The sequence below is a fragment of the Lycorma delicatula genome, chromosome 4 (genome assembly GCF_047948215.1).
Source record: "Lycorma delicatula isolate Av1 chromosome 4, ASM4794821v1, whole genome shotgun sequence".
Taxonomy (NCBI): Eukaryota; Metazoa; Arthropoda; class Insecta; order Hemiptera; family Fulgoridae; genus Lycorma; species Lycorma delicatula.
The window spans coordinates 26337959-26482137 of NC_134458.1; the positions used below are offsets into that span (position 1 = coordinate 26337959).

At 30.2% G+C, this 144179-nt stretch overlaps 4 protein-coding genes and 1 long non-coding RNA gene across 6 annotated transcripts; 2 read left to right on the forward strand and 3 right to left on the reverse strand.

Annotated features, from left to right (window-relative positions):
* The first annotated feature begins 19979 nt into the window (after positions 1–19979).
* LOC142322586 (uncharacterized) lies at positions 19980–38498 on the forward strand. Its single transcript, XM_075361662.1, has 4 exons — positions 19980–20204; positions 23068–23196; positions 29548–29676; positions 34982–38498. Exons 1-4 carry the CDS (start codon positions 19980–19982, stop codon positions 35588–35590), a joined length of 1092 nt encoding a protein of 363 aa, XP_075217777.1. The 3' UTR covers positions 35591–38498.
* Positions 38499–62021: 23523 nt separating this feature from the next.
* On the reverse strand, positions 62022–83960 carry LOC142323209 (uncharacterized). The gene is made up of 3 exons (XM_075362548.1): positions 83827–83960; positions 81901–82018; positions 62022–66573 (listed from the first exon to the last, which is right to left on the reverse strand). The coding sequence occupies exons 2-3, from the start codon at positions 81959–81961 to the stop codon at positions 65741–65743; spliced, it is 894 nt and encodes a 297-aa protein (XP_075218663.1). The 5' UTR covers positions 81962–82018; positions 83827–83960; the 3' UTR covers positions 62022–65740.
* Positions 68298–77512, reverse strand: LOC142323032 (zinc finger CW-type PWWP domain protein 1-like). The gene is made up of 5 exons (XM_075362125.1): positions 77007–77512; positions 75927–76026; positions 74265–74476; positions 71152–71259; positions 68298–68489 (listed from the first exon to the last, which is right to left on the reverse strand). The coding sequence occupies exons 1-5, from the start codon at positions 77040–77042 to the stop codon at positions 68298–68300; spliced, it is 648 nt and encodes a 215-aa protein (XP_075218240.1). The 5' UTR covers positions 77043–77512.
* Positions 83853–101189, reverse strand: LOC142323215 (uncharacterized). 2 transcript variants are annotated; one of them, XM_075362567.1, is made up of 5 exons: positions 101066–101189; positions 93418–93588; positions 88824–89091; positions 85821–85939; positions 83853–83988 (listed from the first exon to the last, which is right to left on the reverse strand). In XM_075362567.1, the coding sequence occupies exons 2-5, from the start codon at positions 93462–93464 to the stop codon at positions 83967–83969; spliced, it is 456 nt and encodes a 151-aa protein (XP_075218682.1). In that variant the 5' UTR covers positions 93465–93588; positions 101066–101189; the 3' UTR covers positions 83853–83966. The 2 variants fall into 2 exon arrangements, with proteins under 2 accessions (XP_075218682.1, XP_075218681.1); XM_075362566.1 differs by lacking the exon at positions 101066–101189 and adding an exon at positions 96736–96837.
* Positions 101190–134747: 33558 nt separating this feature from the next.
* Positions 134748–141585, forward strand: LOC142323206 (uncharacterized). The gene is made up of 3 exons (XR_012756049.1): positions 134748–134886; positions 138718–138839; positions 141163–141585. It is a non-coding gene; the product is annotated as an uncharacterized LOC142323206 (long non-coding RNA).
* The last annotated feature ends 2594 nt before the right edge of the window (positions 141586–144179 follow it).

Genomic DNA, 144179 nt, shown 5'->3' on the forward strand with positions numbered 1-144179 from the left:
TTTTTGAAACTACATACTGCCAGAAAATGTAAAAAATGCCAAAAAACTTCTAAGGAATTTTTTGTTATATATTTGAAGAGATTTATATTTAAGCTTTTTTTTGACTGATGAATTAATTCTATAAGATTGTTAATATTTAGAGATTTTGGTTTATTTTTAATATCCTTTGGAAAAAGGACAAATATTAAACAGGAAAAAGTTTTGTTTGTCTTTCCATAGGAAATATTTAATTTTTTTTTCTGTAGGAAATAAATAATCCTGTTTTTTGTGCAATTACTTTAACATTTCGATTTGAATTTTTGCTTCTTTAAAATTGTCTGCAATTGTTGCCTGATCTGTTGTAAAAGCAAAATAATTTCTTCCTGGTTTGTCCCATTTGTAAGCTAAACTTTTTTTTCTACCACAACTAGTTTCAATGTTTTCTCCTTTATGCTTCTATGATTATCATCTTTTAATTGTATTCTTTATACAATTAAAAGTGTCAACAGCCTCATTACCTTATGTTTAATTTTAATGGTTCTGAAAATTCAAAATAAATTAAACTTCAGAAAAGGCAATGAAAATTGTTTGTTCAGTTTAAAAGATTATATTTTATGCAGCTTATTAATTTTACACACTTTATTTGTTCCGCACAAGATCTTCCCTTTCTAAACCACCCTGATGTATATTTAAACAATTTGGAAAATACATCATTGATGTGCTTTTCTATTCTATTCTCAACAATTTTATAGTTTACTGAAAGAAGAGAAATTCCTCTGTAATTAGTAACTTCCATTTTATCTCCTTTTTTGTGAAGAGGATGAATTAGGACATTTTTGTGGGATTTTTTCCCTCTTTAAAATGTTTTCAAATAATTTTCCTAATAGATCATACTTTAATTAATATGATAATTTTAAAAATTGCAAAGTTTGGGTCCTCACCCAAATACTTTTATTATTTTTTAGATTATGTATTCTTTATTTGGGAATTTGTTTTTTCTAGTTTAGTTACTGGTTCAATGCAACCTTTCTCTGCGTTTTTTGCAGTTTGAATAGTTTTTTTATATAATAATTTGCTAAAAGTTTACTATAACAACTTTATATGACTTTAAAAATATTTTTTCATCTGTAATTTCTTAGAAAATAATTTTCTTTATGAAATAGACTATTTTATTGTAATAAAAAGCTCAGTTTATATAAATTTCAGTTTTATAAATATGTTTATAATATATAAATTGTGATTTTTATCTGATCACAGAAAACCAGGATGCTTCTTTATTTTAAATGGTACATCATTCGTTTTCATAAAAACAAATCAATTGTATTTTAGTGTGACTGAATGAAAGTTTATTATTTGTCTTGTACTAGTTATGATGATTAAAACTAAATTAAAGCTATCCACTTTGTCCAACCTACATGATGTAAGTGGTACTAATGTGTGCATCTTTGGGGTTTGAAATCTTAGATTGGTTTTGAATTTGTTAACACATTAAATAGATTATTTATTTAAGTGCCTACAAATATTTTCAGCCTGTCTATTTTATAAAAGATAAAATATGATTTATCAGTATCTTTTGTATTTTGAAATGTTTTTTAAAAATGACGTGTAATCTTACCCTTTCCATTCAAACATTTTAGTGTCCCAGCCATGGGGGGGTTTGAGTGTGGTGGCCTCATATCAAAAAATTGATTGTTATGAACTGTAGCATTTGTAAAAATTTCATTATTCCCTGTGTAATGGTCGAATAGTTATTACTGTGTGCATACACTGCCTGTACTCCTTATTCTTATATGTCATTGTTGTGTAATCTTACTTTATTTTCTTGTTTAGGCAGTTACAGACAATTTAAAGATAATTTGTTCCAGCATTTTTTTTTTTATGTCTCGACTCATTTTCTTTCCCATTTCTCCAGTCCATTTCTTTCCACAGCCATCTTCTTTTTCTATTTCTTAAATCATGATTGAAAATTACTTGTCTGAAGAGATCCTGTTTTAAAAATCTTTCTACAATTCCTACTTCTTGGACATCCTTTTTAATTGCTTCAATCTAATTTATTTTGTTTTTCTTTCAGCAGAAATCTATTAATTTTTTCAGTGTTCTATTATATATAACTTGTTAAAAAGATGTGATAAAAGAAACAGTCTTTCTTCTCAATGCTTAGTAAATGTTTTCATATTTAATAGAATAATAATGGAATTGCAATTCCTGGAAAATGATTAATGTTCAGCAATGACACAAATTAATAAAATAGTGAAATATTAGCAGTTTATAATCTGTACAATTGAAGAAATCAAGATTATAAATAAAAAAATTGGATACATTTTTTACAATTTTTTTAAATGAATGATTAATAATTAATATTTTTTTCCAGCAAAAATTGTTTTGTCATAAATCTCTTTTTCTATGTATAAACAACAGGTACACATGAGTGATGTACAAAAATACATTTGTATGCTGTTTACTTTATTTTTCTGTATTACAATAATTAATAAAATATCAGTGTGTTATTATGAGTTGTCAGAAAATTAAAAAATAACATTCTACGAGTCGGAGCGTGGAATGTTAGAAGCTTAAAAAAGGTTGGTAGGCTAGAAAATTTAAAAAGGGAAATGGATAGGGTGAATGTGGATATAGTAGGAATTAGTGAGGTTCGGTGGGAAGAGGAAGGCGACTTTTGGTCAGGTGATTTTAGAGTAATTAACTCAGCGTCAAATAATGGGCAGGCAGGAGTAGGTTTCGTGATGAACAAGAAGATAGGGAGGAGAGTGGAGTTTTTCAAAACGCATAGCGATAGAATCATTGTAATAAGGATAAAATCAAAACCTAAACCGACAACGATTGTTAACGTTTATATGCCTACAAGCGCCCATGATGATGATGAGGTAGAGTGTGTATACGAAGAGATTGATGAAGCAATTAAACACGTAAAAGGAGATGAAAATTGAATAATAGTTGGAGATTGGAATGCAAGCATTGGAAAAGGCAAGGAAGGAAATATAGTGGGTGAATACGGGCTGGGCAAAAGGAATGAAAGAGGGGACCGACTTATAGAGTTTTGCACGAAGTATAATTTAGTAATTGCCAACACCCAATTTAAAAATCATAATAGAAGAATATACACTTGGAAAAAGCCAGGCGATACTGGAAGGTATCAGATAGATTATATCATGGTTAAGCAAAGATTTAGAAATCAACTCGTTGACTGCAAAACTTACCCTGGAGCAGACATTGATAGCGACCATAATTTGGTGATAATGAAATGTAGATTGGGGTTTAAAAACCTGAAGAAAAGTTGTCAGATGAATCGGTGGAATTTAGAGAAGCTTGAGGAAGAGGAGGTAAAGAAGATTTTTGAGGAGGACATCGCAAGAGGTCTGAGTAAAAAAGATATGGTAGAAAATGTAGAAGAAGAATGGGAGAATGTTAAAAAGGAAATTCTTAAATCAGCAGAAGCAAACTTAGGCGGAATAAAGAGAACTGGTAGAAAACCTTGGGTTTCAGACGATATATTGCAGCTGATGGATGAACGTAGAAAATATAAGAATGCTAATGATGAAGAAAGTAAAAAGAACTATCGGCAATTAAGAAATGCTATAAATAGGAAATGCAAACTGGCGAAAGAAGAGTGGATTAAAGAAAAGTGTTCAGAAGTGGAAAGAGAAATGAACATTGGTAAAATTGACGGAGCATACAGGAAAGTTAAGGAAAATTTTGGGGTACATAAATTAAAATCTAATAATGTGTTAAACAAAGATGGTATACCAATATATAATACGAAAGGTAAAGTCGATAGATGGGTGGAATATATTGAAGAGTTATACGGAGGAAATGAATTAGAAAATGGTGTTATAGAGGAAGAAGAAGAAGTTGAGGAGGATGAAATGGGAGAAACAATACTGAGATCTGAATTTAAGAGAGCATTAAAAGATTTAAATGGCAGAAAGGCTCCTGCAATAGACGGAATACCTGTAGAATTACTGCGCAGTGCAGGTGAGGAAGCGATTGATAGATTATACAAACTGGTGTGTAATATTTATGAAAAAGGGGAATTTCCGTCAGACTTCAAAAAAAGTGTTATAGTTATGATACCAAAGAAAGCAGGGGCAGATAAATGTGAAGAATACAGAACAATTAGTTTAACTAGTCATGCATCAAAAATCTTAACTAGAATTTTATACAGAAGAATTGAGAGGAGAGTGGAAGAAGTGTTAGGAGAAGACCAATTTGGTTTCAGGAAAAGTATAGAGACAAGGGAAGCAATTTTAGGCCTCAGATTAATAGTAGAAGGAAGATTAAAGAAAAACAAACCAACATACTTGGCGTTTATAGACCTAGAAAAGGCTTTCGATAACGTAGATTGGAATAAAATGTTCAGCATTTTAAAAAAATTAGGGTTCAAATACAGAGATAGAAGAACAATTGCTAACATGTACAGGAACCAAACAGCAACAATAACAATTGAAGAACATAAGAAAGAAGCCCTAATAAGAAAGGGAGTCCGTCAAGGATGTTCCCTATCTCCGTTACTTTTTAATCTTTACATGGAACTAGCAGTTAATGATGTTAAAGAACAATTTAGATTCGGAGTAACAGTACAAGGTGAAAAGATAAAGATGCTACGATTTGCTGATGATATAGTAATTCTAGCCGAGAGTAAAAAGGATTTAGGAGAAACAATGAACGGCATAGATGAAGTCCTACGCAAGAACTATCGCATGAAAATAAACAAGAACAAAACAAAAGTAATGAAATGTAGTAGAAATAACAAAGATGGACCACTGAATGTGAAAATAGGAGGAGAAAAGATTATGGAGGTAGAAGATTTTTGTTATTTGGGAAGTAAAATTACTAAAGATGGACGAAGCAGGAGCGATATAAAATGCCGAATAGCACAAGCTAAACGAGCCTTCAGTAAGAAATATAATTTGTTTACATCAAAAATTAATTTAAATCTCAGGAAAAGATTTTTGAAAGTGTATGTTTGGAGTGTCGCTTTATATGGAAGTGAAACTTGGACAATCGGAGTATCTGAGAAGAAAAGATTAGAAGCTTTTGAAATGTGGTGCTATAGGAGAATGTTAAAAATCAGATGGGTGGATAAAGTGACAAATGAAGAGGTATTGCGGCAAATAGATGAAGAAAGAAGCATTTGGAAGAATATAGTTAAAAGAAGAGACAGACTTATAGGCCACATACTAAGGCATCCTGGAATAGTCGCTTTAATATTGGAAGGACAGGTAGAAGGGAAAAATTGTGTAGGCAGGCCACGTTTGGAGTATGTAAAACAAATTGTTGGGGATGTAGGATGTAGAGGGTATACTGAAATGAAACGACTAGCACTAGATAGGGAATCTTGGAGAGCTGCATCAAACAAGTCAAATGACTGAAGACAAAAAAAAAAAAAAATTATGAGTTGTACCTAAGATTGTACAAAACTAAACTTCATTTTCATTCATACATATCATTTTCTGAAGTAATAGCTTATGGTGGTTCCAGAGGCTAAACAGAAAAATATAATATATAAATTTATATAAAAAAGGTTATATATATATATGTCTCATTAAATATATAGACAAATAAAGAGGAGTATGATGGATTAATGATGTGCTGGAAAATGATTAACGTAGTATTTTCACCAATTACACTACATGAGCTGAAGGTTTGCCCCCTGTCTTTGTCAACCGAACTGTTGACTGGCTTAGGCTAGATGGGTGAGCAGTGTTTATTGTACTATCTAACCAGATGACATCATCTGATTACTAATAACATAACACGTTTGTATATAAAATGCAAACACAACAGTAGTACAATAGAGTGACTAGTACACTAGACACAGAAGTTTGCAAGGAGAAAACTTTCAGCTCGTGAAATACCAATAAGATATTTGGATTTTATAACGTGTACAATTTAATACATGAAAATAATAAATAAAAAAACAGGGGTTAGATTTCTGATATTTTTTGCAAAATAGTTTTTGTAATTCATAATTTGTTTCAGCAAAAATGGCTGTTGTTAATAGATCTTTACGATTACACATAGTTACCTTAATATGTGGCCTATAAGTCTACCTCTTCTTTTAACTATATTTTTCCAAATGCCTTCTTTCTTCATAAATTTGCCACAACACCTATTCATTTGTCACTTTATCCACCCATCTGATTTTTAACATTCTCTTGTACAACTGTATTTCAAAAGCTTCTAATCTTTTCTTCCTGGGTACTCCAATCGTCCAAGTTTCACTTCCATGTAAAGCTACACTCCAAACATATACTTTCAAAAATGGTTTTCTGACATTTAAATTAATTTTTGATGTAAACAAATTATATTTCTGACTGAAAGCTCATTTTGCTTGTGCTATTTGGCATTTTATATCGCTCCTGCTTCATCCATCTTTAGTAATTGTACTTCCTAAATAACAAAATTCTTCTACCTCCATAATCTTTTCTCTCCTATTTTTACAAACGTAATAAAATATTTTTTAAATCCTAATAAACAATTTAAAGGACATAATGTTAATTATTATACAAAATCAAATTTTTATCCATGTTCATTTTGTAATTCAAATCATTGCTTATATCAATGTAAGGAACGTTTTAATTTTTCCATTGATGATCATAAAACCTTTTTGACAAATAATAGTTTTTTTAATTTATTTAAGGCCATTCTAATAATGAGTGTTATTCAAAGAGTTATTGTAAGATATATGATAAGAAACACAATACACTCATTCATATGATAAAAATTAATCATTTTAAGGTAGATGGCATTAAGCCTGAAAGTATAACGTATTGTTAGTTTAAAAATCGTTCAAATGAAAATATAATTTTGTCAACGGCTGTATGTAATACTTAAAATTAAATACATATTCGTGTAGATTACTGGTAGATTCTGGTTAATAAGAAAATTTTTGTGCATTTAATTTTGCCCGCAAATTAGGTCTTAAACTTAGTAAAAATAATCAGTCCATTTCAGATGTAAATAATTCATTATTCAAATCCAAATACAGTGTTACACTTATGAAAAGTTTTTATAAGTGAAAACTAACAAACTTGAATATAAGTGCTGTTTTTCCTGATATTCCTGAATGCCTTATCAACCACATTTGACATGTAATCTTCCTCGTAATATACTTTTAGCAGATCCCAAATTCAATATAGCAAATAATATTGCTGTACTGATTTGAATTCAATTCGTTTTGAGTCTTATCCTTCCTGGGAAATTTATTTGTAATTTAAGATATCACATTGTACAGGAACTAAATTAGCATATATAGCGGTCGCCGTCCTAATATCATTGAAGGCAACAATAATGTCGCATCCTTTCTTGTACATAATTTATAAACATCTATCAGCTTTACTCAAGAATTTCTGGAAACTTTAAGAAATTAATACCGATGCTTCAGGTAATAAAACCTTGACATGTGAAAAACATTTTCAAACCAGTACTACAAGAAACAATCAGCGTAAATTTGTTGTGTCGCGTTACTGCATACAAATAATAACATTCAATTAGGTGATTCGTTAATACCAAAAAAATATTAATATCATTAGAAAGAAAACTAATTAACAAGGACTTTCATTCAAGAATATTTAGAATTAGGTTACATGTCATTACTTAATTCCAATGATTTGTTAATTAACAAATAGATTGTCTATTATTTATCCCACCATCCAGTATTTAAACCATCAAGTTTAACTACTAAAATTCTAGTTGTCTTTGACGGTTCATCAAAAACCACTAATGGTTTATCCCTCAACGATATTCTATTAATTGGAAATGTAGTTCAACAATATTAATTTCCATTTTGCTTAGATTCATAATCCATCGTCTGACGTAGCTAAAATGTATCAAGTATTAAGTTCTAGTAATTCCAATTTACAACATATACTTTGGAGTGATTCTCCAGATCAGGAGATAAAACTACACATTACATATGGGACCGTTTGTGTACCATATTTGGCCACATTGTATTTAATTCAAATTGAAAATGTATTTCCACTTGCATATAAGTCCATTTGAAATGATTTTTATGTTGATGATCTCATAATGGGTTTAGACAACTTTGCTCATATGAAGGTAGCATATCAACTTACCTGATCCCGATTACCAAGAACTTATAATTAATCAATTAGGCTGCTGGCAATTACTCCAAAAATTTGTTCAATCTATTTGGAGCCAATGATCTAAGGACTACTTGCAGCAACACAATAAATGGCATTTTCCATCATGTAATCTTTGTGTTGGGGTATTAGTTACCAACAAAAATTCTCTACCCGCATATTGAAAACCTGAGAATCTTGTAAGAGTTGCTGATTTGCAAATGGCTAACGATCCATTAAGACCTATTTATAAATTATGCCAGTTACCAATCCCAAATGATTAATTCAAATAATATATTTTCTTTTTTGTAATATTTTCTGTCAATTTAACTATTTTATACACATGTTTTCTTTAATTTCATTTGATTGTATTTTTATAAAATGTCTGTGAACACACTTATAAATATTGTTTTAATATTTGTAACCTGACTAAATATTTGTATTAGTTTAATTATGATTATGTAAAGAGCAAATTACTCAATTGTGACAGTAACAAAATGTTAATTATATTATTATACATTTATACAACTAAACTTGTTATTTTTTCAAATACTCATTATAAATTGTACCTTTTATGTAACTTACTTGTAATTGTAAAAATCATATATTTATAAAAAAAATCTTGATTTATTTTATTGTTTAAAATAATTGAATTCATATATCATACGATTTTTGGGGGGCAGTATGTATAGACTCATTTCATTCATGCCATTTAAAAATCTTTCTGATAGCTCCATTCAGTTGTACTTGGCTACAGTCAGATTAACACAGCTCTAATGAATACATGGCTCTGTTCAGCTGCACTTGGCTCCTGACGATTCAGTGGCTCTGTTTGGCTGCACTCGACTCCATATAGTTCACACAGCTCCTGACAGATTCATGGCTCCGTACTACGTCTCTGTCGTCAGACCAATCTAGATCAGTCTCCAAGGACTAAATTACTAATTACATGATGTTACATATAGGCTTACAAGTTTAATAATGTTACACATATAAATTACAATACAAGGAATTTACATATACATTTACAAGATTAATAATGTTTTACAAATATATATATATATATATATATATATATATATATATATAAATGTATGTATAGCAATTGCAATTTATAATAAAAAATAATTTATAAATGTAATTACATAAAGCCTTTTTTTTTCTTCAGTCATTTGACTGGTTCGATGCAGCTCTCCAAGATTTCCTAACTAGTGCTAGTCGTATCATTTCGGTATGCCTCCTACATCCTACATCCCTAACAATTTGTTTTACACACTCCAAATGTTGCCTGCCAACACAATTTTTCCCTTCTACCTGTCCTTCCAATATAAAAGCGACTATTCCAGGATGCCTAAATATGTGGCCTATAAGTCTGTCTCTTCTTTTAACTATATTTTTCCAAACGCTTCTTTCTTCATCAATTTGCTGCAACACCTCTTCATCTGTTACTTTATCCACCCATCTTATTTTTAACATTCTCCTATAGCACCACATTTCAAAAGCTTCTAATCTTTTCTTCTCAGGTACTCCGATCGTCCAAGTTTCACTTCCATATAAAGCTACGCTCCAAACATATACTTTTCAAGAATGTTTTCCTGGCATTTAAATTAATTTTTGATGTAAACAAATTATATTTCTGACTGAAAGCTCGTTTCGCCTGTGCTATTCGGCATTTAATATCGCTCCTGCTTTGTCCATCTTTAGTAATTCTATTTCCCAAATAACAAAATTCTACCTCCATAATTTTTTCTCTTCCTATTTTCACATTCAATGGTCCACCTTCATTATTTCTACTACATTTCATTACTATCATGTTTTTTGTTTTTTTTTAATGCAGTAGTTCTTGCGTAGGACTTCATCCATGCTGTTCATTGTTACTTCTAAATCTTTTTTACTCTCAGCTAGAATTACTATATCATCAGCAAATCGTAGCATCTGTACTATTACTCCGGATCTAAATTGTTCTTTAACATCATTAACTGCTAGTTCTATATAAAGATTAAAAAGTAATGGTGATGGGGAACATCCTTGTCAGACTCCCTTTCTTATTACGGCTTCTTTCTTATGTACTTCAATTATTACTGTTGCAGTTTGGTTCCTGTAAATGTTAGCAATTTTTCTTCTACCTCTGTATTTGAACCCTATTTTTTTTAAATGCCAAGTATATTGGTTTGTTTTTCTTTAATCTTCCTTCTACTATTAAACTGAGGCCTAAAATTGCTTCCCTTGTCCCTATTCTTTTTCTAAAACCAAATTGGTCTTCTCCTAATACTTCCATTCTCCTCTCACTTCTTCTGTATAGAATTCTAGTTAAGATTTTTGATGCATGACTAGTTATGCGAATACATGTGATACATGTGAATACAGAGCTAATTGTTCTGTATTCACATTTATCTGCCCCTGCTTTCTTTGGTATCATGACTACAACACTTTTTTTGAAGTCTGACACACATTCCCCTTTTTCATAAATATTACACACCAGTTTGTATAATCTATCAGTCACTTCCTCACCTGCACTGTGCAGTAATTCTTCTTAATTGTTCTTCTATCTCTGTATTTGAACCCTAATTTTTTCAAAAAATGCTGAAAATTTTATTCCAGTTTACGTTATTGAATGCCTTTTCTAGGTCTATAAATGCCAAGCATGTTGGTTTGTTTTTCTTTAATCTTCCTTCTACTATTAATCTGAGGGCTAAAATTGCTTCCCTTGCCCCTATACTTTTCCTGAAACCAAATTGGTCTCTTAACACTTCTTCCACTCTCCTCTCAATACTTACGTACAGAATTCTAGTTAAGATTTTTGGCATGGCTAGTTAAGCTAATTGTTCTGTATTCTTCACATTTGTCTGCTCCTGCTTTCTTTGGTATCATGACTTTAACATTCTTTTTGAAGTCCGATGGATCTTCCTGTTTTTCATATATATTACACACCAATTTCTATAATCTAACAATTGCTTCCTCACCTCCACTGCTCAGTAATTCTACCGGTATTCCTTCTATTCCAGGAGCCTTTCTGCCATCATAAAAATCTTTTAATGCTCTCTTAAATTCAGATCTCAGTATTGTTTCTCCCCTTTCATCCTCTTCGATTTCCTCTTCTTCCTCTATAACACCATTTTCTAATTAATTTCTTCCGTATATATCTTTAATTAATTTCTTATATTAATTTCTTCAATATATTCCACCCACCTAGCGACTTTACCTTTCGTATTATAAATCGGTGTACCATCTTTGTTTAACACATTATTAGATTTTAATTTATGTACCCTAAAATTTTCGGTAACTTTCCTGTATGCTCTGTCTATTTTACCAATGTTCATTTCTCTTTCCACTTTCTTTAATCCATTCTTCTTTCGCTAGTTTGCACTTCCTGTTTATAGTATTTCTTAATTGTCTATAGTTCCTTTTACTTTGTTCATCATTAGCATTCTTATATTTTCTATGTCATCCATCAGCTGCAATATATATCCTCTGAAATCCAAGGTTTTCTACCAGTTCTCTTTGTTCCATCTAGGTTGGCTTCTGCTGATTTAAGAATTTCCTTTTTAACATTTTCCCATTCTTGTACATTTTCTTCTTTATCTTTATTACTCAGATCTCTTGCAATGTTCTTTACCTCTTTTTCCTCAAGCTTCTCTAAATTCCACAGATTCATCTGACACCTTTTCTTCAGGTTTTTAAACCCAATCTACATTTCATTATCACCAAATTATGGTCGCTATCAATGTCTGCTCCAGGGTAAGTTTAGCAGTTAACGAGTTGATTTCTAAATTTTTGCATAACCATGATTAATCTATCTGATACCTTGCAGTATCACCTGGCTTTTTCATGTGTATATTCTTCTATTATGATTTTTAAACTGGGTGTTGGCAGTTACGAATGATACGATTCCCCTATATTACTAAGTAAATTAAGTCTGTCATTTTACACATCCACAGCTTATAGGAATACGCGAAGTGTAGTATTACGAAAAAACACTGTGGGACTGAATTTTCACTGCCATAATAATAGTACAGCATAACGCATCTAAAGGTTAAAAAAACTTATCAGCAAAAATAAATATTAAATAAAGTTTTAATGTATAAATTATTTTATTACTTTTTTTAGTTGTTACTAAAACTACAGGATCTTTTTTGGAATTCTCCTCCTCCTATAAAAAAATAATTTTTTAAACAACTGTCCAAAAATAATATATTTTTAATGTCCAATAAGAGTTCAGTAGGAATGTGCGTTTTTCAAAATGGCAGGAAATATTGATATTAACAATAACCAGTTGGAGAAATACCTGATAACACACTAACATGCTCTTTTATACCGGTCATTTCAAACATTACCCATATTGACGTATTTTACAAATTAAAAACTAGCCAAACTTAACCTACCCCCGGTAACCTTGACTAAACAGTAATGTTTTGATTATTTAAATAGTAAATAATTGCAATAATTACCGTATTACTGTTTTATTCAAAACATTACTGAAAAAATTAATTTGCATGGTATCAAGTATATCAGGTAATTAATAAAGTAAGGGAATTTTAAATAATTTTACAAAGAAAAATAAAACTTAGCAAATGTTCTCCTAAATAATCTGTTTGATATGACTCCAAGGAAACATGGGAAGATGCAAATCAAAAATTAAATGGATAGAATGGCAGTTGTAACACATCATTTTAAATGGCATTAAAAACAAAGCTTTTAACATAAAAAAAAACTTAAGGCTGTAAGAACTATAATATTTTTCACAGCTTATTTCAAAAGTGGCCTTCAGTAGTAGTGTAGATAGTATTTTAATAAAAGAAGATAATAAAAGTGCTTTTTATACAAACTGGCAAGTTTCCATTCGGCTTCCTTCTGATTTTTTTGTTTCATAGGTAGTAATTTATTTATTGCGACATGCTGATTATTATGTATAATATTATCTGTAGGTTTACAGGTGTTCGTTTTAAATGTGCCATCACTGGGATATCATGCACTTTTGTGTTGCATTTGAAAATGTTATAGAAGGTGAAGATTTTTATTTAATAATAAAATTAAGTTTGCTAAGATAGTAGTAGATAAACAGCAGAATTTTCAACACATCATTAAGATATTTCATTGTACTCAGAAGTTGAGAATAGCTTCTTAGCGTTTCTATTGTATGAGAAACTAAAGTAGAAATATTTAAAATGGGTGTAAAAATATATATAATGGTGACACAATAAGAACTGATATTTTAATTAAGAAAAACTTACTTTTTCTGTTAACAATATTTAATAATTTTATTGTAATGTATGAGGTTAAATATGGAAGATGTGTTTGCCAAATGCACCATGGTTCTGTAGGCAGTGTCCACTTATTACAAAATTTTCAACTGCATATTCACATGTCTCAATTTTTTCAGTAAGTGGTGCATTTAATTCTTCTACTTCAGGGAGGAGTGTCTGTGGGTTATCGGTATATATGTTACTCTTCAAATAACTCCATAAAAATTAATCACAAGATACTAGATCCGACGGCCTTGCAGGGCAATTCTAATCTTCAAAATAAGAAATGGCAGGTTTCACTGGCCTATTTGGGACCATCCAATTCTGACAAAAAAAAAATTCTGGAGCATTGCATTATAACTAACAGTATTCACCGCAACAGTAATACCAGTATTGTTCTCGAAGGAAAAGACCCAATCACTATCACAACTCAAATTTATAAATAAAAGTTTTTTTGTAAGGTTATTTTTAGTTGATATTGTCATTTTGTGGATACATGCATCCCATTTCAACTACTTTTGTATTTTCACTGTCCCAAAAATTTCAGTTTCTTTATTCATGATATCAGTAAGGTGGAAATAAGCCTTGTCACTAAAGACCTTTCTGTTGAAAAGTTTTCATCCACTTGGATGATGTATACTTAAATGGTTGATGTCATTGATCTATTTAATACGTATACAGATATGCATGAGAATTATACTATAAATAAAAACATGTTTTACGCCAAATTAATGTGCAATTTCAACAATATGGTAGTTTGGAAAGTTTTATATTTGTTCGTATAACAACAATATTTTTTAATTTCTGTATAAATACCCCATGACTCTGTAACTTAGTTGCTAAAAGGGATTAAGCACATATTAGGTCTTCTATAAGAAACGTAAAGTGTCAACAAGTACTGCTTCATCAAGGAGAAGTCTCATTCTAATAATATGTATTAAATAATTTCAAGTCCATCCAAAAAGATTTCTAATTTAAAAGTTTAAAAAAAATTACAGATTGGCATGCAGAATAAAAAAAATGAGTGAAGAATCACATAACGAACAGATTTTTTTAAACAACTTTATGTATTCAAATAAATTTTGCTGCTTTTGTAAAATTAGTGCAAATTTTCTTATTATAAACTATTAAAACACTTCCAAAATTGAATTTTAAAAACAAATACTTTTTTAAAATTCAGTTTGATAGTTTACGAATGATTCCTTATAGTTCACATACCATCTAATTCATTAACTATCTACAATATAAACTACTATACAATCATTATCAGAAATTAATATTTTCTGGGTCTATGGAAAATAGCCAGAACCAATCAAACCAGGCAAATCACCTAATTATACAATATCATATTGACCAATTAGCATGTTACCTGTACTTTCATAAGTTTTCAAGAAATATCTTGCATACAAGTTTAAAACCTTTTTACAACAAAAACTAATATCCGACTACCAGTCTGGCTTTCAATTAGATCATAGTACCATATATTCATAGAGTTTTTGCTAATATTCAGACAGATTTAGACAAAAAAAGTCTGCTCTACCAGTTTTCTTGATATCTGCCAAGCATTTAAGATAGTGTGACGTACTGGCCTTTTTGAAATTAATCAGTATTTAAACATATGTTTTTTTTAAATAATAGATATTTCAAGGTTAAATTCCAGACTGAATTATTTTCAATAACTGCAGGCATTACTCAAGGAAGTATATTATTCTACATACACTTCTGATATGCCTGTTACTTCTAATACTAACAAGCATATTTTATTAGTGTACTTTTCTTTGTTTGTGTAAGTTATTCATGAGTCACCAGATACTACGTCACAGTACCTTGAAGAAAAGTTAAACCACATTGAAGCATGGAAAAAGTTATGGGAAATAAACTAATGAAAATAAAAGAACATGATAGTTTCACTCCAAACAAATATTCACTTGTTATAGTCATTGACATTCAGCTACCATAATTAGATTCTGCAAAATACTTTGGGATTCACCTTTACAAAAGGCTCGCATTTGAAAAAAAAGGGACAACTCGATACAAAGTTTTGTCAATTGAATTTCTAAATTGAAACTCAAAATTGTCTTTGATCAAGTTAATTATTTACAAAGCCATCCCAAATCCAATCTGGAATTATGGCATTCAGTTACTGGTAATATTAACAAAATTCAACATAATTATATTGTTTTCAATCCAGATTTTTACGCAAAATCACAGATCTAGCTTTGTACATAATAATTTACAAGACCCTCAACATACTGCCACAAAAGAAATCTCAATGTATTATTAATCAGTATCTCATCAACGTCTGACAACCTTTCAAACCACATTTGACACTTATGTCCTACTGATTTTTTTAATTTGAAGATTTATAAGAAGTGAACCCTTCTAAGGAAAGCATGACATAATGCAAGTTAACTTTTGCCGTTGAGGTTTTCTCCTTCAAGACATTTGTAAACATTCATTTATGCATCGTCCTAAAAGAACAGACTAAAGATATGTTAAAATTCCACTAAAAAAGGTCTATTATCAGCTGTTATTTATTTCAACTACATTCTAACATATGCTTATACTTTCTTTTTCTGTTTAGCCTCTGGAACCACCATAAGGTATTACTTCAGAGTTTGATATGTATGAATGTAAATGAAGTGTCGTCTTGTACCGTTTAAGGTTGACCATTCTTGAGATGTATAGTTAATTGAAAACCCAACTGCCAACGAACACGTGTATCCATGATATGTATAAAAATAACTGTATTTACTAGGACTTAAACCTTAGAACTCTCGAATTCGAAATCAGCTGATTTAGGATGATGAGTTCACCACAAGTCCAGCCGGTGGGATAACGTATGCTTATACTGATTTAAAAAAACCGCCGCTATTGTCAGATGACGCCAGTGTTAAAATACAACTGCGAGGAAGACTATTTCCTTAATTCGCAAATTAGTGGTTGTTAGACTCAATGCAACACAATAGATATTGTGATCGCTAGAAACAGTGGTCGATGAGAATTCGACATCATTTCTGCGGTCGGACGGTGTTCGCTAAAGATTTCCTCTCCACCGACGTGAAATAAAAGAGACCTAATTATTTATAAGTTAAGTTTATTTAAGTATTTTTATTTTTTAAATAGATATATATAAAATTTGGGTGGGTTGTAGTTACAGAAGTTTATATTTTTAAACTAATATCATCGCCGACCGTCATAGACAAAAATACATAAGTAATTAAAAATTATTACATGTAATTTATTTCCTAGTAAAGGCAATTACTTTTATATGGATTTGAATAATAGTTCGTGGATTCCGGTGTTGTTTGGTGGTTGGGTTTCAATTTACCACACATCTCAGGAATGGTCGAACTGGTACTGTATACAAGATTACATATTTACATATCCTCATAAGTAATACCTGAACGGTAATTCCCGGAGGCTACAGGGAAAGAATGAAAGGTTGTAATTTATTGATGTAAATGTAAATGTAATTTGAATTTTTATGTTTAACTATGTTCTTTTTTGTGTTATATTACTTTTGTGTTCAACAAAAACATTATAATTAAATGACAGTCCATTTTAAAAAATAAATTAATAAATAACAATTGCTTCTAAGAATTTTATGAAAGTTTCTGTAAATTCTTTATTTTTGTATAAAACTACTTTAAATGCTCATTGAATGAAAAATTATTTATTCAGTCTATTCTGCAATTTATATATCTAATGTATATATTTTTTTCCAACAGACATCGTGCATTGACATGTAAGATTGCATGTGTGGCATTATTGATCAACTGTTCTATGCTGTCCGGTTGCTCTAAGGTTAATAGGTCTGTGTTATAATTTCAGTATTATTTGTTCGTTGGGGTTCATATTTGTTTATCTGATAAGTAAGTAATTTTATACTATTCTATTATATTTTAATAGAATGTAAGTTTTGATTTTTTTAATAATATATTATAATTAAGTTTGATTTTTTATTTTAGTAATGATGAATCGGTAGTGTGGGCTTTATTCTGTGATGTAAATTCATTTTAGTTCGTTGTAAAATCTTTTATTGAAGTTATGTCTTATTAAAAAAATCTCTTCGTAATTGTGGACACATTATTAATATTATTAGTTGTAAATAGTAATAATTGTCCCTATTGTATTTCAAATTAAAATTTTTTTCTTATCCGTTTTTTCCGAAATTAATAAAAAAATACAGTTGATAGTTCACAATTTTGTAATAGATTGTTGAAGCTTTCAATTATTTTACAATTAATAGAAAACAGATTTGTTTGGTAACTTCAAGGAAATGTCTGTCATTTTTATTAGTTTTAGGTCATATTCACTAAAATAAACGGATCGGTTACAAAAAACTGTTGTAAAAACTAATTGAATTATTGTAAAAACCGAACAACAAAACTAAAAACATCTTTTCAACTAACTAATATGTATGCCTAATTAATATATTGCAAATTATATTTTCTATTAAAAAGCGTCAGAAATTAAATAGCATCTCACAAAAATAAGAATTATAAATAATATTTGAAACAATATAACATGAAAGTTGTATGTAAATATTAATAATACTTGATGTTCCCTCTTCAAGCTATCAGAAGTCTATAAATCAAGTTGAATTTTCATACTCATGAGAGTCTTCATTCCTTTAAGCAGATGATAGTCCTTTTGTAAACATATCTGCTGCATGTTTTTCAGATGAAATGTAGCTTCCTTCTTTCACCAGCTTCCTCACATAATGGTATCTAGTTTCAATTTGTTTTTATTTATTGTGGAATATAAAGTTACTTGTAAGTTTAATGGCACGAAAGTTAGCTTAGAATTGAGATCAAGTGCATGACTTTCTTTAACTAGAATGGGTTTCAAATCACCCAGCTAAAAATTAAAATGAAACCGTGGTCTCAGAACTTATTTTAAACTAATTTAAAAAATCATTAATATTTTAAATTTGTTAAAAAGTACGTCATTGTTTTTGAGGCTTTTAGTGATTGTTATTTGATTTAATAAAAAACTTATAACTTTGTCAATTTTCATCGTATCACAATGGGTTTTCCACTAAAATTTTCAGAAAAATATACAGAATAAGGTAAAAATGCATTTAGCAACTTATCTTAATTGCTGGAGTAAATATAATTTCAAACCTGGATTTCACAATTTTTTTAAGAAAAAACCAAATTTTAAAATGCGATTTAAGATAAAGGCACTACAGTAACCAGAATATCCTTTTTTTATGTATAATCCTAAAAGTATGAACAAGTAGGTTCTGAAAGAAAATCTGTGGTTTTTTGATGCCAATACATTTAATAAATCATGAAACAACTGACAAATAATTCACATTAATGTGACCCAACTCGAAATAGCATCAAGATCCTGTAAACTAATTTATGTCTCATTTCTAAAATGTATATTACCTTCTATATTTGTTTAATTTAGTACATAAAATCATTCATAAGTTTGTGTACAAAGTACCATTTTTTAAACATTAAGACTTGAAAGTGTATAATTTAATTTTGACAAAACTTTAAAAGTTAACATGCAATGAGTTGAATAAAATCTGTGAATGAAAGAAGAACTTAAGTCTTCTAAAAGTCTTTACAAAGGCTCATTTGCTATCTACATCTGTTATCTCAGTGGAATTACATAAATGTTTCTATGTGTCCCAGGAACTGTCTTGGTTTTGGAGAAATGAGCCTCTAGTTTTTGGCGTGCCTCTATCATTGTTCCTTTTTTAATCATTGTGAATTTTGTTTTCTATTTTTGTTCTAATCACAATTTTTGGGCATTACCAGGACTACATTGGAGACTTGCTTTTGTCACAATGCGATTGACAGTGCCACCAATATCATCAGAAGGTGCTTCCCATGGCTGCTGGCAAAAAAAAGACCATGTAGCTTTTAATCCAAAGTTCTTTTCATGAAGGCATTGATTGACAAAGGTTTTACAGTTCTTGTACTGTGCTGCACATCCATCACTATAATAAATCTTGCTTTTACCTCTGGAAAACGTTTTTTCAAGTATCCAGCAACAACCTTTTTTTATTTTATGAACAAATGGTACATCTTGCTTCCAAGTAATCGGACACTAGCTCAAACTGAAACCATTAGGTCTTCATTGTTGTCATGACATGTGTAGATCACAACCAAATGAAGAGAACAGCTGTTTGCTTGTCCAGTGATAGCCTTGGGCTTCATTTTGAAAAAAAAAGAGTAGTTTTCACTAAAATCAATAAGAACAATGGCTTCATCTACTTTCAGATTGCTTTTGATTTTTTTCAAATATCTGGTCTGAGATTTTGTAATGAAAGATAACGGTATTAGTTTTTCTAGGTATTCAACTAATATTTCCAGATATTCTTCTAATATTGCAGTGAGCTGCACCTGTTGAGGTCTGTCAGTAGATATCCAAGCAGAATATGTCACCTCATCATTAGGATCCCCTCTTTGAATTTCTGCATGACTCGCTGACCCCAGAGGCATGAACTGGTCTCGAACAGTTTGTTGAAGCCAGGAATCTGTACTTAATTAATGATGCAGAACAACCGCCAAATTTCTCTTCCAAACTGGGAGAAAGTTACAGAAACGTCACTTTGGTGACGAGCCACTTGGTGCAAAGTACAAGTAGTTAAACTGTCTGGCCTGAGCCCAGTGTGAGAGATCATAGGCTTATACCTATGAGATCGTTTACGGACCTAAGAGCTCTAGATTTGGGTCACTATAACCTAAGGGGCCTGGATCAACACAAGCTGCGGCGTGAGTACGCAGTTGCCTTGCAGGAGTTGGACTGGCTCATGGAACACAGGGAGGAGGTGGAATTGATGGCTGAGCAATTCGGCTGGGCCATCAAGGCTGGCTGTGATAGGGTTCTACAGTGGCCTCGGCCAATGGACAGCAAACAAGTAAAAAGAAAAAAAAAATAGATTTAAAAAAATAAAAATCATACTTTATTAAGACTCAAAGAATCAGTGAGACAAGGGCTGTGTGACATGGTCTCACAAACAGATTTAATGTGAGCCACATGGCAATCAATGTGTTAATATTATTTGCCAGTTCTCATCTTTTTAATAAAGAAAGCTTGCATTAGTATCAAGTAAAATGGTATTTTTTCCTTTTATATTACACGTGGAGCCCAGGATTTATCTCGGTCTCTCAAGGGACAATCAAATTAATGTTCTAAACAGTTTTCAGCAGATTTGATACTGGTTTTCATTGAATTTTCGTGGTGAATTCTCCGCAAACGTAACAAAAAAATATTTAGAAGTCCAATTTTTATTCATTGTAAAATTCAAAATATTTAATGAATAAATTAAACTGAAATATTACAGAAATACTTAATTATAAAAATAATTTAGTTTTAATCTATAAATACTTAATTACTTAACATACTTTATAAAATTGTTTCATCATGGAGTGCAATAAAACACAGTACAAAATACACATGCTTAATAAATCTTGATGTTCAATAAAGTAATATCAAAAACCACAAACTAAAGTAAACTAAATACCACAACTAAAGTACACAGCAAGTCATAGCAATAGCTGAACTCATACTGAAAAAACATTCTTGACTCACTGACATGTCTATAATGTCTGGCTTGACATGAAATGACGTCATTAGACTGTTATATATCAAAATGTACATCTACAGCATACATCACAATATAAATCAGATGTGAATAAACAAAAATACGTATAATATTATGTATTGTTTGTTCAATGAATGATGGAACAAATAAATTTAAGGGATTGTAACTTAAGAAAGTTACATGATGGGTTGTTTTGAAATACATATTCAGATTCTGCATATAAAATACTGCATAGAAGTACGCTTACTCCCTTTTCAGTTCCAAATTTTATGTTGCCCAGTGTAATTATGATTATTGATATCTAAATGTCACCGTTTTTAAATAATGGGCACATGTAGCAAATTTCCCAAACACTAGGAAAAACACCAGCATTTAAAGAAAGATGAAGAGCTTGGTTAAAAACTGTACAAAAAGTCATTTTTTTGCTAAAAGAGGGTGAATGTTTTCTGGGTTAATCAAAGAATTATTTTTAAATCTACAAATTGCCTCTTCAACATCATTCTCAGTTAAAATAATGTTACTGCAGCGATCATTACAGTTAAAAGTAATTTCAGTCGAGGAAAAATCATTTAGTATGTTAGTATAGGTACCAAAAATTTGTAACCAAAAGTTTTACAATATCAGTCCCTATATCGGCACACTCAATCTCAAAATGCATATGCGATGGATAAGATCTACCATTGTCAATTTTATTAGCAAATTTAAAAAAAATCTTTGGAATTATCAGTTAAGACTACTCAACTTTAGTATAATTTAATAATAAATTTTTACGACCAAGAGTATTACATACACTTTACACTTTATTTTTAAATAATTCTTCATAATAAGTAAATTTATATTGTTTTTGTAGCTTATGGTACTTTTTCTTAATAATTTCACTAGAGAACTGCTTTGAAAATTAAATCTTTTTTTATAAGTATTTTTGATACATGATTATCAACATATTATTTTAGTGATTGCCGTAAAAGATGGTGCTTATGTTTAAACTATTGTATCTCAGTTAAAAAATTGAGCAAAAAATGAAGAAGTTGTCGGAAACTGCAGTTATTTTTGTGCTAACTGGATTCAGACGATTTTAGTTAACCTCATTATTTTTAAAATTAGGGGCGTGAAAAGCGGAAAAATCATGATTTTTTTGCATTGTTTTGAGAAAGTCAATTTTGAATTACTATAAAATCAAAATCGATAGATAAAAATTCTCCACTTTAGGAGCTAAGTGATAGTTTCTCAATAATTATAAATTAAGATTTAGCACAAAATTTTATAAATATTATTTAAGTGTCCAGTGCGGTTTTTACGAGAGAGCTTCATCTTTAGTTTCAATCAATATTTTACAGAAAAAAAACAATTGAGGTGGGAAAAGTATGAAACTATCATTAAAAAAGTACAGTTGCAACTGGTAGATGAGTGTGCATCCTGTTCATTGCTATATATACCAAAGGCATGCGGGCATGGTTTAATATTATCTTTCACATAGTTTTGTCAGATTACTTTATATTTCATTTATATTATAAATTAAATTTTTGGTAAATAATATTACATACATAAATACTATTATTGCTACTGTTACTGTTTCATATATTTTTGTTTTTACAAATATGCATAATATCTCTTATCAAAGAATTACCCGTATAAAAAGAATAACAGATTAAAAAAAGGCATTAAAATCATATCTGTAAACATTATACAATTTATTATAAACACTGAAATCTAAAAAATCTGTAAAAGCGGTTGCAAGTAACTAGTTTTTCTTGGAGCCACTGTTAGATTTCAGGTTTCCTCCAGCTGTTTGTGGTAACTTTATTCACCGCAGTAAGGTATAACTTGCATTAAGCTCCCATCTTGTAAGTAATTTAAAAAGTCATTTGTAAACCAATTTTTAAAACTGTGGCTATTCATTTCTGAATAGTAATCTGAACAGGCTTTTGATTTACTGTAGATAACAGCATTTTAACATTTAAAATTGGATAACATTTAGCAAAAGAAAAATTTTCAAGGTTTTCCCATGCAAAACATGCTAAATTAAAGTCGCTAATAACTTTTCTGTGGCTGCACTATTAATGTGTGTGGTAAGTGAATTATAGATACAATTTATTTTAATTTTATAAATTATGCAAATAATCATAAACATATGTACTTTGTATTGTAGCATTCATTTTTTTGTTTTTTATTACAGCAAGGAGATTTAGTACAAGTGAAAGAGGAACCGCTTGATATTGATAATGGTGATATTGAAGAAAATCCTTTTGCAATAGAAGAGACGAACTTAGTTAAATCTAAGAATCTAGAAGTTGATAATGAAGGGGTAAGGGTGTTAGATTTTGCGTACAGTGCATACTAATTATCCAGATGCACTTTTGCAAGGCCAAGTCAAGATAATTGGAAGGATAATTTAAAAACGTTTTATCATATATACTGTACATAGTATTCTAATGTTTAATATTTACATACAATGTAAGAAGAAAGAGATCTGTAATATAGCACAAAAAATACAATGTATAGAAATTGCATTTACAACTAGTTTAACAAGGGTCATATATATATTATGGGACATTCTTTTACAAACCGTACAGATCTGGTCGAAAATTGACAGACACATTTTTGATTTACCATTGAGCTACAGATTTCATTTTTTTTTTCATTTTAAAGGTAAAAGAACGAGCTTTAATTAAAAAGTACTTGAAAAGAAATTATTTACAAATTGAAATTGTTATAAACAATTAAAATGTTTAAATCGATTTTTAACAATTGCCCCCCCCCCCCACGTATCAAGTTTTTAATATTTATCGTGTTCTCTGTCAAATTTCCTTTCGAAAACACTTTTTTTATCGATGGCGAAAGAATTATAACTATATGAAAAAAATTAATTAATCTAGCGCGTTCTTCGAATCAGCTGCGTATTGGCCGTTTCCGCTCTGTCAGTACTCCTTGTGCGATTCAGTAGCATGCGCTGTGACTCGCGCGCTATTATATATATAATAATGTGTATATATATATATATACACATTATTTTTTGCTAAATTGATTGCAAAACAGTCAGTTAAAAAAGCAGTAAAATTAAAGATCAATAAAAAAATTCTTGTTGTAGCAATAATTTTGGTGTTTAAATTTTTCAAATATGTATTAGTTTTTTTTTTAAATTGCCTAGTCTGGATTTGAACAGTCCAGTTGAACTGGACATCTGGAAAATTGGTGTACCACTGTATTATATTTTCATTATTACTTGATTTGTAAATTTTGGATTACATACAGTTCATAATATATTTATTTATATATTTAGCCCACCAGGCTGGTCTAGTGGTTGTCTACTTGTCGTAAATCAGTTGTTTAACAGCTGATTTCATTCCAAAAGCTGTGAACGAACAAACCATTCATTTCTCGTAGAATATACACTGCATTCATTGTTGAAAGTAATTTTAAATTGATGTCATTCTTAAAATGTCAGGGAGAATTTACGGTAGTTTTTCCTGAACAGGAACCTGATGAAATGATTTGTCCCCTAGTTGCTCGTTTTAGAGTAACTGGTAGTGTGGATGAATATAAATGGTCCAGCTTACCTATAGTTTAAGTGATCTGTCCTTGAAAAATATCTGCGTATCCTTGCTGCGCTCTTCAAGAAAATCGATAAGAAAATTGTGTCAATAAACCAAAATGTCTTAAGGGAGTGTTGGCAGAACCACAAAGAAGGTGAAACTCTGTTCGTATTGCATTAATGTTTTGCATGAGCTTTGAGTACCTCATAGGAAAAAAGACTACATTACTCTTAATGGTTTTTGTTTTATTCGCAGCAGTGTTCAGATGTTGGGTTATGTTTACAATTCTGATGAAGTGCAATTTTATCTTGAAGTTTTTACTTTCTGTTTGATTTATTTTAAATGATTTTAAGCTGAAGATGCATCTGACGCTAACTGGTCCAATGGTTTGATAACCATATTTTAGTGCTTGATTTTGGCATCTACTAAGATGTTCTTTTTGTTGAAAATATCTTTTGTTGGTGGACTTATTTTATTTTTCTCATTCTTGTTTGACTTCTTTATCTAATTTATTATTTCTCCCATATATTTAAATTTTACTTTGATTTTTCCATATTTTATTTTTTGGGTTGTAGGTGGAATCTTTGTTGGTTACAAATTCTGCCTTTTTGAAAGAAATTTTTAGCCTTATTTTCCATGCAATTTATTTTAGTTTGTTTACTTGTTCTGCTGCCTTTTTGAGGTTCTCCAAGAAAATTGTAATATCCATCGGCTAAGGTTAAGCAGTTAATTGCAATTTCTTTCAATTTCCAACCCAATTTTATTTAGGTTGTTTCAACTTTTTTCATATTCTTATCCCATTCTATTATTACTTACTCTTGGATACTGATAAAAAGAGTTGATGTTAAACCAATTTGTTGTCTTCTGTTGTAATTTCTAATTCTTCTATTACTTCTAACATGAATTTTACTTGTGTTTGGAAAGAGTCTTTTTGAAAATGTTAATTGTTTTGGGATCTTCAACAAATTCTTCTAGGATGTTAAATAAGGAAGTTCTATCAGTAGAAAAGTATACTTTTTTTTTTTTTGAAAAATCTGTGAAGAGAATTACTTTTTATATCTTGTCATTTTCCCCCTTATTATTGTTTTAAGGTTTGAAATTTGTTCTATACATGTTTTTCCTTTTATGAATCCTTCTTTGTATTCTCTCAGTTGTCAGAGTACGATTAATTCAGTTCTACTTTGATATGCTTTCGAAAGGATAGGTAAGAGGGAAATCCCTTTGTAGTAGTTTACATCTGTTTCATCTCTTTATTTACGTAGTTGATGTGTTAAAGCATTTTTCAAATCTTGAGAGATTTTTCAATTTTCTATGGAAGTTCTTAAGTTTTTTTTTTGGCTGTTTTCATGATTTTTTCTGTAATTCTGCTGCAATCAAGCCATTACCTGCTACCGTGTTTATTTTCTGGATGATTTTGTCTATTTATATATCATTAGGTGGTTTGGATTTTTTAGTTCATATTGCTGAATTTGGAATTGAAATCTTAGGTTGGGTTCTTGATAGTTTAATAATTTTCAAAGTACTTGCTAGAATTTTGTGATACTTGCTGACAATTTTGTGATTGTCTTTTTATCCTAAAGCAAAGGCTGGTTGTTTGGTATTTGGTAAGTTTATACATTTTGGTAAGTGTTGTAAATTTAAATATTTAATTCAGATAGACAAGCATAAAACTTATCAATACAAGATCATATTAAAAAAAAGAATAAACGTAAGTAAATAACAAAATTATTCGTAAGCTAGAATAGCTCTGTATAAGGTATTAACAGTACTTAATAGGTGATTTCCTGTGAAAATCGATCGAATCATAAAAATATGGAAAATTATGCCTAAACAGTTTGTATACAAAGTCAAAAAGTTGCACTTAGGATAGTCAAAATAACTACCAAAATCTCATTGGCAAATATTAAATCTATCCTCGTCAGAGATGGTTCAAATCTTTTTATTTTTAACAAATTTGAAGTATGAGTAAAGTTATGATTAGTAATGTGCATAGAATCACAGATTATATAGGCAGCATATCTAAGAAAGATTCTATGTGATATTTCTTGTAATTTTCATTGCAAGTCGGTCAAAGGTCGCCAGACAGCAGAGCCATAATTTAGTACTGGATATATAAAAGTGTAACCCACAGTTCTGCAGAGGTAATATTTCTAAAATTTGTAGAGAATCTCTTAATAAAATTTACCATTTTTAGTGACTTAGATACAGTATAAACAATGTATTCACTGAAGGATAACTTACTATCGAAATATACAACTAAGCCATTAATAAAAGATATCTTTTGTGTTGCAGTATTATTCAGTAAACATTTGCAAACCTTCCAAATTGAATTTGAAAACAATTTTTTTTTTTTTCAACTTGAGGAAATACTATTTGACATAATTTTTACACATAGTTCAAGTCGATTTGAAATAACTGAATATCTACTAGATTTGTAATAGGCTTAAACAAAAAAAAATCAGATCTGTTGAAAAAAAAAAAATTAACTAGCGTATAAATTAACTGATGTTATTTATAAATACACTACCAGGATACCTGTTGAACCCAAATGCACACCTTGTCCTACTTCAGATCTAACATAGATAGGCTTAGAGATAAAATTATCAATTTTAATATAGGGAATTCTGTTTGTATGAATGAATAATAATTTATTATTAAATCCTCACACAGCAAGTTTTCTAATAACTAATTTGATATTAACTATATAAAACGACAACAAAAATCAATATAAATTGCATCAAAATAATAACCATCATTTGCACATCAACACTGTCTTCCATATATTCTTACAAATTCGTTTACATAGATTTAACTTACAAAAAACCATTTTGTTCAGGAAATATAAATTTCTTTTTTGTAAGGTGTAATTTTCATACAAAATAACCTAAGAGCTTGGCAAAAACTTTACATTTGCTAATAGGTCGATAACACAGGTCAAAAAGAAAAATTGGGAACCGATGCTAATAGGTCGATAACACAGGTCAAAAAGAAAAATTGGGAACCGAGGTAAAAATAGGTGAATTAGAATGTATTTTTTACGTTAAATCTTAAAAGGAAATCAGTTTTTCAGATTTTTAGTTATGACCCTTTTAATTATTGTCAAACTTCTTAAATAATGGAATACAAAAATAATTGCCATAAAAATTCCTACCTCTATTTTGCAGACATTTATGTTCATCTTAATTTATTTTTTCTGACTTTCCTTTTGTGTTCTGTTAAGCCTTCTCTTTTTATCATCCAGCAGTAGTCACGTATCTTGGTGGAACCTTTATCCTTGTTTATCTCTTATGTTATCTGAGTTTAAAGGGAAAAAGTCCAAATGAGAATGTAAAAAATGAATTTTCAGTGACATTCTGCAGCCTAAATTTTTGTAGCTCACTAAGAATTCATTTATAAGTGGATCATGGTTTTCAGCGTTTTTATTTCCAAGAAAACCTGTGATGACATCTTTGAATAACTTCCATGTTGCCAGTTCTTTAGGATTCAGTTTGCTGTCAAATATACTTTCATGAATTAATTTTCTTATTTCTGGTCTGATGAATATATTCCCTCTTTTAACATGGCTTCACTTAATCGTGAAAAAACTTCAGCTAAATATTTAAAGCCGTCTCCATCTTTATCTAATGCTTTTACAAAATTCTTCAACAGGCCTAGTTTTATGTGCAGAGGTGATAAAATAATACGATCTTCTTCGACAGGGAATATTAATAACATTCCTTTCCCGGGGTAAACCGATTTCTTTTTGGCCACTCTTTAACTACATAGTGTTTATCTGTAGCTTGACTATCCCACAAACACAAGAAACATATGTATTTTATAAAGCCACTTTGGAGATTGTGGAGAAGTGCTATCACATTCAGGTCAACGATGATTTGTCATGAGTGTTCATCATACATAATAGCTTTTAAAATTGTTGACATAATTCATGTTTCTTTCATAAATAGAGTATTGCTACTGGTGTATAGAGGAAAACTTATTCGAGTTATGCAATAAAACTGCCTTTAAGCTTCTTTTTGATGAGTATAAATAAACGGCGATCATGAATAAGATATTCAATTTCCAGTTCAGACATTAGCCCCCAGGGCACACTAGGGTCCCCTAGTGACAGGAAGAAATTAAACCATCTCTTATAAAGTATTTCAGTAAATTTTCGTTTCAATTTCAATATACTGAAATTTTAGTATTCTTGATTAATAAATTCCATTCTTTAAGACGTGAAGCTAGGAGTTCTGCATGTTGTTTTGACAAATGCAAATGAATTACGTTATTCAGTTCTGTTTCTGTGATGAGGTGAGGTTTAGAATTTGATTCTTTTGGAATGTAATTAATATCTATTGAAGTTGAGGATTCATCGGTTGAGCCTTCTGAGGGAATCAGAAATTTCTTTCCTAGAGGTTGAAGTGATTGGAATCGGTAAATCAACACCACGAAGTTCTGGTCTCAGAGTTGAATGAACATTTGGGTATGCGGTACTGCTTTTATTGTTTGAATTGAAACCAGAAACATTTGTTAAGCAAAAATAGCAGTCATCATAATGGTTAGTAGGCTCCCACCAAAACATATGTATGCAAAAAGACAAATGGTCTTTTTTTCCTTTTAACCACTGTGTTGGTTTAATGTAGCACTTGATATATATATTACACGTGGAACCCAGGATTTATCTCGGTCTCTCAAGGGACAATCAAATTAATGTTTCTAAAATGTTTTCAGCAGATTTGATATTGGTTTTCATTGAATTTTCGTGGTGAATTCTCCGCAAACATAACAAAAATTATTTGGAGAATTTTTTTTACAAGTCCAATTTTTATTCATTGTAAAATTCAAAATATTTAATGAATAAATTAAACTGAAATATTACAGAAATACTTATAACAATTTGATTTACTGCAGAAAACAGCATTTTTAACATTTAAATTTGGATAACATTTAGCAAAAGAAATATTTTCTAGGTTTTCCCATGCAAAACTTGCCAAATTAAAGTCGCTAATAACTTTTCTGTGGCTGCACTATTAATTTGTGTGGTAAGTGAATTATAGATACAATTTATTTTAATTTTATAAATTATACAAATAATGATAAACATATTTACTTTGTAGGATTCATTTTTTTGTTTTTCATTACAGCAAGGAGATTTAGTACAAGTGAAAGAGGAACCGCTTGATATTGATAATGGTGGTATTGAAAAACATTCTTTAACAATAGAAGAGACGAACTTAGTTAAATCAAAAAATCTAGAAGTTGAAAATGAAGGGGTAAGGGTGTTAGATTTCACATACAGTGGAGACTAATTATCCAGATGGACTTTGCAAAGCCAAGTCAGGATAATTGGAAAGGGTAATTTAAAAACTTTTTATCAGATATACTGTACATAGTATTCTAATGTTTAAATATTTACATATTTTATGTAAGAAAAAAGATCAGTAATATAGTATAAAAAATACAATGTATAGAAATTTTCATTTATAACTAGTTTAACAATGGCCATATATATATATATATACACATTATTTTTTGCTAAATGAATTGCAAAACCGTCAGTTAAAAAACCCTGGAAAATAAAAGGTAAATAAAAAAATTCCTGTTGAAGCAAAGATTTTGATATTTAAATTTTTCAAATATGTATTAGTTTTTTTTTTAAATTGCCTAGTCTGGATTTCAACAGTCCAGTCGAACTGGACATCTGGAAAATTGGTGTATCACTGTATTATATTTTCATTATTACTTAATTTCTAAATTTTGGATTACATAGATTTCATTGTATATTTAGCTCACCAGGCTGGTCTAGTGGTTGTCTACTTGTTGTAAATCAGTTATTTAACAGCTGATTTTCACAGTCTAAGGTTCTCGGGTTCAAATTCTAGTAAAAGTTAGTTGATTTTATATGGATTTAAAAACTAAACAGTGGATACTGATGTAATTTAGTAGTTGGGGTTCATTTAACCATACTCTCAGGAATGGTCGGCCTGAGTGTACAAGATTGTACATATTTTATGTGTCATACACATCATCCTCATCTCACTGGACTGTGGAGGAGTAGCTTTATTGTTCACTAGTTGAACAAATTGCAACGTACACATTAAGAGAGTAATATATATATATTTTTTTAAAATTACTTCTGCAATATTTCATTGATAGTAAATTTATATTAAAAAAAAAAATTAAAACAATTTTCTATTACTTTGGCACATTTTTGTCTTTATTCTTGAATGTTTCTGTCATTTTTAACAGTTAGACAGATTTTGAATGGTATCTTCTGTAATAATGTTTTTAACCCCTTAACAGTTTTAGCGATTATTATGATTAAAAAAAGGGCATATTTTTTCACATATTCTGATTATGCAATGAAATACGATAAAAAAACAAATTTAAGAACCTATTTAAAGAAAACAGAGTGAGCCAAAAGATATATAACCCTAAATTTTAAAACATACTCCAGAGGGAGATTTAGTTTTTTTGCTGGTGGGAGAATGTGTGTAGGCAACAGGTATGGTAGAAGATTAGTGCACAATAAGTGAGCAATTTGCCACCCTTTTGATGACAGTAGTGAGTAAGCTGTGAACGAACAAACCATGCATTTCTCGTAGACTATACACTGCATTCATTGTTGAAAGTAACTTTAAATTGCTGTCATTCTTAAAATGTCAGGGAGACTTTAGGGTAGCTTTTCCTGAATCGCAGGTCCCTAATAAATCAATGATTTGACACGTAGTTGCTCGCTTTAGAGTAACTGGAAGTGTGGATGAATCCAGCTTACCTAACCCCATCAGGTTGATCTAGTGGTTAACGCGTCTTCCCAAATCAGCTGATTTGGAAAGTCGAGAGTTACAGTGTTCAAGTCCTAGTAAAGCCAGTTATTTTTAACTGGTGGTTAAAAAATTGTTCTATGGTGGTTGGGTTTCAATTAACCACACATCTCAGAAATGGTCGAACTGAGAATGTACAAGACTACACTTCATTTACACTCATACATATCATCCTCATTCATCCTCTAAAGAATTATCGAAACGGTAGTTACCGGAGGCTAAACAGGAAAAAGAGAGATCCAGCTTACTTATAGTTTAAGTGATCTATCCTTGGAAAATATCTGCGTATCCTTGCTGCACTCTTCAAGAAAATCGATAAGAAAATTGTGTCAATAAACCAAAATGTCTTAAGGGAGTATTGGCAGAACCACAAAGAAGCTGAAACTCTGTTCGTATTGCATTAATGTTTTCCATGAGGTTTGAGAACCTCATAGGAGAAAAAGACTACATTACTCTTAATGGTTTTTTTTAATTCGCAGCAGTGTTCAGATATTGTGTTCAGTGGTCAACATCTGAACACTACTCTGATGAAGTGCAATTTCACCTAAGTGGCTAATAAACAGCCAGAGTGACAGATACTGGAGTTCAGAAAACCGTTGCATTTTCCATGAGACCCCTGTTACATTCACAGAAGGTTGGAGTTTGGGGTGCAATTTTACAGAAAAGAATCAATCTTTTAGGACCAATCTTTTTCACGGAATTGATAACAGCTGAAGTTACGAGGATATCATCATACAATTCGTGTTACTATTAAACTGTTGAACGAGGCTGCAGCAAGACAGTGCAACACCATACACAGTGAATAGCACAATGTTGCGCAGATTCTTTAGGGATCACATCATTCTCATGGACTGTGGCTGTTGAGATCGCCAGATTTAACTCTTGCTGACTTTTTTCTTTTGGGACATCTGAAGGTTAATGTCGATAAGAACAACCCTCACACTATCTACCGACTCGAACACAACATCTAAGACAAAATATTCCACAAGTGCAGCAACCCTCTGAAAAATAGCACATAACATGAAGAAATGTGTTGAGGCATGTTTACAGCAGATATAGAATATTTCCAACATCTATTGTGAGAAAAATAAATATAAATATATTTTTGTTCACCTCCAAAATACAGTAGAGTATATTATGTTAATAAAGATTTTTTAAGAATATAAATTATTGGGTTATAGATCTTTTGGCTCAATCTGTGTATAATGAACTAACTTGACATGATGACTGAAGAAAAAATATACATCTTCTCTATGTATATATTTTTCACAATTAAAAAATATATGATATAAATGAACACTAAACCCCCTAAAAACTATTAACAGATTATTTTTTTATGAAAATTGTTCATAAATATTATATAGTAACCTTTGTCTAACAGGTACCTAGTTTTTAAAAGATTCTTGGCTACACCGCTAATAAGTGGTGTAGCTATGATTTGGGTTTTTTACAATTTCTGTGTGAGCACCTACATAATCTATCATGATATAAATATAACCAGTTTCTGACTGAAATAACATATGTCTTAATGCCAAAGTGTGCCGTTTTTATTTTATTAAACTGAATAAAGCTTACCCTACCTTTCCAACTGCAGTAAGCTTTCATCAACTGCTAAATTTTTTTCAGGTGTATATTCTCTGAATCTGTTAACAAGGTAGTGAATAATCTGTTTTACTTTTTTTGGAGGTGGGTTAGTATTATTATCATTAGTAAAATGGAGGAAACGTGACAGAAGTGATTTTTATGGGGTAAAATTTTTCCAAATCCTGGAGGTGTAAAAAGGGAGCTGCTTGTTTGTATAATAGCTTTCAGTTTGTGGCTTCCAAATAATTCTTGTTAGCATATGTACAGATAGAAAGAAAAGCCTCTCATAATTATCAGTTGGTTTCCATAGGTGAAATCTTGAAAACTAGTAGTATTTTATTTTTTTAGAAATTTTTGGCGTAAAGATTAGTCTGCTTCACTACAATATCACCAAATTTATCAGTAAAAACTTAACTTGAATAAAGAATATACATTATTAGGGTCGTCAATTGGGAAGTTTATTCCTGGAGTACCAGTAAATATTTGAGGGTTACAAAGCTTTGTGATAACAGCATAAATAAATAATTGCATTGGAGTTGGCTTGTCCACACATGCGTATTCTGCTGACTCTGAGAGTACACTGAACAAATCTTGGAGATATATCGTGTCATTTGAGCCAACATTTAAGAAATTACAGTGTCTGGTTTCCTAAATATAAGTCATTAGTTTTGGACATGCAGACATCCTGTAAGTAAAATTTTATATTTTAAAATGTGCTGGTGGGTTTATAGATCTGATCAGTTTGGATATAGAAGTAATAAATATGTTTATATGTTATTGTAAATTTGCTCTACGAAGTCTGTAAATAAAGTAATGAAACTAGTTCAGAAAAACTTTTTATTTACAATCCAATTATACGTGGATTCCAAGGATTCCCTTGGGAAACCACGCAATGCTTCAGATGGTTTTCCCACTCTTTATAGCAGTGTTGGAACTCAGAAACTGGATTATCCTTCAGATGGTTGGTTACATTTTTTAATGTTTTCTACTGTTCCAAAATGTTGTCCTTTTACGTGTTTTTTTAAAGTTGGGAACAGGAAAGAGTTGGAAGGACTTAAGTCAGGTAAATAAGGTGATTGATAATGTTTTTCTTTGTCAAAAACTCATTAATTGAGAGTACAGTATGACAATGTGCATTGTCCAGTCTCAGTCAGGCAACTCCTTTTTCCAGTATTTCAAGAATTTTTCGGTAAACATATTGATCTTATAGGCAAAAACTCATTATGGACAATGCCATTACTATTGAATAAACAAATTAGCTTGGTTTTGATTTGTTCATATTTGCTTTTTTGGGACGTGTTGAGTTTGAAGTGTGCCACTCTGCTCTGGCATTTTGTTTCTGGATTGTACTCAAATTTCCAAGATTCATCACCAGTAATAACGTTTTTTTAGAAAGTCAGGATCGATTTCAATTTGCCCTAGAAGATCGCAGCACACTTCCACCCTGTTGTTTTTCTGTTCAACAGTGAGGGTTTTTGGGGCCAATTTTGCACAAACTTTTTTCATGTCCGTTTCATTTGTCAAAATTTGATGGACTGTGGTGCAGTTCAGATTCAATTCTTCTGCAATCATTCTGACAGTTAATCATCGGTCGTACCATATTAAGTCTTTGATTTGCTCAATATTGTCGTCACTTCTTGATATTAACAGTCTTCCAGAGCATGGATCATCCGCAACTGACTCCCGGCGATCTGAAAATGCTTTAAACCACCTAAAAACATGGGCTCATGACAGATAGTTTAACACAAAACTTGATTGCACAACATTGCTCGTAATTAGTATCACTCATTTTTTCAATGCACAACAAAAACATTTCATGAAAAGTTAAAATATAAATCAGCTGTTTCTATAACCATATGTTTACTAGTAACTTTACAGTGTTGCCACTTTGGCTGCCAAAATAAACTAGTCTAATTACTTTATTTACAGACCTCGTATAGTTAATTTGTTCATTTTTCTTAAAACATGTATATGCTAATTAAGTTTCAGCCAAGTGCATACTATAAGATAAGTAAAGTTCCTTATTATAAGGTTATTATGAATATATGTTATATATATTTTTAAACACATTTAGTGCCTTTTTACAAGATATAGCAAGTTATTGTAATTGAAATAATTTTACATTAATTCACAATTACCGTTTAATTATTAGTTATTTTTAATTCTACAGATTACTGAAGATAAAGGAAACATCAAGGGAACTACCAAGAGTTGTATTACTTGTAAGAGATGCATGAATAATTCAGTAAATGATGGAATTATAAACAAAAAATCCAGTGAATGTAAGTGTGTATATGGTGATGTAACTATAGAAAATTTAGTCGAGAATCGGAATTCTTTTGATCAAAGTTCTGCTTCAAAATTACATTTAAATATTCATGCTAAGCAGAAAAATTTTATATGTAACTTTTGTCAAAAGTCATTTAATTTCAAAAGCGATTTAAAAAAACATGTTAATATTCATACTAAAGAGAAAAATTATGTTTGTAACTTCTGCCAAAAGGTTTTTAATCGTCTTTCTAATTTAAAGGTGCATATTAATTTACACACCAAAGAGAAAAATTATATTTGCAACTTTTGTCAGAAGTCTTTTAATCAGAGTTCTGTTTTAAAATTACATTTAAATATTCATACTGAGGAGAACAGTTATATTTGTAACGTTTGTCAAAAGTCGTTTAATCGTAAATACGATTTAGAGAGACATCTTAATATTCATATAAAAGAGAAAACTATATTTGTAACTTTTGTTAAAAGTCATTTAATTGCAAAAGCAACTTAAAGACACATTTTAATATTCATACAAAAGAGAAAAATTATGTTTGTAACTTTTGTCAGAAATCTTTTAATCAAAGTTTTACTTTAAAATCACATTTAAATATTCATACAAAAGATAAAAATTATGTTTGTAAATTCTGTCAAAAGGTTTTTAATTGTCTTTTTAATTTAAGGGCGCATATTAATTTACACACCAACGAGAAAAAATATGTTTGTAAAACTTTTGTCAGAAGTCTTTTAATAAAAGTTCTACTTTAAAATCGCACTTAAATATTCATACTAAGGAGAAAAGTTATATTTGTAACTTCTGTCAAAAGTCATTTAATTTCAGAAGCGATTTAAAAAAACATGTTAATAATATTCATATAAAAGAGAAAAATTAATTTGTAACTTCTACTAAAAGGTTTTAAATTATCTTTCTAATTTAACATGCATATTTATAAAAGTCTTTATAATTGCAGTTGTGATTAAAAAAAAAAACATTTCCATGCTAAAGAAAAGAATTAATGTTTGTAACATTTATCAAAAATCTTTTAATCAGTTGAACCATTGTGACCTTTAAAAATCTTATATTAAGAAAATTGATTAAGGAAAAAAATTGATAGCATTCTTTCAAGTGTGCATATTTAAAAAAAAGTATAACAAAATTTATGTAAGGTTTACAATTTAACATTACATTTTCTCATTTTTGTTTGTTACAACCTCAGGCAGGGAGGTTTCTACCTTGTATGCCTCAAACACAGGTGATATTTAAATAGGTTTTTAAAAACCTAATAAAGATGCAATCTTCTTACTATGTAGTTCATGTATATTTATTGAGGAAAAGAAAAATTACTACATTTTTTGATCAACACAAAGGTAATGAACGGCAATCAGTCAAGGTCTGAACGTGATGGTTGATGGTATAAGGGATAGTTATTGAAGGAATTATGTGAAATTTAAAATTTAGTAGTTTTATAGCAGGTAAACATCAACACAAGTAGACTAGAATTAAATTTAAAAAAACTTTTAGCTACAAAGCAGTACTAGGACTACTGTTAGGTATTGCATCAGAGGATGAGATAAATTAGCAATTTTGTAGCATGTGAAAAATACCACGCCTGACCAGGATTTGAACGCGGACATCCAGATGAAAGGCTGAGATACTATCACTCGCCACAAAAATCAGCCAAGCCTACAAACTACTTTTAGAAAAATTAGATACTATTTCAAAAAGCTTTAGATTTATATATAATTTTAGTTTATAATAAGTGGGTGATATTTATGAACATTTTAAGCCCAGAATAATGCCAATTGAGTGATTTGGTTGGCACTGAGGAATTCCATCAGTTCAGAAAAAGTGGTGTAGAAAAACATGTATAAAGTTCACAACTGAGACTTCTTATAAAAATCACATATTAAATGTGTTTTTCTTGAACATTGCCTTTCTCAAATAACACTGGTCTTGAATGAATCTAAACAAGAAGTGTGTAATCTGGTATTTGTGCCTGTTATCAATATTGACCTCAAAATCTTTATTAGTTCGATTTCTTTAAAAATGTTTTATTTTATTGTTATCCCCTGGTTGTGAATTATTTTCCTTTTTTTGCATTAACAAAATGATTAAAAATGCTCCATAACCTAAAACAAAAACTAACATTTTGAAATGTACGTCTCAGATCATTGTAATAGTCCTATTAAATTGTCAAATATATTCTGTTCACAATACAAAGAGGTTTTGGAAGGATAGAAGCTGCAAACCTAAACAATAGAGGATAAAAACTTTAGATGCCAGTTCTTTCACCGTGCTCTGAAATTCTCTCTGCATCTCTGCTAGTTTAAGTTGTTATAACTTATCAAATATTATGAAGTTTTACAGACATATCTTTGAAAGTATACACTGTTAGAAAATATAAAAAAATGTTTCTTGTTTACTTGACAATGTAAAAAACCCTTCCTAAAAAAATTAAGAATCTTTAAAATAAAATAAATTACTCTTGCCACCAGTTTGTTCAGTTAAAAGGTTTGTCATTTATGTCCATTTCTACCAGCAAAATCATATACCTTTTAAAATTTAATTACATAATTCTTCTATTTCACTATTCTATCTCAGATTATTAATTTTACACAGACTACTTGTTCCACACAAAATCTTCCTGTTTTAACCACCTGATGTATTCTCCAAATAGTTTATTGATGTGTTCTTCTGTTCTCTACAACTTGTGCAAGATTTTATAGGTTACTGAAAGATGAGAAATTCCTCTGAAATTATTAACTTCCATTTTGTCTCCTTTTTTGTGTAGAAGGTGAATTAGGGCAGACTGCTCGTTCTTGTGGGATTTTTTTCTGTCTCTGAAATGTTTTCAAATAATTTCTCTAACAGATCATACATTATCTAATCATCATAATTTTAAAAATTGCATTGTTATTCTCACCAGATGCTTTATTAATTTTTAGAAATATGATTATATATTCTTTATTTTTTGTTTATTTGGGGGATTGAGTTTTTTAGTTAAGTTACTGGTTTTAAACAGTTGAGCTTTTCTTTGGCGTTCTTTGCTATTTCAATAGTTTTTCATAATAATTTGCTAAAGGTTTGCTATAAGAAGTTTATACGACTTATTAAAAATAGTTTTACTTAAATTTTATGTGCAATTAATTTACTTTGTGAATAGACATATTTTATTGTAATAAAAATTTCAGTTTTAGAAATACACATCTATAAAATATAAATTGTAATTCTTATGTGATGTTAGTAACATTTTATTTATAATGTAAAATATTTCAGATTTATTTAGTTAGATTTTTTTATTATATGTGTGAAATTGAAACGATAGTTTATGTATGTTTATTTTAATTTAAAAGTTGTATTATCAATTAATTTTCAAATGTACATTCCAAGTGATTCATTTTTTAATCTAATAAACAAAGTTCCACAGAAAACAGATTGCTTTTTTATTTAAAACATACACCATTCCTTTTTGTAAAAATAAATAGATTCTATTAGTGTGACTGAGTGCAAGTTTATTAAACATATTTTGTATTAGTTATGATGATTAAAACTAAATTAAGTTACCTTTTTTTTTTAAAGTTGCCCAACCTATGTGGTGAAAGTGCTATTAAAGTGTGTGTACATCCAGGTTTGGAATTCTGTAACCTTAACTATTCCATTTTAAATGTTGTGTTCCAACTGTGGAGTTCTGAGTGTGGTGGCCTCTTATAAAAAAATAATTTTTTTGAGATGCAGTTTTATAAAAATTTCATTTTTTTATGTCTAGTGGCCGAACAGCAATTAGGGTCTGTGTTTTATACACTACCTATACTTGTTATTCTTTTTATGTATCATTGTAATGTTGCTTTATTTTCTTGTTTAGGCATTTATGGACAATAATTTAAAGAAAATTTGTTTCAGCATTTTTTTTTTTAATTTTGACTCACTCTTTTTCTTTTTTCAGTTCGTTTCCACAGCCATTTTCTTTTTCTATTTCTCAACTCATGATTGAAAATTAATTTCCTAAAGAGTTCCTGTTTTCAAGAACTTTTGTGCAATTCCTACCTCTCAAGATCCTTTTTTTAATTGCTTCAATGTAATTTATTTTGTTTTTCTTACAGCAAAAATCTATTAATTTTTTTCAGTATTCTATTATTGTTACAAAGATGTGACAAAACAAACAATCTTTCTTCTTCTTGATTACTAGTAAATGTTTTCGTATTTTAATAGAATTTAAATTGCTAGAAAATGATTAATGTTCAGTAATTACACAAATTCATAAAATAATGAAATTTTAGCAGTTTATAATCTGTGCAATTGAAGAAATCAAGATTTTAAATAAAAACTGGGGTACAGTTTTTATTTTTTGAAATGGGTGATGTATAATTTATAATTTTATTAATTTCCTAGATTGACCTTTTTGTAACCTAAACTTTTCCTACCACATTTAGTTTTCCTCCATTCTTTTCACTATCCAGAACAATTAAAAGGGACGAGAATCTCATTACCAAGCATTTTTTCTAATTTAATGGTACCGATAATTCAAAATAAATTTATCTTTAGAATAGGCATGGAAATTGTTCATTTAAAAAGTTTAATGTTTATGTCCATTTCTACCAGCAGAATCACATACCTTTGTAAAATATAATTATATAGTTCTTGTATTTCTGTCTCATATTATTATTCTTGCACAAACTATTTGTTCTGTTCATTAACTTTCTAAACCACTCTGATGTATTCAAGTTGTTTATTGATGTGCCCTTCTATTCTGTTATCTACAATTTTTGATAAGATTGTATAAGTGACTGAAAGAAGAGAAATTTCTCTCCAATTACCCTGATTAACATAATTTTTGTGTTCTAACATGTGATATATGATTTTAATTGTTTTTTGATGCTGAAAACTAATATGAACTCAGAATAAGCAATAATATGAATAATAAGCAATACTAGATAAAGAATTAAATCATATCACAGTCACATTATGTGACTGTGATATGTGTTTTTATGTGTTTGTGATATATTTTTGTTTTGTTTAACAAGTTTGTCTGGAATTTCTAAAAAAAATCTAAACAAACTGTAAAATAACCCTTCATTGCAAGCTGCAATCAGACCTGTACCTACAGTGAAATTATTCCGGTTCCTGAGCCACCTGTGAATGTATGTAATACTGAAGAGTGAGCCTTCATGGACAAGATTAATCATGTCTAAACAGGCCAGAACATGTAGCTGGAAAACAGCTGTGTTGTTTGTATTAAGCACTGGATTTAGGAATGAATTAATTTTTTTCAGTCTTATTGATGTCTTAAGTTTGTTAACAGTGCAGTGTCATAATGCCTCGAAATTGTGTAAATGATGCGATGCCTTTGATATGTATGTGGTGAGTTTACTGTAAAATCATATTGAAAAACATTACACCTTTAATTAAAAATGCATATCATTTGTACTTTCAATGTAAAATTGATCGGGATAAGACGCGGGCTTCTCATATAATACGCACTAATTGTTCTGTATATTTAAGAGGATAGCTGAAAGGTACACAGAAGGCTCTGCCATTTGGTGTACCTGTGGTTTGGTGTGAACCAAAGCATCATGTAACCGATAGTTTTGTTTAACAAGTTTGTCTGGAATTTCTAAAAAAATTTAGACATACTGTAAAATACCCTTCATTGCAATCTGCAATCAGGCCTGTACCTACAGTGAAATTATTCCGGTTCCTGAGCCACCTGTAAATGTATGTTTGGAAAGCAGCAATGAAGAATCGGGCAGTACTGAAGAAGACAACAATGATTTTGATTTTGAATTATCTTCCAATAAGCCACATCTTGTATCACAAGGTAAATTATTAAATGACTATGTTATGGTCAACGTAGGATCAAGACTGCAAGGTCGGATTTTACTTCAAAAAAATACAAAAATATCGGGCTTTTGAAGTACTTCATCAAAAAAATAATTTGATTTATTCCACAAATATTGATGAGTTTATGTTACACTTGGACAAGTTCATAAACCTTAGGACTGCGCCTTTTCATAGATTCGTCCAAGTATAGTTTAAAAGTGGTTCTACTACACAATGGTAGCAAATATCCTTCGATACCAATCGCTTGTGGTATTAATTTGAAAGAGACATCGTATGTGATGAAGGACGTTCTTGAAAAAATAAATTATAAAAAAACGTGGTGATTTGAAAGTTATTTTGCTAGGCTATACTAAGTGCTTGTGGTTTTTTTGTGAACGGGACAGCCGAGCTAGGGATAAACATTACTTTACCAAAGAGTGGAAGAAACAAGACAACTTAACTCCAAATGGGAAAAATATTATTTACGACCCCTTACTTGAACCGAAAAAAATATTTTTACCCCCTCTCCATATCAAGCTAAGACTAATGGAAAATCTTTTAAAAGCAATGAAGAAGGATAGCCCTGGATTTTTGAACATCAGGCATAAATTTCCAAATTTAAGTGAAGGAAAAATTAAAGAAGGATTATTTGTTGGTCCTCAAGTAAGAGAGTTGGTCAAAGATGATGTATTTAATTCGATGTTAAATATTGTAGAAAGTGTAGCTTGGGTTTCATTTAAAGACGTTTGTAAAAGTTTTCTTGACAAACAAAAATGCGACCGTTACCACAATATTGTTAATCATCTTCTTACTTTCGTACAGAGCTATAGTATGTAATATGTTATTGAAAATACATTTCCTCCACTCGCACCTGGATTTTTTCCCGGAGAATCTCTGAGATTTAAGTGACGAACACTGTGAACATTTCCGTGATGGAAAGTCACTATAAAGGGAAATGGAATACTAGCCGAGATTTCCAAATAATTTCTCTTAATAGATCATACATTAATTAGCTAATAATCATAATTTTAAAAGTTCCACAGTTATAGAGTCCCTCCTGGATGCTTCATTATTTTTTTTTTAGAGATTGATTATATATTGTTTATTTGGGAAACTTAAATTTTCTTTAGTTATAAATATTTTATATTATCCAAAAATAATAAAAAATTTCTTATTTGTTTTCATTTTTATTTATATAATTTTTTTCAGAATTAAAGTCTCTAAAAAGTGTAATTTTTTTTGTTTGTTAGTGTTGAATAGTTGAAGTTTGAATAATTAGACGAATCCATATTGAGTTATGTAGTATTTATTCATTTGTAGAATACATTTTTGATTAGATATATTTGGTAGCCTTGTTTGTTGTAATTTGATTTCAGTTTAGTAATAACACATTGAATATTAATGATACATATAATATTTTGAGTATTTGAAGTATATTGAATAGGATTGATGTAAATGATTGATTGAATTGCTTAATTCATTGTATGTTACCGTCCCACTACTTATCATCTTGTGTACTGTGTCTAGAATCGAATCAGCTGAGCTTTAGCGCTGAGAAAAAGAATTACAACAATCAAGGCTGCCATTACAATATTTTAAATAAGAAGAAAACATGATATTAAAACTTAACAATTTGTAAATAACGAAGTTATTTTACTCCAAACTTAAAAAAAGTGTATTTTCCAACAAAACATTTTGTGTTTTACCATGTTTTTCTTAAAACCTAAGTGAGAGAGAGGTCTGGGACCATTTTTATTTTATTTTTGACATCAGAAACTATATTAAGTACCAAATTTTACCAAATTAAGTACCAAACGGGGGTCACTTACTAGAAGCATATTCAATAAAACTAGGTCTATATATAACAAGATTAAACTTGACTTCTATTCCAGTAACTTATAAATTAAATATTTATATACTAACACACTGCATGTTAATAACACACACACAAATGCAGTTAAATGTAAATAGTTTACTCACTACTATACACAAGTATACTTACTTGTGTATAGTCTTACACGCACAGTCTTAATATAATAAAAAAGCTTAATATTATATTTATAGGTCTCTTATCAAGAGATAACGCAAACAAAAGAAATAAATTTAACTCTGTTCAAGCCACAATAGCTTATCACTGTAAGCTATTGTTATTAATAATATAAAGTAATTATAGATAAGATTACTTGTCTATTGTCTTAACTTATTTTCACTAGCCTCAACAGCCAATTTAACATTGGCTCTTATGGAGAAAAACATTACGACAGTGAAAAAAAAAAACGTAATTACAGCACAGTCCGGTCACCAAAATTCACAAAATCTTACACAATTGTCCGTTATCCTTACCTCGAAATGATTCACTACTTGTCCAATAAAAAAGCCGCAAAAAACCAAACCAAAAACGCAGAGCAAGAAATACATGTCCACTCAGACTGAGTATCCATACTCGACTCATATCCAAGAATTTTAGTACTGTTCAATTTCACAGAGGAAGCAGAAAGCTGGGCTATATATTTTGCGAGTCAAAAATTGCTGACAAACCTGTTTTCTGACCTATGTTTATATGAATTTTATATTGGCTATAGGATCATCTCCCGAGAGATGCCGTGAAATCTGTAATAACTATATATATTAAGTAATTAAGTTTTGTAATACACTTTTTCAATGTAGTTTCCTTGTGTTACTACATCTCTCTTGCCAGTTTCTATAAAGTTGGAAACATTACTAGGATACATTTTGATGTGTACCCAGATTCTTCATTGCATCAGTCTTCATGTAATCAGCATATTTGTATTTTTCTCCTTCAGAACATTTTTAAGCAAGGAAACAAATACAAATAAAAAATAAGCTAGTGCTAAATCAGAAAACTATGATGGATGCTCCAGAGTTCGTACATAGTCTCATGCCAGGTATCAGATGAGCACAAATATGTACTGCTGCATTGTAATGCAAAAGAAAACAATTCTTTATTTCCTATTCTTCAAGTTGATTCTTCCCAACTCTTTCCTGTAAACAAAAAAGTATAATGAAGTAGATTTCCTTGTTGGTATTGTTCATTTCAAATTCAGGAATGTATTTGTTTTGAATGATATCCTGCAAATCAAAAAAAACTTTTAAAAATTTACTTCTATCCAAATTATATCTCTGTGATTGTGATTATGTTTGTTATACACTCTTGAAAACAGGTGTTTTGTTTGTCTATGGGTCATACAAAAAACAAAAATTTCTCCTGTTATGATCTTGATAGGTCCATTCTGTGGTGGTGCCCTGCCATTGTCATGTGGGATATTTTCTAATCTGCAGATAACATTTTTGGAAGTTCAGACCATTATGTAGAATACTGTGATAATTTCAGACTAGGATGTTATTTCCTTGACAGTTTCTTTTCTACCATTTCAAACAAAATTTTGACATGCTCAGTATTATCGTGGTAGATTTGAGTATCTGCTACGAATATCATTTAAGCAATAGTACAACCATCTCTTAAATACTTACAGAGATTGTAATCTGCTGATTTGTTCATTACTGCTTCACATATGCTTGTTCAAGCAGTCATAATGTTCCTGATGATTTTTTTTTTGTAAGTAAAATACAGAATTTGATATGTGTGCTGTCACACAGCACCTTATTTAAATTGCTATCAATATGAGGCAATTCTGGGGATTTTTTTTCATTCTACTGTATGTGTAGTTTTGTGAGAACAGAGAAATACTGATATGAACATTCCAAGCATGCTATTAAAGTATATATATATAAAATATTTTATTTTTATCTAATAGAATTTGTACTGATATGAACTCATATCAGGAACATATTTTTATCTTATCTGGAAATAAACAAAAAAAAATCATTTGCATGCTGTAATATATATAAGGAGTGTTAATAAAGTAAAATGAAATTCAGCAAATAACTCTTTCACCTTAAAATAATCTACTATTTAATATTATTACACCTAGCAACCATGGGAGAATGCAAATCAAAAATTAAATGGAAAGAATGGCAGTTGTAACATATCCTTTTAAAGGCATTAAAAACAAAACTTTATCATAAAATAAAAACTTTGGGCTATAACAATGTAGCCAAAATGACAGCAACTTGATTTTTTCACAGCTTGTTTCAAAAGTGACCTTTATAGTGGTACAAATTTTGAATTATATATTATCACCATAAACAACAAAAAATAAAAACCAACGTCAGTGCAAACATGAGTTAATAAAAAAAAGCTTTTTGAATCCATGGATTCATCATCAGTTATTAAAATAATATACTATCTTTGGCAATTATTAATTTCACTGTTTGTTAAAACTGATAGTGATAGGGGTAGATTTATTGCCAGAGATAATATTTGATTGTACTCAAAAGTTGAGGAAAGGTTCTTCTTTCTTCTAACCTAGTCTTGTGTATGAGATCCCAGTGAGGCAGATTTAAAAATGAACATCCTGTTTATATGTCTCAATAATAACTGGTATTTTAATTAAGAAAAACTCAATTTTTGTTGACAATATTTAATATTTTTGTTTTTGTAATGTAAAGTACAATATAGGAGGTTAAATATGGAATTATATGTTATCCAAGTGCTCCATAGGTCTGTTGGTAGTGTCCATTCTTTTTAAAAACGTTTCAACCATATATTCACATATCTGTCACAAGGTGTTAGATCACATGACCTTGCCGGCCAGTTCTAATATTCAAATTAAAAAATTACACGACTTGGAAATTTGGTCTGCTGAAATTGGATGGTTTCATATATTTTGTGCACAGTCTTGTTGGATTCATAACTTCCACAGCCAAACCTGACAAAAAATTAATGAGCATTGTGCAATAACGAACAGCATTACCATAACAGTAACACCAATGTTGTTCACAAAGAAAAGAGCCCAACCAACATTTTGTTTCATTTTGTGGATACATGAACACATTTGAACTGTTTTTGGCTTTTCACTTGCCCAAATTCAACAATTTTGTATATTTGTGATATCAAGGTGGAAATGAGCCTCATCACTAAAAATTTTTCTGTTGAAATTTTTAATTCACTTTGTTGGTGTATAATTCGTTTTTATTTCAGCAAAAGTCTCTCTCTCTCTCTCTCTCATATGATATATATATATATAAAGAAATATACAGGAGTAGTACATACTAATACATTTGGTTGATATTTACTTTATTTTTAATATACTTATAATAATGATGCATTCAAAGTTAGATGAAAATTGGTTTTTCTCCAGCAATTAATAAAATATTAATGATATGTCATTACTCTTATAATCAATAAAACTAATAAATAAAAATGGTGGGGATTATGATTTTTTACTTTCTCACAAAATTGGATGATGTATATTATTATTTTTTTAATGAATATAATCATGTTATGTATACAGATAAATGCAAATGAATAGACAGAAATATATTCGGATGCTATTTACTCATTTTTATTAGAATAATGATGGATAAAAAGTTTGCTGGAAAATTAATTATCTCCAATAATACCACCAGTTTTATTCTATTGATGCTATATCAGTATTTTATAATCTGTATAATCTAATAATAAAAATAAATAAAAGGGGTGGTACAGTTTTTTTTTACTTTTTTGCAAAAGTGGATGATGTACACTGTGTATAATTCATTTCGAAAGATCTGCACATTCAAGTCATTAATTTTTGTATATATTGTTTTCTCCATGTTGATTTTAATTCTACAAAAAATCACTTTATTGTAGTTTTTGACTTTAAAGTTTTAAAATGAAAAATCAAAAAATTACTTATTCCCATAGCAGCTGAGAATAGTGATTTGAATTTGTTTGAATACTTTTGTGTTTACATTTTTTCCTTTTCGTATGATCTTTCCTTTTCGTATGTCTAATGATGATTATTTGCTCTTAAATAAACCAATGAAATTTGTATCACTAAAAGTGTTCAGAAGTGGAAAGAGAAATGAACATTGGTAACATAGACGGAGCACACAGGAAAGTTAAGGAAAATTTTGGGGTACATAAATTAAAATCTAATAATGTGTTAAACAAAGATGGTACACCAATATATAATACGAAAGGTAAAGTCGATAGATGGGTGGAATATATTGAAGAGTTATATGAAGGAAATGAATTAGAAAATAGTGTTATAGAGGAAGAAGAGGAAGTTGAGGAGGATGAAATGGGGGAAACAATACTGAGATCTGAATTTAAGAGAGCATTAAAAGATTTAAATGGCAGAAAGGCTCCTGGAATAGACGGAATACCAGTAGAATTACTGCGCAGTGCAGGTGAGGAAGCGATTGATAGATTATACAAACTGGTGTGTAATATTTATGAAAAAGGGGAATTTCCGTCAGACTTCAAAAAAAGTGTTATAGTAATGATACCAAAGAAAGCAGGGACAGATAAATGTGAAGAATACAGAACAATTAGTTTAACTAGTCATGCATCAAAAATCTTAACGAGAATTCTATACAGAAGAATTGAGAGGAGAATGGAGGAAGTCTTAGGAGAAGACCAATTTGGTTTCAGGAAAAGTATAGGGACAAGGGAAGCAATTTTAGGCCTCAGATTAATAGTAGAAGGAAGATTAAAGAAAAACAAACCAACATACTTGGCGTTTATAGACCTAGAAAAGGCATTCGATAACGTAGACTGGAATAAAATGTTCAGCGTTTTAAAAAAATTAGGGTTCAAATACAGAGATAGAAGAACAATTGCTAACATGTACAGGAACCAAACAGCAACAGTAACAATCGAAGAACATAAGAAAGAACCCATAATAAGAAAGGGAGTCCGACAAGGATGTTCCCTATCTCCGTTACTTTTTAATCTTTACATAGAACTAGCAGTTAATGATGTTAAAGAACAATTTAGATTCGGAGTAACAGTACAAGGTGAAAAGATAAAGATGCTACGATTTGCTGATGATATAGTAATTCTAGCCGAGAGTAAAAAGGATTTAGAAGAAGCAATGAACGGCATAGATGAAGTCCTACGCAAGAACTATTGCATGAAAATAAACAAGAACAAAACAAAAGTAATGAAATGTAGTAGAAATAACAAAGATGGACCACTGAATGTGAAAATAGGAGGAGAAAAGATTATGGAGGTAGAAGAATTTTGTTATTTGGGAAGTAGAATTACTAAAGATGGACGACGCAGGAGCGATATAAAATGCCGAATAGCACAAGCTAAGCGAGCCTTCAATAAGAAATATAATTTGTTTACATCAAAAATTAATTTAAATGTCCGGAAAAGATTTTAGAAAGTATATGTTTGGAGTGTCCCTTTATATGGAAGTGAAACTTGGGCGATCGGAGTATCTGAGAAGAAAAGATTAGAAGCTTTTGAAATGCGGTGCTATAGGAGAATGTTAAAAATCAGATGGGTGGATAAAGTGGCAAATGAAGAGGTATTGCGGCAAATAGATGAAGAAAGAAGCATTTGGAAAAATATAGTTAAAAGAAGAGACAGACATATAGGCCACATACTAAGGCATCCTGGAATAGTCGCTTTAATATTGGAAGGACAGGTAGAAGGAAAAAATTGTGTAGGCAGGCCACGTTTGGAATATGTAAAACAAATTGTTAGGGATGTAGTATGTAGATGGTATACTGAAATGAAACGACTAGCACTAGATAGGGAATCTTGTAGAGCTGCATCAAACCAGTCAAATGACTGAAGACAAAAAAAAAACAAAAAAAAAAAAAAAAAAAAAAAAACAATATTACTAGATAAGGAAAGCAGGTAATATTTAAACCAGTGACACCACACTGTCACAAATACATATCAATATCTCCAAATACATAAAACCATTACTGTCTTAAATATAACTTTAGCAACTAGTTATCAGGAAAGGGAAGCTGATAAGAATTTCAGCAATGACAAAATGCAGTTTACTTTCAATATCTCCCACTACGTATAACCATCACCTCCCTCTACGAACACTTCAGTACCAATGTTTTCAGAATAACATAATCAATAATAGTTTAACCAATGACAACACTCAGTCACCTTTCTATAACTTCGAATATATCAAACAATCACCGCCTTCTAACCATACTTAAGTTCAAATTTATCAGAATAAGAAAACCCATAATGGTTCAACCAATGACAAACAAAGGCTCCTTTAAAAATCCCCCACTACATTGAACTAGCACTGCTGTCTTAATTTACTTCAGTAACAATATAATCAGATCAGGAAAGCTAATAATATTAAAATCAGTGACACCTCACAGTCACCTTTCAATATCTCCCACTACATTACAGCAGCACTGCCATCTAAAATTACTACGGTAACAATGTTATCAGAAAAGGAAAGTAGATATTAATTCAACCAATGACAACACGCATTTCCTTTCAATATCTCCCACTACCTTAAACCATCCCCGCCTTTTAACATTACTTCAGTACCAATGATATCAGTATAGGATAACTGATAATAGTTCAACCAATGACAACACGGAGTCACCTTTCAATATCTCCCACTATATTTAACCAGCACTGCCTTCTAAGATTACTTTAGTTACAAAGTAATCAGTACAGGAAAGCCGATAACAGTCAGACCAGTGACGATACATAGTTAGCTTGCAACATCTCACACTAAATTAAACCATCCCCGCCGTTAAGATTACTTCAGTAACAATGTTATCTGAATAGGAAAGTTGGTATTAGTTCAACCAATGACAACTCGCAGTCACTTTTCTATATCACATACTAAATTAAGCCATCCCCGCCTTTTAAGATTACTTCAGTATTAATGATATCAGAATAGGAAAACCGATAATAATTCAACCAATGACAACATGCAGTCACCTTTCATTATCTCCCACTATATTAAACTATCTGTCTTAAAGATTACTTCAGTAACAAGTTATCAAAGCATGAAAGCCAATAATAGTTCAACTTATGACAACACGCAGTCATTTTTCAATATCTCTCACAACATTAAACCATCAACGCCTTTTAGTATTACTTACGTAACAAAATTATCAGAACAGTAACGCCGATAATAGTTCAACCAATGGCAACACACAGTCTCCTTTCATTATCTTCCACTACATTAAAGCAGCACTGCCTTCTAAAATTACTTCAGTAACAATATTATTAGATCAGGAAACCAGTGACACCACACAGTCACCTTTCAATATCTCCTAATACATTAAACCATTACTGTGTTAAAGATAACATCAGTAACTGGTTATCAGAAAAGGAAAGCCGATAATAGTTAAAAAAAAAAACACGCAGTCACTTTTCAATATTTCCTACGGCATAAAACCATCACTGGTTTTATGTACTAAGATTACATAAGTAACAATATAATCTGAGCAGGAAAGCCGATAATAGTTCAACCAATGAACACGCAATCACTTTTCAATATCTCCCATTGACAACCATAAACTATAATGTAGAAAATATAGAAGGCGAATGAGAGAATGATAAAAAGAAAATTCCTTAATCAGCAGAAACAAACTTAGGCAAAACAAAGAAAACTGATAAAAAACCTTGGATATCGGAGGATATATTGCAGCTGATGTATGAATGAAGAAAGTATAAGAATGCTAGTGATGAAGAAAGTAAAAGGACTTACAACAATTAAGAAATACTATAAACAGGAAGTGCAAATTAGTGAAAGAAGAGTAGATTAAAGAAAAGTGTTCAGAAATGGAAAGAGAAATGATCATTGGCAAAGTAGACAAAGCATACAGGAAAGTTAAAAAGAATTTGTGGTACATGAATTAAAATCTAATAATATGTTAAATAAAAATGGTACACCAATTTATAATATGAAAGAAAAGGTCGATAGGTGGGTTGAATATATTATAAAGTTATATACAGGAAATGAATTAGATACTGGTGTTATAGAGGAAGAAGAGGATGAAAAGGGAGACACAATATTGAGATCTGAATGTAATAGAACATTATCTCCTCCATATTGGAAATTACTATTGTATTAGAATTACTGTGAAGTGCAGATGAGGAAGTGATAGATAGATTATACAAACTGGTGCGTAATATTTAATAAAAAGGGGAAGTTCTGTCAGACTTTAAAATGAGTGTTATTGTCAAGATACCAAAGAACGCAGGAGCAGATAAATGTGAAGAATACAAAACAATTAGCTTAACTAGTCATGCATCAAAAATCTTAACTAGAATTCTATACAGGAGAATTGAGAGGAGAGCGGAAAAAGTGTTAGGAGAAGACCAATTTGGTTTCAGGAAAAGTATAGGGACAAGGGAAGCAATTTTAGGCCTCAGATTAATAGTAGAAGGAAGATTAAAGAAAAACAAACCAACATACTTGGCGTTTATAGACCTAGAAAAGGCATTCGATAACGTAGACTGGAATAAAATGTTCAGCGTTTTAAAAAAATTAGGGTTCAAATACAGAGATAGAACAATTGCTAACATGTACAGGAACCAAACAGCAACAGTAACAATCGAAGAACATAAGAAAGAACCCATAATAAGAAAGGGAGTCCGACAAGGATGTTCCCTATCTCCGTTACTTTTTAATCTTTACATAGAACTAGCAGTTAATGATGTTAAAGAACAATTTAGATTCGGAGTAACAGTACAAGGTGAAAAGATAAAGATGCTACGATTTGCTGATGATATAGTAATTCTAGCCGAGAGTAAAAAGGATTTAGAAGAAGCAATGAACGGCATAGATGAAGTCCTACGCAAGAACTATTGCATGAAAATAAACAAGAACAAAACAAAAGTAATGAAATGTAGTAGAAATAACAAAGATGGACCACTGAATGTGAAAATAGGAGGAGAAAAGATTATGGAGGTAGAAGAATTTTGTTATTTGGGAAGTAGAATTACTAAAGATGGACGACGCAGGAGCGATATAAAATGCCGAATAGCACAAGCTAAGCGAGCCTTCAATAAGAAATATAATTTGTTTACATCAAAAATTAATTTAAATGTCCGGAAAAGATTTTAGAAAGTATATGTTTGGAGTGTCCCTTTATATGGAAGTGAAACTTGGGCGATCGGAGTATCTGAGAAGAAAAGATTAGAAGCTTTTGAAATGCGGTGCTATAGGAGAATGTTAAAAATCAGATGGGTGGATAAAGTGGCAAATGAAGAGGTATTGCGGCAAATAGATGAAGAAAGAAGCATTTGGAAAAATATAGTTAAAAGAAGAGACAGACATATAGGCCACATACTAAGGCATCCTGGAATAGTCGCTTTAATATTGGAAGGACAGGTAGAAGGAAAAAATTGTGTAGGCAGGCCACGTTTGGAATATGTAAAACAAATTGTTAGGGATGTAGTATGTAGATGGTATACTGAAATGAAACGACTAGCACTAGATAGGGAATCTTGTAGAGCTGCATCAAACCAGTCAAATGACTGAAGACAAAAAAAAAAAAAAAAAAAAAAAAAAAAAAAAAAAAAAACAATATTACTAGATAAGGAAAGCAGGTAATATTTAAACCAGTGACACCACACTGTCACAAATACATATCAATATCTCCAAATACATAAAACCATTACTGTCTTAAATATAACTTTAGCAACTAGTTATCAGGAAAGGGAAGCTGATAAGAATTTCAGCAATGACAAAATGCAGTTTACTTTCAATATCTCCCACTACGTATAACCATCACCTCCCTCTACGAACACTTCAGTACCAATGTTTTCAGAATAACATAATCAATAATAGTTTAACCAATGACAACACTCAGTCACCTTTCTATAACTTCGAATATATCAAACAATCACCGCCTTCTAACCATACTTAAGTTCAAATTTATCAGAATAAGAAAACCCATAATGGTTCAACCAATGACAAACAAAGGCTCCTTTAAAAATCCCCCACTACATTGAACTAGCACTGCTGTCTTAATTTACTTCAGTAACAATATAATCAGATCAGGAAAGCTAATAATATTAAAATCAGTGACACCTCACAGTCACCTTTCAATATCTCCCACTACATTACAGCAGCACTGCCATCTAAAATTACTACGGTAACAATGTTATCAGAAAATGAAAGTAGATATTAATTCAACCAATGACAACACGCATTTCCTTTCAATATCTCCCACTACCTTAAACCATCCCCGCCTTTTAACATTACTTCAGTACCAATGATATCAGTATAGGATAACTGATAATAGTTCAACCAATGACAACACGGAGTCACCTTTCAATATCTCCCACTATATTTAACCAGCACTGCCTTCTAAGATTACTTTAGTTACAAAGTAATCAGTACAGGAAAGCCGATAACAGTCAGACCAGTGACGATACATAGTTAGCTTGCAACATCTCACACTAAATTAAACCATCCCCGCCGTTAAGATTACTTCAGTAACAATGTTATCTGAATAGGAAAGTTGGTATTAGTTCAACCAATGACAACTCGCAGTCACTTTTCTATATCACATACTAAATTAAGCCATCCCCGCCTTTTAAGATTACTTCAGTATTAATGATATCAGAATAGGAAAACCGATAATAATTCAACCAATGACAACATGCAGTTACCTTTCATTATCTCCCACTATATTAAACTATCTGTCTTAAAGATTACTTCAGTAACAAGTTATCAAAGCATGAAAGCCAATAATAGTTCAACTTATGACAACACGCAGTCATTTTTCAATATCTCTCACAACATTAAACCATCAACGCCTTTTAGTATTACTTACGTAACAAAATTATCAGAACAGTAACGCCGATAATAGTTCAACCAATGGCAACACACAGTCTCCTTTCATTATCTTCCACTACATTAAAGCAGCACTGCCTTCTAAAATTACTTCAGTAACAATATTATCAGATCAGGAAACCAGTGACACCACACAGTCACCTTTCAATATCTCCTAATACATTAAACCATTACTGTGTTAAAGATAACATCAGTAACTGGTTATCAGAAAAGGAAAGCCGATAATAGTTAAAAAAAAAAACACGCAGTCACTTTTCAATATTTCCTACGGCATAAAACCATCACTGGTTTTATGTACTAAGATTACATAAGTAACAATATAATCTGAGCAGGAAAGCCGATAATAGTTCAACCAATGAACACGCAATCACTTTTCAATATCTCCCATTGACAACCATAAACTATAATGTAGAAAATATAGAAGGCGAATGAGAGAATGATAAAAAGAAAATTCCTTAATCAGCAGAAACAAACTTAGGCAAAACAAAGAAAACTGATAAAAAACCTTGGATATCGGAGGATATATTGCAGCTGATGTATGAATGAAGAAAGTATAAGAATGCTAGTGATGAAGAAAGTAAAAGGACTTACAACAATTAAGAAATACTATAAACAGGAAGTGCAAATTAGTGAAAGAAGAGTAGATTAAAGAAAAGTGTTCAGAAATGGAAAGAGAAATGATCATTGGCAAAGTAGACAAAGCATACAGGAAAGTTAAAAAGAATTTGTGGTACATGAATTAAAATCTAATAATATGTTAAATAAAAATGGTACACCAATTTATAATATGAAAGAAAAGGTCGATAGGTGGGTTGAATATATTATAAAGTTATATACAGGAAATGAATTAGATACTGGTGTTATAGAGGAAGAAGAGGATGAAAAGGGAGACACAATATTGAGATCTGAATGTAATAGAACATTATCTCCTCCATATTAGAAATTACTATTGTATTAGAATTACTGTGAAGTGCAGATGAGGAAGTGATAGATAGATTATACAAACTGGTGCGTAATATTTAATAAAAAGGGGAAGTTCTGTCAGACTTTAAAATGAGTGTTATTGTCAAGATACCAAAGAACGCAGGAGCAGATAAATGTGAAGAATACAAAACAATTAGCTTAACTAGTCATGCATCAAAAATCTTAACTAGAATTCTATACAGGAGAATTGAGAGGAGAGCGGAAAAAGTGTTAGGAGAAGACCAATTTGGTTTCAGGAAAAGTATAGGGACAAGGGAAGCAATTTTAGGCCTCAGATTAATAGTAGAAGGAAGATTAAAGAAAAACAAACCAACATACTTGGCGTTTATAGACCTAGAAAAGGCATTCGATAACGTAGACTGGAATAAAATGTTCAGCGTTTTAAAAAAATTAGGGTTCAAATACAGAGATAGAAGAACAATTGCTAACATGTACAGGAACCAAACAGCAACAGTAACAATCGAAGAACATAAGAAAGAACCCATAATAAGAAAGGGAGTCCGACAAGGATGTTCCCTATCTCCGTTACTTTTTAATCTTTACATAGAACTAGCAGTTAATGATGTTAAAGAACAATTTAGATTCGGAGTAACAGTACAAGGTGAAAAGATAAAGATGCTACGATTTGCTGATGATATAGTAATTCTAGCCGAGAGTAAAAAGGATTTAGAAGAAGCAATGAACGGCATAGATGAAGTCCTACGCAAGAACTATTGCATGAAAATAAACAAGAACAAAACAAAAGTAATGAAATGTAGTAGAAATAACAAAGATGGACCACTGAATGTGAAAATAGGAGGAGAAAAGATTATGGAGGTAGAAGAATTTTGTTATTTGGGAAGTAGAATTACTAAAGATGGACGACGCAGGAGCGATATAAAATGCCGAATAGCACAAGCTAAGCGAGCCTTCAATAAGAAATATAATTTGTTTACATCAAAAATTAATTTAAATGTCCGGAAAAGATTTTAGAAAGTATATGTTTGGAGTGTCCCTTTATATGGAAGTGAAACTTGGGCGATCGGAGTATCTGAGAAGAAAAGATTAGAAGCTTTTGAAATGCGGTGCTATAGGAGAATGTTAAAAATCAGATGGGTGGATAAAGTGGCAAATGAAGAGGTATTGCGGCAAATAGATGAAGAAAGAAGCATTTGGAAAAATATAGTTAAAAGAAGAGACAGACATATAGGCCACATACTAAGGCATCCTGGAATAGTCGCTTTAATATTGGAAGGACAGGTAGAAGGAAAAAATTGTGTAGGCAGGCCACGTTTGGAATATGTAAAACAAATTGTTAGGGATGTAGTATGTAGATGGTATACTGAAATGAAACGACTAGCACTAGATAGGGAATCTTGTAGAGCTGCATCAAACCAGTCAAATGACTGAAGACAAAAAAAAAACAAAAAAAAAAAAAAAAAAAAAAAAACAATATTACTAGATAAGGAAAGCAGGTAATATTTAAACCAGTGACACCACACTGTCACAAATACATATCAATATCTCCAAATACATAAAACCATTACTGTCTTAAATATAACTTTAGCAACTAGTTATCAGGAAAGGGAAGCTGATAAGAATTTCAGCAATGACAAAATGCAGTTTACTTTCAATATCTCCCACTACGTATAACCATCACCTCCCTCTACGAACACTTCAGTACCAATGTTTTCAGAATAACATAATCAATAATAGTTTAACCAATGACAACACTCAGTCACCTTTCTATAACTTCGAATATATCAAACAATCACCGCCTTCTAACCATACTTAAGTTCAAATTTATCAGAATAAGAAAACCCATAATGGTTCAACCAATGACAAACAAAGGCTCCTTTAAAAATCCCCCACTACATTGAACTAGCACTGCTGTCTTAATTTACTTCAGTAACAATATAATCAGATCAGGAAAGCTAATAATATTAAAATCAGTGACACCTCACAGTCACCTTTCAATATCTCCCACTACATTACAGCAGCACTGCCATCTAAAATTACTACGGTAACAATGTTATCAGAAAAGGAAAGTAGATATTAATTCAACCAATGACAACACGCATTTCCTTTCAATATCTCCCACTACCTTAAACCATCCCCGCCTTTTAACATTACTTCAGTACCAATGATATCAGTATAGGATAACTGATAATAGTTCAACCAATGACAACACGGAGTCACCTTTCAATATCTCCCACTATATTTAACCAGCACTGCCTTCTAAGATTACTTTAGTTACAAAGTAATCAGTACAGGAAAGCCGATAACAGTCAGACCAGTGACGATACATAGTTAGCTTGCAACATCTCACACTAAATTAAACCATCCCCGCCGTTAAGATTACTTCAGTAACAATGTTATCTGAATAGGAAAGTTGGTATTAGTTCAACCAATGACAACTCGCAGTCACTTTTCTATATCACATACTAAATTAAGCCATCCCCGCCTTTTAAGATTACTTCAGTATTAATGATATCAGAATAGGAAAACCGATAATAATTCAACCAATGACAACATGCAGTCACCTTTCATTATCTCCCACTATATTAAACTATCTGTCTTAAAGATTACTTCAGTAACAAGTTATCAAAGCATGAAAGCCAATAATAGTTCAACTTATGACAACACGCAGTCATTTTTCAATATCTCTCACAACATTAAACCATCAACGCCTTTTAGTATTACTTACGTAACAAAATTATCAGAACAGTAACGCCGATAATAGTTCAACCAATGGCAACACACAGTCTCCTTTCATTATCTTCCACTACATTAAAGCAGCACTGCCTTCTAAAATTACTTCAGTAACAATATTATCAGATCAGGAAACCAGTGACACCACACAGTCACCTTTCAATATCTCCTAATACATTAAACCATTACTGTGTTAAAGATAACATCAGTAACTGGTTATCAGAAAAGGAAAGCCGATAATAGTTAAAAAAAAAAACACGCAGTCACTTTTCAATATTTCCTACGGCATAAAACCATCACTGGTTTTATGTACTAAGATTACATAAGTAACAATATAATCTGAGCAGGAAAGCCGATAATAGTTCAACCAATGAACACGCAATCACTTTTCAATATCTCCCATTGACAACCATAAACTATAATGTAGAAAATATAGAAGGCGAATGAGAGAATGATAAAAAGAAAATTCCTTAATCAGCAGAAACAAACTTAGGCAAAACAAAGAAAACTGATAAAAAACCTTGGATATCGGAGGATATATTGCAGCTGATGTATGAATGAAGAAAGTATAAGAATGCTAGTGATGAAGAAAGTAAAAGGACTTACAACAATTAAGAAATACTATAAACAGGAAGTGCAAATTAGTGAAAGAAGAGTAGATTAAAGAAAAGTGTTCAGAAATGGAAAGAGAAATGATCATTGGCAAAGTAGACAAAGCATACAGGAAAGTTAAAAAGAATTTGTGGTACATGAATTAAAATCTAATAATATGTTAAATAAAAATGGTACACCAATTTATAATATGAAAGAAAAGGTCGATAGGTGGGTTGAATATATTATAAAGTTATATACAGGAAATGAATTAGATACTGGTGTTATAGAGGAAGAAGAGGATGAAAAGGGAGACACAATATTGAGATCTGAATGTAATAGAACATTATCTCCTCCATATTAGAAATTACTATTGTATTAGAATTACTGTGAAGTGCAGATGAGGAAGTGATAGATAGATTATACAAACTGGTGCGTAATATTTAATAAAAAGGGGAAGTTCTGTCAGACTTTAAAATGAGTGTTATTGTCAAGATACCAAAGAACGCAGGAGCAGATAAATGTGAAGAATACAAAACAATTAGCTTAACTAGTCATGCATCAAAAATCTTAACTAGAATTCTATACAGGAGAATTGAGAGGAGAGCGGAAAAAGTGTTAGGAGAAGACCAATTTGGTTTCAGGAAAAGTATAGGGACAAGGGAAGCAATTTTAGGCCTCAGATTAATAGTAGAAGGAAGATTAAAGAAAAACAAACCAACATAGTTGACATTTACAGACCTAGAAAATACATTCGATAATGTAGACTGGAATAAATTGTTCAGCATTTAAAAAAAAATTAGGGTTCAAATACAGAGATAGAAGAATGATTGCAAACATTTACAGGAACCAAACAGCAACAGTAATAATTGAAGAACATAAGAAAGAAGCCGTAACAAGAAAGGGAGTCCAACAAGGATGTTCCCTATCTCCGTTACTTTTTAATCTTTACATAGAACTATCAGTTAATGATGTTAAAGAACAATTTAGATACGGAGTAACAGTACAAGGTGAAAAAATAAAGATGCTACGATTTTCTGATGATATAATAATTCTAGCCGAGAATAAAAAAGATTTAAAAGAAACAATGAACGGCACGAATGAAGTCCTATGCAAGAAAATAAACAAGAACAAAACGAAAATAATGAAATGTAGTAGAAAATGGATCACTGAATGTAAAAATAGGAAAAGAAAAGATTATTGAGGTAGACAATTTTGTTATTTGGGTAGTAGAATTACTAAAGATGGACGAAGCAGGAGCGATATAAAATGTCGAACAGCAAAGTCGAAACGACCCTTCAGTCAGAAATATAATTTGTTTATATCAAAAATTAATTTAAACATCAGGAAAAGATTTTTGAAAGTACATGTTTGGAGCATAACTTTATATGGAAGTGAAACTTGGACGATCAGAGTACCTGAGAAGAAAAGATTAAGCTTTTGAAATGCGGTGCTATAGGAGATTGTTAAAAATAAGATGGGTGGATAAAGTGACAAATGAAGAGGTGTTGCGGGAAATCGATGAAGAAAGAAGCGTTTGGAAAAATATAGTTAAAAGAAGAGACAAGACTTATAGGCCACATATTAAGGCATCCTGGAATAGTCGCTTTAATATTGGAGGGACAGGTAGAAGGAAAAAATTGTGTAGGCAGGCCACATTTGGAATATGTAAAACAAATTGTTTTACAGGGATGTAGGATGTAGGGGTTATACCGAAATGAAATGGATAGCACTAGATAGGAGATCTTGGAGAGCTGCATCAAACCAGTCAAATGACTGAAGACAAAAAAAAATTGGTTATTTTTTTGTACTGAACTTTTACTTGTAGCTACTCTGTTTTCTGTCAACATTCGGGCTGTGACTCTAGATAAGTAATGATGAGTGTGTTATGATTCACAGGGCAGTAGGCATTGTGGGAAAATTTAGTAGCGTACTTTATGTATAGCATTAAAATGGACATATGTATTATTTTGCGTAAATTACAGTACTCTACATTATTCTCAAAAAACATTTCCATAAACTCGTGTGATTGTTTCCATATCCAGATCAGCCAGGTTTCAATTAGTTTGGGAAAATTAACATCATATCTTTGGTAAAATTCACACGACCTGGGAAATTTTCTGTTGTAGATAGGATTCCATTATTTCAGGTTTTGTTGTATAGTTGTTTGATTTGTTCGGGAGTAAGTTTTTTTGATGTATAAAGAAAAAGTAAAATATTTTAATTCAGAATCATGGATAATTTGAACTTACAAAACAGGACTTACCCCAAAAACTTTTATCTGGTTAGTATATTGTTTAGTTTTAGGATAAACAGTGAGCTGACTAATAACAATAAAATCTTCTATATAAATTAATTTTTTTTGGTTTGTTTTACCTCCGGGTCTGCAGTCAAGCAATTCATTCCGTAGAAGATGAGATGAATGGTTTGTAGTATGTGTGTGTGAAAATGCTATGACTGACCAGGATTTGAACCCAGGACCTCCGGGTAAAAGGCCAAGACGCTACCACTATAAATTAATTAATAGTAAATATAAAAAATTATAGTAAATTTTAATTATTCTCTGATATATATATAATATATACATACTCTTCTTTCTTCAATACATTTTTTCTATACTTCAATCTTAAGAACTCCTTCTGACCCCTTACAGTTTATAATAAAGTCCTGTGAATGACCTGCAGTGGATTCTCTTATTCCTCAAAATTTCCTGTATTCTCTGTTCTTATACACTCCTTATGATCCTGATTACAGTTTAACTAGGCTGGTCTAACCAAGTGGGCTCACGGTAAAAATAGACTTAAAATGTGTTAATATTTTGGTATTTGTGCATTAACCGACGCATATTTTTTTTACATATATAGCTATTTACACATATAGATATATATGTGTAAATAAAAAAGAAGAAATTTCTTCATCTTTTTTGAAGTTTTAAGGGCATTGACTACTATGGTCATTAGCCCCAATTATATATATTATTGTAACACATTATTTTTGTTGTAAGTTATTTTATTTCACGTTATTCTACTTGTCATCGCAATAATTTTGTTCATTTATTTAGTTTATTTGGCTGTGGTGTTTTTGTCATTCAGTTTCCTTCCATTGTAATAAGAAGAAACAGTAATGAATTTGTGGCAGTAATCAAATACTGAAGGGGACAGCAGTACTGAAAGTACAGTTGTTACAGGAATATGTAGTAGTGTTATGTTCCTGAAAATGCATACAGGATCACGACTTGAAATTATATTTCTGTGACTGTGTGAAGTGGAAATGTAACAAAGGAATTTATAATGAAACTAAGCAATTTCATGTTGGAAATTGGCTGGAGGGTATAAGGCTTCTGATAGTTACTGTTACACTATACATTTATTTTTGGTGTGAGGAACCGACTTCAGTGATCAGCAGTTGAACATAAATCAATGCACTGCAGTTGACTGGAATATGTACAAAAGAGAAATGTCTGCTTTTATTGTACATCAGTTTTCGATAACAAAATAAGTGGCAGTCGTGGAGACTATTGAAAGTCTGTTTACATGATGCAAATATAATGCGAGCAGGGTTATTCCACAAGAGTGGATTTTTGGGGGAATTTACAAAGAACTAAGCCAAATGTTCACTGCCAAAGTTCCTGATTGTTCTGCAAAAACACTACTGGGAATTATTAAAGAAAAAGTTGAAGCGGAATCGATTATCATATCAGACTGTCGGCATGGTTATCGGCATGATGAATTGGAGGCGGCTGGTTATACATATCCATAAGTTAACCCATCACAATTTCATAAACCCGGGGAGATGGTATCACATACTCAGCAAATCGAAAGAATGGAGGAACAAAAAACACCAGAAAACCGCTCGACACTACTTGGAAGGAATATCTATTTTCTGGCTGCCAAATGAATGATACGTAATGAAATGATTATTTTATAATTGTTTTTACTTCATAGTACTTAAATCGATTTTAAGACTAGCATTAGTTAAATAAAAAATACATAATAAGGAAATTATATAAAATAATATGCGTGCCGATTAATTCACTGGTAAGAATATTTTAATTTGACAAGACAGATTTTTTAATTGTAGCAATGAGCAAGACTTTTCTAACGAGGGCTACATCTGTCTATAATTGACCCACACACTTCATCAAATCACACAAATGAGGTAATACACAATACTAAGTAAAGAAATAAGAGATTAATTGAAAATATACTCTCTTTATTTTTAATGTTAAATTTTTACAATAGGTAACTTTAAATTTGTAACAAATTTATTTTAATTACATAAATTTACTTACAAATACATCAATTATATTGAAAAAAAAATAAATGTACTCTCAAAAAATAAAAAGATTATCTGTGTACTAAACATACATAACAAAAAACAAAAATATTATTAAAAAAGAAAATTGTCACCGGTACAAAACTTGTACTATACATATACAAAAACTAAAAATTGTATTATTACAATTGTCACACTAAAGCTTATATACATATTACAAATGTATAAAAGAAAAGTAAATAAATGTATAAAATCATAATAAACACAATTTATATAACGAATAAATAAAAAATTATCACCTGTACAAACTTGTACTACATATACAAAAATCTAAATTTGAATTGACTTTTATAACAAGTGTCACATTTAAATATATTTATTAAACTAATTAAATTTAATACTTAAACAGAGTATTTTAAATATTATATACATTTTATATTACACTCCAGTATCAATTACAATAAAATTGACAATCGATATCAAGAATAGTGGCATACATAGATAACTCTTAAAAACAAAATGAATTAAATAAATATAATTAAAAAAATAATTTTAACAGAGGAAACTAATGACAGAAGACCACATGAAGTTTAGAAAGAGATTAAACAGAAGTGAATGGTATTTGTGAAGCGATACAGATCAGTCTATAAATATAAATTAGTTACAACCCACTTAAATTCGATTTATGGATCTATTTATCAAGATTAATACTTCCAAATAATCTACGATTATTAGAAAATGAGAATATACTTTACAGGTAATATTTTTATCGTGACCTAATAATATTGATATACAGGTAAAATTATTTTTATAAATGATTTATCAGTTATATCTCATATGTTAAAAGGAAACTGAAAATAAACACGGGAAGAAGAAAGTTTGATGTATTTATAATATATTGATTTGGAACTGATCGGTTGACAAGGAAAAAAATTTAGAGATTACTACTAATAGTAAATAAATAATATGGACGAGTAAATTTTGACTGAGGTTAGCAATCAGAGGTTTTTTAAAAATCGATTGGAATCAAAAATTTCATAGTTTGAAAATAAAATAACCTTTAGTACAACATAGAAAAATGAAAACTGAACAAATAACATATTATTTAATGAAGTGAACATCAAAACTGAATGAAATAAGGAGGGTGAAATATTCTGTGCTGTGACTGGAGTCATATAACAAAAGAGGAAAATGAAAATATTATATATCTGAACTAACAGGTAGGTTTCAATTGAATAGATAAGTAAGAAAATCCAAACGTAGGCAGTATGTGACAGTCGAAAAAGTACTAAAAACATGGATGGTTTGGAGACTGCTGAAATTTAAAAGTATGAAGTGGTTAGTTTGTGCACCCAAACAAATTGGGGAAAATCACTATTTTTAAACAAAAAAGAGCATTGTGTAAGTGTTAAAAAACTAGGTTACAAAAATATACTGAATTCAAAAAAAAAATGTTTATATATTTGTTTGTTAGACAAAGAAACATTTTTGTGGTCCCAAATAAGCAATTTGTACCATGATATTCACTACATCAGTACATCTCTACACAGGGTTTGATAAACACACAACTGTCGATTGCAGAGAAGACCTCATTAATACCAAGGTAAGAAATTCCTACAAATTACGAGTCTACGTAAGACAAATGTCTGGGGAAAAACATTCTTAAAAAATTTTGGAGGACTATCTAATAAATAAAGTAATTTATCACATATATGAAGATTGAAAAATATGATGAAAGATGATGTATGTTAAATTATCATTATAAATACTAGTTCTATGTTCATTTATTAAATCCTTTCTTTAATGTGTATGTGTAAATATGGTGTATGTAAATGAATAGTAATTCTATGTTATTTGTTAAATTCATTATCGCTAATGTGTAAATGTGGAATGCTGTGTTATCAAATATAATCCAAGGACTATATGTCTATATCATGTATGTAACTACAAAATGAATAGTTGTGCCTAGTAAGTGCCTAGACCTTATTCAATTAACAGTTTTAACAACCATATAAACAATATTTATGAATAATAAAGAAAATTATTATTATTTTCACTTTTTGGGCTTCGTCAATACGCAAAGATTTCACTACCGGTAGACTATAAATCCTAAATAAACCTTTTGTGCAAAGATAACATGAAAAGCTGCTCTAAAGTTTGAAGTCATACTGTCAAGTGTAATATTACATCATTTGGAATTGTAAGACCACACTTCTTTGAGAATGATGATGGTTTTGCAGTTAGATTTACAAAACTATCATAACATGTAAAAAAATCTGCTTTAGCCTAAAGTAGCTCGTCATTCTATTAATCATAACACATTATTTCAACAAGATGGTGCTATGAGCGACATTTCAAGGATGGAAATTTCCCTAATCACGTGATCTTTAAGAACATACAAGAAGAATTTGTCTGTGGATCAGATCTGTCTGCAAGAGATTATTTTTTCTAGGGGTACTGAAATCAGTGTTTTTCAAACACCACCACCACTACGCTGCAAAATATGATAGATAACCTACTTATCTTCTATGTTGTTTTTAAATAATTGTACATAATGTAATTTCATATATAATAAAGTGATAAATACTATTTTACATATTTATCAAGTATTTTTAATCAACTGATTCACTGCTGCACTCTGTGTAAAACACGTGCATATCAAAATATATTTTTTCATGTACTTCTTCAGAGGTGCAAAAAAATTTTTGTTCTACAGTATTTTTTTTTACATAAAACAAAACACATGAACCTTTTTCTTTTGTTTTTTATCATAGAATAAATCAATTAATTAATAATGTGGAGATATAAATAAGGATTGATCGCCTCTGAAAACAATTAAATTACTTCTAATTGAAAATGAAACGAGACATATGAGAGGCTCTTTTAATTTTAATGACAAGAAACTATAGATTAAAAATAAAACTGAAATAAATATCTTTTATTTATAGTAAAAAAAAAATAAACTTCTATCTTCTATTATTTCCCGTTCTTTGTTAACCATTTTAAAATTTGTTGGTAATTACCAATTACCAGAATACCACCACAATAGTTTTTGACATAAAATTATTAACATTTTTCCATTGTAAAAGAATGATTATTTATAAAATATTTATCTATACATTGTAAAAAAATTATTTACATAAATATTTATCTGTAAAAAGCATCAAAACGTCATTAACCTAGTAAGAGAATGTTATTTAACTTTTTCAGTTCAAAATTTGAAATTTTGAATCAGAAATCTGAGATACTCAAGAAGATAATATTATGTACATTTTTACAGCAAAATAATATACAAAATCGTAAAATGATTTTTTTTCCTTTAAAAATTCTTACATAAAAGTAAAATTAAATTTAAATACAGTTATTAATAACTCTGTAATTAATAATTAGTAATAAGTAAATCTTAACTATTAACCAATTATTACTAATTATCTCATAAACATTTTTAAAAAAACACCTCACATCACCTACAATATGAGCTGCAGTATAATTAATTAATTAATCTTATTGATATCTGTCTATACCGTCATATACAAATCGGCATATTTCCATTATCCATACAAATTAAATTCTTAAAATACACTTTGAAATAATTAAAGCGATTTAAATATCACTTACAATATTGGATATTTAGATAATATAATAATTACTCCTCGAATACCAGTGATGATTCTATAAAACTACAACTGTTTGGCACAACAGCCTTCACTAACAACAGGCCTTCACTAACAAAACAATTTGACAGAATACTATCTGTTAATTCATCATCACAATCATATCTATTTATTAATACATCTTCAATCAACGGATTGAAAGACTGGGTTGATGATTGTGAATTTGGTGCATCATTTAATGCGTTATTAAGAACACTAGATGAAATCGGTTCTTGATTTTCTCTATTACCAAGAACTTCAACAAAGTCCTCGTTATCATCATCAACCGCCATAGAAGTACCACTTAACAATTGACATTTATCAATTTTCATTGCAGTATCGTTCATAAAGTCATTATTGATTATTTCATCAACATCATTATTACCTTCATCAAAAGATTCCATAGAATCCTGATATTTATCATTATTGGTATCATTGCAATGAATTTTTTCTCTACTGCCCATTTCTTCTTTATCTAAATTTTTGTTAACACTGCCATCATTAACAGTTGATTTATCAGTACCTATTTTTTTACAACTAACAACTACATCACTTGAATTAATTTCATTATTATTATCATCATCATCATCAATACCTATATAGGATTCGTTACCATTAGATATTATACTATTATTATTATCACCAGAAATTTTATTACAGTTTTCATCTGCAGACGATAACTTTTCTGTAATTGTCATAGACTTATTGCTATTATTATTAATTTCATTATGATCGCTAGTAATATCATCTCTACCATCTTGGTTTAACTCCTTATGTTTTTGCGATTGTTTCTCATTTATTTCTCGTCTGCATTTCTTCCTGGTCCCTGAAAAACAAAATAACAAGTAAGAATACAAATTCAAAAATAGCTGAGATCATAAAGTTTATCATTTACCGTTAAACATGTTTGGTCACCGTGTATTTTTTGTACCGACATTTTTAACTTTCATGTCATCTACTGTTTTTTTTGGCCTGTTCTTAATGGTACACACCTGATTTTTATTTAAGCTTGACTGGTAGCAAAGATAAATATTGGATTTGAGGAAAAAGGTTCTTAAGGATCGCATAACTGTGGTAATATTAATCAAATTTGTCTATATTTGCATATGTGTGCTTTTGATAGACGAAATATCACTGAGATTGTATTAGTTTATTACATCTTGAAAATGAGTGAAAATTTAATACGTTTTAAAATTTTATTAAAAATTATTATTTTACTTTTTTGATTATGATGTTTTTGGACACGATGCGGTATCAGTATGTGTGGTACAGAGTTGGTTCAAAGATTTTCAATCTGGAAATTTTGTTGTCGGTGATCTCTGTCTGGTCAACCAGTGACTGAAAAGTTAATGAGATCATTGGAAAAATTTGACTAAGACCAACACATTAGCAGTTGTGATGTCAGCAGAAAACTAGATAAGTCTACAGGAGGTAGAAAATCAGGCAAATAGGGAGGCTGAGGTACAAAGTTTTTGTAACATCCTTGGAGAATGGGAATGCCAAATGTGGATAGCATTGTCATCATGCACTATCCATCTTTTGCTTGCCCACACTTATTCATTGCCTCTTAAATATTGCTAAATAAAATTATTATTGTTGTTATAACCATGTGGAATAATGAACAACACCATTCCAAAAAAAAAAAAATGATCAACATCAATTTCAAATCAGAGTGACTTTGTTGTGCAAAATCTGAGAAACACTGATAACTAATCATAACACTGAATTTGGTTTATATATCCTACCTCTTGAACGTCTTCCAAAGATTTTAAGGTTTCTGTAAATATGTTCCTCAATTTGAAACATAATTTCTCACAAACACAGTGCTCTACAAGAATTCATTCCATTAATATCAGAAAATGAAACACAGCATAGAATGATGTAGAAACGGAATATTTTTTTGAATAAATTCCTACGAGCAGTTCAAATCTGTACTGTTTTGAAAGTTCAATTTTTGCTCTTTTAACAAACAACATGTAATGAAATCAATGAATCCTCCTTATTAACATATAATTAATAAAACATATTTTAAAAATACAAACATACACAAAGGTTATTTTCTCAAATTTGAAGAGTATCTGTTTCGTTAGCCAAAAATAAAACAAGATTAAACTGTGCCAATGTAGACAAAACGTTTTTCAGTAACATTATAATAGTGATGAAACATATATTTATATCTATGATGTAAACTTCAGTAGGGAAAAGTTCACAAAGCGCATAATAAGCGTGTTAAGTTTGAAAAAATCAAGGTCATAATAAAAATTTTTGATTTTTAAGTAAAGATGCCAATATTAAGGAAAAGTTGTCAAATGGCATTAATACTCTGAAGTCTTAAAAAGAGTGTGAAAACAATAAAACAATTGATCCTTTATGTTAAATATTCCTCCCTATCTAAAAACATAAAATACAAAGCAAACAAAGAAAAGAAAAAAATCCGAGTAGAAAGAAACAAAATAAAAAGAATTCTTCAAATATAATAATATAATCAATAAATCTATCAGTTGAAGAAGGTAAAACATTATAGCGGAAAAATAATCAAGAAAACTGATTTTATAACTTAGTAGTGATGATGAAAAATGTGGTAATACTATCTACATCTTTTGGTCGCCGAATCGGTCCATTATATTGTGATAAAAAACTGTAATTCTTCAAACGTTCATTATTAGACAAGAGTAATGCTTTATCAGTTTCAATCATAGCTTTATCAATTTTAAATGCATAATCAACACCTTCTTTTTTGGTCTAAAAAGAAAACCAACATTAAATAGGTGGAAAAATGTATGTGTATATCAATATATACAATTACACACATGGTAAAAGAAAAACTGTATATAAACTGCATACCTCAAAACTGATGACCAAGTATAAAAAGCAATAAATAGTGAATGTAATAATGAATGTTACATTAAAAGAATTAAGCAAAAATAGTTATGATTAACTTGCAAACTAGGTTTTCTAATCTGATATCACACCGTAAATTTTTATTACAAAAAACCAGTGTCAAATCTAACACACGTTTTTTTTTTTATAGTTATACATTTTATTCTAAATCATATACAAAGAATTTAATTTGTTATTCAAAAAGTATTATGCTAGGTTATAATTCCAATCTGTATTTATTTTTCATTTTTTAAATGTTGGTAATGTTTGTCACACAGATAACTCTTTTTTTTAAACTTATCTAGTTATTTATTTATATTTTCATGATAAGAAACCATACAGGGAATTATCTAAAATTTTGTTTCTTAATTCACTGAATTTACAAAATGATAAAATCAATGTAATAAAAAAAAAAAGATTAATAAAAGTACTATTAGAATTCTCTTGGCTGTCAATATTTAAAACAATTGGGTTACCAGACTGTCAAAGTCTTTGAATGGGAGACTAGAAATTTTCACCAATATGTAGTGGATTGAGAATGGCAATCAGTCAGATGAAAGCTATTCTAACCACATCGTGCACCGACTCAACCACCAATCACGAGTCACCCATCACTGAAATCCAGCAGCTATAAAACAGTGCTTTTGCAGTCAGGGCATCATCATTGAGATGAATGAAATGATACATGCAAAAAGATGTTTTCTGAGAATTAGACTGGAGGAGAGCTAACCTAACAGACAAATTTAGTGGGTTGACAAGCCTAAGTTAGTCGGTTCAATTAAAATTTGGGAAACTGCACCAATATTAATATTCTTAATTATAGTGATGTGGGATTTTCATTGTTGTTACTATAGCTGTATTATAATAAACCATTATTAATTTCATTCCACAGAGACCTACATTCATTGTGGTTATGGTAGTTAAAAAGCAACAATCCAACCGCAACCACAGCAACTGGGTTTAATACTCTCTCTCTCTTTTTCTTTTTTCCTGTTTAGCCTCCGGAACCGCTGTAAGGTTTTACTTCAGAGGATAAATGAAGATGATATGTATAAATGTAAATGAAATGTGGTCTTGTACAGTCTCAGGTCGACTGTTCCTGAGATATAAAACCCAACCACCAAAGAACAGCGGTATCCACAATCTAGCATTCAAATCCATATAAAAGTAACTGCCTTTACTAGGATTTGAACCTTAGAATTCTCAACTTCGAAATCAGCTGATTTGTGATGACAAGTTATCAAACAGACCAACCTGGTGGGCTGGGTTTAATATCCAGTTGCTGTAATTAGAAGGGCTATGCAAAAGCAGCTTTATTCATTTAAACATATAAGTAAAACCATTTTTGTAATGTACACAAAAAACAAACCTTTTTCTTACACATAGCCACTGTTATAAAATTTTTCTGTGATTTAAGTTGGCCTTTCACATCTTATTTTCATTGTCAAAGTACCTGGATGTCATACTTTACATTCATGAAATATTACAATCACAAAGTACCCAAACTAAACTGTATGGAGGATTACTAAAGACTTCCCACTTGAATTGTAACAGAAAATTTCAACTTATTTTGGAATATGCAGGCATACATTGTCATACAAAGAACAATATCACAGCTCAATATGCCACATTTGTTTTGAATGGCCCTTGTTAACTTTTAAATTGACTGTAGACCTCAATTCCAGGAAATCAACCATTACGTCTTTTTTTCTGTTCCAGAAGACATTCGCCATGATTTTCTGACTAGAAAATGTTTGCTGACACTTTATTGATTTTGTTGGCGAGCAAGTATGGCCAAATACTGAGTTTATGTCTCTGGTTTTATCATTTGCAACAATTCTATATACAAAAAATATCACCTTTAATTTTGTAATGCTGAAGATATATTACTATAGAGTTCATCCATTGACTTTTGTGTTTTGAAAGAAGTTTAGGAACTCATTAGGTAGAAAATTTTCAATAGCATAGCTTAACTTTGATCACTTCATAATGAATCGAGCAACTTATAAAGAAACCAATCAAAAAAGTTTGAAACTGTGGCTTGTTACATGCTGTACACCATGTAGTTGACTGTAACCATTCATTGTCTGTCTAGTTCTCTCCTCATCACAGGTATGTACACGTCACTATCCATTTCTAAATGTATTGCAACATTATCCTTCAGCTGATGAAAGGATTTTAACTGCTTCACAGTTTCTGGTGAAAAGATAATTTTTTTACTTAATGTACTTTACAACTTGTGAGTTTCTAAACTGCAGCACACATTTTAAAAAGCTATTACTAAATGAATGATGGGGAAAAAGTACTCTGACACAGCTAGATGAAATCCAGCAAATCTTATATCTTATTACAATCATGCATACGAGAGTTCACCGTTACTCTCACTTTCCACGCAGTATGTCTAAGAAAAATAATTTTGTGGACAAACTTGTACAAGAGCAAATAAAACCTAAATTGCAGATTAAACAACCAAGTAAATCTAAAGAGGAATTGTATTAATCATATTAAATTCATATTTACATACCTTGAACTCTTTTGAGTATCTGAATTCTCTATTATATTTCATAATATTATCGGTTGATATCCAAGCTCTAGTAACTTTTTCATCAAAGAAAACTACATTGTAGTAACTCTGAAAATAAACAAACAATAAAATGTTAAACAACTGCATACAACAAATGTTAATAAGCAAAGTTATATTTAATCAACCAATTTCCACAGATTACTGAAGTTAACCCTTTCGCTGTCAGCTATTTTGGAGGGGGTTGTGCCCCCCCCCCTTGAACTGTCAAGAAATTTATACTGGCATTGCATATAATGCTGTTTTCAATTTATAAATTTGAAAAAAATACAAATTACTCAGAAAATTATGTAGAATATGATGATATTTAGCAAACTGTCATATTTTTCACTTTAAAATGTTCACAAAATTAATTTTTAAATAAAAAAGAATATTTAAAGTTTATTTTGTTTCCATATTCCTAACACTATACTTAATTTGAAGAAAACTCACCACTCCATAAAATGTACATAAATTACTAAATAAAATCATATAAGTATGAAATTTGAATTATTATTTACAATGTTATGATAAATAGAAATTTGAATACATGACAATTTTTTCCCTGGTTTTCTGTATTGCTATCACTTCAATGTATTGTGTATCTTTCATTTCATCTTCACTTTCATTTAAAATGTAAACTAGAAGATCACTGTCACTTTCATAACCCCTATTTGTGTATATTCACTATCATTATACTTGTCAAAATATTTGTGAATATCATCGTCGGTAAGTCTTCCACATGGGCCTGGTATTGACTCAATTTCAGAAAAAATACACAAAAATGAACAATAACAAACAAAACGCAAGCACTAAAATTAAATAAAAGAATATGGAAACAATTACTATAGAAAATTAGGGTTATATATTACAAAATAACTAAGCGCAAACATGTATTAGATTATGTGCAATGCAGAAGAACGTGATTTTCGGAAACGAACGGTAATGTGACTTTCAATATCAGTAATTTATTCTCTAACCTTCTTTGTCATATTAAAACAAATATTGTTAATAAGAATTGTGGATATAAACAAGGTGATTCAATCAAGAGAGCGCTTGTTACATTCTCAAATCAGCATGTTCTATCTTCCTCATCAACCCAGCAAACAGAAGAGCTGAACTTTTTCCTGTACTAAGTCCTTACATCATGCCACAAATTGGTACTACCATTTTCATGTGTGCTGTGATTCCATACACATCAACAAACTGAGAACAGTATGATTAGAAGAAATGGATGACTTATCAAAATAAAATTTCATTTGTCTGGTTTGATATAGTAACGCTACCACTGCAGGTGTGCATAATTGGCAAAGATTCAAATTTAGCACAAACTATTAGTAGTATTTTGAGTAGTGATAAAGCAAAAATTAGCAAACTAATATTTTTTATGTTTATTAGGCTTTTGTTAGCCTTTTTCTAACTCATGTTCATTTTCAGTACAATTTCTTTATACTCTTACGTCAAATATTGCATTCTTTTTTTGTGCTTTTATTTTTACACTTTTTTTTAAGCAATGGATTTTTACAGTCATCTTACATGTGTCTGCTAGTTTTTAATAGTCTCCATTCAACACTGTGGTGTGGGAGGGTATAAGCATTGGCCTTGCTCCTGAAAGCAGACCACAGCAGAGAGAAATAGAGTATATTTTCATTAGAGGCTTATTAAGTTTATGAACCTGTTTTTTGATTTTTAAGTAAACCAAGAGTAAATTGAACTGTAGGATAAAATTGTCATTGTTGCGATAAAGACTTGTTTTGTTGATATGTGTTTAAAGAATCAATCAAATAATGATCTAAGAACACAGCCTAATTAAAGTTAGATATAGGAATTTTAAATATAGTTGTTTTTGTGTGAAACGTTTGATGTTAGAAGGTGCAGGGATCACGCTTCCACGAACAGGTTAATTTGATAGTTGAGAGTTGTAAGTTATGGTAGGTGGTCATGGTTTGAAGAAGCTGTACCGAAGTGATAGTTCAAGAAAAGATTATATCAAGATCATAAAAATAGAAATTAGATCAAGAAAAGATTAGAAGCTTTTGAAATGTGGTGCTAGAGGAGAATGTTAAAAATCAGATGGGTGGATAAAGTGACAAATGAAAAAGTGTTGCGGCAAATTGATGAACAAAGAAGCATTTGGAAAAATATAGCTAAAAGAATTAGCAAAGACAGACTTATAGGCCACATCTTAAGACATCCTGGAATAGTCGCTTTGATATTGGAGGAACAGGTAGATGGGTAAAAATTATACAGGCAGGCAATGTTTGGAATATGTAAAACAAATTGTTAGGGACGTAGGATGTAGGGAGTATATCGAAATGAAATGACTGAACTAGATAGGGAATCTTTTAAGAGAGCAAACCAGTCAAATGATTGAAGACAAAAAAAAATCTACGGTAAAATTAAAGTTGAAATAGAGGAAAACAAGATAACTAATTTAGTTTCATTAAAAAATTTCTATTTAGTTAATATCAACACAGAACATAATCTTTATCACTGTTGTAAACAAAATAAAGCATTTACGGGATAGAAATGATGTCAATAAAGATTTAATAATAATATCAAAATATTAGAGAATACATTTTATTTCCCTCAACACAATTAATATCAAGAACTGGTATTTTTAAAATAAGTTAAGTGTACCCATATTTATCTTTACAATCTGAATTGTCAACACATATTCATCAGCCAAACTGAGCAAATAGGTTAAATGCAGAGGCATGGACATGACAGAACAGATACACATATTCCCATCTTGTCATTCATAAACCTATTCTAACCTGATATATATTGATCTATAAGGAGCTTAATGAAATCAATGTATATGCTTTCTACCTACAATTCTTTGAAATTCCTCGAGACATAAGCTTTCTCAGTATCACTCCAAATTCTTCAGCAGATATTGAGAAAATATCAAACAGACATAAACTAACAGATAAACATGAACAGAAAAAAAAATTCTATGAAAAGCTAGTTCTCAGATGTTATCACTAAAATACACTTACTAAAAATAAATATATATATATATAGATATATATATAGATATTATATATTAAATAAGTTTGACAATTTTAACTCACTGGTACAAGAGAATCTTCATCATCCAACCAATAAAAAGCTTCCGTATCAGTATCATCATTAACCATAGATGGCCACCATGGATATCCAACCATTTTAGCCCATACAACTGAACCAGCAGTAAATTTGTTAAATAATATATCAAAATCATATTCAGGGTCAAAATTTGGTATTTCTACATCAGGTCCTTCGTTGCATTTATATGAATCTGGATCTAAAAGGTAACAGTTAAATAAAACTGAATTATATAAATTAATTTTTTTAATTTGCAATTCTTAATAAAAAACAAAATTTAGTTATAGCAGACCTGCTCCTTATGATTTTCACATATGTAACTAAATAAAAGTATCTAGTACAGTACCATAAATATAGCTTGGACTGATATGTGATTATCACTCCGTCCAGAATCCTTCTACAGTGTGGTACAAGGAAACGAGAAATTTTGAAGTAACTCTCTCAAAAATAAAATAAAATGAATTTACAAGTTTTATTGTTGAAAACAAAAAGAAAATTACATGCCATTAAGCGTACCAACATAAAAATTTTCAATTTCTAAAAACAATGTCCATCAGATGATGGCCATTATGCATTCTTGGAAGTAAATGTTGAGATTCTGCATGGCACTTTGAAACACTTCCATGGGACCATATAGTCTGATGGTTTCAGTTCTTACACAACTTGAATTTTGTAAGGATGAAACTTCTAATCACTGTGGATTATTTGGCAGACAATTGTTCAGTTTAGCTTCAATGCTGCTGCGTGTTTCCTTGTCGATCATCGTAGACTCCTTCCAATTGAGGCCCGAACTGCTTCAATGTTTTCTGGTGTTCATTGAGTTCTTTGAACTCCTGGTGGTTTCTTTTTTAGAGCTGAACCAATCTCCTCAAAATTCTCAACCCACGTCTTGATCCGTGACAAGATGGAACGCGATCATGACGTACTAAATTGTAATGATGTCGTAATTCCAGTTAAGCAGCAGTCACACTGTCACCATTCTTGCAAAATGCCTTCACGGCAAATGCATCATCCTGTATACCGACCCATTGCTCCATGATTACTAAATAGCAGGTAGTTGTGCTCAGAAGACCTTTCTACCAGTTCCTAAGGGCTGCCACTAGTACTTTCAAAATTTCCGAATTCCCTGTGTCATCCTGTATATTAGGTACTATGCTTAGCAATAAACAAAAAAGCTTGTAGGAATTAAGATTATGGACTGATAAATGTCCCAACTGACTATCTGCAATATAACGTAAAAATTCACAGTTTGGATGACAATTTCTACATGTACAAACAAAAAAAATCTTTAATAAAATATTAAAAAAAATACATGTAGACAATTTAATATAAAACACCAACTAACAGCTAAGGCATCTACTTTGGAAAAATCCAGACCTTTTACTTCTCATAAAATCTAATTATATTATACAAATTTACTTCTTACTAATCTTCAACAAGTTATTTTACTAGAACTTTCCACTTTAATTTAATTAAATTTGGTGAATATAGTAAAGTTTTTCTGTAAATACTTTAAACTAAAAAAAATTTTTTAATTCTTAAGAAAAAAACTGTTACAACAAACTCCATTTGCATGATAAATTGCTCTCAAATTATCACGTTAATATAAATAGACATGATAACTTGTATTTTAATTTTATAGCAATTACCTGGATTCATATCACAGAACCATTTCTCTGGCACATCACTTGGATCTTTTATGCTATGAACATATCGCCATTTTTTACACTCTGAATTGGAGCACGTTATCTGTAAAAAAAATAAAATAAAAAGTATAAATATTGTTCTATATTTTTATATATACCAGGTGATTCATAAATAAAGTAACACACCTTGACATCTTCTACTGGTGAAAATAAAGAAGAAAGTTCATACAAACACAGGTTCAGAAATACTTTATTAGAAAAGTCTACTGGTGAAATATTTCACCCTGATTTCTGTGCCTTTGGTAAAATTAAGCCATTCTGTAACTGTTGGAACCAAAACAATGAGGTAAATTTTATGGTTTACATGAAATCTAACTTAAAAATTGAAAAAAAAAAAAATAGGTCCTGGAACTGTATTTTTAGTAGTTTTTGAGAAATCTGGGGAAAAACACACTATTTTATGAATTTTTACACTATTTTATGTCTGGTGTAAAAATAACTTTGTTGAATGTTTTAAAAAGTTTGTTAAGTTTTAAACCTAATCTATGGAGAATTTGATTCCAAGTAAAATGATATGACTAAAATCATCAAAAACTAAAAACTAATCATCACAAACATATGGTTGCCAGCTGACATTCGCATCTTGCTACATTTTTTTAATAAAAAAAAATACAGAAAAATGACAAAAAAAAATTTTGTACTGTGTGTAATGGGAGTTTGAACTTTCAATCAGTATCAGTGTGCTGGTCCTTCAAGTTTAAAATTTAATATTGACCTGGTTTCCACAATGTTTTAAACCATAAGTTAACTGCATGAACAGACAGTAGCTGCTCATGACACAAAATATTGAACAGATTTCAAAATAACCTTTGTAAAGTTGTCGCAGAATTACCATTTTTATACAACGATTTAACAAAGAATATTAAATGCATTAAATGACTGACAATATACCATCAAGTTTAGCTCCCCGCAACCAAAATGAATAACCAAAATTTTCTACTTTGCTGATGTACCTTTTATACATACGTATATAAAGTAGCTTCCTTAATAGTAAATTCTTAGTAATATAAAATTACAACTTACCCAAGTCCCAACGTCTCGCAGTTTCATTAACCACATTAAAGATTCTTTATGATTTTTAAATTTTGACGGAAGTGGCTGATAGAACCTTTTCTTAACTTCTGACCATGAGTATTTATCGCTTGATGACGATGATGCAACTGATTCATTTTGAACATTATTATTATTATTTGAGTTATATTTATTTTTTAATGAACATTGAACTTTTGGAATATCATTAATATTTTTATGCGATAAAGTTTCTTTTTCACAGTTGAATCTTTTGGATTTTTCATAACTTCATTATTCTTCACTGACAAACTCTTATTTTTATCATTTTTAACACTAGTAGTACCTTTTTTTGAATCCTTTATCTGATTATTTTTTTCAGAAACAATATCATTATTATTGTTGTTATTATTCTCATATAATACCATAGTTGGTTTGATTATTTGATTAGAATTATTTGATTTAATCTGTCGTTCAGATAATTTTTCATTTGAAAGAGTTGTTGATACTTTTTTGTTCAAATTTTCTGAAATGATTTCCTCAGAATCTTGAAATGACTAGAATATAAAATTGATAGCACTAATAAAAAAATGTATTATTCAATAGAAATATTAAAAAATAAATATCATTATTTTGAAAACGTTATATGTATAAATACTTTAAGTTATATTAAAAATATGATGATGGCTTTCCAAACAGCTACAATGCTGATGTTATTGTTAGTAAATTGAGAGATTCTTTTAAGGTTGCTTATATGTCATGTATTTTTTGTGAAAGAAATATATTTAAAAAATAATAAGAATACAATATCACTGAGGGTAATTAATTTTACAAACAATTTTTCTGTGCTATGAAAAAATCTATAGGGATGAAAATGCAGAATAAGGATTCAAGCTTGGACGAGCGATTGCAGAGATATTATGGAGGTCCCCCATCATACCCCTTCCCCAATTTCTGAATGGTACCCCAGGGACACTTGAAAATATTATCATCCAACGGGTACCACTGTGAACAGATGGGGTACTCGTCCAGGGGGTCAAAAAATTTTTTCAGAACGCAAGGACTTGCCGTTTTCGAGATATTTGTGATTTTCGTCTGAAAATTCAAATCTGCTTAAAAAATACTAAATTTTCCCAAAACTTCAATACATATTTCGCATATATACAGATATATATATATACGGTATATCATTATATAATAATATAACAAGTATACACCGGACCAACACGAGACATGTACTAATAAATGGTGATTTTCCACTAGTGATCAGTACATTCTGATGCTAAGCTAATGCACACACAGAATGCTGTTTAGTAAGGTAGGACACCCTATATGAGGTGCATTCAGGAACTCCCAGGAATTCAAACATATATCACTGAAGAATAGCTAATAATATAAGAGCTGATCAATTAGTTATAACCACTAAAAAAAAATCTTTGACTCAAGAAATTAAGCCTTGCTGAGTAATGATTTTACAGATATACCATTGAAAACAACCATTTATCTTTCAATTTGGTGGATTCAAACACGATTGGACAAGCACAAAACAGGAATCGCACAAAGATCATCCAAATAAGATAAAAACATCAGTAATCATTGAGAAAATTCATGATACCATTTTGGAAGATTGTTGAAAAAAAGATTTACAAAGTCATTTACATTCTGAACATCTCAAGTGAACGTACATGTCTAGATTACATGAAAATTTGGTGTTAATACATTTTCACCCATCTTAGATGTGTAGTTAAAATTTGGCAGCTGAGTAATTATGGCAAACTCAATAACAGATGTTAACATTTCTAAAACAACAAATACTTTATAAACTTACAGAATCAATCGAGTACTAAGTGAAGAACTTTGACTATGTGATTTATTACTAGCATGACTTCCCCAAGGACTCATCATTTCACAAATCATCCTTAATTTTTCACCATGTGACAATTTTGATGTCTTCTTTTTCTTTTTCTTCTCAAAAATATCTACTGTCTTATCAAATGTAGTATCTAAATCAGAATTAGATACTATATCTTCACTGCTATCTACCATTATTACACTTTCGTCGTGAGATTCCACTGTAAAATATGATAAAAATTATTTGTGAAAACAAGTAAATAAAAATAAACCTTAAGCAATTCAAATTTTCTAACATTTTAAAATGCTTACTAAAATGTACATGTTTTAGGTTAGGTTCAGTAAACATAATAGTTTATACAATTTGACATGTGAACAGTCACTATAAAAATGGCAGAGCCATTTCCAAGATTAACACTGTTTATTAAAGAAAGTGAGAAATGAAGCAATTTCCCATTTTTTCCCCATCAAGCTGAAATGTCACATTATTATATTAAACTACTGAGATACAACTAATGTTCAATCCTACAAGTTATTCATGGTGAATGCTCCATTTACCATAGAAATTGTATAATGAACATCATTACTTTTAGAAAAATCAATCCTAACACCATTTGTATCTCACATGCTTTACAAGCATCACAGTCGCATAACAGAAATTTAAAAGCAGTGTAAAGCAATGAATTAATCAATTTCTTCCTATGTGAAACAATTCATTTTAAGCCCTTTCTGTTTATAAATTGTATATTTTGCATTTAACTGTAATGATACGATACTACAGACTTTTGGAAAGTTGTAGGCCTGACACAGAGACTGTGCAAATATGACCAAATTAGTATAATGTTTGTCAAGTATGATCAAACAGTATACATTTAGATGTTTTCTATAGATCTATATAGATTTTCATAATCATTAAAGATCTTTTGCACGATTTGCATGCTGCAAATTTTCAGATGTGTAGGTGGTGTTTAGCTGCTTCTTTTTTAAAACAAATAAAGCAAACATTTTCTGACATATGGATAAAATGAAAGTTCAACCTGTTATAAGGTACTTTGTTTTAAAAGATTAACCCCAAGGACAAAAAAAAAAGGAATGGACCACTTTAAACGATTTTTCCTTTGTTTTCAATAATAAAAAGTGAGCTGCAAATTTAAATGTGGCCTCATACATCCATTCAAGATAAACACTCGGGTTAACCAAAACTGCTACGGCCAATGAAATCATCACCAACGCTATATTAAATGTTTGCTGACTGAAGGTGTATGAACTTGATGACATTACAAACAACTCAACATCCACATCTGGCCAAAAATAAAGTTCTCTTTCACCATGATAAAAAAATACACACGTTTTAAATTATTGCTGTAGAACTCCATGATCTACACTTCAAAGTTTTTTTACATGTGTGTATTTACCAGATTTGGCTCCCACTGATTACTTCTTCCCAAACATGAAGAAAAGGGTCGCTGGATGAATATTCAATTCAAACGATAAAGTCAAAGCTGAGAAAACCACTTATTTAGAACAGTTGAACAAATTTGTTTTTACGAACATTGCAGGAGTGACTTCATTGAAAAATAAAAAAATATTCTGAACCTTGTTTTCTTTGTCGGGCAGAGAACTTTTCAAAACAACCCTCACCAATGTTGAATTTTTAAAATACTTGTATTTTTTCACTACTTATACCTTTTCCTTTAAAAGTTAAGGGCTTAATATGAAACTAAAAAAGTTAACTTGAAACTTTAAACATTGAAACTACAAAATATTTCATGTTGCCTAAGATTTCTTTTTTGGGAGTGGGGATGAATTATGATGAATTTTATTGTAATATTATTACTAAAAGTTTATTATTTAAACTTTTAATAACATTAAAGTTTAAATAATCCAAAAAAGCTTTGAAAAAAAAATCAATATTTTTAAATTTTGATTAGTTCCCCACCATCAATATTGCTACCAAAGTATTTCTTTGGGGTCACTTGCACTACTACTATGCCTAAGAAGACATTAAAAAAAAAATTTGATATAAAATATGCAATAAACAAAAGGATAGCTTTTCTCAATTTTTGGAGGAAAGGGGAAAATATGTGGCAATTTTTTTTTTAAATGGTAAGATAAGCATGCACACACATACTAAGCTTAAAATAAAGTGGGGTTATGTTTGCAAGTTTTTGAGAAAATGACCTCCAAAAAACCTCCCTGGAAATATTGACTCCAAAATTTTACCAAAAAATTGCCCCCTATACACAAGTCTGCAAAAAAATTTCAAGATCAGTCAATCCAATCAAAAGTTATTAGCTTCAAATATGTTAACACACATGCACACCACCTCTCTCTCTTTTCCTGTTTAGCCTCCGGTAACTACCGTTTAGATAATACTTCAGAGGATGATATGTATGAGTATAAATGAAGTGTAGTCTTGAACATTCTCAGTTCGACCATTTCTGAGATGTGTGGTTAATTGAAACCCAACCACCAAAGAACACCGGTATCCACGATCTAGTATTCAAATCCGTGTAAAAATTTTACTAGGACTTGATTTTTACTAGGCTTTACTAGGACTTGAACGCTGGAACTCTCGACTTCCAAATCAGCTGATTTAGGAAGACGCGTTCACCACTAGACCAACCCGATGGGTACATACACACCACCTAAGTACATATGAACATTACCCCCACCATTTTATTTTTGGTTTTTGAGGTTTCTGGTCATCAACTTTGAAAAACATAAAAAAACCATACTCGATTCTTTGATTGATTTACACTTTTCTTCTTGAGCTGTGATGCCAGGAAAGTAAAACAAATAATATAAACGCACAACCATAAAAGAAAAAAAATAGAGAATATTTTTTGTTTAGGCACGATTTACTAGAGAGAAGATATTACATTTTTACACAAACATTAAAAGACTGTATTACTGTAAAGTTAGTTGTAAGGGTACATAACAATTTTCTAAGTCTTACAAACTGTTTTACATTATAATCTTGTATACATTACCAGAGTAAATTATACAAACTTATGATTTGTTAAAAAACAATTATTAAACATAGCACAGCACGTACCTGTATCATTTTTATGACCTTCATTTTCCTCATATAAAGGTTTCTTGTTACTTTCAACCATTTTAATACTGCCCTTTGGTTCTATAATATTCTTCTTCTTTCCTTTACTGCCTGGAGCCTAAAAAAAATATACACATAAAAATATTTAAAAAAAATAAATAGCATATCATCATCTTTCAAGACAGAAAGAATATAACAAGAAAGACCTACGATAGGTTCTTAGCTGTCTCTAACAGTTTTACTCTTTATTAGAGCAAGACTAAATAATTTAAAATTGTTTTACTTGACCTAAATGGCTCTAAAATTTGTTTAAATAAAACTCTTTTAAACATTAAGCTAAGTTTTTAAGCTACTAGGAGATCAAGTAAAACAACTTTTAAAAAAAATTTAGTTCACTCTTTTAAAGAGTAAAACTTTATAGCGACAACAAAAACCATATGATCTTATCATAGATCCTTTTTTGTTAGATTTTTTTACACAAGATCTATCACATCATATATAATTTCTGAAAGTTGGTGTTAAATTTGAGATCATTATAAAATATACCTTCAATCCCTGTTTTATGATATAGCAGCTGTTGTGGGTTGTTGTTGCAGAAACAATAACCCGAGAGAATACAGCATTTAAGCAGTTAAAACCGACTGTCAATAGAAGGGAAAAAAATATCAGTGAATAGGGTACATATTTTATTTCCTCACATAAAATTTATCACTAAGATGTAGAACACTCCATACTCTCCCAGACTGACATTGATAATTTTGACATATTTCTTATTTCAGATTGATTTTAAAAGAAAATTGATACCAACCAGGTTAACAATGACTATCTTCACAAAACACAAATGAAGAACCTAAAAACTTGTTTTCTGATGAAAACATTGGGACTAGTGATCATCACAGATCTCTTCTGAAGCCAAATTTATATTATTTAAGACAGTTCTATAGAGACCAAAATAAATGGTGGTCTGACAGTACAAGAATAGGACTATATGATGAATGCATCAGAAATTCCTAGCCAAGCTTCTTTCACTATTTTCAATGGATCACCAAAGATGTCTGGCACTGGTGTGATGGAAGAAGACACTTTTCCAGTCAATCAATTTTGGCTGCTTTATCTTAACTGCTTGGTGTAATCTTTTCAGTCGTTGATAGCACCGGTCAATCATTTGACCAGTGAACAACGGCTTTTCAATCTCATCATATACACATTCCTGGCAAAAATTGTGATACCACAATTTTTTGGCATCAGTTCTTGCTTTTCTACCATTTGCAGAGTTTTAACATGCTTCAACCATGAATTTTTCCATATGTTATTGACATTTCGATCCATTCATTTTCATCATCTGTAATGAGCAGTTTCAAAAATGTTTCGATTTCATTCCATGTTCATATCACATTATGTCCAAAAATAACAACAATTTTTTTAGCAGCCTGGGTTTCATCAATTCTTCTCGTTTTTGTAATAAAATTTCAAAATGTATTGTAATTCGTTTAATTATTATTTTCACTCCTTTCGACACAATAATTTTTAAATATACTAATATAATCATAATCTTTTTAAAAGTACTCAGTGATATGCTGCTATTTTTTAAAAAACACCAAATTAAAATGTTACCAGATTTTATTAATATTACCAGAAATATGTGATCTTAAAGTCATCTGCTGGGAGAATACGAAGAAACTTTTTCCCTAACCGCAATATAATAAAAAATCATTAATACAGTTTTCGTAAAATAAAATAAAAATATTTCAACAACCTTTTTAAACTACGTTTTATAAATAGATATGACATTAAATCATTGTTAAAACACAGTTACTCATAAATCTTGTAATCAGATTACCAGTTTTAAAAATTATTGTTGTACAACTACATCTACAGGTAACTAAAAAACAAGAAAAGAAATAACATAAATTTAATAATAATTACAGTTGTTGAAGAAGAGTCTGGTCCATCAAAAAATGTAGAGTTTTCTCTACTGTTATCATTAGATAGAAATTTCTCATCACTACTATATGTAAACGACCTCTGAATAGCAGCAGTAAATATTTCATCATATTCTGCATCGGTCAATGATCTCGCAGATAAAACCTAAAAATAAGCACAAAAAAGTGAAAACATAATTATTTATAAATAATTCAATAAAGGCGCATAAATAAAAATGATCAACTTTATTCATCAAATTCATTTACTACAAGATCTCTTCAGCACTCAGATTCTAGTAATAATACCAGACTTATTCTTAAAGTAAGATGTGTTTTGAACTGGCTGTCTACATACATGATGTAAACAGATGGCGTTTGTGTAACTCAGTTATTTCAATCAGTAGTCAGCTGTTAGCAATAATAAATTAGTCATTTTGTTATTAGTTGTTTATATTCATCTATTAATAATGAGTGCTGCAATTTGTGATCTCTCACAAGTGTGAAATATGAGAGTAATCCAATTTTTGATGACAAAATACAATTCTGTAGCTAAAATTCAAAGACAAATTTGTGAAATTTATGGACCAAATATTATGAACCGATTCTAAAGTAAGACAGTGGTGGCAATCATTTAAAAAAAAAAATGGCAAACGACATTCATGATGATGACCATAGAAGCCGGCTGCCAGTAAGAATTTGATTGAAAAAGTAGATGAAAAATTTGAGAAAACCAGTTTGGTAAAGCCAGGAACACTGACAAAATCAGTGCATTTTTATTGTGATCTAAGAGCTGACTACAGATCAACCCAACACAGAGTGTTTTGTCTGGTGGCTGCATGATAATCCTTTCAGATTAAGCCGGACTACATTAAGGTCCTATATTCTTGTTGAATTAAACTGGACTCTTAGCCTCGACATTAAATACTAAAAGATTTCCCTATCTAGTGCTAGTCGTTTCATTTCAGTATACCCTCTACATCCTACATCCCCAACAATTTGTTTTACATACTCCAAACGTGGCCTGCCTACACAATTTTTCCCTTCTACCTGTCCTTCCAATATTAAAGCGACTATTCCAGGATGCCTTAGTATGTGGCCTATAAGTCTGTCTCTTCTTTTAACTATATTTTTCCAAATGCTACTTTCTTCATCTATTTTCCGCAATACCTCTTCATTTGTCACTTTATCCACCCATCTGATTTTTAACATTCTCCTATAGCACCACATTTCAAAAGCTTCTAATCTTTTCTTCTCAGATACTCCGATCGTCCAAGTTTCACTTCCATATAAAGCGACACTCCAAACATACACTTTCAAAAATCTTTTCCTGACATTTAAATTAATTTTTGATGTAAACAAATTATATTTCTTACTGAAGGCTCGTTTAGCTCGTGCTATTCGGCATTTTATATCGCTCCTGCTTCGTCCATCTTTAGTAATTTTACTTCCCAAATAACAAAATTCTTCTACCTCCATAATCTTTTCTCCTCCTACTTTCACATTCAGCGGTCTATCTTTGTTATTTCTACTACATTTCATTACTTTTGTTTTGTTCTTGTTTATTTTCATGCGATAGTTTTTGCGTAGGACTTCATCTATGCCGTTCATTGTTTCTTCTAAATCCTTTTTACTCTCGGCTAGAATTACTATATCATCAGCAAATCGTAGCATCTTTATCTTTTCACCTTGTACTGTTACTCCGAATCTAAATTGTTCTTTAACATCATTAACTGCTAGTTCCATGTAAAGATTAAAAAGTAACGGCGATAGGGAACTAAACGATAAAATATTAAATAGACTTTACTATTAAAATATTCTGAGAATTATTGTATTTAGAATAAAATGCCACCACTCAATAAATGATTAAATTTAATTTATTTATTCTGATTCGCTTAAAGCAGTCTAATTAATACTGATTAAAATGGAGCAGTATTAAATGTGCATAATCATTAGAACACATGAACAAAAACACTTTAATTGAAATAAAATAAAAAATACCTTTTTAGGTTTTCCCCCTTTTTTGCAGACCTATCTTCACTTCCAATAGTCTTCTCAACAATATTTTCTTTACCTTTTGATACAAATGTCTGGAAATCAGGACGTTTTGTTGTTTTCTCCTAGAGAAAAAAAAACATAAATATAAATATATATATAATTAATACTTTTAAGATATTATAACCATTTTATACATCTATAACAGTACACAATGCATACATGTACCATTTTGTATCATGATCAGATGTGTCAATCCACTATACTTATTGACTTTTCTCTCACTTACACCCATTCATTGATTTAATTCATATAACTAATAGTAAAGGAATTAAATTATAATCATCAAAATAAATGAGGTTAGATCTTTCTGACTGTAAGTTAATTTTGGAACACCACACTCTTATTGCAATCTATTTGATACAATACAAAGTCATGATATATGATATTTTCAAGTGTATAGGTTAGGATTTTACAGTCTTATAAGAACAATTGTGTCCTTTTAATTAATACAATGATTTTAAATATTAAAGTTATATTAATTAAATATGACTACAGATCTGCTGATCAACTCTGACAGAAGAATGAACATTAATCTTATCACTGCAAGCAAGGCAATAGGTTAATGATTAAAATTAGCCAAACAGTTATTTACGCTTCTAAATATTAGGACCATACAGAAAATGAACATTTTTGCGCAGCACTCATGGCAAGTGAAAAATTCATGCTGTTATTTTCTCGACCTCAAGAGAATTTATTATCATAAATTTTTTAGATATAAAAATTAATAAAAACTATAATACTAACAAACTGGATATTGATATAAATAGGAAACCCACTAAACAGGGCACCATAATTCGTTTCAAACTTGGAATCAAAAAATATTGATGTTTAATTCTTAATATAGCTATGAAATATTTAAAACATAACAATATAAAATTAAACATTGGATTATATCAAACATATAGTTATAATTAATGGATACAATGAAAACTTAATATAACAATAAATCTAATTTAGATAAACAGGGAGTATATAGTTTACAATGTGCAAGTTGTGATTTGGAATATATCGGGATTACAAACCAATCTTTTTCGATCAGAATTAATGAACACATTAATTGTATAAATAAGGGAAATATGGAACAATCCAATTTTGCTAGAAATATCTTAGAAAATAATCATAATTATAATCCAGATAATTTTATTTATATTCTTGAATATTCCAGTAACTTTCATAAAACAAATATGATTGAAACAAATTACATATACTTAAATAATACAAATTTGATAAATGAAAAAACAAAATTTGATAATGATGTATTATTTAAACAAATGTTAAATAATAATATTGATTCTTAGATTGGTTATACTGATTCATACTAGCAAACACAACAATTGAGAGCTTCATACTGACATGATGGACAACGTCGACAGTAGACCTTTTGATGATCAATTGTTGTATTTATAATTTTTGTTTTTAAAAAATTCAAAATTCATTAAATATATTAATTTGTGAAGGAAATAATTATTCCATAACACATAAATGTCCCTGATGATGGATTAATTTCATAATAATAAATAAAAATAAATAATAATAAAAATAGTTAGTAAGTGGAAATTATTCTATAATTAAAAATAAAATCAGTATATTGAAAAAAAAAAATTTTAATGTTATTTGGCTATCTCTGGAACCAATGAAAGTACCACTTATGATATATCATTGAAAAGCTCTCAATGAGGGGGGTTATTACTGCAATTAAGAAAGGCCCAAAATCCAATTTTTTTTTGGATTTTGGGCTTTTTTGGACACTTTTGGTTCAGTCGATTGGAATCAAAAGGGGAGGTGCACAGCACTAGGTGTTAAAATAGTCCTAAACCAAAATTTCAACATCCTACACCTAATTGTTTTTGAGTTATGCGAGAAACATACATATGAATGTACGTACGTATAGACGTCATACTGAAACTAGTCAAAATGGATTGAGGGATGGTCAAAATGTAGATTTCTGTTGAAATCTAAAAACCAGCATTTTTCACATTCATAGTTTTTCACTTCCTTTTGACTTTGTAAAAGGAAGCACAAATTATTAATTCATATTTTGGGGAGGGGGTGAATATTAAATATTTTTTTTGTAATTTATGACTTTGATAAAAGAAACTTCAACTTTCTATGAAAAATTTTTGCTAAAGTATCCCCCAAGTAAAGATTTGAAATTTTATTTCAGCTAAAACATAACACAGATTTTTCCAATTTTTGCAGAAATTTATTACACAATTTCCTCCTGAAGGTAACACCTGTCAACCAAGTTTGAAAAAATTCATCAACAGGATCCAAAGTTATAAAAATCAAATATAGACTTACCTACATACATACATACATACAAACAAATGTCCATCTGATACAAAATAGATTTTTTGGATTTGGGAGCATTAGAAGTAAAAACTTTTTTTGGAGATTATTTATTAAAATTTATTATTTTGTTGAAAATTTTTTTAAGGCACAAAACTAAAAAACCAATTTTCTTAAGAATCTGTATACTTCTCTGTTATAGCTGTAGATTCTAAATTCAAGAATACTTCACAAAGAACAAATTTACTAGCAAATTATGATGATGTAAATTAATTAATCAACAGAGAGAAAAAATTATCTATAATGTTCACTAAAGCAAAGACAACTCTTGTCAATTCTCATATTCATGAAAAATACTGTTTTGAATATTTTCATGTCACTTTAATATATATTATCACAGCTGCAACCGTAGATTCTTATATAATATGGGATGAAATGGAGTATCATCTGAATTCTATCATATCTGCAAAGTTAAACACATTGTGCGTATAAAAAGAAAAACTTTGCAAATTTACCTTCATTTTAATGAATTACTCTTTAGAATTTATTTTATAATCTGTTAGTAGTTAATTAACATATTTTGAGGAGAGTTGAAAGAGAAAAATATTCCACTAGATACATGCACTAAGTATTATTAAAATAAATAATAATAAATACCTTAGATTTTTCATCAGTTTTTGATTTAATTTTATTCTTACTGAGAACAGAATAATTGTTAGTGACAATACCGGATTTAGTCACCATTACATTATCACTTTTAGTTGTAGTGGTAGTACTAGATTTAATACCACCTTTGACAGTGTTTGTTGAAGTTGGTGGAACAAATGTAGGAGGTTTAAATATTGGCTTTTTCGCAGTAGGTTTTGAAACATTTTTCTGACAATCAGACATGTTACAAAAATGTTTTGACTTGTGGGTAAATAACCTGAAAAATAAAATGATCCAACCTTAAACAAAATATAATTTCTTTTTATAAAAGAAAAAACTATAAAATTAATAACAACAATGTACAAGGTCTTGATTATCTGTTGAAAATAATATCATATAATCAAATTGCCATGACAGCTTACATGCACAGTAGTAAACGGAAACTATATTCTTGATACAAACGCTTCTATTCAATGTTGATTAACTAGCAATCAATGAAACATGGATTCAAATGTGATAAATGAATTATTATGATTAATTTTTTATAAACTAAGGAATTGTCCTTAGTTTATAAAAGTAGCATTGGCTACCAAGATCCGTAAATTATTTTTTCATTTTAGTAATAATATTACGAATGGCAGTGGTATGACAAATTCAAGATGAAAGAGTTGATGCACAGCTCATTTAACAACACAAAAAAGTTCAACCATTCAGTATTAACAAAAAAAAATAAGGCTATAATGTTTTACGATTCTAAGCCAAATTTGCTGTAGAATGCATAAAATCTGGAACTACAATAACAGAGCTAGAAGAAACTTCATGTAATCAATTCAAAACTAATGATATGGGATACTCACGATGATATTATTTTGATAAAAAGAAGATACTTCTCGATAAGTTGCAATTTACCACTTTAACGGGAAGATTTTCAACCATTTTCACACTACACCTTGCCAGTACCAAATTATTACCATTGATTTCACAAATCAAATGTTTCACTGGCAACCCAATGTTTTGAAACCAATAAAGTTCAAGGATGGGACCGATAATAACTCAGGTACATCTTTTACAAAACGAGCTGGCCTGCAAGGATGTAGAGTTGATGTACTCCCATCTTCATCACCTCATAATGCAAGGATGCTCAAAACCATATTCTCATCTAGCCTACAATGCCTCATGCATAATTTCACTTTATTCACGTAGTTATTTAGGTATTTTTCGATTAGCATCCTACTTAATATGATATCAACATAACCTAATGCTCTCTATCCTTGTCTAATTAACCTTGAATATTAAATGCCACGAGACTAACATGATGCAAAACTAAATATAACTGAAAGCAAGAAAATACAAGTTTTCAAATCTCATTATCGCAATAATATGAAAAACATAATATATAATTCTGAAAATGTTTATTTTTAATGAAATAATAATTATCTAAAATAATATTATCAATAAGAATAAGGTTAGTGAGCAAAGTAAGCATTAGGTTATGTCAATATTGTGTTAGGTGGGATGCTAACCGAAAAGTACTATATTTATTCTGACTGTTATAAGTAATCTATCAAACAAAATAAATAATAATGAAAACTATTACTTTTTTTAATTAACAAAAATCATTAATTTTTATAAATTGATATACCATGTAAACCGAAGATGTTAAAGACAATGACAGATAAGGTCAAAAAATTATATACTTTGTATGTATAGACCTGTACAGTTCAGCTTGTAAAACTATATCCTGTTGAAAGCTTGACATAGCATAAATAAAATACTGAATGTGACTGTAATGCAGATAGATGGGTAAATTATACAGTTTCAATATTTGTTTATTAATTCTATATTACTTTTTGCATTTCATGTATTTATTTCTAATTTTTATGCATATTACATTACTTTCATATTATTTTCAATGATTTTAATGTGTATTATACTAAAGCTTGGAAATGTAGGTACAATCTAATCCAAGAATATCAATTTTATTTTAATAATATTACAGTAAATGTTTATTTTTCATTTATGAATATTTTAATTTAGTTATGATCTTGTTTTATGGCATTGTTGTAATGCAAACAAGCCTAGCAATGTGGATATAATAGTATTACAAATATATTTATTAAACATTAATTTCATTTAACTTTATAAGTAATACTGGGTTTAAGTATGTGTAGTAAAGATGCCTGGCATTGTAGGCACAGTAGTTTCAATATTTTTCAATTTTCAATATTATTGAAATTTTATTTAATATTATTTTTTATACGTTGAACATATAAATTTAATTGTTCCAGTAGTCTATTAATATGAATACAGTAAAATTCAATAATGTAATTAACTGATTAATTTTACACCATTATTGTAATAAATTTTAAATCTTATTTACGTATTGATTCATTTTCTTTTAAATATTTGCATGTTAAATTATTTTTATATTTTCAAATTGGTAAATTGGGTTGTTTTAAGGATGTAGCCAATAGAGGCCAAGCAATTTAGGCATATTCTAATTCAAAGTTATTAATTTTACTTTAATAAAAGTTCATTTCTTATTTATATGTTTACCTTTTTGTTTTTGTAAGTCAAAATACTATTTCTTTTTGTATTTTAATGGATGGTTTATATTGCCTGAAAAGAAGCCTATTATCATAGGTAAAAATAAAAAACAATTTATTCGGTTTAATATCATTGAAATGATTTTATTGCATGTATTTAATTTTATTTACCTTTGTTTTTTAGAATTTAATTGTTTTAATACTGTCAGATGGTGACCATAAGTATTGAGTCCAAAGTTCAAATCTACTTTATTGCACTCAATGTAATTTGAATTTAATACACATTTTTATCTTCTTAGAAGTATAGTTTAATTATGTTAGAATGGCAACAAACCACACCAGACAATTAACTTTGGTTTATAAAAAGGTCGCTGATGAATCTCTTTAGAATTTCTAAATACAAGGCAACAATAATTCTGCTTATTAACTAAACTCCACAAAGATGAAAATACGCTTTAACCAGAACAAAACAAAATTATCCATTACTTCTGAGTGATTTCGAAACAGATTCAGTACAACTGTATAGTTTTCAACTCTTTTTTGTTTATGTTTGCCCATCACCTGAATTTTATAAGAATGAAAATGTAAATATTACACTAAAATTTTGAAAATTAGATGGCTGATAAAATTGAAACCTAAAAATTCTTAATTACAGTAAAGGTGAGATAAATCGCTTGATATGAAAGACAAGAAATTGAGAATATTTTTTAAAAGTAAAAGATACGATATATTGTTAGGCCATGCATTAAAATATCACATTAAGGTAATTTGGGAATGGGGGATGTATGTAGAAGGTAAAAAAATAGATGATAAAAACTGAAAAGTTTTAAAAATTGAAAGAAAGATAATTACGAACGTAGGATGTCGCAATTATGAGGTTAAAAGATTTGCAAAAGCACAAAAACCTATAACTTATTATAGAAATATTTTAAGCTCTGGGTATTTCTAAAGCTTAACAGTACAAAACCGTTATAAATAATAGCACAACAATCATTTTATGAAAAACTTCATAAATTCTTTGTTTAACTTAAGATTACTCCTTTTAATCATGAAATCTATCACACAAGCTTTACATATCACAGTGAAATTAAATGATTAGATTTACTTGAATTCATACTATTCTACAACTTACAAAACTGTATTTCAATTAGCCTACAAAATGAAACCAGTATTATTAAGAATAAGAACAATCTGCACTCCACTTAAAAAAAAAATAAGCCTAATAGGCAATAGAATGATTAGTATGCCTACTTATGCCAGTATATATTATGTCTAATTTGACCTTGTAAGCTTAATACACATAAGTTAAAACTTATTTACATTTCCCCCTAAAATTAGCCCAAAGCGTATTAAATGCAATTGATACTGGTAGAAATCTTTTTCTAGATATCAGATTTATAAATTTCCTGTTTTGCAAATGATTAATTCAATAATTTACAAACAGTAATTAAAAATTGATGATAACCTGAAAAAAATAATTACAAAAATTTATGCTAATAAATTAATTTTAACCACATACATACAATTAAGTATTTGAAATGCTCCCCATAAACAACTGAAATTACACTTTTTTACATTGCTAAACAACAAGAGGTTGTTTAATGAAAGCATCATTAAACTTAAAAATGCTATTTAAAACAAAGAATATTTTGACCCATGGGTAACCCAAAATATCTCCCTTAGAAGCAATTGCATGATTACTAATGTGCATAACACAGAAAGAAAAAAAACCTGGATAGATATAGTATGGTGCTTTATTTGTCTAATGAATAGCAAATGGACTGTTCTACTGCAATGAAATGAAATACTGATTTGCTGTCATCTAGGTTAAGTATGACAAAGTCTGCAATCAAGGCGCTCAGATAAACCGGGTACTTGACACAATGTAAGAGATGGATAACATTCCTGTGGTTGATGCAGTAGGATATCACCCAAGGAAATGTACACACAGAATGAGATTTATAGTGGTCCAGGAAGTCCACTTGGCAGGAGTCAAAGCTCAGGAAATACGATACTTAATTTAAGCTCAAAATTAAAATAAATATATATTTACTTACCACAAAACCATAGTTGTGCAATATATCACATTCAACCACAATGCCATATTTAGCAAACAAAGCTGTCACTTGTGGTGCTTTAGTTTTATCAGCTAGAATAGCAGTTCCCTTTATTAGATACACTTTCAGATTTTGAATGGCATCATAACCAAATTCCTGATTTTCCATATGCTGTAACACAATCACAGTATAACATATAATTCTTTATAATCATATATGAACTGAGCAGCTTTTTATTTTTATTTTTTTTATTATATTATTATTTTTCCAAAAAATGTAACTCTGCATTTTCATTTAACAAAGATGGAGGCACCTTCCTTGGTAAAATATTCCAGAGGTAAACTAGTCTCCTGTTTGGATCTCCAGATAGGGGACTACTAGGAAAGGGGTCACCAGAAAATTAAAAAATTAACATTCGAGTTGGAGCGTGGAATGTTAGAAGTCAAAATTTAAAGAGGAAATGTGTAGGATAAATGTAGATATAGTAGGAATTACTGAAGTTCAGTTGGAAGAAGAAAACGAATTTGGTCAGGTGATTTTAGAATTATCTCAGCTTGGGCAGGCAGGCAGTAGGTTAATGAACAAGAAGGTAGGGAGAAGAGAGTAGAGCATTTCAAAATGCCTAGTGATAGAATCATTGTAATAGATAAAATAAAAAACCTAAACCGACATTATTAATTTCTATATGCCTACAAGCACCCATGATGATGAGGTAGAGTGCGCAGACAAAGAAATTGATGAAGCAATTGAAAGGGGATGAAAATTTAATAATAGTTGGAAATTGGAATGCAAGCATTGGGAAAGGCAAGGAAGGAAATAGTGGGTGAATACGGGCTGGGCAAAAGGAATGAAAGAGGGGACCTCTTTGCTAACATTTACAGGAACCAAACAGCAACAGTAATAATTATTATTATTAACATAAAAAACATAAAAAAGAAGCCGTAATAAAAAAAAAGTGTCAAGGATGTTCCCTATCCCCCATTACTTTTTAAGAACAATTTAGATCCAGAGTAACAGTACAAGGTGAAAAGATAAAGATGCTATGATTTGCTCATATAGTAATTCTAGCTGAGAGCAAAAAAGATTTAGAAGAACAATGAACGGCATGGAAGAAGTCCTACTCAAGAACAACTGCATGAATACAAACAACAAAACAAAATAATGAAATGTAGTAGAAATAACGAAGATGTATTACTGAATGTAAAAATAGGAAGAGAAGATTATGAAGAGAAGAATTTTGTTATTTGGCAAGTAGAATTACTAAAGATGGATGAAGCAGGAGCAATATAAAATGCCGAATAGCACAGGCAAAACAAGCCTTCAGTCAGAAATATAATTTGTTTACATCAAAAATTAATTTAAACGTCAAGAAAAGATTTTTGAAAGTATATTGAGTGTAGCTTTATATGGAAGTGAAACTTGGAACAACCTGGGTACCTGAGAAGAAAGATTAAAAGCTTTTGAAATGCGGTGTTACAGGAGAATGTTAAAAATCAGATGGGAGGATAAAGTGACAAATGAAAAGGTGTGGCAAATTGATGAAGAAAGAAGAATTAGGAAAAATATAGTTAAAAGAAAAGCCAGACTTATAGGCCACATATTAAGGCATCCTGGAATAGTCGCTTTAATATTGGAAGGACAGGTAGAAGGGAAAAATTGTGTAGGCAGGCCACGTTTGAAATATGTAAAACAAATTGTTAGGGATGTAGGATGTAGACGGTATACTGAAATGAAACGACTAGCACTAGATAGGGAATCTTGGAGAGCTGCATCAAACCTGTCAAATGACTGAAGACAAAAAAAAAATTTTATTCCGATCGCAATAAAACATATAGATGACATCAGGAACGGGTTGATATCGTATTCCATGAATAAAAAGAGTAACTCCCTCAAAATTTGCTTTTTCCTTTCTTTTTCCTGTTTAGCCTCCGGTAACTACCGTTTAGATAATTCTTCAGGGGATGAATGAGGATGATATGTATGAGTGTAAATGAAGTGTAGTCTTGTACATTCTCAGTTCGACCGTTTCTAAGATGTGTGGTTAATTGTAACCCACCCACCAAAGAACACAGGTTTCCGCGATCTACTATTCAAATCCATATAAAAGTAACTGCCTTTACTAGGATTTGAACCTGAGAACTCTCAACTAACAAATCAGCTGATTTGGGAAGACGAGTTCCCTAGAATAACCCGGTAGGTTGGACCTGCAATGCAGAAAAGTGTATTTTGAAAGTTTTATTTAGTTTTCACCTTTAAACTACTGACCTCTCAATAGTCTGGAGTGGTTCTAGCAACTAGTCTGGGCTGTACTGCAATTTTTTGTTTGATTGCTGCAGCAGTGTATGATTAAGCATTGCTGTATAACAGGGACATGTTATAAATGGTACACCAAGCTACCTTGATCTCAGTTAAAATTTCACTACAGCATGCAACATATATATCACTTCATAAACAGAATCATCATACATAAACAATTTATAGTTATAAAATAGAAGGTAAATAGATTATAAAATGGAGTGATAAGTTAAGAAATAAAAAGCCAAAATACAATAGCAAGGATAGCTTAACCAACATCTTATCTCCTGATACGCCTAATTGATATTGTAATATAAAAAACAAGAATATTCCTATTAAAAAACATGCCATGGCTGGGAAACATCAAAATTAACAGATTAGAAAATATCTAAATTAACAGAAAATATGAAAATGCCTTAAAAAATCAACAGCTCCACTTGTCAACAGTCAATACACAAAGAAAATTTTGTTAATGTCAAATCACAATAGTCATAAGTAAGTTGCAACTTAGAAAAGATTGCAACTTATAAATTGCAAAAGATTGCCAGATTAAACTTTTTTATCATTAGTGGAGGTAGATGCAAACTTTGCTTTTTTTTAATTTCTGCATCAAATTACTCATTAAAACATCAGTGTTGTGTACATTTTACAATTAAAATCTTATCTGTAGTTTTATGATTTACTATAGCTCTGAACTTGGTTCTTATCTTATTGACCTTGTAAGGAACTCTCATACTCAATGTTCAAAATTGAAAAAGCTGATATTTTAATGTATTTTAAACTATTCGCTGGTATCATCTTTTTTCCCACTCAAGCCCATTGCATGTAGATCCTTTGCAATTTCTCCAGAATCTTCTTTCTGGCTGAACGTTTCAGAAATAGAATACCAAAATATTGATAGTTACATAAATATTTTCCTGGTTAAAATAACAGGTGTTTAAAAAAGGATGCAACCACTTTGACATGTATTGATTACAAAAATATTAATGTTAATAAAAGGCATACAACAATATTCAAAATTACCTATAATAACTTTGCAGTAGATGTTCAAAATGGTTTCCTGTGATTGCAATGCAGGTTCATACACATTTCATAACATTTGCAACCACTTTTCAGAATGTTTGCTTAGTAATGTTTGAAATCTCGCTTTCAAATTGTCAAATGTATGAGGATTATTTTTAAAAACTAAGGCCTGCTGGGAGGCCACAACACTTTTGATATCAAACTATGGCCAAAAAATTATCAAGCGTTAAAAAATATCCGTCATTTCATTAGCAGTATGACACGTTGCGTTACCCTGCTACAACCAATATTCTCATTCATGTAAATCTGATGGAAATTAAGTTGCAATAAACCATACCGTCTACAGATTGTCAAAAAATAAAGGGTTATAACACGATGCCACAAGATCGCACACCAAACACCAATTTTACATACGTGTAACATGTGTGTTATGGTAACCCATGAAACGAGTGAAGATTTTCAGCGCTACATATCCGGAGGTTTTGGCTTTAATGTAGCTATCTGAGGGAAACCATGCCTCATTACTGAAATAAACACGATCCAAAATTTCAATACAGTTGTCATCAACAAAAGAACAAAACTGTAAACAATTTCCACGGTCTACCTTCTTTCAGTTCTTGAACAACACAGATACAATAACCCTTTGTCACGAGTTTTTTAATAGCCCTGAAAGCAGTAGATAGTGAAAGCACAGCCTGAAGATAACTTTCTGAGCGACATAGTGGGCAAGCAAGTCAGACAACATTCTTTCACATCCTCCAGAACTTCTACCTTAACAGTAACAGTCGTCCTGTGCTTTGCCAATTGTGTACACTTCCCAGTCTCACAAAATTTATTAATTGAACGCAATACCTTATTAAGAACTGAGAATTGGAAAATTCTATCCGAAACTCGCCTTTTACTCGTCTATAAGATTTATATGTGCAATAAGTCTCAATATTAAACACGATAAGTCTTTAACACAATAGATGAATTTATACGGTAAAGCACTTGTGCATAATAAGTATGTTACAACAGTTTTACAAGCTGTTAACTTGAGTACATAGTTGCCAACTGACAAGTAGGGAGAAATAAAATTTACCTAAGTGTGACTTCTATCTTAATCTAAGGGTTGTATCCTTTTTGAAAAACCTGTTATATTAAGAGGTAAATTTTTAATAAAAAAAATAGTCGGGAAAACAAAGCTTCTACAGAAAACAAAGGTAGTCCTAAAGAAGGGTTGTGAGTGCAGGAGCTGATCTCCAGCAAAGCCAGCTCGTTCATTGGAATCAGACCGAGCTTCCCCTCAGTGGCAGTTGGCAATCATTATGTTCAGTTCATCATCATTTAAAGCACTAATAGACATCAATGAACCGACAACCTGCTTGTTCTTCATACTGTAATTTCTAACAAACAAATATAATATGGCATCAACTTTGTTACTATCATCCATATGCAAACAATGGAACACTTTTAATTAGATTGAGATATTTTTGGGTAGAAGGGTGGTTTTTTCATATCTGACAACCATTTTCTCTTATCTCACTCTACGGAAACATCTAATAAATGAATGAATCCATATCATCATAACTACTGATCTAATGAATAATATGTTCTAAAAGAACTAAAATAAACTAAGCCTTTGTACTATTATCTTCCTTTAAATACTAAAATTGATTTGCTTTTTTTATATGTATAAATACTGTATGTTTTCAACCAACTACCTCTTTAATAATTTCTCTTTTCCAACAAGGGAAACCAAAAAATCAAAAACAGTACAAAAACATAAGACCTCCCTACTCTAGATTCAATATAAATAAAAGATTTGAACACAACCACATTCAAATGAATGAACTGTATAAAATTAACTCTCTACTTGGTACTCCTCAAAATTAACTGGTACTTCTTGAAAAGATTAGGGAAAAGTTTGTATAATGCACCATCAACAGTAAATCAATAATTTTTTTTTTTAAATGCATTAGTCATAATATTTTACTCTAATGATGAACACAATTTCATCTGCAAATTAAGCACAAAAGAATTTCCATTTACAAAGTTAAAATGAGAATTTATCAATAATGTAAAAAATTATAAAAAACAACTAATTTTTAAAAATTGCAGGAACACACTTCCTAGTTGGAGAACTAGGATTCTTCTGGTACACATGCCCAGGTTACGTTCAATGTGTTGAATTAAGATTTCTTCTTCACTAACAGAATATGGTTCTTGCTATGCAGCAGTATATGAAGTAATATCAAGGCAGTGATGAAGTGGTATATAAGCACAAAAACATTCAAGCAAATTTTCTGTGGCTGGAAATCCTACCAATCCAAAATCTTTGATGATATTCTCTCTGTGCAACTCATGCATGTATTACCGCTGCACAACACAGAAATAAAGTGATGTATGTGTATTTGTTCAGTGGTGTTAACTGCGTTCATCATAATTGTCATATTTGGGGTAGCAAGAACCCTTATGCCATTTTACAAACACAATTTGATAGCCTGAAAACTAATAAAAAATATTTTTTGGCCACTACAAGGTAGGTTAGTTATATACCAAATATAATCAAAAATAGTGATGCATTGATCATTTGTTGAATTAAAATGGAATGCACCAGCAATATATATTATTTACAGAGTAAGTAACTTGGTTTAAGTGAAATTCAACTGAGTTTAGTTAGGTTTAGGTCAAGGTTGAGTTAGTAACATTAAATTTGTACAAAATACATTATTTTCGATTAAATAATGTTTGTGATATATAATTATGAACTCGACGTAAGAATTGGTCAATTTAATATTTAAGGTTAATTAGATGAAGTTGATGAGCAATGCAAGCATTAGGGTTATGTTTATATTGTACAAAGTTCAGTACACAGAATCACCTAACCTAACCTATCAATTGAATTTTCAAGTTATTTACTTTGTAAAACAATGTATTTTACAGTTATGCACTGTTAAATTACAAAATATTTGGAGGGTACTGTGTAATTTAGAGGGATGTAACTTGTGAGAAAGGAGTTGATGAAAAATCTCAATTGTAACGAATAACTTGGTTCTAAATAATATATATTCCAAATTTCGTCAAAACTGGAGGTGAAACTGTAATTGTAAACAATTACCCTATGACTAATTACACATTATTATTGATAAAGCATATTTCACAATTGTTTATTTGCATACATTTTTTAACTAGTTTCTAACAAATTTTATAATAGTTTCAAATAAATGTAGAGCTACAGTCAACTGATCTGGTTTTCAGTATTTATGAGCAAATTCTACTTTATATATTTCTTTCAGTTCGACCATGTATCCTTTACTGAATTTACAGCACCTTATAAAGCCCACTCTTTTGACTAAATTTAATTTCATCTTTGGCACTTCTAGTGACAGAAACCAATTTCCTAAATCTAGCCGAAGTAACATTAAAAATCTTATTGTGAAAGTTTACAATCGTGATATACAAAATAATATCCCATCCTTTACATTTTATGATAGGAATATTTCTTTAGTTTAAGGTTCTTTTTTTTATCTACTCGAGTGGTATGCATTAGATAATGGCAGGCAATCTGATTTGCAAGTTTCAATGGTTTAATGATTTTAAGCTAAATTTTTTTTGATGATTAAAATATAATTATAAATTTTTCCCTCTACTTATTCCTTAATTAACTGAAGACTTAACAACTGAAACAGTTTTCAGTTTTAAATTCTATGAAATATTTTTAATCCTTTCTGAGATTATAATGATAATTTCAATTCATTTTTAACTGTTTAGCATCCAGCTCTTTGCTTGTAATATGTGTAATGCTTCAATTCGACATGATATTAAGTGAATTAATTTGTTAAAAAATGAGTGGAAACAATATATTAAATGTGTTATGTTAGTTCTACTGTTTTCATTAAGTTGAGAATATATGTTTCGTGAATTTATCTGAACACTTTGGGTTTGCTAACATTTCACTTGAATTATTAGCTGAACCAGCTTTATAAAACATTATCCCCACAAACAATCAACAAAATAAATTTAATAAAACAAAGTTTGAAATGAAACAAAACCATTGTAAATTAATCGAATAAGTACAATAATAAGAAGCACAACGCATAATACATTAATGTTAACCACTGAAAAAAAACCATAGTTGGGTTAGATTTACAAAAATATTTCCAAGTAAAATTATTTTCATCAGCCTACTATTATTTTTTTAACAATACGAGGCTTTCAAAAATCATCTTTGGTCAATAGTTCTGAACTCACTAACTTGAAAATTTGATGACCGACAGTCGTTTACAAAATGTTTTAAGGTGAAAAATTAACTAATCAAAGTCTAATGATACAAAACACATCAACTTACTCTTTGCGAAAATTTTATAACAACTTAACAAAGTACCCTCTGACAACTGCCTAAAGTCACAACAGATACCAGCAACGCACGGGAAGAAACGACACAATGCTTTCTTATCCATTATTTCTATAAATGTTTCATAACAAAATGGTATAAATCTCTGAAAAATGTTTTCTAATATTCAAAAAAATATTTAAAATTTCAAACCTTCAAAGAAAAAAATACATTTTTCAGGAAAAAACAAGGAAATACTAGTTGAGGTTATATTAATATATAGACTTACTATCCTAAAATAAATATAACTGTAATAAGAACTAATCTGAAATTAAATATCTCAACAAAAAAATTGTCTTCGATAGTATTACAGCTTTGTCATGTTGGTAATGATAATAAATAAATATCAGCTGATATCCAATGTAATTACTACACCTTGGGACTAAGCCGTTCATTTTCTTTGTTCTTGAATAGTAAAATTCGTAAAAATTTTGGCATTATATTATTAATCGAGAAGTCATTATTACTTTTTTTTTAATTATGACGAAACGAAAAATTTGATTAAGATTATATTTTTAACATCTTTTAATTCAACGTTCCGTTCCATCATGACTACCATTTCATTAAAAAATATGTTTCTTTTAAATTACTGAAAATTGTTACGTTCTCGCTTCTACTTTTAGAACCACATAGTATTCCAAACTGATTCATATAATTTCATTGTTGAGAATTTAGTCACTAAATCTGTTATAACCTAGGAGGCCAATTAAATGGTGTGCCTTGCTATATCCATTGGTTTGTAAATTCCATATTCAAATAATTCCTGACTAATCTATGTTTATATGAACATGGAGTAATTATTTATTTCCATTCGTAAAACATGCCCTGGTATTCTTTATTTTTTAATGATATATATATATATATATATCTACCTCTATTAATAAAAAGCCAAACCAATCGTCCCAGAAAGCTCTGAAATGAATGGTTGACTTAGATGTACTCTTTCTACTTTTACTCCCTACTCAGGCTAGTCATGCTTACTAGTGTTAAATAAAATATAATCTCAATAAAGTGAGGTAACAAAAATTTAACTACATTACACATATTAATTATGTTAAAATTTAAACAAAAAGGTGTTTATTTTTCTTTCTCAATTAATATTTTTCTGAATATATTTAAAATTGAAATCCTGAGGTTACTGAAGTTTCCTGATTGAGCCTATTCTTCAATGACATTTAACTAAAATTTGTATCTAATTAATCTATTTTAGAACCAAATTATCTAGCAATATTGGTCTCCCTTACTTAAAATTGTCAAATTCCCCTTAATTCTATCTTCTTTCTTTCTTTTACACAGTTCTTGTATCCTAAATTTTAGTCTTTGTCTTCATAAATTAATATTAAAGTGTCTGCTGTTTTGAAAGATTTATTTTTATCCTTACTGCTATTTAGGAAAGAGGCCAATTTTCTATACATAGTTACTAAAAGAGATATAATATGAGATAATATAGAGATATATTTATGTTAAAAACATAAATATATCTCTCTCAAAATAATTTTAAGCAAAGATATATTCATAAATATAAAAACCTGGAAATTTTACATAATTTTTTTACAATTCTTTGCTTAAAAAACATAAATTTTAGTACGTACTTTGCTTCTAACGGTTTGGTCAGCGCGTTTGACCTTTCTTCTTGCAACGTTATCCAAATCTTTCTATCCTGATTGAACAAGCTCCGTTATAGCTGCTGTACTGTAATGAAGAGACTCCAAAATTGCTTTAATTTTTTTATATTTAAATTACTCTTTTATCAGTTTAACATATTAACAACAGATATTCAAGCAACATTAATCATATCAGAATAACTGAATAGCACCGCAAGTTCTCAGTGCAATCCTGCATTTAGAATTTTACTGTCAATTTCGCCCCACCGATTCTCTGTTATTTGTCATTACAGAATTAAATCATGCACTTGAACTAATAATGCTTTCATGAAATCTATTCTCCATTTAACTATACATCAGTACGTTAGATAACAATACATACAGTTTTATTGGAAGTACATTTTACCAAAGCTTTTTCTAAGATAAATATTAAGCTAATTATTTTACGTTTTTTGTTAATATTATTTTAAAAATAATATTTATTATATGATAAATTTTTAAATAATTAGCTTAATATTCGATGTATACTTAAAATGGAGTTCTAATTTTAATGAAAACTTAGTTATGTGCATGATTAAATTCAGTGGTGAGAGATAATGGAGAAGATCAAATGCTTATATACTGAAGAAACGGTTTTCATATTTGGAATTTCCCTTTCAGGAAATCTCTCCTAATATTCATGTTGAGCAGCTTCTAATTTCCATTAGAAAATCCATAAACAAAACTTACATTGGCATATTCCTTGTTAGAAAATTGAAATGGCCATCGTAGTGGTTTTACACTATGATAGGATAAAACTACACTTCTTTAATCTGTATGATAATTTATGACAACAGATTCAAACAAAGTACACAATTTTCATTGTTGACCAGCTTTCCCATGCATTCCCGTACATTCCAACTTAGTTTTTATGTATTTATTTCATTTTACCTCTGTAAATTATTGATTATACATAGATAAAATATTGTTTTATAAAGTTTGAGTTTCTTTTAAAATTATTTTCAGTAATTAACTTTTTTGGTTTTTAAAATAAATGGTTTTTAAGTACAGAAAGAATAATATGATGTTCTGTCTATTTTACATCAATAAAAAATAAATGTTTAAAAGTTTTTATTGGGTGTATTTATATTAATTTTCTCAGAATTAAATTTTCTGGTTTGTTACTAAATATTCCGCATTTATTAGTCATTTAACAAAGCTATTGTTCTACAAACCTAAAAAAACCTTGTTTTTTGACACCGAATTTTGAGTTTTACATTGAATATCTTAAAAACTATTGTGTGAATTAAAATAACTTTCAAATTCTTAAGTCATCATGTAGCTGATTTTGATTCAGGTAGCTCTGTCTCCTTACAGATCTGTTTTTCTGAAGCAATTACCAACAATACTTTTTGTGATGACCTACATGCTTTGTCAATCCATTCTCTTTTCTGAAGAATATTTTTTTTCACAAAATCTTATGCTGCAAGATGTTTTTGTATTTTTTGAAAAATATTTTTGTTAAAACCTTTTATGACAATAAAACTTATTTTCTATACTGCACTGTTTTGCTTAATATAAGTTAAACTTTTTGAATGCAATAATGCTTTTTTCCAATAAAAGCATTTGTTTTGTCTGCATTAAAAACATTTCCAGATAAGTATTCTGACAATTTTGGTGTGTAATTAACCCATTAATTTACATTTTTACTGCAGTTGCTTCTCTTTGACATTGTTTTAAAAGAAATAAAATGCCTATTTCAGTATTTTTCTTTGAAGTCACTTTTCCTTAAAAACATCAAGGGCCCTTTTTTTAAGAAATGGCTTAGAAAAGGAATTTTCTGTCTTACATATTACACCTACAATTTATATCATGAATATTTAAAAAAAATTTCTTTTGTAATAATTCAACCATGTTTTACCAGTCATAAAATATTCTGCTACTTTCCAAACACTACTTTTTTTTTCAATTACTAATTTTTCATTGCAATTTAAAAATGTTCACTTACTTTTTTCAGAGCAAAAAGTATTTCTACTACAACGAAACTGAAATTCTTCTCAGATGCCACTTTGAGTCAGAAAAAGAATTCAACTGTTACAGATTTTTTACTTGATTATATCAACAAAGTGTAGCTTTTAATTAAATTTAATAAATTTTCCCTTTATGTGGATAAAGTTTTATACTACCTATGTATTTGGCAGAATAGAAAGATTTTACGTCGCATAAGAGAATATTCTAACACCAAATTATGACAACATTCTTAAAGAACATGGAACATTTAAATTATTAGGAAAATACTGGAGGAGTTTTAAGTTAAAAAAAAAGAATGTAGTCTATGCTGACGATGAAGCTCCCAAATTTTTAATGTGGAAGCAGCAAGTTTCATTAATAAAAAAAGGAATAAAAATTTTTTTGACATGAATTCTTACCAGCTGACTTAAATAAGTAAGAAATAAAAAAAGACTTGTGTGAAATTGAAAGAACTGCTACAGACTGGTGAACTACATATAATAATATCAGTACAAAGAGTAAAAAGGATGACGAAGAATTTCTAAATTTTGTATCAAGTTGAAAGGCACAATTTTTCTACACGAAGCCTTTTAGTAACATCATAGTAATGACTCCTTGTCATATGATGACTCACCATCCAGCAAGACTACAAAGATAATTTTTTTTTCCGTAAAAAGACAAACTTAGGACCACACAAGTATCACTTATATACATTTCTCATTTTTTTGGCTTGGATTTGTTTTTGCTCATCTGTCCATTTTCTTCCTGTTTTTCTTTCTTCTGCCACAAGAACTTTTATACTGTAAATTATTCTTCAGATATTATCTCAATCACAACAGTCCTCTTCTTTCAAGCCTATCCTTTGAAAGTCACCTTCAATCTGTTTCAGGTAATTTGATTTGTAATTTACGTTCCATAGCTCATTACTTATTTAATCTATTTGGATTGATCCCAATTGTATGCTCCAAGAAATTTAACCTTCTTTTCTTCATCCCTGTTTCTTGATATCAGTAATATTCTTGTTAGATTTCAGTCTGTACCTTTTTTCAGTTCTTATGGACCATCGATTTTCCTCAGTAATCCTCTTTTGATCTTGAACAATTATTCAAGGTCAGTTAGGTGCAATGTTTCAGTGCCATATACGATTACTGGTATTGGTACAGTTGCATACATCTTAATTTTGTGATCTTAGAGAGATTTTTCTTATTTTAGATTTTTTTTGGTGATAAATCTAGACTTCTTCAGTTTTAATATTCTATTTTCAATTGATGATTTATCTATTCTGCTTATAATCTCTCCTGGTTACTAAAATTAGTTTGTGACATTTATCATTCTGTATTTAATCTCTATTGTCGTTATTGTTAATGAGTTGATGTTCAACTTGATTTTCAACTTGGAAAAGTATACCTGTAGGCCTGTTTTTTTGGGTTATCTTTATTAACTGTATGTTTCTTTGTTTCAAGTAAAACAGCCGGGTTATCAAAAGGACTAGGCATCTTATTTTGACATTTCAGTTTTTGGATTCGATTCCTGAACCCATATCATTCATCTACCAAAACCAAATTAAAGAGGATCAATGACAGTGCATCATATTGTTTCAACTTTGTTGTGGCTAGAAAAGATTTGCTTATTTTTTCCATAAATTTAAATTTAGACTATGATTGTGAGTTTAATGTGATTTAAAGTTTTCCAGTCAACCCTGTATTCTCTCAAAAGTTTGAAAAGGAGTCGTCACTCTGTTTTCTGAAACTTGATAAAAGATAGGTTTGTTCCTGGATATATAGTATTTTAGATCAGCATTCAAGTCCTAGTAAAGTCAGTTATTTTTATATGGATTTGAATACTAGATTGTGGATACAGGTGTTCTTTGAAGGTTGGGTTTCAATTAACCACACATCTCAGGAATGGTCGAACTGAGACAGTAAAAAACTACACTCATATATATTATCCTGATTCATCTTCTGAAGTTATACTTGAACAGTAATTCCCGGAGGCTAAACAGGAAAAAAAGAAGTATTTTACATCAACTAGAAACTTTGTATCTGTTCCAGAAATGATTGTCCCTTTCAAAAACGTCCTTGATACTTCCTATTTTGTGATCTATTTGGGGTTCTAACCTATTCAATAGCATTTTGAAACCGCAAAATAGAGTAATTCATATTTATGTGTTTGTCATTAATTTTCATTTAGAACATGTTTTTTTCTTTTTAAGAAGAAGACAAGTTATTATTAAATGGCTTTTATTTGTTACCAACTGTCAGAGTTGTTCTAGAAGATTTTCAAGTACATTAATATATAATTTATATAGACTGTAGAAGTGCGAATATATATATACACAAACACACACAGAAAAACACTGATTACCTGGGTTGACTTTTTGCAAGAGTAAATTCGGAAAATCAGAAATAAAGATAATTATAAAATTAAAAAAGGTTTATCATAGAAATTAATTAAAAGGTCATATCATTATAGTGTTAAATGAGTATTTAATAAAGAAATAAATATTTTCATAAAATCAAAAACATTCTCAGAACATTACATACAATGTAATATGATGTACAAACAAAAATTTATGTTCCCATGACTTTATGAATACACATCACATTATGTATTAACAACAATGGCTACTTCATAATCTAATGCAGAACTCTTTTTTTTTGGGGGGGGGGCGAAAAACGCTATTCCGTTATCATCACCTGAGTCAAAATAATAACACGAGGCTCCTTCTTGGACATTAAAATATTAGTGAAATAGCATTAAAACTAAGATTTATTTGTAAAACTAAGATACAATTCATTGTAAGAAACTGGACTTCAGGTTGTCACATCATGACAATGCTTCTCTCCATTCCTAGTGTCCAATTCATGATTTCTTTGCCAAGCAAAAATTTCTTTCGGTTTTGTGGGCTCCTTACTTTTCAAATATGATTTCTGATTCTTCCCCAAGGTAAAGAACCCTATGAAAGTGTTCCAATTTGAGGGCTGAGAGGACAAAAGTAAACGTGACAGCACAATTAACAACGTTACCAAAGGAGAACTTCCAGCAATGGAAGACTGGGTTAAGGAAATTATTTTTTCCTTGGCCTACAGCTAGTTTTTGAACAGAATTTGTATGTATTAGAGTAGAAATAAATTTAATAAATAACTCGTAGAAACAAGATGAATGACTTATATATAAATAAAACACTAATTTCATACGAAAATTTATTTAAAATAAAAAAATATAACTAATTTTAAATCATGCATCATATCTTAATCTTGGGTGAATTATATGTATACAATCTTATGAAAACAATTTTACACAATTCGTTTCTTCATTATGAAAATCAATATGTTTTAAAAATCTATCTTTTCTATTAAAAGACTTATCACAAAAATCACATGTAAATCTTTTCTGACCAGTATGAACAGAAAGATGTATTTTTAATCGATAATTTTCAAAAAATGACATTTGACAAAAATTACATGAGAATTTTTTCTCACCAGTGTGAATAGAGAGGTGTCTTTTCAAAGTATCACAGCGACTAAAAGGTTTCAGGCAAATACTACATGAAAAACTTTTCTCATTGTCATGAGTAGATAAATGTGTATTTAATGTACACCTCTGACCAAAAGATTTCAGGCAAATATTACACGAGTACTTTTTCTCACGAGTATGAGTGGAAAGATGTATCTTTAATAATCCATTCTGATTAAAAGATTTAAAGCAAATATTACATGAATGTTTTTTATCACTATTATGAATTGCAAGGTGTTTCTTTAAAGTACTACTCCTATTAAAAGACTGTAAACAAATATTACATGTAACTTTTTTCTTCCCTGTATGAATTAGAAGGTGTCTCTGCAAATTACGATTATTATTAAAAGATTTTCCACAAGTGTTACATTTAAATCTTTTTTCAGCGATATGAGAAGAAAAATGTCTGTTAAAATCACCTCTCCGATAAAATGATTTTTGACATATTGTACAATGGTAACTTTTTTTTTCGATATGAATATTATTATGATACTTAAGATTATATTTTGACTTGAATGTTTTTTCACAATGATTACAAGTATATCTCTTAGCGTCATTAATATTTTGTTTATTACACTCCACTAATCTATCACTTACATCATTATTATTAATTTTTATATCATGTTCAAATACTAATGATTTGTCATTACTGAATCCATCACTACTAGCACTGTCAATTTCATTGAATATTTTATGTAGACGATTATCTAAAACGTTATCTTTACACTTGTCGAGTATCATATATTTTGCATTCTGAATATTATCCTCAATATTTTCTAAAACTGAATCGTCAATAGTCTCATCAGCAAGATCCATGGGGGAGTCCCATGTTGTCATGGGACTCCCTTTCTTATTACGGTTTCTTTCTTATGTTCTTCAATTGCTACTGTTGCTGTTTGGTTCCTGTACATGTTAGCAATTGTTCTTCTATCTCTGTATTTGAACCCTATATTTTTTTAAATGCTGAACATTTTATTCCAGTCTACGTTATCTTTTTAGCCTTTTCTAGGTCTATAAACGCCAAGTATGTCGGTTTGTTTTTCTTTAATCTTCCTTCTACTATTAATCTGAGGCCTAAAATTGCTTCCCTTGTCCCTATACTTTTCCTGAAACCAAATTGGTCTTCTCCTAACACTTCCTCCACTCTCCTCTCAATTCTTCTGTATAGAATTCTAGTTAAGATTTTTGATGCACGACTAGTTAAACTAATTGTTCTGTATTCTTCACATTTATCTGCCCCTGCTTTCTTTGGTATCATTACTATAACACTTTTTTGGAAGTCTGACGGAAATTCCCCTTTTTCATAAATATTACACACCAGTTTGTATAATCTATCAATCGCTTCCTCACCTGCACTGCGCAGTAATTCTATAGGTATTCCGTCTATTCCAGGAGCCTATCTGCCATTCAAATCTTTTAATGCTCTCTTAAATACAGATCTCAGTATTGTTTCTCCCATTTCATCCTCCTCAACTTCCTCTTCTTCCTCTATAAAACCATTTTCTAATTCATTTCCTCCGTATAACTCTTCAATATATTCCACCCATCTATAGACTTTACCTTTCGTATTATATATAGGTGTACCATCTTTGTTTAACACATTATTAGATTTTAATTTATGTACCCCAAAATTTTCCTTAACTTTCCTGTATGCTCCGTCTATTTTAGCAATGTTCATTTCTCTTTCCACTTCTGAACACTTTTCTTTAATCCACTCTTCTTTCGCCAGTTTGCACTTCCTGTTTATAGCATTTCTTAATTGCCGATAGTTCCTTTTACTTTCTTCATCACTAGCATGCTTATATTTTCTACGTTCAAACATCAGCTGCAATATATCGTCTGAAACCCAAGGTTTTCTACCGGTTCTCTTTATTCCGCCCAAGTTTGCTTCTGCTGATTTAAGAATTTCCTTTTTAACATTCTCCCATTCTTCTTATACATTTTCTACCTTATCTTTTTTACTCAGACCTCTTGCGATGTCCTCCTCAAAAATCTTCTTTACCTCCTCTTCCTCAAGCTTCTCTAAATTCCACCGATTCATCTGACACCTTTTCTTCAGGTTTTTAAACCCCAATCTACATTTCATTATCACCAAATTATGGTCGCTATCAATGTCTGCTCCAGGGTAAGTTTTGCAGTCCACGAGTTGATTTCTAAATCTTTGCTTAACCATGATATAATCTATCTTATCAGATAGATTATATCTGATTGCAGTATCGCCTGGCTTTTTCCAAGTGTATATTCTTCTATTATGATTTTTAAATCAGGTGTTGGCAATTACTAAATTATACTTCATGCAAAACTCTATAAGTCGGTCCCATCTTTCATTCCTTTTGCCCAGCCCGTATTCACCCACTATATTTCCTTCCTTGCCTTTTCCAATGCTTGTTTTCGGTCAAGGTCGCAGAAACAACATTGTTTGAGAACCAACAGTTTAGTCGATGTCGCAATACGGCTAGAATAATTCAACAAACCCCGTTGTTATCGAAAACATACCACGAATTACATCATCGACGTAACGCAATATTATTTATTACTATATCAATACTGTTCAGAGTGGGGAGTGACGATGGAGCTCTCGGTGTGCAGTCAGATTACTTATCGGTAAATCGTTTCGGGTGTGTTTCATAATAATTCTGTTTCGTTTTTAAGACGTGCTCGCATAACTGTTAACAAAATTAAGCCGGCAGTACAGAAAATATTTTCTCAGATGTTTCTTTAATTATATTTTTCTGACCCGATACATATTATTCGGCAACTTGACTTTATTTAATCGGGTCGAGCGATACGGCGGCTATCTTAATATGTTGTGATCGCAATCCTGTATTTTGTTGAATTTGTACTTTTCATAGCGGTTCTTATTTAATCGCAGTAGGAAAAAAGAAGAAAACCCCTTTTCTACCGATATTTGAAGGTTACTTGATTTTTCGTGTGAAATACGCAAAAAATATTCTAAAAATACGCCCTATTAACTAATCTTTCTCGTTTTCCTAGCCAAATTTAGGCGCTTTTAGACCTAACATTTTCCGAACATCGGCTATTTTAGTCAGAAATGGCTATTTAAAAAAAAATTAAAAGACTTTTTTCTTATTTTTTATAAGTCGAGGAAGCGTTTTATAAGCTAATTGATATTTATAAAAATCCATTAACCGATAACGCTAAGCGTTAAAAAGTATCGGTTATTTTAAAGGTAGCGTATTTGATTCTGGCTTGGACCGGTTAAATTTAAACCGCACGTATAATTTCTTTCCCCGATCAAATGTATCAAAAGTAACCTAATATAATACACAAGTAAGGGAAGCAAAGGAGGTCGTATATGGTGTTAATCGCGTCCTTTACCTTACTCGTTTTCGTACTTCCGCAGAAGAGTGAAATTTTATAATTCAAGATATAACTAAAACCGTCTTTTTACAGTATATATTAAATCTAGCGACTTGCAATCTTTATGTGAATTTAGGTGCACACTTAAATCGACCCACCGGGTCGGTCTAGTGGCGAACGCGTCTTCCCAAATCAGCAGATTTGGAAGTCGAGAGTTCCAGCGTTCAAGTCCTAGTAAAGCCGGCTATTTTTACACGGACTTTAATACTAGATCGTGGATACCGGTGTCCTTTGGCGGTCGGGTTTCAATTAACCACACATCTCGGGTACGGTCGAACTGAGAATGTTCAAGACTACACTTCATTCACACTCATACATATCCTCATTCATCCTCTGAAGAATTATCTAAACGGTAGTTACCGGAGGCTAAACAGCAAAAAAAAAGAAAGAAAGGTGCACACTTAAAAGTTTAACCGAGGTAATATGCACACACGCGCGCGCACACACACAAATTCTTACACGAAACTGAAGTAACATATTAAGAAAGCGTAGTAGTAGCAAGTTGTTATTACGATCAACAAATTTTAAGGATTATCAAACTGACAGAATAATAGCGATCACAGTGACTTAGTAAACTGCTAAATTGCTAACTCTACTTAAAAACTCTACTCTAAAAATAGCTGAAAGATTACTTTGAAAGTTATAAAAATAGTGTAGTACACTGTTCTTAACTAAAACTCGATATTGATTATTAGTTAAAAACAAAATTCTGATAATAAGAATAGCTAATATACATTTTAAAAGTTAAATTCTCAATCCCGTATGTATTTTTCAATAAACTTTCAAGCCTTCTCTTCATTAAACTTAAATTTTTTATTCTGTAAAGGAAATTCCCGATTATAGTTTTCTCCTTTTAGTGGAAAAATGTCTAATCGGTAAATTACATTTTTTAGATAGACGATGTGGAGATATTATTTTTTTTTTTATAACCGTATTTTCTTACGATTATCATCAAATTGTTTCAGAGTAACGATAAAAACCCCGATGTCATTATGATATAAATGGCGCGAAAACTCGAGAAACTTTATCGGAGGCGTTAGGGTAAACACGTTCCACAAAATTGTAGCTGACGCTTGTTAGAATTTTATCATTAATTTCTTTGTATTTGTTATTTCTATCAAGACGCCGGTTTAGGTAAGAGTAGGTGTTGCGATATATACGCGTGAGGTAGAGTAGAACGTGAAAAAATTTACTTTCGTAAAACGTTTGTGTTATTAATGTACAAAATACCGTAAAAATTAAAAACGGTAATTAATTAAAAGCGGAGTTTGAATTTGTTATTTGCCGCGATGCGGAAAATTTAACGCGAAAAAGATCTACTTACCGTTACATAACACAGAGTTTGTCATAGAACAAGATATTAAGTCTATACTGTACTCTCCTACCGTCATCTTTTTCACATACGTAGTACATATTTTTTTGCGTTATTATAATATTCGTGTAATTTTCATCGCGTTACTATAATATACCTTCACTTTGTATTCTTTTCTTTTCAAAATGTCGATCAGATATCCCGAGCATTAAAAAATCGCAAAACGATACGTTATTTAGAAATTCATGAACATTAATCCAGTCGATACGAGCGAACAGTAAACTTTTTTTGTGATCGAGGAATAAATGATATTAATGAAGTTTACAGCGTACACAACTCGACTTGGACTTGCAAAACAGGAAGGCTGCAAAATGTTCTGTTTTATATGTATAAATTAAAAAAATATCTTATATTTATTTCAAGTACATAAAATAATTATACATCGTAGTTAGTAAATGCTATTAGGAATAAAAAAAAATCTTTAGGAAAGAGTAAAAAAACCCAAATACGTAACGCGAAAGAAAAACTATTAAAGTAATAATTATAATGTAAATCTAAAATCGCAGCTTTTAAGTGTAATTTGGTTTTAGGACGATTCGAGTCGAAAGCGAAATCAGCTAAAAACAGTCTAAAGCTTTAATATTGGAAGGACAGGTAGAAGGAAAAAATTGTGTAGGCAGGCCACGTTTATGAATATGTAGAACAAATTGTTAAGGATGTAGGATGTAGAGGGTATACTGAAATGAAACGACTAGCACTAGTTAGGGAATCTTGGAGAGCTGCATCAAACCAGTCAAATGACTGAAGACAAAAAAAAAGTCTAAGGATTAAACATTTTATCTCGTAAGATAGAATCGAGGTCGGGATTACTTCACCCTTTAAGTTTATTAAAATCATTTCCTTTATTCGAGCGATAGGAAACGTTTGTCCATTTTCATTAACGGTACAATTTTTTATTAATCGATACGTAATACAGCCGTTTGTTTAAAAATGTTTCCGTTTAATTGCCGACTAAAGAGAAAACCGTGTATTGTGACCGCTACTTAATAGAAAAGTATAATTTGTTTAAATAGACTTCGATAAATAATAACATTATTAGTTATTAATTTTGTCGTTGTTTTATATTAGTAATTAATTATCGTTTATTATAATTATACATTTTGTAATAGTCGAGTGTCGCCGTACATATTTTCTAATGTTTTTAAAGCTTAAAAACTCGCTCCATAATGATGATAAAATAACAAGGTTGTTATGTTTTATTTTCTGGTTGTTTTTCTGCTTACCTATGCGGTTTCATTACATTATTGAATCGCGTAAAAATTAAAGGAAAACTAAACAAAGAAAAATAATTACGTTTTAGTGTTCTTTTTAACCCGATTCGACTTTACGCCTTTGTAAAACTTGGACGGATTTTAAAATGTTAATAATATAATTAAAATTTTCTCATCACCCGATTTTTATGTTTCGGGTCGTTGACCTTTTGGCTACCGACGGTTATTATAGTGATAGCTGTTTCTGTCGGTTATATTTACTTCTAATAAGAAAAAAAAACATCTTTATAAGCCGAGTAAGAAAATCTTTTTCATTATTATGATCGCAACAGCAACTTGACTCTTAAGTCAATACTTGGTAACTGAGATTCTACCTTTCCTAAACAGTAAGTACAGCTATTATTTTAAAAGAATTTAAAAAAATAGTTTCATTGTTTCCGTAATAACAGATATTACGAAAAGAATGAAACTATATATAAAAAAAAATACAGTAGGCAACTAATATTTATTTACCGAAGTCATTTTCTCATTCTGTTTATCTAAAAGAACGTATTTTTTAAATTTAAAAATAATTCTGATCGAAAGTTATCGCTCGATAAATGGCCGGATTTTGATCGCCGTTCCTCTGAACAAACAGGAATAAAATTAGTTGTTAGACGGTTAATAAAACATATTTTGGAATTCTTTTGCGCGTTTCAGACGTACCTAAAGTTCAACACCGATCGACAAACATTCCAAGAGTTATTATTGTTTCGTTTTCACTGCGCGAGTTGATTTTTCTGGAGGTTACTACGGAGTAATACGTCGTCGGAGAACAGCAGACTCTGTCCCTACATAATATTATGTCATTGTTAAAAAAACCGCCAAAATTACTACGAGTAATTACCTTGTTTTGTTCCGAGGTGAGGTGAGCGTTTTATAATTACGATAATAGCGCTTTGTATGTCACGCCGCTTCCTCATCTATTCCACCGATTCTGCTTATTCCCCTATTTACTTTATTGTAATCATCGATATATACCGTATATATATGGATTGCTGGCCGAGAATTGTAAATCTGGTCCTGTACATAGTTTCCCCCGTTCTCTTACGTCTAATCAGACAACAACCGATCAGGTTTTATTAGAATCCCGTTATTTACGAGTATTAATTTTCGTACGGTTTCTAAACTTCCGTTTGTGTAATATATTTACGTTTTAAATATTTAGTAAAACCGGTAATTAAATTCATTTATCCGTCGACCTTACATCGAATTAGTTATTCGTATAAATAAGCGCTTAAATAATTTATTAAATTCTTACCGTAGTTTACCGTGTAAATAACTTCACAAATCTTTTTCGTTGTAGTTTATCGAATACCGATGAATACTACGTAAAGATAGTACAGATGAATAATTAAATACAGATAAAGCTTTCAGACTTTATATAACAGCAGTAATAATCTTTTCTTAAGCTAAATGATTGTACTCGATTAAAAAAATTATATTATCGATTACCTTGAAAAGTATGAATTTATAAGTTGCCTATTTTTTCAGGAAGTCGTTGAGTTACACGCTCGAGTTCACTCGCATCGGTTGCTGTTCTAGACCAGGGCTTCTTAAACTGTGGGTCGCGACCCCCAGGGGGGTCGCGAGACTACTGAAAGGGAGTCGCAAAGATCTGATACTTTTCAATCATTATAAATAAAATTTTAAAATTAGTATACACACTACGTACAAATATAAATACAAATAAAAATCATACAAAATACTATTGTAGTTTTATTATAACTATTTTTTGAAAAAAGTGGCAATGCAAAACTGTTATGTAGGGCCTATAAATGAAAATATGGAAGTAGCATTTAAAATAATAAATACAACGCGCTCCTCGATTTTCAACTGAACGTTCGACATTGATGTTTGGCCGCCGGCGTCAGTGTTTGCAAGATAACTTAGTGATTATAAGTACCCAGACGCCGCGTCGCCTTACACATACAATACGGAAGCATAATCAAGCTAGGCTAGGCGAATCGGCATATTATTTTTATAAAAGAATAATAAAAAAAATTAAATGAAAGCTTCTTTTTCGGCGTCTTTGTGATACGGTGCCTTTGTGCGCTACACACTTTGAACACGCCATGCGTCGGGGTTGATCTGATCGTAATTTGTTGTCATTGCACTGGTAAAGATTCGAGTGTAGTTATTTTTCTGTCTGTACTTCAGTTTGGACTCAGCTTTGTCTTCGTAGTGACATGTGTGTATTTACTGTGTAATTTTCAGTTGGTGTTTTTAATTATTACGTTAAAGTTCAACTACATTTTGTTTAATTATTTATTATTATTTAACCATCATGGATAAATGGCTAATTAAAATTCCAACTAATAAGTCTGCCACGCCGTCACAACCAAGTTGCAGTGCTTCAAATCCGACTTCTAGCAAAACAAAAAAAAGAAAATATGACGAATCATATTTGCAGTATGGCTTCACATGCTCTTCTCACAACAATGAAGAACAACCAGTGTGCTTAATTTGCAAAGTTTTGGCTGCAGAAAGCATGAAACCGTCAAAACTGCAACGACATTTGAATACTAAACATGCAACGTTATCAAAAAAGCCAATAGAATATTTTGAGCGTCTTTTGCAAACATCAAATAAAGAAAAGAACACTTTGGAGAAGTATGTTACTTTGAATGATAAATATCTATTGGCATCGTATGAAGTTTCGTATTTGATAGCAAAAACGAAAAAGCCTTTTACTATTGGAGAGCAACTTTTACTACCTGCAGCTATAAGAATGTCTGAAATTGTTCATGGAAAACAGTATGCTGCTGAAATTAGTAAAATTCCATTATCAAATGACACTGTGTCCAAAAGAATTTCAGACATTAGCAATGATCAATTTCAACAGCTTCTTATGAGGCTTAAAGACAGCTCAAAGTTTGCAATACAACTGGACGAGTCGACAGATATTTCAAAAATGGCACAGTTGTTACTTTTTGTAAGATATATTTATGAGGGAAGCATTCATGAAGATATACTGTTTTGTCGTCCTCTGGAAGGTCATACTCGTGGAAAAGATATATATAAAAAAGTAAATGAGTTTTTTGAAAAAGAAGGATTAAATTGGAAAAATTGTGTTGGTGTGTGCACGGACGGTGCTGCAGCAATGACCGGACAAGATCTTGGTTTTACAGCATTTGTTAAAGCTGGAAATGATCATATTACATTTACACATTGTATGATTCACCGAGAGGCACTTGTTAAAAAAATTGCACCAGAATTAAACACTGTGTTTTTTGATGCAGTCAAAATCATTAACTTTATTAAAAGTCGAGCACTTAATAGTCGATTGTTTAAAAATTTGTGCATTGATATGGATTCGGATTATACAAGTTTATTGTTACATGCTGAAGTTAGGTGGCTATCAAAAGGTCGAAGTTTGAAACGATTATTAACTTTAAAAGATGAAGTTCTTATATTTCTAACAGAGCAAAATTCTCATTTGGCCGATTATTTTCAAGATAATTTATGGCTTCTCAAGCTATGCTATTTGGCAGATATTTTTGATAAAATCAATGATATGAATTTATCAATGCAGGGAGTCTGCGTTAATATGTTTATGTTAAAAAATAAACTTGAGGCCTTTGTTAAAAAAATTCTTATATGGAAGAACAGAGTGGAAAGTGGATCGCTCGAAATGTTTCCATTTACTGACGAGTATATAATTAGTAACAATATTTCAAAAAAAGATACTCCTATAACAAAAATTATAGTTAATCATTTGAAGGATATGGAAGTTTACATGCATAGGTATTTTCCCAATGATATCGATACACAACAATGGATTTGCAATCCATTTTCAATTGAAATGGAAGAAATTAATTTTTTAAACTTAAAAGCACAAGAAGAATTTGCCGAATTAACAAGTGATACTACCTTGCGACTTAGATTTTCTCAAGTGCCTGTGCATGAATTTTGGATAGAAATCAAATCAGAATATCCCCTACTATCGGAAATGGCAATGAACAAATTACTGCCATTTTGTACAACATATTTATGTGAATCAGCCTTTTCCACATTAACTTACATAAAATCAAAATACCGTTCAACTTTAATAAACGTTGAAAATTTATTACGATCTGCACTAACTCAAATTGAGCCTAGATTTAATTATTTGTGTAAAAATAAACAATCACATCCGTCACATTAATATTGTTTGATGTTAATAATATGTTTTTATTAAAAAAATTGTTACAAAAGTTTATTTTTTCTATTGAATATATAGATATAGTTTTATGTTTTCTTATAAAAAAATTGTTACAAAAGTTTATTTTTTCTATTGAATAAATATATATATAGTTTTATGTCATTCTATTTATTGTGTTTTATTACGACCGATATCCCGTCAACGTTTCCAATTATATATATGTGAAATGAATGGGTACGTATTCTTTAATCCTTATTTTATTTACATTGTAAAATAGTGCGATATTACATCTACATCTACGGTTAATATATATTTCATTATATGGTGGAGGGGGTCGTTTAAAATTTCCTAAGCTTGAAGGGGGTCGCTATATAAAAAAGTTTAAGAAGCCCTGTTCTAGACAGTGTAACTGAAATCTCTTATACGTAAACTTAACTGTCTTCTGTAGACCTTCATGAGCCTAATCGATCTACCTTTAGCGATAAAGTCTACCAAACTATTGAACGAACTAAGATTTTTGTTGTCCGGTACAAGTTGAGAACTACAATTCTCGCATTGCAACTCGTCTTGCTGTAAATCCGCAGATATAACGTAGAATGTTATCTTGATAGTAAGAATGTTCGTAATTTTTTTTCAAGAAACGGCCTCAAAATCATCTTCATCTTTATTACCAAAGTAAAATGTAACGCACGCAATCGTAAAATAACTTTAACAATGTGTGTGTCGTGTGCTTACAGATGAAATGATATTCCGTTCCCGTTCTGTTTTTCTGTACATTTTTATAGTACAGATAAGAACCAAGATAAGAAGTTATCGGCGAGTGTTGTCTTATCATCGTCGATAAATTTATCGGTGAGAAGTGCAAGAGTAATTCCGTAAATGCATTCGGTAAAATTGTTTCGACAGTGTTTAGCTCTGTGAATTGTACGTTTCTCAGATGTACAAATATTCGGGCAGATGTTCAAATTATTTATTACGTAGTTTTTTTCTTTTTCGTATTTAATTACTTCAGAGGATGATATGTATGAATGTAAATGAAGTGTAGTCTTGTACAGTCTCGGTTCGACCATTCCTGAGAAGTGTGGTTAATCGAATCCAACCACCAAAAAACACCGGTATCCACGATCTAGTATTTAAATCCGTATAAAAGTAACTAACTGCCATTACTAGTATTTGAACGCTTGAACTCTCGACTTCCAAGTCGGCTTACTTGGGAAGACGCGTTCACCCGGTGGGTTTATTACTCGGTTTGATCAAATTATTTATTACGTATTCAATATTATTATTACATTATTACGCATGTAAGATTCGTTGCAAAGATTACAAACGGTTTGAAGGTAAACACAACACATTGGATCGTTGTAGTTTGATGATTCATATTCTGTCATTCTTTTTTTTAAAGGATTTTGCGCAAAACTCGTACATTAATTTTTTGTTTTACATATTATTTCTATTTTTTCTAATGACTGTGATGTATGTAAAATATGTGCTACTATAATATTACTAATTACGAGTAATATTTACTATGAAAGTAATGATGTTTATTAATTAGATAACCATTTGGCGATCATTATAAACATTTTGAATCGGTTATCAGTATATAAAATGTATATTCGTGTTTTGGTGAAGACAGGAATCTTATTTAATTTCTCATTCTATATTCCCTATTAAGCCTGAAAAAAAGTTTTATTTATTGAAATTTTTTTTGTATTTGTTCGTACAAGAGTTATGTATATCTATCTATAAAGGAATTGATGAAACAACCGTAAAACTTTAACATATATTTATATATATATGTTACAGTCTATTTTAGACTATAACATAAAAGAGTTTTCTCTTTTTATATTTACACTGCCGCTTGTGGTAAAAAAAAAAGAATTCAGTTAAAACTGACAATAGTTTAAAACAAAAAGACAGACGCTAGTATTTGTAATGCTTTCAAGGACAAGTGATACTATAGAAAAAAACTTAACAAATGGCGTGTACGTGACCGCTGCGCGTTCACTCTCTCATTCTCTCTCTCTCCCCCTTTGTTCATGTCGATTAGAGGGTGAGGCATGAAAATATTAGACATCGTAAAAGTTTTTTTTTTCATCAGCCCGTAATGCTGTCTAAAGAGAGAGAATTAAGTTGTATATAGTTAGCAAAGATAAATCATTAATTTTAAAATTAATCTTTTTCTTTTTTTTTGTAACAGCCTTTAAATGATTAAATTAAAATTTATGTATTTAAAATAAAGTAAAATAAGAATTTGAATTATGCTGCTTTTGGATTGCAAGTTTTTTTTAATATGTTTAATTTTCATTAGCGTATTTCCTTCATTAATGCGATATACTGCGGTGAATTTGTGATGAAATGTTTTAATAAGCGACAAATAAAATATTATAAATGGATATCAGGCAAAACACGACTTTAATAATGTAAGTAGAATATACGAAATATTTTGATTTTATTTATTTAGAAAATATTTATTACGTAAATGTATGTATTAATTTATTGATTCGTACGATTTCCTCGTACTGACGACACTCAGTCGTGTCACACACCATCGAGATATCCTTTTGATTTATTAAATCGGAAAACAAATACGATCCATTATTTTGGAAATTATGAACACCGTTTCCAGTTTATTCCATAATCATTTTTAATTACCATTTTTATCGCATAAGTATTATTGTTTAGTGATAATATCCTTATATATTCATTAGTCGGAGAGCTAACTTTTCTAGTTTGTGATCTGTTTTTTAATCTTTAATTAAAATTAATAATTATTAATTTTAATTATGAACGTCTAATTTTGAAAAATATAATAAAAAGGTAGAAGAATTTGAAATTGGTTTACTTATACTCAAAATGCCGTTACCGTATCAAATTACACTAACGCAAATCCATTTATCGAAATATACGTAGTCAATTTATAAATTTGCCTTTTGATTTTGAAACGAATTCATAGGTTACAGATTGTTTAACTAATACGCGATTGTTTTGTGCCGTTGAACCTAAATAAATCGTTCCTTGAAATTTCAAAATCCTTTACCGGTCTCGTAATAAAATCGATTTAATATTACACGTTTGTTTTTTATTTTATTTGAAATCTAAATATTATCCCAAAAAACAATATAATAATATACACCAGAATTAGAAACACTACAATAAAATATGCCACATTTTTTTTTTTTTTTTTTTTTAATCGGTAGATTGTATACGGATAGATTAATTAAATATTTTAAATTGAACTATTAATTTATTACCTTAGTTATTTTATTTTATTATATAAAGCTACCACAAACATTAAAAAGTACAGTATAAGTTGACCGATCAATAAATATACCTGTAACAAAATGCAAAAAGGAGCCCTTAAAAATACAATTAAATTAAATAGTAAAATAATTTTTGCGTCTAATTATCGACATCGTATAACACATTCGCTCGTAGACACACTCAACACTCTCTCTCTTCTACCGAATAGATTTAATGAGGTTTTGTGAATTAAGTAACCGTACCTGATTAAGTAAGTTTTCATCCCTAAATGCAGCGTTCACTTTCAGTAAATATTTTATCTTTTCTCGTACGTTAAACAGAAATAGAATGTAAATGTTACGTAAAATTAGTATTGCGATATTATTTGATAAAATGACCCGAAGAAAACTATAAACAGATATAGATGTTTTTATAGCGAAATAGTATTATCCCCTATAAAGACTGTAAAACGGATTAAAAAACCCAAGTAAAAAACGATGAATAAAATACGTTGATTCTGTTTTACTCTTTTTCATTATGTTTCACTATAATAACGGCTGACCACCAGCTAATTATTATGGCTCCAAGAGCTATAAAATGCTGGACTGGTCGCTAAGCTGTTCGAGGTTCAGTTGCCGTGTGTGGCACAGACATTCGGTCTTATGCTTTAGGGCGACCGAATGGAGTGGTAGCGGGAGAAATGCCAAGCAATCCAATATATATACTTTTATTTTACATCAATATATTTTCTATATACTTCTGTGTGTGTGTGTATATATATATAGAAAGCTGAGGAATGTGCAACAATATGGTTAAATTAGAAAGTGCCACGATTCTATCGGGTAAAAAGATTTAAGGAAAAAATATTTTTGGAAAATACGTGAGATAAAAATATTAACATATGGACATAAATACAATAAAAAATAAACTAAATATGAAGAACCACATATGCTTGCGCAGATATTACTTTCAAAGTATACAGTACTTGTTTTGATGGAAATATTTATTATTTTCGTTAAAATAGGACGAAATTAAAAAAAAATTTTAACAGTAATTCTTTCATAGAAAGCTTAGGATCACTGAAGGGGAACATAGTTTAATATAATGTACTTCAAGCTACACACACACACACACACACACACAGAGAGAGAGAGAGAGAGAGAGAGAGAGAGAGAGAGAGAGAGAGAGAGAGATTTTATTAACCCCCTCTTAGAAACTGTTGAGTGCTTTATTACAGCCGAAAACCGACTTTATTCCGTTTGTTATTTACACAATAAATAAACTATCTGACATAGTAGTTATTAAATCTGTGTCTGTTCAAATATTTCATTTTAACTATTGCAATGTCAAATTTTTAAATATTTTTAAATATATAGATTAATAACATCATATTGATTTGATTTAATAACATTTAATAACATGTGATTCTGTGTTTAAAAAAATAAACCGTTTGAAAATAAAAACATGACTCAATATTTTTACAACCTCATTTCATAATTAAAGAGAAAAAAAATAGATATTAATATGATATCAATCGAATTAATTAATTATTAATGAGGAACAGATTATGAATATTTGTTTTAGTAAGGGGTCGTGAAGACGATAACCGTTAATTGCCGCGCTGTCTGGCCTGCGTCTCTTTGTTATGTAATGTTGTGTAACCCTTCCACACTCCATCATAGTATAAACGTTCAACGTTCAAGGTTAGACAGGCTACCACGTTAATACATCCCAGAATAGAGTTTGCTGTTTTATAAAATAATTAAATAAAGTCAACAATATCAGATAAAACGTTCAACTTTTCGCTTTCGTTCGCTTTCACCGTCTGATTATTTTTATTTATTTATTTTTGAATTTGTTATCTTTATATGCAAATTAAAAATGAGGATATTAAAAAAAAAATCGCTAATTCAAAGAGTGGAACCCAATACATTTAGTTTTTTTAATCTGGTTAAACTGTATATTTGTGAGCTGATGTCTAAATTGACAATCGAACCCGAGACCTTCAGCGTTTCAATCGGTTCTTTCCAACATATTAATCAAACTTGTTTACAGATGATACTTAAGTAAATAAAATTGAACTGTGAAGAACAAATCGATTCCGTAATTAATATTCACATGAATATAAGCGATCTGAGACAGAAGCATTACGCAAGTAATTATTTGTAGCGACCAAGAGTCAATCCCGGGGCTTTAAGATCATGAATAGTGTTTTTTAAAGACGATACTCGGATAAGCATATTATATGTGAACTGTCTCCAAGCTGAGAAAAAATCCGGACAAAATCGTTTGAGTAACCGTTTTTTAATAGCCAATATTCAAACAAGCATTAAACATATAAGCTAGTGTCCAAGCCGAGAATAGAACCCAAAACCTTCAGTACATCATTTGTTTTTTATATTACGGAGGCGACAAAATAGATTATAAAAATGAAAATGAGACCCAACAAAATCTAATTTCATGTCGCTTAATAGAATCTTTGGATTAAAGTGTTTCATTCATCGATAGCCAAGTATTATTTAAAAACAAAGAATTATATTTTAAAAGATCTAAATAAAATTAAATTAGGCTTTACGTGTATACTAAAGTTCATTTATAAGTAGATTCGTGTACGTGTATGCACGCGCGTACACACACATCCATTTGATTTGAATATTGAATGTTGCTGAACTGTAAAATATGGAAGTCGGTTAGATATGTTAACTTTGAACTTTAGAAATAATATTAATCATTACCTCCTTACGTACCATTCATGATTTTTGTAATCTATGTCATAAAAGATGCCCTGTTTTATTAATTCCTGATTAGAAAAAAAAATAATAATACTGACACTAAACAAAAATTATTGATGCGCTTGCAGGTCTGTATTGACATGTACGAAATGAGTTTGATTACATACATAACAGTTTGTTAGATATAATTAATTAAGTAAAAATGTCATTATAACGCTGGCTGTTTTAGTGCACATTTATAAAAAATATTTTAATATTTTATGTAATTATAAGTTCGTCAAGTGTGATAAATAATAACAATATAGTAAAACTAATTTAATATTAGACAACCTGTGTGCTGGATGGTGAGTTGTTAAAAAAAAAAAAAAAAAAAAAAAATTAGATGGAATAATTTTTTCATTACTTTAATTTTTAAAAGTACTAGTTAGAAGATGTCTGTTGATGGCGGTCGCGCCGTAGTGGGGGGAAGACAGGCAAACATAATGAGTGCAAACAGAAATAATATCAAGCCAGGAACTCTAGTACTGGACTGGCGGGAAATTGTCGGTAGATAGATTGATTACGCATACGCATTCAGTTAGTGCCTCGAGTTAATATTCACTCTTTTTTAACATAACGTAATCCAGTTGTTAACGTCATCCAGTTTATATCTTTTGTACGAGACGTCTGTTATTATTGACAAATTGAGTTTTATTTTTTTAATTAATATTATTACGGAATATTATAACATCTTTGAAACAATAATTCCCATTTGTTGTATTCAAATTATTTATTAGATTAAAAATGTTAGAACTCAGTTTACACTCATTTATTTTTACAAAATAAATTAATAATTATTTACTGTCTTTATCTGTTGACAATGTATCCAAATAGTTCTAAATAGTTGCGAACCAGAATCGCAAAAATAAACAAATAAAAATGAAATGCGTTATATGCTTGGCTATATAGGTTATTTGGCCATTAACTAGGGAAGTAAACTTTATTGTATATAATTTACTGAGGTAAGCCAAGTGTATTTCACGTGTTAGAAAGAGGTTTTCAACATGAAATTTATCATATCTCATTTTAGATATATTAATTTTTAAGTCGGATCAGTAAATAAAATCATCAGTAACTACATTGAAGGTTGATTCGTTATTAGGAGGGACCCTACTCGGAATCAAACACGGGGCCTTCTGTTTAACAGGCAAACATACTTATGCCATCGAACGGATAAAAAATTAACAATCTTTAATTATAGCAATTTTATCACAAATTACATGAATAATTTTTAAAGAAAAGTGGTGTATTTAAATTACAAAATAATTTGTAGAGAGAAACAATGTTCACTTTTCGCAATCATAAATAAGCATAAAAATATTGTTACAGATAATTTTATTTTTTTTATGTTTTCTATTCATTCGTTTAAATGAATGAATGTGTGTTATTTGTACTGAAAAGAGTAGTAACATTCCTAAATAATTATTCACCTCTGTAAAATTAACAGAACTAGATTTTACTTCCCGATAACTTTTTTAAGAAATTACAAAACTATTTAATAGGTAATAACCTATTCATTCAAAATAAAATTAAATATCTTACTTTACAGAACCGATGTTAATGAACTTTTAATGATTAATTATAAAAATAAACTTGAATATTCTGCATCTTCAATTAATATGTACAAATGTTATATAGTCAAATGATTTTCATTAACGCTTTCTAAATATATATATTTTATAAACATAATAACTTCACATATTTTTAAAGGTAATTATGCCATTGTTTTTATGCGTCGTTGAGTGACGTATTACTCAATTCCGCTGTATTCTACTTATTATATACCAACCAAAATAAAAAAATCATTTAAATTATTTGTTCTGTTAAAAAAAACCTAATCTTATGAAATACAATAATTAAAAGAGAGTGAAGCATGTTGTGTGTATATATATATATGAATGCTAAGCAAGAAAGGAAAACATTCCCATCGGTAGCGTTGTCAAAAATATACTGATCTGAAGCTCCTTATAAAATTTATTTATAGATTACTTTATACATAATAAAAATAATTTGCTTTCAAGTAAGTTATACATTTCTCTTTTAGTATACACTAAAAGAGAGGTTTCCGATTCTTTTATAGACTAAATTTTTTCTATTTAATTTCTATTTAAATGTCCTCTAATAATTGCTACTTATTAATTATTTCGGGTGTCAATATTTTATTTAAATTCTGTTTTTTTGTTTTTAAAAAAAATTTAGATTTCTGTTAATAACAAAATCTTTTATCTGTGTATGCATTTGATGATTAATAAATTAGCTATATATTTTAAAAAGGTAAAATGGCCTTTATTGTTACATGAAATACTTTAAAAATATTTTCTCGCTTTTTTTAAACTTACATTGATGTGTTTTGCAGATCAAAACGGTCGGTTTTTATGTTAGGTGGTCATATTTATTATTAATTTTTTTGCAACAAAAATTTATTTTGATTTTTTTAAATATTTTTTATTAAGCGTGATAACTTACAATTGTACAATGAATCCAACTTTTAAAATTCACCTCCATGATTAGCTAAATAACATAGCCAACAGTACATAAATGATGAGGCCTTCAATTATTTAATTTTACGTAATATTCAGTATGTATATATATAATTACAACCGCGCACGTAAACATGATGATTGCACATATACATAAAAGCACATTCGGGTGCGCGCTTCAGTTATTTTTTTTTGCCAAAAATTACAATTTTTTATTTTAATTTAAAGCAGAAATTTAAAAAAATCGAGTAGTGTAATTAACTCTAAATCTTGTAGCGTGTGAAAATGCCATATCTGACCGGGATTCGAACCAGAGACCTCCGAACGAAAGGCCAAGACGCTACAACTCGCACCGTAGATGCCCGCTAAAAAGTTATATTATAAATTTTATCGTCTCATTTTCATTTTTATAACAGATTGTTACCTTAACACAGTTTGTAGAGAAACAGTAGAACAAATGACTGATGTACTAAAGGTATCGGCATCCATTTTTAACTTGGACACCTCTCAGATTACAAGGTATTCCCATATGAGTATCGTTCTCTCAAAAAAAAAAATCAGAAAATTCTAGATTCGATTCTTGGCTTGAATTATCATTAAAAACCGACGATTAACGTATTGAAGATTTCGAGTTGATTTTCGTTTTGGGCACAAATTTGCGTTCGTAATCCTTACCCGCATGTCGTTCATCAAAAAAAAAGAAATATTACAAACATTAGAATCACAATCTATTGGTATCTTGTAAAAATAAATATATTTTTACATCGACATCTATATATAAATTCATAATAAAAGATTTTAAAAACCTACCGATATACTGAACGTCTCAGATTCGAGTCCCATGTTAGAACACCACCATCGACAATTGTTTAGCTAGGTTTCATACACAAAAAAAAAAAAAACGTAACATGTCTCAATTCAATTCCTGACTTAAAGCATTTTTTTCAATAATTTCAATCGAAACAATGGTCACAACGAATATAAAAAAAATAAATAAATCATTGATAAAGGCGTTGGTGATAAATTATAGTATATGGAACACATTAAAAGTGGTAACTGTTTAACCTTGAACGGTTGAATGTACTTGAAGTGAGGAAGGGGGACCGAATCCCCTTCCGATGGAACAGCAACCGTTGCTAAGACGTTGCCAGATAGCCAGCGTGTCAAAAAAAAATTGCTATGTCTTCCGCGTACTAAATAAATACTCAATTGAGTATTCCATCTATTAACAAATTTGAATCAACATAAAATTATTTTTAATTTTTTTGGCATGTTAAAAATACAAAGGCTGATTGGGGATTCGGCACCTTTCAGCAGCGCTTTATTTTAAAACCGATTAGTTTTGTAAACACAAGACTCAAAATTGTATTAATCTTTCATATTCTCGTATTTTAAAATTTATGTAATTTAACATTACGTATTATAATTACATTAATTTAAAATTTAACATACAATAAATGGAATACTCGAGCGAATACAAAATTGGTAGTTACAGTGATAGATAACTTTTTTTTAACCAACATAGCATGGAGGACCGAGTCGTATTAAAATGTACAAAAAAAAAATTATCGTGCAAAAATTGTTGCAAACTTCAGGCTTTATTTTTGTCTTAATGTACATAGTTTAGGCTTCAGAATTTTCTTTTTTTGTATGAAACGACAAAACCTAATGAGAAAATAATAAAAAACATGAAATAATTGTTGACATTGATCTCAAGCGCACGCGCGCGCGCACACACACACACTTCATGGCGGGTAGTAGCGCCTTTCTCTGCAATCCCGAAAAGTTTTGAATTCAAATTAAAAAATATATATATATATATTTTTTATCTTCAAAGATATGAACCACCCACCCTTATGCTGAGAGGAAAAAAGGCAAATATGGCCCACACCAATGAAGAAAATGCTGAAATTTTGGCAGAAACCTTCAATAGACTCCTCAACTGTGACGACCCCCCAGAGCTTTTTGAGATTGACACTGAAACTCCAGTTAAAACTTCACCGGTAAATATCAACCCGCAAACAATTCAAGAAGTTCTCGCAGCCTTAAATGAAATAAAAAACTACAAAGCAAGCGGAGAAGACCAGCTTTTCGCAGAACTCTGGAAACACTCATCGGTTTATTCAGTCAAAACTTCCCTACATCTATGCCTCGTGAAAATATGGAACGAAGAAAAACTTCCAGAACACTGGACCACAGCCCTCATCCATCCATTACATAAAAAAGGGGATAAAACTAATCCGGAAAACTACAGACGCATATCTCTCCTGGATTGCACATACAAAATCCTGTCGAGAATCATATACAACCGATGCAAAGACCAACTTGAACTGGAACTTGGGGAATACCAAGGGGGATTTAGGCCATGGAGAGGTTGCCCGGAGCAAATAATATCCCTAAAACTTATGATGGACTTATATAAAAGACGGAAAAAACAACTAATAATCACCTTCGTCGACTTTAAAAGGGCCTATGATTGTATACACCGACCATCCATGCTGAATATTCTGAGAAACCTGGGCCTTCACCCTAAACTCGTAAACATGATAAAATTAACTTTAACCGATACCCAGTCCAGAGTGAAATTCAGAGGTGAACTCTCTCGACCCTTCTACATAAAAACTGGATTGAAGCAAGGAGACGGCCTCTCACCACTCCTTTTTAACTGCGCCCTTGAATTTGTCATGAGAAAATGGTACGAAATAAATCCCAAAAATATAAAAATGGGTACTAAGAAAAACTCCATCGCACTAAATCGCCTAGGATTTGCAGATGACCTCGCTCTTTTAGCAAATAATATTCAAGAAGCCAAAACACAAATCATGAGCCTTCAAAACCTAGCACAAAAGATAGGGCTTCATATCTCTTTCGAAAAAACTGAACTGATGGCCATAGATCCTCTGGTAATAGAGCACATTACGGTAAACAATCAGAAAATTAAAATAGTAAAATCTTGTACGTGTTCATCCGTTTTAATGTGTGTGTGTGTATATACATACTGCAGAGAGAGAGAGGGAGAGAGAGATATATAATAAGTGAGTAAGCATGCTCTGTAATATAAACGATTTATAAATAACTAACAAATTTCTTCATATTCTCTCTTTTGTTTTTTGTGACTGTGATATAAGTGTGCGTCCATTATGCTTCAATACATATACACACACACACACACACACACACACACACACACACTCACGCATAGGCAAAGCAAATAAAATGTTTCGACTGCAGAATAAAAGAAAATAACTATTATAATATATTAACGTAAAATTATCTGGTTTACATTTTGGAATAAATATTTCATTACTTTCAGAGAAAACAGTTCTGACCGTTACATTTAGTATCTGAGGTATTTTAGATGTATTGCAACTACAGTAAAATCTGGGGCAGATATAACAGCAAATTAATGTGGCCGTTGCAAAACAAGGCGATGTAATATTGCTGTTTTAAACCGATTTTACCTATTTATTTAAAAAATGCTCGCCAGACTGGGATATATTGTTAATGGAACTCGACAACAGAATAATGCCGGTCACTTTTGAGGAGTCATCGGACGATAAAATGTAACCGATTCAGCAAAATAACATCCGAGTGTTAATATTTTATATTCATAGAAATACACATTTTTGTAATTTTTTTCCGAGCTGTTGGTGAATAAATACTGAAGTAAAAAAAATAAATAAATAAACATCCATAGTTGTAATACTGTTTAAATTGTCTCACTCCCCTTTCACTAGTATTGCATACTAATACACTCTCTCTCGCCGCTAGATTATTCTCTCTCCTCTCTCTCGCCGCTAGATTATTCTCTCTCCTCTCTCTCACTCTCTCTCTGTCTCTTACATAGCCAAGCACGATTTGTAGTATCAGGTAATAAAAAAAACTATTAGATAATTTAAGTAAAAAAAAAAAAAAAAAAAAAAATTATTTATAATCTGTACTTAATAAATTTATATTCATACGAACAATGACCACGCTTTACTCCTAAAAAATGAATATACGATTACGTTACCGCTCGGATCACCGTGCTACAAAAAATTAAATGATACAATTACTATAACACTTAGTTATTTTACTAATCCGATTCTCAATTACCCGGACTTTCGTGTTTAATTTATCCGTAAAATATGCATAGTTTTATTGTGCAATTCGATTGTTATATGAATTAATTATGAATAAAAGCTAAACAAAAATTTCCTTCGTTGGAAAACGGAAGAAATAAATCTATTCAAAATAAATATATTCTACGATTGACGTTTATCAAAATCTCGATTATCTGACCTCTATTCTCAAAAACTTACAGCAAGTAATTCAAAATGTATAATTATAGATAGCATATAATCCGTTCATATACTCGTTCTGAAGATTATTTCGATTTGAATTATTGAAAAGATCGTTGTAAGTCAAGAATTGAATTCAAGACCTGTTAATATTTTTTTTAATGTATGAAACCTGGCTGAAACAATTGTCGGTGGTGGTGTCTAACATGAGAATCAAACCGGAGACCTTCAATACATCAGTCATTTGCTGTACTGTCTCTGCTAATAGTGTTACGATAACAATATATTATAAAAATGAAAATGAGACACGGTTAAATGTTTTGTACTATGTTAAAATAGCTCATTACTATATAAGAACGAAGTATAACTTAAAATCTGAACAAACACAGAATAAACTTCACACATTACTTTTTGATAGTATTAATAAAAAATAAATCTCTCTGTCTCTCTCACTGTGGGTGTGTTTTTGTTTGTTTGTGTGTGTGTGTGTGTGTGTGTGTGTGTGTGTGCGTGTGAGGGCGAACGCGCGTATTTGTATTGTAGATGTGGTAAATTTAGAAATAGTGAAATCATATCATTACATCCATACGTATCACTCGTTAATCGTTTTTATAATCTACAATAATTTGTAGTTCAGTTATTTTTCTTTAAGATGATTAGCTATTGAAGTAGTTACAGTCTAGATGTGGAAAATTCTTCAGATACTAATACGTAAATAAAACCCAAGACCTTTGGTGTATTATGTAGCAAGGAAGTACGCTTTCTGTGACACGGTCGCGGCGACATTACATTTTTATTGTTAATTACAATATTCGATTTTTTTTTTAATTTCTGCTTTAAATTAAAATAAAAAATATTTAGTAAAAAAAAAATTACAAAACCGCGCACCGCGAATGTAATTTTATATAAATGTGCAATCGTCACGTTTACGTGCGCGGTTGTAATTATATATATTAATTGAATATTAGGTAAAATTAAATAATTGAAAGCCTCATTCATCATTACCCTTTTATGTACCGTTAGCTATGTTCTTTAGCTAACACGTAGAAGTGAATTTGAAAAGTTGTATTCATTTATTACGTTGTTCAATTGTAAGTTATCACGGTTAATAAAAAATAAAACTGAAAATAAAAATCAGAACAAAACTTTTGGCTAAATTTTTGTCGAAAAAGGTTAATAATAAATCTGACCATCTAACATGAAATCGACCTTCTGCTTTGATCTGCAGAACATAATGAAGGTTTCAAGAAAAGTGAGAAAATATTTGTAAAGTATTTCATACTAAACAACAAAGGCAATTTATCTTTCTAAAATAGATAGCTAATTTATTAATCACCAAATGTAGGCACAGGCAAAAGGTTTTGTTATTAACAGAAATCTAAACAAAAAACAGAACTTCAAAGAAAAAAACTAGAATATTGATACCCGAAATAATTAATAAGTGGAGCACTTCAAATAGAAATACGTAAATAAAACGTTTAGTCTACAAAAGATTCAGCAAAACCCCTGTTCTAGTGTATCGGAACTTACTTGAAAGCAAATTATTTTAGTTACATATTTTTATAAAGTACTTAATTTTAATTAAAATAACAAGAATAAAAATATATTTGACTAACCTAAAAATAATGATTTTTGCCAAAACAAAATGTCCAAATGTAAAACGTTTACTTCATTACATTCCCATAAGTTAACCAATAATCACATTATTTGTGTACCATTTTTCTTATTACAAAATATTATTATTTGAAAGAACTTACCTAGTTTACACGTAGAATTATTTTCTAAACGGTTTTCTAGCTTCACGTAAAATACATCTAATACGATAAATACAAATAATAAAAATTTGATACGATTTTTAAAACAATAACACACCTACAGAAAAGAAATAAAGCATCATTTACTGTATGACAACGTTATTCGTTAACAACACTTTTAATAGATTAATAAATTATCAGAAAAAAAATGTAAGCTAATATTATTATTATGTAAGATTGTTTATTTTTTCTCCATCGCTGAATGTAATGGAAGCAGCTAATATTATAAACTAATAAAATTTTTCATCAACTTAACACACATTTTGACATACGCAGTTTGATGAATTTCGACACAACTAAGAGAACGAGAGTCAAACGAGGTGGGAGAGTCTCTGCACTCTCCCCCACTCTTAATATACGGAGAATATTAATCTTAATAAGAAATAGATCAACATTAGTAACTACACAGGTGCTATGTTGCTATGTTGCCAATTATCCTGAATTTTCCTTCCCCCCTCGCCCTTTGGCTGCTAATTTCGGCATCAGGTAATTTACTCCGTTGTGTTTTCTACTTATAACACATTTGCATAGAATAAACGTTCCAAGCAATAACCGTTAAGGAAATGAAAAAAAAAAAAAATTAATTTTTACGGTAAAATTTTTTTATTTATTTTTTTAATTTTATTAACGAATCAGCATATTATAATTTTACTATTATTTATAAAAAAAAAAAAAAAATTCCTAAAATATTTGAAATCGATGTTATATTCTCCATTTGACAGTACTATTAATGAACTTTATGATATTTCTCGTTTTATGTAGTAGTGTTAATAAAAAAATCATACTTAATAACTTTTTTATTTTTACGTTGTATAATACAGTTAGTAAAATAATCACTGATTTTATACAACCGACCTCCGGACTTACATATTTTATTTATCCGTAAAATTTACATAAATTATTGCTTGTTATAGTATTCGAATTATTTGAGAAATTTTCGTGTTAGAAGATTCACAGATTAATTATGATTTAAATTAAATATAATCTGAGATTACTGTTTATTAAAACGTCGATTATTCGGACCTCCATATCTCAAACATTATGTGACAAATCTGAGAGAAAAATAATTATAAAAATGCTGAAAAAAATCGCTTGTTGAACCATCCATAGACAAAATTTACATTAGAAAAAGGGAACTTTATAGCGATCAAATCGAGTCTAAATTTACTTGTTTTTTTTATAAGGACTAGCGTGAAATTAGTAACATCTCTAAGTGTTATTGAGCTTATTTGTATTACAGATGTGCTGGGTTGTACTGTGAAATACGGTAGTCGACTTGATATGAGGTAAATTTGGAAATAATCGTTTTATATCATAATCCCCATGTATTAAAAAAATATTCATTAATATTTTTTTATCATATGTATTAATAGAAATGATCCTGTTGTGTGTTTCTGATTGATTACTAATGAGAATACGGTCTAAGTTGTAAAATTGTGTTGAAACTAAAGTACTGAAAGTATGCGTGAGTGTAAATTATTTAAGGTAAATTAAATACTAGCTAAAAAGAAATAATTGAGAACCTTACTACCGTTTGGATTCCTTGGTTACGTTCCTTTGTTAACGTGTATATACGTTTTAAAATTTGGTTTCAATTATTTTTTATGATTATAAGTTATCAAATGTTTAAAAAAATTAATATTAAACTGTCGGTCGGTCGCTTGCTCTGAGAGAGCTGCCGTGTAGGAAGTTTAGATGGGGTGGTTATTTTCACGATTATTAACTCTGGCGGTTGAAGAAATTTGTTGTGGAAGACGGTTATCCAGTGGTGGGGAGAGACAGTGTGATTACGGGCGTGACATAATATGAAGCGTATGGATCCAGCGGCCATCTTGGGTTTATTGCGCAGTCTAGATTCTCATGCCTGTGGTCAGACTTAACTATTAATATTATATCTTATACGTTTAATTTAGATAACCCTCGTTGTTGGTCGGGGTAAGCATTTTTTATATATATTATTTTAATGTAGATATAATAAGTGTCATTATTTTTGTTTGCCTATTGTATCCAAACTTATCACGTACTGAATTTTAAAATACAATTTGCACTCTCCTATTTTTACAAAATAAATTAACTATTTCGTAAACGCAAACGTTTCTGACTTTGTTTTCTATTTATAATACCGGCGAAATAATATCTGAAAAATAAACAAACAGAAACAAATTACGCGACTGGTTATAAATTTTAGGCTAATTGAGCAATAAAATAATTAACCGAGGAAATAAATTAATAGAAAATAATACTTAAAACTTTATGATGAAGGATATTTTGTAAAAATTACTATAATTTCAAATATGAAACTTTACTTTATAATCTGTACTTTATATATCTTAAAAATTTTTGATTCACATCAATTTTATCCATTTTATGAAAAATAAATTGCATTACATTTTTCCACAGTCGGATGATTTTACAGAAGTAAACGGGCATTAATCGATAACACAGGAAATTTTTTGTAACTTCCATGTTGTGGGTACTGCTTGACCAAACTCATTAAGTTGTCTGTGTAATGTGAGGTTATTAGATATTCGTTATTTAAGTTGTCATGTTTTTTGAAAATTTATTTCATTCTTTATACAAAATTTTAAATTGTGTTTGACAATGGTTTCTCTCTAAGCATATCAGTTGGACATGACAGATAGCTTCTGTGTGTTGTGTTGGTCAAGTGTCAGTGAATGCTATTTTAAAACAATTTAAAGAAAACGGTTAATTTTCATCTCAAAGGAAAGGAAAATTTGTCAAAATTTTTATCTCCAATTGCAATGTGCTGATTTAACAGAAATAACAGGTAGCCTACTGACAAACCTACAAAGTTTATTTGAAACTTTAAATATCCTGTACTCCAAGAAACCAAATTAGGATATATTCTTACGTTTGTTTGCTATTAAAAATTATTTCTATGTCGATGATCTAATTACCAGTTCAGATTACCCAAATGGAGTTATTCTATTAAAGAACGATATGTCCAAATTATTACAACAGTATGGTTTTTCACTTCACATGTGGTATTCTAACAATTGCAGTTTTTCTTTGTCTTATCATAATTCATCCATACTATCTAATCAAGAAGACAACATATGTACTCTTAAGAGTTCTAAGGAACAAAAAGTCAGATTCACTAAATTTCCAAATCACTCATTCTAACAATTTACAAATTTATACTAAAAGGAATACTCTTTCCATCACAGCAGGTGTCTGTGATCCTCTAGGACTCATTGGCCTTATTATTATAATCATACAAACAGTTTATGTAGTAATTATGACAACTCAAAGTTGACTGCCCAAACCATTAATACAGTGGCTTTCATTGTATAATCAATTACATCTAATAGTCATGTAAGATAAGTAGATCCATTAGGTTTAATAAAAATAGAAAAATTCATTCTATTAAATTACATGGATTTTCTGATGCCTGTATATGGTTGTTATATTTATATACACACTTATACTCCAACCATGTAATTACTAATTTACTGTTCTAAGTCAATGTTAGCCCCTTGTAACAAATCATATTACCCAGACTTGAACTCTTTGGTTGTTTACTATTTTCAAGTTTATTTGTGAAGGTTGTATAACTCCATTATACACTTTGATGAGATACACTTATACTCTGATTCAATCATAGCACTTTGTTGTATTCATGGACATTCTTCGAATTGGAAAGTACTTATAGGTAATAGTTTCTGACATTCAACAAAACACTTCAATTACCAATCGGTATTACATCAAATTCTCTGATAATCCAGCAGACATATTGTCTAGAGCTTTTCACCAAGCAGGTTACTTGATATGTCACTATGGTGGCGTGGTCTTCCTTAGCTATTACAGTCTTCTTCTCATTAGCCAAGGGATTGTAATATTACATTAAATGATGATAATTTAAATCCTGAATGCGTATTAGAAAGGCGTAAAACTACATTAACTTCATGTATATCTAATGTTGTATATGATTGAACACAAAGATTTTCATCTTTACATACAAACAGAAACATTTAGTTTCTGTTTCAGATTCATTCACCATATGAAATCCAAACAGTCTGAATGTAATTTTAGTACATTTTACTACTAAGGAGTTAGATCATACTCTGTACTTTTTTACATGTCAATCACAATCCATGTAATTCAGTGAGATAAAGAATCAGGTTACTGATAAACAAAGTAAGCTTATTTCACTAGATCCATGCTTGGATGATTTACATCTAATCTAATCTAATTGTCAACTCTGAACACTTAAGACTCTTACACTGCGACAGAGATACTGGATAATAATGCAAAAAGAATCATTTTGTCAATCTTTCATGTGTTTAATTTGCTTTAGATGTGATGCAAAACTCAATCACAACAGCTTTGTCAATTACAGCCTAAAAAATGATTTAAAAATCAGCCTCTAAAATGATTTTTAAGCTTTATCTTAAATTTTTGTAGCTTTAAATTATTAGCTTTAAGTTTGGTTTCATCTTTTTGGGCTGTAATTTTTTTATTATAACTTCAGTTAGGGGTAGCTTCGGTGTTATAATTTTGCTTAAGGGAGGAGATCCTTTTTTGAGTGTATTTTGTTTTATTAGTTGTTTATATTTGTAGTTTCCTATTCAACTTCCTCTTCTTCCTCTATAACACCATTTTCTAATTCATTTCCGCCATATAACTCTTCAATATATTCCACCCATCTATCGACTTTACCTTTCATATTACATATTGGTGTACCATCTTTGTTTAACACATTATTAGATTTTAATTTACATACCACAAAATTTTCCTTAACTTTCCTGTATGCTCCGTCTATTTTACCAATGTTCATTTCTCTTTCCACTTCTGAACACTTTTCTTTAATCCACTCTTCTTTTGCTAGTTTGCACTTCCTGTTTATAGCATTTCTTAATTGTCGGTAGTTCCTTTTACTTTCTTCATCACTAGCATTCTTATATTTTCTATGTTCATCCATCACCTGCAATATACCTTATCTTTTTTACTCAAACCTCTTGCGATGTCCTCCTCAAAAATCTTCTTTACCTCCTCTTCCTCAAGCTTCTCTAAATTCCACCGATTCATCTGACACCTTTTCTTCAGGTTTTTAAATCCCAATTTACATTTCATTATCACCAAATTATGGTCGCTATCAATGTCTGCTCCAGGGTAAGTTTTGCAGTCAACAAGTTGATTCCTAAATCTTTGCTTAACCATGATATAATCTATCTGATACCTTGCAGTATCGCCTGGCTTTTTCCAAGTGTATATTCTTCTATTATGATTTTTAAATTGGGTGTTGGCAATTACTAAATTATACTTTGTGTCAAACTCTATAAGTCTGTCCTCTCTTTCATTCCTTTTGCCCAGCCCGTATTCACCTACTATATTTTCTTCCTTGCCCTTTCCAATGCTTGCATTCCAATCTCCAATTATTATTAAATTTTCATCTCCTTTTACGTGTTTAATTGCTTCATCAATCTCTTCGTATACACACTCTACCTCATCATGATCATGGGCGCTTGTAGGCATGATCATGACGTTAACAATCGTTGTCGGTTTAGGTTTTGATTTTATCCTTATTACGATTATATTGCTATGCGTTTTGAAATATTCTACTCTCTTCCCTATCTTGTTCATTATGAAACCTACTCCTGCCTGCCTATTTGTATCAACATAAAGTTAATTTTTTATTAAATATCTGCATTGGGTTTAATTTGCTTGCTTAAAATAAATATTTAGCATTTAAGATTATTTTATTTTTAACGTCCCATCATTCTAATTTAACTTTATGTTTTACAGGCATGAAAATTTATCAATATTTAAGCAACTTGGGTGTAAGAAACTGTATTTATTATTGTTCTGAGTGAAACAAAATTTAAAATGAGGTTAAAAATGAAGTGTTTAATTTAAAAACAAATCAGGTTAGTGAAATTGCATTTTGTTTTTTTATAACAAGATAGTACATTATAATTTTTAGTGGTATCAACAAAATTTCATTAGTACTAATTACAAAATTATTAAAGTTCTAATAATAATAATAATACCTATTCTTTGATTTCATACTTATCTATTATTATATAATTGATTAAAATAAATTCACACTCAAATCTATGAATTTAAAAAGGGCATAAATACAAACCTCTTCAGGATTAGAAAACCAGAATATTGTAATCCTTTCTGTTACAGACAGAGAAAGATTAGAAAACAAGTATGAAATTATTTCACTGAAAAACATAAAACATAATTATAATTTGTTATTTTAATGTGCGGTTTTTGTCAATTGGCAATAGAAATGAATATTACTGTAAATTTGTTAGACAAGCCAGACATTTTATAAATAGTGGAATTATAGTAATGTATTTCTAAACAGTACCACTTTCCATCATTTTTAGTTACTACTGGTGTTGTTCTCCCAGATAACAGGGTTAAGATGACTTGTCTCCTCAGTTCAGTATGTTAAGACTCAAATCCTTGATGAAAATTTTCGGTTCAAGGAATGTAGCAAAAAATGCTGATGCTTTGGAATCAGTCATTCATCCTGATTGGGGGGGGTTTAATTACCCCCAATCCTTTACAAAGGTGTGGTGTCAGTGAGGCAGTTATGCTATATGCTGCACTTGTCTGGGCTCACCGCTTGGGTTTTAGGTGTTATGCATACATTTTGCTACATGCCCAGTGACTCCTCTTTTTGGCTGTTATAAATGGTTATAGAACAGTCTCGCGGGAGGCAGTCTGTATTATAGCCGGAGTCAAACCAAGATATCTTGGCTAATGAGCGTAAGGAACACTGCATTCCAAGGTAAATAACCTATTGATATCAGACGAAAGTAGGAGATGGAAGATTGGAGCCTTGTTTCTTGGCAGGTCAGGTGGGACGAATCCCAGACAGGTTGCTACACGCATGGTATATTTCCTATAGTGTCTGTTGTAGGTGCGATTAGATGGGTTTCCCCCAATCAGTATATCGATGAGTTTGGCTAGGTTTCATTTGGTGGTGGATTCGAGTCAATGCCTGGATTTTGGGAGTGATGATACAGTGAAGCACGTCCTGTATGTCTGTCTCTATATGAGGTCAAATATTCACGAGCTGTTAGGGAACTTGAGAGAATGCATTCCTTTCTGGATCTCCATATTAACTGGATGATCCGCAAGGTTTTGTTCCATCCGCTTGGTTTTCTTCCAAGCCATTTTCTTTGTTGTTTTTTTTAGTATGGTTTTTTTTTAAAGAGGTGGAAGAGAACCCCATTTTGAGCAGTGTCGAGCTCACTAACAGGTTTTGCAAGATGTTATTAAATATGTATGTGTTCCTGCACACTACAGACTAAACCACCCCTGGCTACCCACCCTTCTTGATACAGTTGATGTGCATTACTCATGGAAGGGGGAAATACACCCTCACAGACATTCAAACACCACAGTCAACAGATACGGTTGGTTTTGTAGGTCTGCAGAGGGAGTTCAGTTGAGGTATTTGATCACGGCAGGATCCAGGGTGGCTACGGTTCCGGCCTAGGCATGGATAGGTTGGAGGTAGGCGTAATGGCATCGTGCCACGGTTATATTGTTATTGTTTGATTCGATTTTGGGCTTTTACATCAGTGGCATCCTGACAGGCCTGGCCGATTACTGTGAGATGTAATCAGAGGGGTCTAAAGACAACATCCAGTAAAGTCCCTCGGGGCTCGAAACGGAGGGTGTGGTGTGGCGACCGGTGACGTTACCGTTCTTCCCCCTACAGGGTTGGGATGCCCAGATAACAAACACTATTATTGAATTTTTTTTTATTGAATATGAATAATATATCGTAATATGATGGGTTAGGGATTGTGATTGTTTTCTAGTAAATTCTAAAGAATTTCAATCACAGTATAGCTACTATCACAGCTCCTTTTAAGGAAAACAGGTGCTGAAATATTTTGTGATTGACATGGTAGTGTCCCTTTTGAAGAAGTTCCAGGTCAGTAAGTTACTTTTTTGAGTAAGTTTGTGAAATTTAGTGCTCTCACAACCAGTATAGAGTATTTAACAAATAAGTAACATTCCATCTTGGAGATTTAGTAGTAATTAATTTACCAATGCAACGGCAAGAATTGTTATGATTTAAACAAAAAGTTATTTATAAATTACTAGCAATCTGTATTCAGTTCATTATTTTAAAAATATTCTAAATGTTTTGTATATTCTTTTAAAAATAATTTAATTATTTATTTTAATTTAAAAATTACAATTTTTTTTTAATTTCAGTACTGAAGAAGTTTATGAAAGGAAATTTTCTGAAGCTAAATATGACAATTGATTCAGTAAATTACTGATTCGGTTACGGTTAAAAAAATCAGTATAATTACTGAGGCAGTTTTTTTTTGTAGCATGAAAAAACTTTCGCATTATCGTCCAGAACAAATATATTACAGAGGCGTTATGCACAGATGTCCTCTCTGATGTAGATTAACATCGTGTTTCGATATTTTATTACTTCTGTACTTTAGAATCCTTATTATAACTACTGAATCAAGTTTCCAAACAACATAAGTAAATTAAATGTAAAACACACCATAAATTAATATCTTATTTTATATCGAACAAAAAAGTACTACAATACAATAAGGTAATTTTGGCTTAATTTTCCAAATTTTACATGCAATGTGATCAAATTGTTTTAATTGGAATACATTTCTTTACATAAATTTTATGATTTTTTTTTAAATTCCTATCTTCACTTTATTAATTAAATTTTGTTTAAGAGTTCATTTAAGTTCAATACTAGGTCTACTATTCATGTAACATTAGAATACCACACTATTCAAAAATAGTCTAATATTGTTTGAACGGGACAAGTAGTTGGAAAAAGTCTTATTATCTTAATCTTATTTTTAGGTAGATTTCATAAGAAAGCTACCTATTTCAATGGGTAAAAGTTCAAAAAGTGTATATATATTATTAGCAAAACCAATTCTTTTGTTATTGTATTTGTCCATATTCTCTCCTGTACTAATTACACCAAAGACAAAAAGTATAAACAGTTTACCACTAAGTGTACAGAATTCAATAATGCTTCTTACCTTATGTGCTTTCAAGGGTTCCCCTCATCTACAGTCTTTCTTTTAAACAATCGCACATTAAATTAGGAATAAAATTGTAAATGTGTAAAAATATGTAGTCATATTAAATATTATCAAATTAAAAAAAATTTGTGAACAGTACTGTAGTGTGGCTACCTAGCTGCATAACAATTTTTTTTAAATTTTTAACCGATGATGAGGGAAATCCTTGAAAGCACATAAGGTAAGAAGCATTATTGAATTCTGTACTGTTGGTGGTAAATTGTTTATACTTTTGTCTTTAGCATATCTATATCTATGTATTTCACTTTCTCGTGAACATGGGCAAAATCAGACCATGGAGGTGGAAATGGGCAGGGCTTTCTAAAAAAAAACCAATATCGCTATAACTTTCTTATTAAGTAAAATATCAAATTCATTTCGTACTATTCTTTGAATAAGGGCCTAAAACCTATCTTAAGTAAAGTTTTTTGATATCAAAAAACTTTTTTTTGATAATGTGTTTACCGGTGAAGATATATAAATTTTTATCCTTCATTTCCTAGTTTTCCATTGCAGTTATAAAAATATGTTCGCATAAATAATATAGGGTTAAATTAAATTTTATTTTAAAAACTTTATTAATTTATTTAAAATATATTGGCTTTTGGCCAGTACAAATTTTTTTTAAATTTAATATAAAAAGATTCTGTTTTATGATGAAAGAAATTAAAATTCTTAATTTTCTAAGTTTGAATCGGTATCAGTACACGACAAAACATAAGTATACGTTGTATTTATTATAGTGGACGTAATTATTTATTTATAATAGAGACTGAAAGATGTATTTTTTTTAAATTCACTTTTCGGCAAGCGATCCGAATTATTGAAAATTTTTAAATTGTAAATTTCTATGGCGTTATTTAAGATTAAAGAATTCTATGGCTTTAAGATGTTTAAAGAATATAGATTTGCACTACACCTAGAACGAAAATTTGTTTAAGGTTTAAAGCTATTTTTCAATATATTTTGTTAGCATTTTAGTTTGTATTCTTTATTTCAATAAGAATTTATTTACTAAAACATACCTGTAGTTCAAATTTGATATCGATGATGAGAGACATTATATTTAAAACTGTGCACTAATTTTTTTGTGGTGGATATGTACATTTGTACATCTTATTTAACGTATTTTTACAACGTAATGCATTGACATTTATATATCTTAAATTTCATTTTACTTTTTGTTTTGTAAATTATTTATTATCGGTTGTTCTCTTATAAGAGTAACCTACATGTCGTTTTATATTTTACATTATTTTTTTAGTAATTATTTTTGTTTATAAAGTAAATTATAATGTTTTGTATTTTCGATATTAGTGTATTCAATATGAGCTTATACTTTGTTATCGATATGAATTTATTATGACTTATTTCATTAATAATAAGAATGTGTGACTGTTACATTAACTAGATATAAGTATATACAGAGTGATTCAGGAGGATAGGGCAATACTTTGATAACTCATTCTAGAGGCTAAAAATAAGAAAAAAGTTCATATAAACATAGGTCCGAAAACGCTTTGTTAGCGAGTTATACAGGGTGAAAGATTTCGCCCGAGTTTCAGTTCCTCTGGGTAAATTAAGGCTTTCTGAAATTCTGGGAAGGTCAATTTAGGGGCAAATTCAATTGTTTCTTATGGTTTTTGAGCTGGGAAATCAAAAAACATAGGTCCTAGAACTGTATGTCTCTTAGTTTCTAAGATATCCTGTGTAAAACACCAAAAATAGGGTCAAAAACACATTTTTTTACGTTTGACGTACATAACGTTGTTAAATTGGTGATAAATCTTACATTTTTTAAACATAAATTGTAGAGAATTTAATTATAAGAAGATTGATGTAAATAATGTCAACCTTGCTGTGTGCCATTTCTATGACGTAAACAATTTATTTAAGCGAAATCATTTATAATAATTTTAAATATAAAAAATTGTTAAGGATTTATGAGTTACGTTTTGTTTTATCCTCGTACAGAAAGTTACATTTATGGAAGTAGGAAAACATTTTAACGAATCTATGCAGATAGATTTGCATGGAACAGAAAAATCTAGAGATTGACCAAATTGTCAACTGTTTTTTAAGTATCAAAAGTAATAATATTAACATGGAGTGGATTAAGGATATTTCATTAATAATTTTTCCATATAAAAACTTAATTTG

Excerpts from the sequence above, each read along its gene's own strand:
- LOC142322586 (XM_075361662.1), top strand. The coding sequence starts at position 19,980 with ATGAGATCGTTTACGGACCTAAGAGCTCTAGATTTGGGTCACTATAAC. Across the intron at positions 20,205-23,067 it reads GGCCAATGGACAGCAAACAA|CAAGGAGATTTAGTACAAGT; the intron begins GTAAAAAGAAAA and ends TTTTTATTACAG. Across the intron at positions 29,677-34,981 it reads TAGAAGTTGAAAATGAAGGG|ATTACTGAAGATAAAGGAAA; the intron begins GTAAGGGTGTTA and ends TTAATTCTACAG.
- LOC142323032 (XM_075362125.1), bottom strand. The coding sequence starts at position 77,042 with ATGTGGTTAATGAAACTGCGAGACGTTGGGACTTGG. Across the intron at positions 76,027-77,006 it reads TGCGAGACGTTGGGACTTGG|ATAACGTGCTCCAATTCAGA; the intron begins GTAAGTTGTAAT and ends TTTTTTTTACAG. Across the intron at positions 68,490-71,151 it reads GATACTCAAAAGAGTTCAAG|ACCAAAAAAGAAGGTGTTGA; the intron begins GTATGTAAATAT and ends TTTTCTTTTTAG.
- LOC142323209 (XM_075362548.1), bottom strand. The coding sequence starts at position 81,961 with ATGGTTGAAAGTAACAAGAAACCTTTATATGAGGAAAATGAAGGTCAT. Across the intron at positions 66,574-81,900 it reads AGGTCATAAAAATGATACAG|GGACCAGGAAGAAATGCAGA; the intron begins GTACGTGCTGTG and ends TTTGTTTTTCAG.
- LOC142323215 (XM_075362567.1), bottom strand. The coding sequence starts at position 93,464 with ATGGCATTGTGGTTGAATGTGATATATTGCACAACTATGGTTTTGTG. Across the intron at positions 89,092-93,417 it reads TGCACAACTATGGTTTTGTG|GTTATTTACCCACAAGTCAA; the intron begins GTAAGTAAATAT and ends TTTATTTTTCAG. Across the intron at positions 83,989-85,820 it reads AAGGGGGAAAACCTAAAAAG|GTTTTATCTGCGAGATCATT; the intron begins GTATTTTTTATT and ends GCTTATTTTTAG.